The 117,824-nt window shown below is 41.2% G+C and overlaps 2 protein-coding genes and 2 long non-coding RNA genes across 9 annotated transcripts; 2 read left to right on the forward strand and 2 right to left on the reverse strand.

Moving 5' to 3' along the window:
• Positions 1 to 1,437: 1,437 nt before the first annotated feature.
• Positions 1,438 to 9,553, reverse strand: LOC138376524 (uncharacterized). The gene is made up of 3 exons (XR_011231671.1): positions 9,484 to 9,553; positions 1,766 to 1,933; positions 1,438 to 1,503 (listed from the first exon to the last, which is right to left on the reverse strand). It is a non-coding gene; the product is annotated as an uncharacterized lncRNA (long non-coding RNA).
• On the forward strand, positions 1,853 to 38,091 carry LGI1 (leucine rich glioma inactivated 1). 3 transcript variants are annotated; one of them, XM_069460915.1, is made up of 8 exons: positions 1,853 to 2,279; positions 2,685 to 2,756; positions 21,284 to 21,355; positions 21,457 to 21,528; positions 30,760 to 30,831; positions 33,390 to 33,559; positions 33,842 to 34,006; positions 37,682 to 38,091. In XM_069460915.1, exons 1-8 carry the CDS (start codon positions 2,065 to 2,067, stop codon positions 37,717 to 37,719), a joined length of 876 nt encoding a protein of 291 aa, XP_069317016.1. In that variant the 5' UTR covers positions 1,853 to 2,064; the 3' UTR covers positions 37,720 to 38,091. The 3 variants fall into 3 exon arrangements, with proteins under 3 accessions (XP_069317016.1, XP_069317015.1, XP_069317013.1); XM_069460912.1 differs by having other exon boundaries at positions 1,929 to 2,279; positions 36,901 to 38,091; XM_069460914.1 differs by lacking the exons at positions 21,284 to 21,355; positions 21,457 to 21,528 and having other exon boundaries at positions 36,901 to 38,091.
• On the reverse strand, positions 21,308 to 70,339 carry LOC138376523 (uncharacterized). 2 transcript variants are annotated; one of them, XR_011231669.1, is made up of 6 exons: positions 70,143 to 70,339; positions 67,415 to 67,486; positions 65,059 to 65,173; positions 53,445 to 53,605; positions 36,022 to 36,212; positions 21,308 to 23,854 (listed from the first exon to the last, which is right to left on the reverse strand). It is a non-coding gene; the product is annotated as an uncharacterized lncRNA (long non-coding RNA). The 2 variants fall into 2 exon arrangements; XR_011231670.1 differs by lacking the exon at positions 21,308 to 23,854 and having other exon boundaries at positions 35,171 to 36,212; positions 53,473 to 53,605.
• Positions 70,340 to 97,565: 27,226 nt separating this feature from the next.
• On the forward strand, positions 97,566 to 105,689 carry SLC35G1 (solute carrier family 35 member G1). Of its 3 annotated transcripts, none has more exons than XM_069460391.1 (3): positions 97,566 to 97,824; positions 102,262 to 102,442; positions 104,804 to 105,689. In XM_069460391.1, the coding sequence occupies exons 1-3, from the start codon at positions 97,647 to 97,649 to the stop codon at positions 105,540 to 105,542; spliced, it is 1,098 nt and encodes a 365-aa protein (XP_069316492.1). In that variant the 5' UTR covers positions 97,566 to 97,646; the 3' UTR covers positions 105,543 to 105,689. The 3 variants fall into 3 exon arrangements, with proteins under 3 accessions (XP_069316492.1, XP_069316493.1, XP_069316494.1); XM_069460392.1 differs by having other exon boundaries at positions 102,265 to 102,442; XM_069460393.1 differs by having other exon boundaries at positions 97,566 to 97,773.
• Positions 105,690 to 117,824: the final 12,135 nt, after the last annotated feature.

A 117,824-nucleotide genomic window follows, 5' to 3' on the forward strand; every position in this document is an offset into this window, starting at 1 on the left:
TTTTTTTCTTTTCTGTAAAAAAACAACATACAGTATTTACAAACCCTTAAAAACTGGCTTAGTGATAGTAACATGCTGGTCCTTTTGAAACACAAACCAGATAATATCATTCCTCTGCCTGACTCTGCAGAGGTGTCTGTTGCTGTCCTTTGCATATGCTGTTCCCTCCACCTGGAATGCTCTCACCAACCCCCTCTTTCACTCCTTACCTCAGAACTCAGCTCAATCACTGCTTCTTCACGGAATTGTCCCCTGACTTCCCTGACTAGGTCAGACCCCTTTGTTGTAACTCGGAGGTGCAATTTGAGGCTTATATGGAGGAGCATGTGATTAGCATGAATGGACCGTCCATCACTGCACTGTTGCTCGCGTAGGCGTACTGTTGCCCACAGCGTGCACAATGCTGTACAGGCACCAGGTCCACAGCAGTTTCTTTACCTTCATGGAGCTCGCAGTCTTCTGGGCTAAACAGACAGTAGTTGAATCCAAGAATGCTCATGACCACCACTTCGGGCCCCTCCGCAACCACAGAGCTTACAGAGACTCGAACGAGTGATTGGCGTTAGCATGGGGCCAGCTACGAGAGAGAAAAGTAGAGTGGCAATGCAGCAAGCTCCAACGCAGGATGAGGTTATATGTCACAGTCATGTATTTGCTCAAACCACCCTTTCAGTACTTGTGGTCTAAGTACTGAAGCTCTAAGAAGCTGGAGGAGAAAGGACTCCTCCATGGATTGACACCCCAGGCTGGCCGTGCCCTTTTAGAGGACGGCCGCCTTCAGCATGGTGAGGGGACCAGGGGTCTGTTTTCCTCCTCTTCCCCCATCCTAAGAGTCTTCCCTGTCTTGGACTAGACCACCCCACCTCAAGGCCAGTGCCTCTTCATTTTTGCTTCTTTAAGTGAATTTCCTTTTCCAAAGGGCCATCCTGTATCCAATCAAGTACGCCAGTAACAGCCCAATCATTTTCATTTAATTTTCATTATAATCACAGAATGTCTATACCATCATCCCCATTTTACAGACAGGGGAGTAGATTCAGCCATTCCCCTGTCCGTAAAATCGGCTAGTTCACCGCAGAGGTGGGATCTCAAAGCCAGGTCTCCAGTTCTTACTCCCGCAGTTTTCCCCACCGTGTCATAGCCTCGGGGGCTGAGCCAGGCCTTTTCCAAAGCCCCAGGAAGCCAGAGTTGGCTGCCTCCTGCTGGCAGGGAGTTCCTTCCAAGCTTCTGGTGCTACTGCCAAGGAGGGAGGGTGGGAGCAGTGAGGAGGGCGGGAGGGGCCACGCTTCTGTTTCCCTCCCTTACCATGGGAAGGAGGGTACAGATTAAACGGGAGGGTGGGGGTACGAAAATCAATAATTCATGACAGTTAATAAGTGTCAGAAAAGTGTTTACTCACATTCATCCCCTGAAAGTCACATTCTCCATGTGTTCATATTTGTCTTTCAAGGATGGCATCAGCCAGGTGGACTCGGCAAGAAACAGCAAGGTATTAGCCGAATGCTGCGGAGAGAGTTTCATTTAACTTCATTTTTCCAGCCAGGGCTGGCTCCACAGCTAGTTTTTCTTACTAGGTTGTTTGCTACATGAAAAGCAAATTCCCAGAGGTTTCTGAGATTTGCCGACATCCTATGCAAGATGACTGCTCCCACCCGCCCGCCCACCCACCCACTAATAAGACATAATGCCGTCCTATTTTTGGTAACAATTAAAGGGCCTCCCGGTGAAAGCAGAAAGCTGTTTATTTTCTGTTACATCACTTCACTTTGCCTTCGAAGGCTGGTCTGTGCTCAGTGTTTTCGTGGTGATGCAAGTCGGCTCTGTCCTCCAGCAGTTGGATCCCTCCCATCGCACGGCACCTCACAGGTCTCTTCCCCCGAGCCGTGCATTGCTGGAGCGAGGAGCAGCTCGCGCACGAATCAGCTGCAGGTCCCTGTTTTGAAAAGCAGAGATACAGAGGCAGAGGAAAAGGGTGGACTCCTATGTGACCTGTGCTCAGAGCAAGACAATCACCATCTGAATTCCAGAAGCCCTGTTCATGGTTGGGGATATTTTTTCGCCTGCATGGAATCAGAACGAAGCAAAAGGATGGGAAATGCCTGCATTCCCCTGAAAAGAATTGCTTATTTCCTATGTCTCTTATCTGCGCTTTTGCTGACTGAGGGGAAGAAACCAGCGAAGCCAAAATGCCCTGCCGTGTGTACTTGTACCAAAGATAATGCTTTATGTGAGAATGCCAGATCCATTCCACGCACCGTTCCTCCTGATGTTATCTCATTGTAAGGCCCGTAAGCATTTTGATATCTAATTTACGATTTAAAAATTCCAGCCGGTGTATTTGGGGCTTTGTATGTATTCGTAGAAGGGCATGGAGAGAGAGAGATTCCTCTTGCATGCTTGGCCATATGACAGTGCTAACATTTTGCTGCATTTAGAAATTTGGTTTTTATTAGCTGCTACTGAACATGCTTAGATAGCCCCCACCCCTGAACATTATTATGAGAAACCTGTAGCAGATTCATCTCTCTTACTTCATCTGGGAAGGAACGGGTATGGTACTTCATAAAATAGTGTCAAAATAGTGACTGTTATGCTAAACCAGATTAACATAAGGTTTGTTCTCTGTGTGTGTGTCTCTTTGTGTGTGTCTGTTTGTTTGTTTTTTGTTTTTTGTTTTCTTTCAGATCCTTTGTGAGATCTGGTTTTACTGAAATCTCAGAAGGGAGTTTTTTATTCACACCATCGCTGCAGCTCTTGTGAGAAATATTTATATCATGACTATTTTTAATATGGCATATATTTGGATAAGCCCGCTAGTAAAATGATCTCAATATTAATTTGGTCAAATGTGGTTGTATTTCTGAGAAGAAAGATTATCAGTAAAGTGAGAGGCAGATGGGTTTGTTTGCGACTCCACACCAACAGTGCAGGTTGATTCTTGCAATGGTAAATTTGCTAACCTTGAATGCTGTCTACTTTAATGGCTATTTAGGAAGTTGCTGGAATGTTGCAACAATGATCCCAATTCCATTCCACTATTTTACTTTCATTTTTAACTTGGGAACTTCGGTTATTTTGCCCTGGAGTTTTTGAAATAGTCAATACAGAACCTAGCATAACATATGCGCTCAAGATGTTGTCTCCCGGGGATCTGGGGCAGGCTGCTACACTGTATGATTTACCATGTGGGGGGAAACAAAAAAAAAAACTCTCGAAGTTCTTTCTAGGTAATTCCTTAAAATACGAATTCTCGAGAGACTGTTTTTTAATCTCATCTAATTTATAACTAGTCCCCTTACAAGGAGGAAAAGAAAATATTAATATAGGATAGTGCAAAGGATTACTCTTTGCTCTGTGTTTTGAGTTGGCCACGAGGGAACCACATATTCAGTCTATGCCTGAAAATATTCAAAAAAATAATATTTGACTAAGAAATTAGATCTCTTCACAGGCATAATGTAACATGTATAATTCGTTCTGATGTGTAATGTTTGGCAGTTGGAGTTCTGGTTCTTCGAGCAGTATCACGTGGGGGTCAAGAGGTCCCCCAGTACTCAGGTATCAGGCAAGAGACTTCGGTTGTAGCCGGACTGTTCCGGGGAGAATTAGCCAATTGTGGATCAGCTGAGTTTGGGCTCTCTTAACTGCATGATTCAGGACCCAAGCTTTTTGTTTGTTTGTTTGTTTTTTGTTTTCTTGCCTTACTTGGCCATTTTGGCTATTTGCGGTCATATATATGCAGACACACACACATATATATAGGCAGACAGTGTGGAAGTGCAATTAGAGAGACCGGAGTTTAAATCCCACCCCGCCACTCATAGAACTTAGACATGAAGCCTTGTGCAAATGACTCTCACTGAGCCTCAGTCTCCTTATCTGTAAAATGGATGTGAGAACACATACTTCGAAGGGTTGTTATCAGAAATAAATAAGATTTAAGTAGGTAAAACACTTGGCATGGGCTATGGCAAATGCTTACATGTTTTATAAATAGTAAGGTTTAAAAATTTTACATTAAGCTAAAAAGCTAAAAGTCACTCAATCTATTGTTTTCTCTATATGAAATCCCTAAACTGGTTTGACTATTTCATCGAATTCACCGACTTGATCAGGTGTTTTGACATTATGTAAGGATGTTGGCTGATGTCCTTCTATTGGCTAATGTCTTCAAGTAATTAACAGTTGGCTAGGTTATGCCTAAGGGGTTTATCTGTTTGATGGCTAGCAGTGTGAGTAGAGGAAGTGTTAGCACGTCAAACAAATCCAAGAAAGATAGATTCTTTAGCCCAGAAAAGGGCAAAGTCTCTAGTGCTGGGATTCTTCCAAAGGATAAGAATTTGCTGTATCTGAGAAAGTGAGAAATTGTGCTTATGCTACTCATTTGTTAAGTAAATAAATGGCTCATTTAAAAAGCATCCTTTTCATGTGCTAAGGACCCTCCCTCCCCCAGGATAGTGAAATAAATCAGTCCTTAAAATTCGAAAAGTCTCAGTTGACATAACTACTCATATTCTGACACTAGATGGACACTAGCGTGGCACAGAAAGCCTGGAGTGATCCACCTAGTCAGTTACCACATCTCCACTGTGTTTTCGTTGGGTGGACCCAGTCACGGCAAGCACAGATGCTGGACAATGTTATAGAAATAGTTACCGGCTGCTGCAGGGTAATGTGATTACACGTATTTAGAATCACAGAGGGAAGCCAAGGGACTGGTTTTTAAATAGCCCAACCGAGTATGTGTGCCATGCCCGTGTCCCATGCTCCGAGTGCCTATGGAACATTCCAGCCTTTATTTCTAAAAGCAGTTCAGGTTTCAGAAATAACAAAAGGGCGAGTAATTCTTGCCCTGTATGTCCTTAGTTAACTCAAATTTGCTAACCTCAACATGGTAGCTTTGCGCCAGTGCTGATCTTATGCAAAATTGTCTGGGGTCAAAGTTTGTCTCTAATCTCCAGGACTCTGTTCCTAAAGACTCTACTTTCCATCCTTCCTGCCCAATGTTTCCTGCTTCCTCCTGTCTTCAGGAAAAGGTCTAATAAGCTCACGTGCACTGAGGAGGAAATAAATGCTGAGGCTCTGAATATGAATTGTGCCGCAATCGTCACAATTGTGAGAATGCATGGGTCACAGGCAGGAAGGGCTCTTCTGTGGGATAGGTCCGTCCAGTGCCCGGAAAGCCCCATGGAGGCTGCCAACCCTGCACTGGAACATCAAGACGAAGGGGCCTGGGTTGGGACATCAGATCAGGTCTAGATCACACCAGCCACTGCTTGGGGTTTGCAATGAATTCTAGCCACGTTCATGACCGTGAATTAGCAAACTGACCCATCTTATTCTGTGAAGAGATAAACTTCAGAATCAGTTCTGCTCGATTTATGTAGGAAGGCAGTTGGTTTCTTGCTCTGTTGTTGGAAAAGGAAAAGAAATGTCCCATGCCCATCATCCACCCTAACAATCTGATAATCTTGTTATGGCCCCAAATGCTTTTTCAGACCTTCTGTAGAAGCTATGATGAGAAGTACTTTTTAAAATGTCAGTCTGGGGTACTGAGGAAAATAGACGCAGTCCCTCAAGTTACATGCAGGGTTTGGGAAAAGATCCTGGTAGGCCGTGGCTGGCAGTTTGTGTTGGAGAACAAGAAAAACAAAAACCCACACTCTGTGAGAAAGACTAAAATGATCCAATAAAAATCCATCAGATTAGTTGTACAAGACATTTTTTTAAAATCTCATGTATGGTTTTAAACAACAAAAACCTTCTCCAAGCAAATGTAATTTCATTCATATTTTCCATAGGGCCAGTTCTGAAACATAACCAATGAGAACGATTATGCATTCTAGTTTGCTTTTAGTGAAAAAGAGTGGTACTTTTAGTGAATGCAATTTAGAGAAATGCGTTTTCACACATTACAGCCCTGTTCCTTCTCAACTACAGACCAAAATCCCCAATGATACAGGCTCATGGCAGAAGTAAAAAATTCAAATTTAAGAGGATAGAGTGTGGCCACATTTCCACTCATTCATAACGTATTTTAATGAACTAAACTCCTGCAATTCCTAAGAGAGCTCTATTTGTAGAGAGTGATTTCCAGGGTTCATTTTAGTATCATGCTCAAATAAACAAAACAAAAGAAAAAAAAAAAAACCCTATATATAAGAATTCAACGTGACCAGGAAAAACTTCTTATCCCGGTGGGATTTGGTCTTGTTTGAAATACAGAATTGATCTTTCTGGGATGGGGAAGGAATAGCATTATTTTTTAAATTAATTCACAATCAATGCATAAGTATGTAGTCCATAAGAAATTAAAAACTAAAAACAAATGGAAAAGCAAGTAATATGAACAACAGAAATAATAAGTCCATCCTTACTAAGGCTTTATCATTTAGTCCTTCAAGATAGTACATGACCAGGAAAAAATAGCCATGGCCTATCAAAGCAATTGCTATTTTTTTTAATTCCTCCTTGTATTACAAGTGTAAGATAAATTTGACCATCTTCCATGACCACTTAAGCCAGACTATCAGCTAAGAGAGCTTTTAGGGGAATTATTAGTGGTTACAGATGAGCATGTTTTGGTTCATGCCCAGCTAATACACCCAAGATAGACCAAAATTCAAGATTTCAGCCATCCAAGCTGTTTTGTTTACAATTTGCCCAATGACCCATTGATCTGATTTTTAACTTTTTAGATAATTAATTCTTATAACTGCACAAGCTAGCGCTGTACAACAAATGTTTCCTCTGAAAGCCTATTTCATCCCCTCAGTCATTCAGGCAAGAAACTTAGGAGTTACCTGCCCCTTCTCGCTCACTGTCCTCTCCCAACAGGACAAGTTGCCTCTCAGACACATGGAAACTGCCTCCTCCTCTTCCCGGTAGCGCCATTCCCCTAATTGAGGCTGGGCCTCATTCACTGTTTCACAGGCTGCTGCAGGAGCTTCTGCACCTCTTTCTGCTCCCAGTTCCCATCGGACCTCTCTCCGTTAGCATTACCTTCCTGAGACGCAGCCCTCGTCACATCCCCCTTGTGCTCTCAGGGCTTCCTAGAAGCAGAGAAAGTCTGAACACCTGAGTTGGTGTTAACAGCATTCGGCCCTCTCCTATTTGTGGAGGGTCATCGCTCACAACGCACACAGACACTACACACACACACACCCCAAACAAGCTCTGTCCACACCAGACTGAAGTATCTAATCCCGTGACCTCTGTCTGATCAGATCTATAGCCTGTGCTGATGGCCCCAGCACTGTCTGCCACTTATTAGAGATGTCTGTGCCTGCATCTGCCTTGTGCCTCTCACGGAGAACCATCAATAACCGGTCCTAGGGACAAGCCTAGGCGTCATAAACCCAGACGTTGCTTCCTATAGATCTGTTGAATCCAATTCATATTTCTATAGATTTCATACTGAGGACTCCTGTTTTTACTGTCAGTAGATGTTCCTGGTCATGTTCACAATGTTTCTTATGGTCGGTCCACCCTGTCTGATTTCAGCTGGGCTAATGGTCTGAGGGTCTGGAAAGTGAGCTGAACCAAAAAATGTGAAGAGATATGAAGCTAGGACTTCAAACTTCCTCAACAGAGATTTCCAGCTACCAGGATTTCAAAGGCAAAGTGCCTAAGCCATTCCTCAGACCCACTGTTGAATCTCTTTTGTCCCACCCTGACTTTGAATTTAGCCTCCTAACTTCTTAGTTTGACTGCAGAGGCTGACTAGTCTCTCTCCTGTAAAGCAGCAAACACCAACCTTTTTGGCATTAGGGACCGGTTTCATGGAAGACAATTTTTCCACAGACTGGAGGAGAGGGGTGGGGGAGATGGTTTGGGGATGATTCAAGTGCATTATATTTATTGTGCACTTTATTTCTATTATTATTACATTGTAGTATGTAATGAAATAATTATACAACTCACTATAACACAGAATCAGTGAGAGCCCTGAGCTTGTTTCTCTGCAACTAATGCTGCCGCTGATCTGACAGGATGTGGAGCTCAGGTGGTGATGCAAGGGATGGGGAGCGACCGTAAATACAGGGGAAGCTTTGCTCGCTCACCCTCGCTCACCTCCTACTGTACGGCCTAGTTCCTAACAGGCCATGGACCGGCACTGGTCCACAGCCTGGGGGTTGGGGACCACAGCCATAAAAGGCAAAATTCCCCTTTCACCAGTGTAAACAGGACATCCAAAGGGAAATATTAGTTAAGCATTATTAAGATGGAAAAAATTCATTACAACAAAGATAATTTCCTTTTTGACTTATTTAAATACCTACTTAGCTAAAACGGGTGTTTATTTATTGTATGGTTGCAAGCAGTAACAAAATGAAAACAAAAGCCTCCCATTTTAGCAAACACATTTTGGGGTTCCACTGAGCAGTAGGTACAAGATCAGGCTTTGTGACAGACACCAAGATGAGTGACAGCATAAGACAGCCCCAAGCTGGGAGTGATTTCTGAAAAGGTAAATTATATTTTGTCTGTATTTGAATGTATTGTAAGGTAGTCTTGATAAGCTTCCTCATTTTGTTCAGAGTGATATTCAGTTGATTGCTGAGAATGGTGATACTTGCCGATTGTTGATCCTAAGGCTAATATGGGCTACAAAATGTTTTCAGGAGCTTGACAACATCAGCTGTGATATCAGAATGGTGGACCCTGGGGAGGTGGCAATGTGGCCAAGAACACAGACTTTGTGGTCAGATAGCTATGGGTTCAAATCCCCACTCTGCTGCTTACTGGTTGTGTGATTTGGGGCAAGCTCAATCAAGCCTTGATACCTATAACAGGAAATAACCATAGTACCTATTGCACAGGATTACAGTAAGGATTAAGTAAAACAATGCAGGCAAAAATGCTTGGCACAGTTCCTGTAACTCAATAAGCATTAGCTTTTATTATAGTATTTGAAAATCACTTTAATTTGAACGGCTGTAACATCAGATTAGTGTCTGACTGTGTAATCTGGATTTGCCAATAATCCCAGTTTTAAAATTTTGTGGTTCTACACACAGGTCTCCATCAGAACCTGCTAAGAAATCTTTCCTTTAAATACTTCTTACAGAAAACATGAACTATTTATTTAAAAAAAAAAAAGGTAACCCTCTCACTTCTTCATGAGTAAAATAACCGGCACCATGTTTTATAAAACATGTCAGATTTTGTTTAATATCATTAACTCTGGCAGTCTTCAGATGAGTGGTTCTATGGTAGGAAAGAAAGAGGCCTGAACCAGAAGTCAGGAGACATGGGTTTGAAATTCAGTTTGGCCACTAATGGGCTGTGTAATCTTGGGTGGGTCACAAATATCATGGGGCCTCAGCTTTTACTGCATAAAATACCAGAGGTAGGTTAAATTATGGTTCTCAATTCAAATGCTAATAGGGCTTCAAGTGGTAGGTAAACGGAGGAAGCAGCTGGGTACAAGACAATAGGGAGTGTTGGTGACTGGGGTAAACCAGAGAAGACGCGTCTTACCTAAAAATGATGTCCCCCGCTCCAACTGATTATTATTGACGGGAATGTGGTATACAGACATGGGGCCATATCTCCTTAACTTCCAAGGAAGGTAGAAATCTGGAAGCAGAGTTTTAAGTAGGATAAAGATCAAACAAAACATAAGTTGGCATTTTAAGACCCTCACATTCAGTTACATATAAGGTCTATTTCTGTCTTCAAACTCTATTGTGTTATATTATATTCTATAAACAGTGCTACTTTAATATAATAGAGGAAATGGCCTTGTTAAAGAAATGGACAAAAATTATTGAATCTAGTCTAGCAAATCAGTACATTGATTGTTAATTGAAAGAACCTCATAATATGGAATTGGTTGTTATTAGGTTATTATTAAAATAATGTAGTTCCCAATCTCCCAAACAGATCCAAAGGGACCTAACCAGGCCCTTCCCATGGTGGTTGAGGATAAAAGAGTATCCCTCCTATGAAGCAGGGATTAGAAAGGAATTGTTAGACCCATTTACATAGCAAGATGGCAACTGTTTGCCAGTATAAAATATGATTAAAAAGCAATGACTCTTTTAAGAAATATGGACTAGAATGTATGCATACAAATAACTCCTGACTTACAGAGAATTTTTCATGGAGTGCCACCGATTCTTCCCAACTGTGCTTCCATGTCTAAAGATTTTTGGACCCTTCTTTGAGAATTGTCTTCACTACCAGTTTACAAACCATTCAATAAAACCAGGCAAAGTTTTGTTAGGGTCACTGGTCATTTTTGTATTGCCTGGTGCTAAGCACTTTTATATCTTATTTTTTATTTCATTGTCACAATAACTTTTTGAGGTCGGTGTGGTTATCTCCATTTTACAGATAAATCACTGAGTCCCCAAGAAGTCAGATAACCCCCTCAATGTCACACCCTTATGAAGTAGCAGAGGTGGGGTTTAAACCCATGTCCTCACTTTTAACCACTTCTGTTTACTTCCTCCTGATCAAGAATCACTGGGCTTGACTTTGCATAGTTTTGTTCCCAAAATCAAATCCCCTCTCAAAGGGTCGACCTTTGCCATTAACGAGGGTATTCAGGAGACTGTGCCCTGATTCCTGGGGACAATCACTGAAAGGAGTTTCAAAAGTCCTTTGAAAGAGTTGCTGGCAAGAGCATCTAGTTTCCCTGGGTTTCAGCTCTCATTTGTATGTGTAAGCTCTGGTCTCCTTGCTTAAAGGAGACAGAGAGAGAGAAAGAAAAGAAAAAGACCTTATTTACTTCAAAGTTACACCTTAGACAAGTCTTTTCTAAACTTACGTCCTGTGGAACAGTTGTCCTGGAAGAAAAGACTTTGGCGCTCAAATAAATTTGAGAAACGGCATGTTCTACCCTTGCTTGGCTATTCACGAAGCACCTTGGCATAGAAAAATCTCTGGAATTACTGAAAGTTGTTTCATTTTTCTTGACATCCCGTACAATAGTGCTTTTATGGAACATACAGTACTTTGGAAATGTATGCATTGATATTCATTTTATTTATTATATTAGCTTAATTATTTATGCCTCACCTTGTTCTAGAGAGGCTGGATAGCAAAGGATGAGTGGGCGGAAGGAATCCCATCCTCAGGGATACATTAACCATCTGTCTCCATGTAAGGAGCAACGTGAGACCATTTGTTAGTGTGGATTCATTGATGCCACCTCTGGGAGTCAGGCCTGCCCACCAAGCTGTCCACCTGGTCAAGCAGCTTAGCACACACCTTTTCTTTAGGGACCTTCCAGTAGATGCTCCAGCTTTTGGAGGAAGTAGATGGTTGCTTGCAGCTCATTCAAAAGAAAAAGGCCCCTGAGCTTAAATGTATAGTCTGACTATTTTTACTTGGGGTGGGTTCCCTCCCAGCTATGTCCTAAATGGCTAAACCAGCATTTCCCTGGGTTATGTTCATTTTGTGGAAAGCTCAATGGTAAAAGGGTCCCATTATCAATAAGTTTGGGAAACTGTTTGTTTAACTCCCTTTTGAAGAGTTTCAATTTACTTAAGGATAAAAAAGACTTGAAGACTGGGCATGGTGGCTCACACCTGTAATCCTAGCACTCTGGGAGGCTGAAGTGGGAGCACCACTTGAGGTCAGGAGTTCAAGACCAGCCTGAGCAGGAGCGAGACCCCATCTCTCCAAAAAATAGAAAAATTAGCTGGGCGTGGTGGCACCTGCCTGTAGTCCCAGCTACTTGAGAGGCTGAGGCAGAAGGATTGCTTGAGCCCAGGAGTTTAAGGTTGAAGTGATCTATGATGATGCCACTGCACTCTAGCCGTGGTTCCAGAGCGAGACCCTGTCTCAAAAAAGAAAACTCCCCCCCCCAAAAAAAACCCCAACAAACATTGAATAGTTAAGAATCTTGATTAACTTCTTTAATCCACTTTTCCTAAACTTATCTGCCATTTTTTGTGCATGTGAACCTTTCAATCCCTTGAAGGTCTTATATTCCAGGGAATATACTCTGGGAAATACAGTTGACCCTTGGACAACGTGGGGGCTAGGGGCGCCAACCCCTTGTGCAGTTGAAAATCTACCTAAAACTTTTGACTCCCCCCAAAACTTAACTGCTAATAGCCCACTATTGACTGGAAGCCTTACTGATAACAAACAGTCGATTATCACATATTTTGTTTGTTATATGTAATATATACTGTATTCTTACAATTAAGTAAGCTAGAGAAAAGAACGTTATTAAGAAAATCATAAAGGAGAGAAAATATATTTACTGGTCATTAAGTGGAAGTGGATCCTCATAAAAGTCTGTATCCTTGTTCTCTTCACATTGAGTAGCCTGAGGAGGAGGGAGAGGAGGTGTTGGTCTTGCTGTCTCCAGGGTGGCAGAGGTGGAAGAAACTTCATGTATAAGTGGACCCACATGGTTCAAACACATGTTGTTCAAGGGTCAACTGTACTGGGAAAGGCTGTTATAGGTTTGCAGCAGATACTGGGAGGAGCTGGTGGGGACAGAAAGAGGAAGCTGGCTTCCACATGGCATTAACCAGTCAGTGGCGTGGGTCGGGGGAGGGGACTGGAAGGAAGGAGGAGACGATGCCTGAGCCTGGAATCCCAGCTCTGGCACTTACTTACAAGCTTCAAATCACTTTACCACTTTCACCTCGGTTTTCTGTATGCTTTAAGTGGAGAATATAAAATCTTCCTATTAGTGTTAATTTGAGAATTAAAATGAGATATCAAGCTGCTAAAGATGAGGTCTGGCACTGAAGAGGCTTTAGATAAAATTTAAGTCACCTGTCTTTGGTGTTCCAGGACCAGGGAGATAGAGGGTGAAATCATAAAAGCATTGGCGGGGGAGGGAGGGAACGGGCTGCTGACTAGTTATGACGACACCTAGAAAGGAAGAGTTTGTTCTGGGGTGAGAGGTAATGGACTATAAAACCAAGGAGTGAGTGGATGCACAAATCTTTGCTAGTGTGCATGCCAAGGGCATCCCTGCAAGTCTAAAACCCACATTCTAATCCTGGCCCTGCCACTGACAAAAGATGTGACCTTGGTCAAATCACTTAACCTGTGCCAGCCTCAGTTTCCTCATCTGTAAAAAGAGGAATCAGATGACATATCTCTCTGGAGTCACCTCCACCCCTTTGATTTATGTGGAGCCAAATTAAAGTTATTTCCAATCAATCCAGATTGAAGAGGCGGTAGTCTACTTAAGGATCAGCTAAATTACATTGAAAATGTTTTTCCAGTTTGAGAGCCAAAAAGAACTGTCAATGTACTTGTGTGATGCTTCCCACTTTAATGCTTTCCTATCTTAAGAGCATATTTTAAAATATTCAAATGTAAATTATTCACGTGGTACGTGCACTTAGAATGTGTGCATTTAACTAATGTGAATCATCAGCCTATTATTAATTATCATTCAACCAGCCCTATTCTTTTGGATAAAGGAGAACATTAGAATAGTAACAACCAGAGGATCTGAATCATTTAAGCAAAGCCAGCTCTAAAGTTGGCAAGCCCTTCCAGCCATGCCCCCAGGTCTTCCAACAGCTGTGACCTGTGCATCTTGCACTCTCTCGTTTACATATACATGTACATATACACAGACCTGTATGTACGTGGGAGTGTGCACATTCCTGTTTGTATACACTGTCAACGGCTGCTTAATACCCTAGACAATGCCCATCAAAGTCTTCTTAGGCAGGTGACAACCTCACTGGACTTGAGTTTCCTTAGCAGTAAAACTAGAGTCCTTTTCTAGGTTTATGGACTCTTCCAGCTCTGACGTTTTATGTCTGTGCTCTTTGCTTAGATATTCTTTGGTGGAAGCATTGAAGACATGTTCTTATGCATTATCTCATGTAATTCTTAGAATCATCCGAGAAGTCTTTTTGTTATAATCAATCCTGTTTTAACAGATGATGAAACAGATTCATCTACTTAATGTGTTAATGTCCAATAATGGGCAGCAGCTACAAGCTTAGAAGCCCGATTCTCCATTCTGTATCCGATCAATGCAGTCTCCAAGTGGCAACCAGGTGCTGGCTGCTCCCTCTTCTCTTCTTCATCCAGAGTAGTCTTCACAGAGGGGAGAATTGTGTGGGACAGTCCCCTAGATCATCTCCCCTCCACAGCCAGGAGAACCTGCCTGCTCTAGGCTAGTAGATGGGAGGCAAGACACTCATAGGCCAATGACAATGTGGATGGCAGTCACGGTGTTACAGGTGACTGGAAAGAGTTTGAAGAAGTGTCATTAGAGCCAGGGTGCCTGGTGCGGGACCAGATGAGCAGTCTGGTTTTAGACAATGGGCGATTTTCTCAGCAAGGGCTGTCTTCCTCCCTACCATTCAGCCATCTGCAGACCAGCCTCCCTGCCCCCACGCCCCATACCTACTCTTCCATGGACAAAGCCTGCAGTGCTCCAAGCATAGACTCATACATCTTTTTTTTTTTTTTTTGAGACAGAGTCTCACTCTGTTGCCCAGGCTAGAGTGAGTGCCATGGCGTCAGCCTAGCTCACAGCAACCTCAAACTCCTGAGCTCAAGCGATCCTCCTGTCTCAGCCTCCCGAGTAGCTGGGACTACAGGCATGCACCACCATGCCCGGCTAATTTTTTCTATATATATTTTTAGCTGTCCATATAATTTCTTTCTATTTTTAGTAGAGATGGGGTCTCGCTCTTGCTCAGGCTGGTCTCGAACTCCTGAGCTCAAACGATCCGCCCACCTCGGCCTCCCAGAGTGCTAGGATTACAGGCGTGAGCCACCGCGCCCGGCCTCATACATCTTTAGAGCTGAAAGGGGCCTCAAAGTTACCTGGTCTAGCCCCCTCATGTTACAACACAGAGGAGAGAAGTGTGGTGTGCTCAAGGGCACACAGAACTTATGGCCACGTGGGAATTAGGACCTAGGCCATCCTGATTCCTGCTTCAGTGTGCTCCTTCCCCACCCCCATAAGAGGCGAGTAGCCAGAACAGAAACCTGCTTCCATGGCCCGTCAGACTCACACCGACACACTGGCCTGCCCAGAGCTTTCACTCTTACAGACCCACCTCTGACCTCTCCGCTGCACTTGGGGCAGCCCTAGCCTTGGGCCCCTGTAGCTAGATCTTCATTCTCAGACCCTCCACTCCTTCGCTCACTTCTCTGTGGCTGACCCTAGGCTCCCTCCCAACACTGAGCCCCATGCTAATACTGTGGCCCATTTTTCTGCTCCTTTTTAAGTGAATCCTGCTGGTTCTAGCTTTCAGTCTGACGAGGAAACCCCTAACAATCTTATGGCCTTGGTGCTAGAGTGTTGCTGCTTATGAAGAGATGGGACTCGCACTCACAGGCAGCGGGATGAAAGAGCTGGAGCTTGGGTCTATCTTACAGGTCACATCCTCTGATCCCCATGCAATAATTAGTAATAAAATTGTGAGAGTTTTTTTTTTTTTTTTAAAAAAACCTATCATCAAGGAATCTTAAGATTAATCTAAATTCCTGTTGAAATCAAGTATGCAATTTTAAAACATGATTACAGATCAAAACTTACTGGATGTTTACACTAGGTAAAGTTATTTTGTCTGAACACTTTCATTTTTAATCAGAAAGAATAAAAATATATGATGGAAAATGAAACTCAATAAATGTAAGGAAATCAGGAGAAAATAAATAATAATGATAAAAAGATCAAATAAAAAATTAGGAAGTGGTGGGAATAATAAATAAATCCCAGATTTGATCCTTGGGAAAAGGCAATAAAATAGCAGACATTTGAAGGATGCAACACTCACAAGAAGGGAAGACATTAATCATTCAAAAAAAAGCTCTGAGTAAAATTTGGTAAATATTTATGAAAGAATCAAGGCAGTGTCTCCCCTCGTATCACACATAAAAGTCCTAAATGGATTTAAGAGTTATATGTAAAAAAAAAATTAAAAAGGGAGGGATATAAGTAATATTTCATTGATATCAAGAAAGGAAAGAATTTTTCAAGAATAACAGCAAAGATAGAATACATAATAGAAGTTAATATATTTTGTGAAATAAAATTGTAAACTTCTATATGTTAAAAATCACGAATATAAAAGCAAATCATAATCAGCAGGAAAAAACTCTTAGGATCAAATAAGATAGGAAAAGAATAAGTAATATCCTTAATAAAAAAAAAAAGGTACTTAGAAAGCAACAAAAATGGTCAAAATATGATTTCATAGAAAAAGGAACAAAAATGATAAAGTAAATGTTGGTGAAGATATGGTCAGATAGGCATTTCCATACTCAGAGTTGGACATGTAATTTGGTAAGTTAGCAATAAAGAACCAGAGATCTTAAAACTGTCTATAATCAGCCAGGTGTAGTGGCTCGTGCCTATAATCCCAGAACTTTGGGAGGCCAAGACAGGAGGATTGCTTGAGACCAGGAGTTTGAGACCAGCCTGGGCAACACACTAAGGCCCGTCTCTACAAAAAATTAATAAATTAGCTGGGCAGGCACCTGTAGTCCCAGCTACCCCGGAGGCTGAGGTGGGGGTATTGCTTGAGCCCAGGAGTTCAAGGTTGCAGTGGGCTATGATCTCAGCCACTGCACTCCAGCCTGGGTGACAGAGTGAGACAATGTCTCTTAAAAAATAATAATAAATAAAACTATCTATAATCCAAAAATGCTACTTTAAAAAATCTATCCTAAGGAAATAGAGATAGAAAAATATTTATATATGAATATGGTTAGACTAGTGTTTATAATAGTAACACTTGGAATCAACAATAAAACATTAACTCATAATATATCTATAATACAGAACTAACTTCTCGTTAAAACTACATTTTTGAAAACTTAATTGTCATGAGAAATTGTTCACAATAAAATAAGCCAATGAAAAGAACACAAAACAATATAAAAATTATCTCAATTTTATAAACATCCATGTGTATATATCACATATGCATTATGTATATGAGTATCAGTGTCTTTTGGTAGTATGAGTATGGTGCCCTTTATTTTCTCCAAGCTTTTCTGTGTTTTCTAGAATTTCTACAGTGAGCATATATTACTCGTAAACAGAATACACCAAACTGCATTCAAAAGTTTAAAACTTTTTACTTGGAAAAAAACCCAGATTGATCTGACCTTGATGTGACTTTGAGAATACTTATATTGATTCATTCATTTCTTTAAGAAAGGGATTATTATTTAATTACATTTCTTAAATCCGTGTGAGCTGAGTGGTATTATTATGGCTATTAACCAAAATGTGGATATTTTGTCATTATGTGACCTAGGACCTAGCTGAAAGGCCACCTGATGTGTGAAAAGGGTAGTAGACCAGGGATCTTGGGCCTTGTGATCTTGAGCAAAGCCTTCCGTAGCCCTCTGGGCCTCAGTTTCCTCCTCTGTCAAATGGATAATTAACATCTACTCTACCACTTCCATAGAGTTGTTCCAGAGACCAAATAAGATGATCCAGGCAGGAGTTTATGAAATGTAGGCTACTATGAAGGCGGTGATCATTATTTAAAGAATGAGCTAGTGGCTGCCTGGAATTGACAGTTGCTATATATGGTCTTTCTAAATCTCTCTCCTGGTAAGGAAATATACACTCCCTTGGCTGAAGAAGAAAAAAATCCTCCCCACTCCTCCCGCAGCCCCTTTTCTTACTGAATTCATAAGTGCACAGCCCTGGGGGGAGGGGCACAGACAGGTCAGGCACATCCCTGTGTCCACCTCCACCAGAATTCTAGGGGAAAATGCCTGGATTCTTCCCTCCCTAAGAAAAGAGGAGAGACCTCTAGTGTTCCCACGGGACCAGGGCCAAGGGCAAATTCTACACCACCTCTGCACAAACCCACGGGGCAGCTGCTTAGGAACTTGGGAAGTCCAGATCTCTGATGTGGCTCAAGGTTGTTTAGACGGGACATTGGTCCCCACAAACCCCTCCATGATGCTGCTGTTGTCAGGATAGTTGTCACTTCCCACTCATATTATTGCAGACCCTCGCTACATGTAGTTATGGGGACGGGAAAACCCATAGCTGCTCCATGTCCCGCAGCCACTGCTCCAGTCAGCCTAGCTGCAAGGAGCAGAGGCTCCTCGGTCACCACAGGGAAAGGGGTGGGTGTTTTGACTTACCCAGAAAGCTTAACATGTGCAGCTCTGGCTGCATAGAAGACTTACCCGGGGAACTTTAAAATTTCCCAGGTGATACTTCAGGTGTAGAATTTAGCCATAATCTCTGAGGGTGGGAACCAGGTATCAGCTCCCTAGGTGACTCTGAGTGCAACCAAGATTGAGAGGCGCTGGCCCAAACTCTAACACAGATCTAGGCGTCTCCCCTGAGCCAGGCTCAAACCACTTCCCTTGGTTGAATCTCCTCCACATTCCGCATCCTCCTGAGTGTTCCTTGCACACACATTTGCCTGCCATGGATCCAACTCACCCCAAGGCCTCCTTTTCCCTTCAACTCCTCTGCTGGTGGGTTCCATCTCCCAGTTTGCCATTTCCAAATCCCCAAGAAGGGGCTCACCTTAGCTCAACTCACCTTTTTGAACCAACCTACTTGAGCCGTGGGCTGCTGCCTGACCTAGAGATTGGCTGCTCTGGGGGGGGAACCAAGTCTTTCTTGCCCTAATAATTAGTGGAAAGGGACAAAGGTTGTGTAGTAGAAAACGTGCCTGTTTTCTACCCAGGTCTGTTGTGTGTCAAGATGGTATGGGGTGGGCACAGTTTCCCTTAACAAGGACTGCAAGATACATTAATGTATCTGGTTCAATAACAAATCATAATATTGAAATCAAACATATTTAGAGGAATTCATAAAAAATTAAAGGTCAGAGATTCACTCTCCTTATAGAACATAATATAAGAATCTTTTTAAGTATACATAAGGTAAGAAAATGGATAGCCCACTCAACTACATTTAGAAAGTATGTATAATTTTACACATCCTTTTCCATAGAAACTACAATTGAATTTAGCATTGAGAGATTATGGTATTCATTATGATCTTAGCCAGAGGAGTTTTTTTTAGCTTTTGTAAGAAACTTTTAAATTGAAGTATAATACACATAAATGAAAGTGCACACATTGTAAGTGTAAATCTCAATGAATTTTTACGAAGTGAACACCTTTGTAACCAGCTGCCAGGTCAAGAAGCCAAACATTGTCATTACCCCAAAGACACCCTTGTGCTCTCTTCCAATTCCTACTTGCTCCCAAGAGCAACCACTATCTTGACTTCTACCAGCATAGATTAGTTTTTGTACTTTATGTAAGTGCAATAATATAGGGTGTATTTTACTGTATTCTGGCCTCTTCCCCTTGAATATTCATCCATCTTTTTGCATGCAGTTGTAGTTCTAGCCAGAGGTTTTAGTCCCTGCAATCTAGTTCAACCAACATTATTCATCCAGGAACTGTGCTCAGGGCTGGAGACACAAAAACAAATAACGATAAGTCCCTGCTGTAAGGAACATGCAATCCAATAATCTAGCAATGCTCAGAATTTAATGTAAAGTGAATTCTTCTTTGTTCAACAAATATTTATTCAGTGTCCACTATGGAGCAGGCACTATCACAGGTACTAGGAATAAACAATGAACAAGCAGACAAAAAATCTAGCAGAAATCTTCTCTTTCCGTGACAAGCATGGGCAAGTTCTGCCCACTAATATCCATTTCCCACTGTCTTGCATCTCATTTAACATAAAAGGAACTTTCTTTTCGCGACTTGAAGTGTGTCATTGTGAAGTCACTGGTCCAACCATGGGACAGTTTGCAGACCAGTGAGTGTGAGAGGTATTTCTCTGCACCTATTTCTGCCTGATTCCATTCTCTCCGCCCCTGATGCTGCCTACATAGAATGAAATGAAAATCTGGAGACTTTGGATGTTAGCTTACCTTGGAGTCAAGTTGAACAATCTTCTTGTTTTCCAGAAACACGAAATGATAAGAGGCAATTGCTAAAGTTGTGATGGAAATCATACACCTTTGCATTTGTTTCAATAATGGTGGAGCTCTAACACGTATCACTATTCATTAGTGTTGGATTTTCAGAACCTAGTGAATTATTTGAGTATAAAACCATGACGTTAGAGGCAGGAGGGATTAGAAAGGGAATTCAACACCACTCCAGGGTTGATAGTTTAGGAAGAGATGCAAGAGATCGTCTTAGATCAGTTTGGTTTATTCCCACATTTTTATGGTCATTTTCAAGCATGTATAAAAGTAGAGAAAATAGTAAACTCACTCCCATGTATCCATCTTTAAAAATTATCAACTCATGCCAATTCATCTCTAAGCCCTTGCTGTCCCCCTCCCTTGATTATTTGAAGCAATCCCAGATGTCAAATAAATTACTCATAAATGTTTAGAAAATGAGATCTCCTAGTTTTAATCCCCTTGGTGAACAGGTTCAGAGGTGAAGTCGCTAAGCTTGTTAGTGGCCATTATAAAAATAATGACCATTATGTAAATAATAAAAATAATTTAGGAATTTTTTAATCCCTAAACTTTAAATGTAAAAGTCACAAGACTTACTAACAGAATAACTATTATAGTATTACAATATTATCTAATATATTATTGTACTATTTGGCCTGAAAGCACCTCTTTTAAGCCTCTCATTCAGTTCTCCAAGGAGTTCAGTAGGGTGTGGGGCAGCTGATTGATGTTCTTCTTCATCAGTAATTTTGAAACCGAACCCCTGTGGATTTTGAAATTGCAAATAAATTTGTCCAAGTGAAAGTGGTTTTTTTTTTCTAACTCTTTAGCAATAAAATAGGTCTAAGTCTCTTTCCAAGCTTCGTTGTTTCCCATCTTCAGTGTGTCCCATTTTCAAAGAAGATTAGTTGATGTTCATCGAGCCAGTGTCAGTGGCCTGCCTGCTATGAGATATCAAAGCACAAACAAGCACAGGGCTAAATTTTTCTAGGTTTCCCAGGCTTAAAACCCCAAAGTATTATTGTTTGGGCCAGCCAGAATACTTTGCAGTTTCCTCTAGTAAGTGGAAAGGATTGTTAGTGTCTTTGTCATGAAAATGTGCAGTGTTGACTTGGCTGCTCTGTCCATTATACCTGCTCTGATTGTATCTCAAAGCTGCCCCGGGCATGTGGCAGCTGTCATTGTGAGGAGTCACAAGGCACCCCTTCAATGAGCATCTGATGAGGAGATGATTAGGAGTAAAAAAAAAAAAGCTGCAAAGATTATCTGAATAAATAACACTGCATAAGACAGACATCCAGACATTTTTCTGTATATAACTACCACTGGTTTTCTTAGGGATTAAAGCAGTAAAGATTGACAGTCTGTCAGTTTAACCATTTTTATGGTGTACTTTTTCTGGGCAGGTTATTCACATCAAACTCCTTTGATGTAATCAGTGATGATGCTTTTATTGGTCTTCCACATCTAGAGTATTTGTAAGTAAAACAAAACCCTTATTTGTTAACACAATGATTCAGGACAAGTGCTCTCAAGTTCCTACAACTGTCTGACAAAAAAATCTTATAACCTATTGCAGATTCATAGAAAACAACAACATCAAGTCCATTTCAAGACATACTTTCCGGGGACTCAAGTCATTAATTCATCTGTAAGTATAAATGCCTCTATTACGTTTTAAGCTCGCTAATGGACAGTGAAGTTTGATCACCTGTGGTTACAGCACCCACTTTATGAGTATTCATGAAAATTTAAGAAACCCATGTGATTTCTCTCTGTGCACTCTTACCATCTCTCCCTGTCATCTGTCAGCGTGTGTTCAGGAAATTGATTACTATTAATATTTTTAGCCTAAACCAAACCATAATTAGAAAAGCAATCTAATGCTGGGAAGCCGTGTGACTGAAATAACTTTATTATTATCTACCTCATTACTCACTTCATGGGTAACTATGGCTTGATATATTTTAATTTGATATTAGGTATTTTTTCTTTTTCTGTGTAAGTTCTGACCTTATATACATTTACACATAATATAGCCATAGGCAATGTCTACATAGTACCTGAACAACTTGTTTATACGTGAAATATTTAATTATTCAATGGGTGATTAGAGCTATGCTGTTAACAGGGGAGGGGGGGCAATTCTGCCTCCCAGGGAACATTTGGTGATATCTAGAGGCATGTTTGGTTGTCACAACAGGGGGCAATGTATTTGGCATGTAGCGGGTAGAGATGGGGGGAATGTATCAGGAATCTAGTGAGTAGAGGGCAGGGATGCTCCAGACATCCTGAAATGCAGAGGACAAGCACCTCACAGCAAAGAATTAGCCAGCCCCAAATGGCATAATGGGGAGTATGAGAAACTCCAAACATCATGAACCAACTTGTAATATTTATTAAGTGCTCAAGTGCATACTGGGATAAAAATTCCTGAGTTCTATGTGTCGTAGTCATTCTGTTACCTTTAACCTGTTCCCTCACAATCCCTCATTGCCAGCTCTGTTCTAGGCCTGGGATGCAGCCTGGAGCAAAGCAGACAAAAATGCCTGCCCTCAGAGCCCGCTTTCTAGTGTGTCCACGGGGTCTGTCTGCTACCTCCACCAGGCCCCCTTCTCTCCTGCTGTTTGGTTTGCAGCAAGGGGAGGCTGATGGCCAGATTTATTTTATAAAAATCATACCTTTCAATGCGTCTGCATATAGTCGTTATAATAAAAACCGTTTTTGTAATGCTACTCCTCATGCCAACGACAGAATATGACATAAACATGGCGGTATACAGAATTAATGTTATGCAATTTTAACACAGAGCCCAATATAATAAAAGAAACAAGTATACATAAGGAGAAATGGAAGTTTGTGACTTCAACTTGAGACCCACTAGATTCACATTAATCCCATTCAACACTCCCTCTGTCCAATGCTCAGCATCACAAAGGCTGCAGGAAGGATGTAGGACCCAGGTGTCCTCTCTAGGAGCCTGAGAAATAAGCTTCTCCATGCCCAGTTCCCTCAGGTGTGTCTACTGGCCAGCCTAAAGACTGGGGTTCACTCAGAATCCCTGCACAGAGCAGGAGAAAATGTCTCCATTTCTCAGCTGGATGGAAGGAAGAAAGGAAGGAAGGAAGGAAGGAAGGAAGGAAGGAAGGAAGGAAGGAAGGAGGAAAGGATGGGCAAATGGAAGAAAGGAGAGGGAAAAGGAGGAAGGGTACAGGAGAAAGGAGGGAAGGGAAGAGAAGGGAGGGAAGCAGAAGATGAAAAGGGGAAAGAAAAAAATTTGTATACAACATTCTAGTGGACAGCACCTATTTTTGTTTGACTAGAGCCTATTATTGTCCATCAAATGAAATGGGAATTTAAATTTGGGTCATAATGAGGCCCTTTCTTTAGCAGTCTAGAGACTGTCAGAAAGGGAGACTGGTACAGCATGTGCTGAATATCTAGAGATTTTCAGGCTCAAGGGAACACAAGGGCAGCCTTCAAAGGGAGAGGTGTTAATCCTACAGACAGTGAAAGGTAAGTCCCACCTTTCTGAGCCAGTGCTGGGGGTGGGAAGGAGGTGTGATGAGGGAACAGAGGGTTAAGGCTGACTGAATGAATATGACCCTTAGGTCTCCTGCATCTAACACTTAATAGGTTGACTCATATGGCAGTGCCAATATTAGACTGTTTTTGATCTACCAAAATGGCAGTGCCATATGGTTTGTCCTAAATTGTTTCTAGGATGTGACACATACTTTACAAGGAGTAGGGCCCACAAAGATGAATAAGATCTAGCCCCACCTTAGAGTGCTAGATCTTGCTCAGTCTAGCAAGAGAAATTGGACAAACAAATACATTCTCTCTGAGTGCCTTCGTCCCCAAGTTATGTTCTCCTTTCTAATTATGCTCTTCTTCAAGGTATAATTCCTTCCTTCCATCCTTCTGTTTCTTCTTCCTTCCATCCTTCTGTTTCTTCTTCCTACCTTTCTTCGTTCCTTTCATGGAGAGATGGAGTAAGGAGGATTTGAGACACGGATGTTCCTCTGCCTGCTCCGTAGGTCAAGTTCATTTTCCGTTATTTACTGCTTATAAATAAATCTGGCATTCGGTCGAGCCATTAGTTTCCTTTTTAAGATTTTAGATTTCAAAGTGCACTTTTCTTTACCTCAGTCCAATTCTTCCCAATTAAAGGTGAACATTTAAGCAGTGAGAAATTATCACCTCGCCCTCTAAACTGCATGTGCTGCAGGAAGAGCTTGCAAAGCTTTTTCACATTCTTGACCTCACTGCAGCCTCCTGATGACCTTATGAAAACAGGGTGGTAGCACTACTTCACTCATGAATTGGACATGGAGGTGCACCCTGAGTTTAAGCTGCTCCCCAGTTAGTATGCGGTAAAGCCAGAAGTTTCCCAAGGTCTTTGATAAGACATCTAGTTTAGTTTCCACCATGTCAGAGCAGGACCAGAAAGCATTTACTGAGTTGTTTGGATCCTTCCTTGATACATGATTCGAAGAGTAAATATGACTAGAGAAGAAAGTGCAGATCCTGAAGATAGGTTCCCTACCCTTACTCTTAGTCTCAAAACACAGAGCATTGGGATCAGACATATACTCTAGATCCAACTGGGTCCCACTCTGGCCTAACATTAAAACTGCTCCAAGGGGCCCACCTGAGCATTTAATAAATTCAGATCATTCCTAAAGAAACAATGAACTTGTATCATCTTCTTATACATGTATTTCAGTACGTTTCTCTTCCAAAGAGATATTTTCAGACAACTTAAAATTTATTATACATACCCATGTATCAGGCAAGATCCCTCTCCCCTGAAAATTCACCCTTAGAGAAGGGGAGAGAGTTCCTTAGAGTTAAGTCCTTACAAATCCTGTCAAATCCTAGAATCCTCTCTCAATTACTTCATTTTGAATCACTGTCCTAATGTTACATATGTTTAACTTTAATGTTTGAATAGTTTGTGTATTTCAGCAGGGTTTAAATTTTTCTGATAAGCATGTATAATTTTTGTAATCAGGAAAATGAAGACTAAAAAATTAGTTTATGGCCAATGATAACAAAATCTCCGAACATTATATATTGACATCTAGTAATACCTGTGAACTTTTAAGTAATGATTCCCTTGGGTGCCATGTAAGGGGAGCCAGAATTGTTTGTATGCACGTATAAAAATATTTGGGGGAAACTGTCATCGACCTATACATGCTATAGACTATCTACTGGCTGCTCAACCCTGTGGGGGGGTACAAGGACTATGTCACAGTCCCCAAACTCAGGATACCTGTGTGCCCCCAGTCAGGCAGGGTGTCTTTGTTTTATTTTAGCCTTCGCATTGACATCTATGTTAAGAGGTAGCCCAATGTAGCGGCTGAGAGGATGATCTCTGCCACCACACTGCCTGAGTTCAAAGCCTGGTTTTGTCCCTTAACAGCTGTGGGACCTTGGGCAGGTCATTTAGCTTCACTATGCCTCAACTTGCTCATGTGTAAAATGGGGCTTATAATGATAACCTCTTAAAATGGGGGTGAAGGGTAACAGTACCTAAGGTTGTTTTGAGATTCCATGAGTTAATGTATGCAAAGTGCTTAGAACAGAGCGTTGTATGCGGTTAGGAATACATTAAACTCACTGCCTCACCTCTGTGAGTCCCGGGTCAGGACTGCAAACGCTGCAGTGCATATCCTCTTTAAACATTTCCTGTGAAATTAAAATAACTGCACTTGTAGCACCGCAGGTTCAGTGAGACATAAACCCAAGCTGAGAATCTGCGTTGCAGGGGGGCTGGGAGCACCCCAGATGGCTGTGGGCGATGCTTTCCTAGCAGCAGAGCCCTGTGGCACTGAAACAAACGTGCTGTTTGAGCCAGTCTGGTCTGCCTTAGAGAGAAGACTTTCCAGTGGGTTCCACAGTCATCATCAGGCTTTCTCAGGTAAACCATGAGAATACCCAAGTGCAGGGAATGGCCATCATTGCTGTTGAGAAGGAAGGACTATCTGCCTTTGAGAATGCTTGCCCCTACTCAGCTAGTTTCAAGGCAACTAGAGTCCAATTGGGCAGTATCTTGGGTGTTTTAAAGAACATTCCTTAGGCAGACTCTGAACCAGGACCTAGAGAGTGGTGCTTAGTTGAAGGCACACTTTAAGGAGGCTCCCCCTACTTGGGGATTTTTACCGCAGTGAGGCTGTGGGGGGGGGAGGGTGCTTTGTGGGAGCAAAGTACAGTGGTGTCATCAGAGCTCACTGCAACCTCAAACTCCTGAACTTAAGTGAGCCTTCTGTCTCAGCTTCCAAAGTAGTTGGGACTACAGGAGCGTGCCACCATGCCCAGCTATTTTTTTCTACTTTTTGTAGAGACAGGATCTCGCTATGTTGCTCAGGCTGGTCTTGAACTCCTCGGCTCAAGTGATCCTCCCACTTTGGCCTCCAAAAGTGCCAGGATTATAGGCATGAGCCACCACACCCGGCCAGTTTTATGGTCTTGACACACATAAGGCTTAAAAATTCACCTGTAGCTACAGAGTTTTTCCTAGAATCCTTTGCAAAGGAATGTATATAAAAATATTAGTGGCTATATGTGTTAATTCTCACAATAAATGAAATCCATATTCTTTACTCAGTTTTGCAAATGTCAAAACATAAACCTAGAAAGGTTAACTTAAATTGGCTAAGGGCACACTCCTGAGAGTGACAAAGTTCACATTTAATCCTGGGTCTACTTGAGATGAAGTTGGCACCTAAACCACTACCATTTTTACAAAAGATACAGCACATATTTCAACCAGAGCTTCTATCGATGAAAAAGGAATAATAATATTAAGTCACATTACCATGTGAAGCTGGGAGTGGAGTGGAGGGAAAGAGGAAACTGAGAAAATTTAATCCAAATATTTTGCTTTCTGGTGGCAAAACTCAATGCACAGGTAGAACCTGAAGAATCAGATAATCCTGACCCAACCTTAACCCATAAAGTGCTTTCTCAATATCTCTAGCTGTTTAAACACCCCAATAGGCACCAAACCTCATTCTAGTCACCCTTTTGTATAATGACCAAATGCTGAGCAGGTTTCAGGGAGCATCACGGGACTTGTCCCTTTTGCTTCCTGGTGACCCTGGCCCCAGTGCCCTCAACAGCTCTCCCCTGCAGACAATCCCCTTAAGCCCTTGGATGCCCATAATGATTTTTAGAGGCTCCAGGCCCTCCTTGCAGCTGGCTTCCTGCTGGTTCCAAGAACCCACAGCAATGGCTCCAAACCTGGGCTGACCATAGTCCCCAACCTTCTTAGGGGGTGAGGGCCTGAAACCATGTAGGAATTTTGTAGGAAACAAGGCAGCTCCATCCCATAGGAGGTCTCATGAAAGACACTGCATGATCTGACCATTCAGGCACCTAAGTGCCACTTATTCCTGCTCTCGCCCTGTAGCTTTGATTTAGAATGACTAAATCCTCACTGGAGAGAACTAGAGATATACACAAATACCAAGCAATGGGATCCTTTTAAAAAGTCAACTTCCTTCTTTGTTTCTCCTGGTTATAAAATAATAATACATGCATAATGATAAAAGCTCTCACAATCCAGATATTTATACAGCAAAAGTGGATGTTTCTGTTAACCCTATGCCTAGATGTAACCTCAATCAACAGTTTTTATATCTCTTTATAGAGCTTTTTTTTATGCATTGCAAACATCGATCCTCCTTCCTCTAGCAGGATTACCCTCTACACTTAGACATCATGCTAAATCATAGAGACCTCATTTTAAAAATCTCCTACGAAATATTCCATGTTAAATGTGAACCATCATTAATTTACACAGTCCCTTCTCAATGAACATGCAGGTTGTTTCTAATTCTTTGTTCCTATAGACAATGCTAAATCAAATATATTTCTTCACTTGTGCACTGGGCTGCTAATATTTCCAATTTCTCTTCACTTGGGAATTGGTAAACACTCTTAAGTGGCCACAGCTAAGACGTGATTCCTTCCATGCAGGGCTATTTCATATTTCTCGTCTTACCTTTGCAGGGTCTGCTGATCCCCTTCCATGCATCTGAGGCATCCTTCACCCTGTACCGGGCAGCCCGCACTCGAAGGTTGCTTTATATGTCAGGGCCCTGTTACATTTTTTGCAGAATAACTGCCAGGCTCTGTCAGCATTGCTTTGCTAAGTCCTTCTCTGCCCAAGTCCCTCTGCCTGCTTTCTTTTTATCCAAATGTACCCCGATGTCACTGGGGCCTCCCAGAGATGTAGGGAAGCTATCTGAACTCCAGTTCCTGGGCCTTGGGCATCTGGAAGCCTCGCTCTCATTTCTGAGTCTTACTTCTTTTTGATTCTGCTTATCTTATGAGTCCAGGAAGCCTTCTCATGCCTCCCAGCCCCAAACCTAGGCATGAAGCGCCATCCTACCTCCTTTAGAAGCAGTGCATTGCGAGGCAGTACTGAGGTTTTGGTAGTGGAGCAGCAAAGGGGTGACGGTGGGTGCAGTAAACCCATCCGCCATTTCCTCTCGGCTCCTATCATGCTGCTCTGACTCCCGCACCCTCTGGGTCCCACAGCGAGAGCCTCCCTGTCACATGAAGTCCTCAAGAGGCCAAATGCCTCATTCCACAGCCCATCAGGCTGACCTGCCTCTCTCAGCCCCATCCCCCAATTCTGGCGAATTAAAAGTCCTCCATCTCATCATGCAAAAACACCACCAGCTATTCCAGAAGCCCCGCAGCTCCGAGTCTCTGTCTCTGACTCTTTTGCCATCTGCTTCTGCAGTTGGCCTGCACCCTGGGTACATGAGGCCTAGAGCTCTACTCCTGTGGGCAGGAAGTAGAACTTACCGATTTGCCCATTGTTTAAAAGAATCCCCATTGGACAGTAACACAAGTATGTTGCCTCTTCCTGTGTAACCCTACTGGCAGCAGTGATTCAGGATTTGACTGTTTAATCATTTCATGCCCACTGTGTCCCAGCCTCCTCCAGATCTGTGCCCTACAGCCAGGGCATTTTGTGCCAGTTTCTGAGGGAGGGACATCCGCTTAGGTAACATTAAGGTGAGAACTTTAAGACACGTTGTGCCAGCAAATAAATTGAGACACACAACTTGGGAGTGACTCTGGACTGGTTCAAGCTCTTCTTTCAAACCCCAGTTAGTAAGATGAATTGTGGAGGCATTCTCTTGAATAGTCCTCTTTAGTGGCATTTTAGTGATGCTACAGGTATGAACAGCCATAGCCATTCATTCGTATGGTCAGTTTTCTAAATGTTATTTCTTGGACAACGTACACACACAGAAACCCTTCTCCTTCCTCCCAGCCCCACCCCAGCTACTCCACTGAGAGTGGTCCCAATGCCAGGCACTATCCTGGTTTTCTCATTTTCCTTTTCCAATAATCCTGGGAGATAAGGTATTATTAGCTCCACTTAAAAATGAAATAACTGAGTTTCAGAAAAGATACATAACCAAAGTTTCACAGCCAGTAAATGCTGGAGTCAGGATTCAAACCTAGCTCAGAATGACTCCAAAGCCATGCCCTTCGTCACAAAATGGACTGTCATCGAGAATGGACCTTTCTGATTCAGTTCCCATTCTTACATTCCAAGGTTTCTGAGGTTCATTGCAAACAGTTTTTCAATTTAGTAGTAATTTCTAAAACTCAGAAAAACAACATAACTAACTTAAAAATAGGTTCTAAAATTCTTGAATGTTTGCACTTGAGAAATCTCATATTTAATTAGTTGAGATAGAAGACATAGAAGACTTGACGGTGTGTTTTAAAAGGAAGTTGAGACAATTTTCAAGGGCTTTGGAAGCCAACAATATGGGCTCTTTTGTTTTAGTTTTTGGAAAAAAGAAAGGATGTGCTAGCGAAGGGGTAGGGCCATTGGTACCGTGAGTGAGTCGGAGGTTTAGCTGCCCTGGAGCAAGTAAGGAGGAGGAGCCTTGTCAGGCTCCTTGCCCACTGTTCAAGAGGAACTCACTGAGACAGCAGGGATCACAGCAGAGAAAGAGTTCAATATTGCCGACATCATGTGAGGAGACCAGAAGAAGTTCTCAAATCTGTCTCCCTGAGAATTTGGGAGAAAGGGTTTTTAAAGATAGTTTGGTGGGCAAAGGGCTAGGCAATTGGGTCTGCTAATTGGTTGGGTTTGGGGCGGAACCATGGTGGTGTAGACATTGTCTTCTTTGCTAAATCAGTTCTTCGGTGGAGGTCATAAGACCAGTTGAGTCAGTTCCTTGGTATAGGCCACTGATCTGAGTGGGTCAGCCTTTCCACCAGAATGTAGGAACTAGATGTCTCAAAAACTAGCCTTAGGTTTCACAAGGCTGATGTTGTCCACGGAAGCAATGAAGAAAGCTTAGAATCTTCATGACCATCAGCTACATGACTGAGTAGTAACAATTACAGGAAAGCAAGCTAGGGAACAGTGGCTGGTTATATATATATTTCCCCTATCACAGCTCCCACCTTGTGGCCCTTTATTAATTTTATAAAGGGCAGAGCAAGAGAGGAGGGGACACCATCACCAGTTTAGCCACCATGCAGGAGACATCCCCTAGACAGAATGTCTGAGAGTGTGAATCTCACTTTCTATTCTAAATAGAAAGATCAATGCTCAGGCATCATTTTGTTGCTGGTTTGTTGTTGTTGTTGTTGTTATTGTTTTTTAACCAACGTAAAGTATTACACAAATACTGAGGGAGTGCTGAAGCAAGCAGATCAGGAACTGAAAATACAATAGCAGGAATCTGAGGAGTATCTCAGAAGAAAAAAAGAAAGCACAGCAAGTAATTTAGTAGACTGGAAATGACAAGAGGGACACATGACCAGCTTTATCATTAAATGCATTGATTTAATTTGTCACTACAGTTGGTATCACTTTTTTTTTTTCCAGGAGCCTCGCAAACAACAATCTCCAGACACTCCCAAAAGATATTTTCAAAGGCCTGGATTCTTTAACAAATGTGTAAGAGGACCTAAGAAATCACTGAACAATTAATTAATTTGCAGTCATTAACAAGGAAGCCTGGTATTGATGAGTAGAATTTTTAATTGGCTTTTAAATTAAATTAGCATTTTTAAATTTTAATTTTAAATTGGCCTAAAGTTTAAATTTACATGGACTAACGTTTGAATCTTTTATGGTCTTTACCACTGGAAATTCTGAATCTATAGTACCCAGGCATTCCTTTGACAAAAATGTGTGTCTATATGGCAGGGAGTGATGATAAGGGACTTTGAGGGGGTGGGAAAAGGAGACCCAGATAGAAATTTCAAGATCCCTTTTTTCTCATGAGGTCCAGGAAGTAGGGCTACAAAGGAATAACATAAAGGAGTCTGGGAAACTGACAGAGAAAAGATGAAAGGTTACACCCTTGGGTTGGTCAGTCAACAGAGAAATGGAGCAGGAAGTGGGGGAAGGGGGAAAGTTTGCCTTCTCTCTCATTAAACTGAACAACAACTCTAGGCTTAATCCCTAGGAATTTGGCTTAAGCCCTAGGAAGGGAATGAACTTAATTATTTTTGACCCTTTTTCAAACAAAAGAGCTTTCAAACTTTGACTTTTAAGCCTCAGAATGAAAGATCTTTGTAAGGAATTTGTATATTTTGCTGTAAGCAAAGCAAGTAATATATGCCTAACCCTTTCAAAAGCAATTTAGCTTCATTAAGTGCCTTCCAGAACATTAGAAAGGTATTTAAAGGTCATAAGATAGAATACAGGAACAAATGAAAGGATATATGAAAACAAAAGTTTTTTTTTATTATTATTATTCAGGTATTTTGCTATAGGATATATATTCAAAACAACTTTTCCCCAATAACAAAAAATCTGAGTCAAGTATCTTCCCCTAAGCTCAGTATTTAACTTCAAATCAGTTAGCTAATGAAAAACTTTCTTTGTTCCTGGCAGTATTCCCCCAGCCCCTCCTCCATGTCTATTACCCCAGTTCCTGAATGGTGGTTTATTTCCAAGAGAGTGCCCAAATCAGGACACTTTCAAGACAGTCCTGGATGGACCGCAGTTATCTGCTCTGGTTTACAGTAGCCCCAAAAATTGCCACTCATCATTCTAGGTCAGAGTCTCTTGGGAGATGAGGTCAGTTCTGGGAATGTCTGGGAAATTAGATGATGCTCCATGGCATCTTGAGATGCAGCTTACTGGGGGCACTTTACCCTGTGTCATTTTGTACCCTACACTAGTAAACAAAACAAAATTCCGAAATTGGCCCAGTCTCTCTAGGGAATCCCATGAAGTGTTTGGCCTTTTGGGCCTGCTCTGATGTGCCCAAATCAAGAATTATCTTAGAAGTACATGGATTCATGCCAACTTGCCTTTTAGTGGATTTCTTGGCTTTCTTGAAAGTAACTCCTAAAAAACATTTTTAAATGTTTGGGCATTTAAAAGTTATTTATGTACTATGTGAAGAGAAGGCAGCACCTATCTTAGGAATTCTGTGTGACCAGGAAAGGAGATGGAATTCCTGAACAGAAGCAATGCAAATAAACAGAGAACTTGGTGAGTTGGGGTCATATGTGGGAATTTAAACTATCTGCGCTGTATAATTTATTACAGGCATGAGCTATCGTATGTCTGTGTTAACTCTACTGTGTCAAAATCATTTTCCTTTAAAACCGAATTTGTAGACCATGGAAAAGGATCAGGATTAATTATGTTGTGAGGAAGAAGAAAAGCAAATAGCTCACTCAATTTAATTAAATACATTACAATAATCACTACCTTCTATCCTTTAAATCCGTGCTGTCCAATATGGTAGCCACCAGACACTCGAGGTCCCTGAGCACTGGAAATGTGGTCCTAGTGCCACAGAGAAACTGAATTTTAAATTTTACTTAATTTTTTAAAAATTAAATTTAAATTTAAAAGCTGATTCTTAGTTCAATTATTGGAAAGCTTTTAAGTATGTTTGGAACAACTTGGGTGTATGAATCTATTTTTTTTTCAACTCTAAATTTTATGAAATCTAAATTCAGGTCCTATATTTCTGATAAAAATTTCACATCCAAATTGAGATATATTGTAAGTATAAAATACACACTGGATTTCAAAGACTTAGTGTAAAAAAGAATGTAAAATATCTCAATAACATTTATGTTGCTGACAGGTCAAAATGATAGTATTTTGTGGGTATTGGGTTGAATGAAATATATTGTTAAAATTAATTATACCTCTTTATTTTTACTTTTCAAGATGTGGCTATAGAAAATTTTAAATTACATATGTGGCTCACATACTATTTCTATTGACAGCGCAGCTTTAGACTGAGCCACCTTGGAATCCGAGAGGGAGTGTTATGAGGTTACATTGACTGGGGTGGTCTTCAAGGGTGCACTTTAGTAACTCCCTGAGCCCAAAATGAATGGTCAGTCAGGTTCAAGGCAGATTATGGGATACAATGTAAAGCCAGGTAAGGTCATTCTGCACACATTAATTGCTGATGTAGAAGTCATGCCTGTGTACACAGGGCCCTCGTACAGCAAAAGCAGCTGAAGTTTGTCTTTCAGGGACCTGAGGGGGAATTCATTTAATTGTGACTGTAAACTGAAATGGCTGGTGGAATGGCTCAGCCACACCAATGCAACTGTGGAAGACATCTACTGCGAAGGACCCCCAGAATACAAGAAGCGCAAAATCAATAGTCTCTCTTCCAAGGACTTTGATTGTATCATTACAGGTAATATATTCAAAATCATTCCACCCCATAAAGTTAAAGTAAGGGCTACATTTTTGTGTGTATGTGTGGGAATGGATTTTTTTTTATATCTTAAAAAACAGCTGTGCAATTTAATTTTTTAAAAATTATGAACCATTAAAACTTCATGTGTTTAAAAGAAATAGTAAAATGGCAATTTTACTATTTCTGTAAAACAAATGTATTTCTTATGGGTATTTGAGATCTAGCCAAGGAAAGAGGTATTAGCTCACAGTTACTTATCATCATTTCCTATTTTTGCAGAATTTGCAAAGTCTCAAGACCTGCCTTATCAATCTCTGTCCATAGACACTTTCTCTTATCTGAACGATGAGTATGTAGTCATCGCTCAGCCTTTTACTGGAAAATGCATTTTCCTTGAATGGGACCATGTAGAAAAGACTTTCCGGAATTATGACAACATTACAGGTATGAAAAGCCTGATAGTATTTTGAGTGGGAAGTTAAACTGCTTCAGCCAAGGCAACAGGGAAAAATGAGTGGTATGGGGGAATGCATTGAGCAGGCTTGTAGTCATTTAAATTCCAACTCTGCCATTTACTAAGTAAGCTGGGATTGTTCTCTAAGCCTTAATTTCCTCACCTGTAAAATGGGAATAATACCTAATTCACAGGATTATCAGTAAGATAATGTGATCGTGTATTCAAGAAACTTAGCATAGGACCTAGAATAATAAATACACAATAAAAATTGGATTATTTTTCTTCAAAGAAAACATATTTGACTAGGAATCATGAGTTCTAATCCAGCTTCTGCTACATGCTAGCAGAGCAACCCACTCACCCTCACTGGGCCCCTCTTTTTCTTAGCTATAAAATAAGGAGATTATTTTAGATCAACAAGTTTCAAACTTTGTTACACAAACATTTCTTCTACAAAATATTAATGTATGGCTTGTAACAAAAAGGGTTTTGTGGCCCAATAAATCTGTGAACTATATCTCCCTCTTGGAGATTCAAAATATACATAGTAGAGGCTCTGAGAAGTCCTGCAGTGAGTCAACTGTTTCCAGTATTTTTCACACTTAATGTGGCCATGGGATTCAACTCTTTCCATGAAAACTTATACTCAGGTGATCTCTTAAGTTTCTTTCCCACATCAACAATTTTTAAAATAATGTCATAAATTGGAACATGGAACTCCCTCTGAAATTTTTACATCAGCATTACCTTCTAACACTTTAAATCTGCTCCTAAGAGCACTCAAACCTTCCCATAAGAGGTCACCCTTTAGACAAGGTTTGGACTGTCATAATTAGATTTTGCTGGTGGCCATCAGCCCCATTGCTCAAAGGATCAAGACAGGTCTGGGGCTTGCTTGAGACTAAGGTTGCTTAGATGAAGGGATTCCCCCCAAACTGAGACCCTTTTAGAATCCTCCTTTCCCTTTCTCCCTAAGCCCCCCTAAGTTTTACAGTGGACTACAGCAGGGTTGGGTGCTGTCTGAGCCAGATTCTCCTTACCTGTGTGCAATCAATTTCTTTAAATGACTCTTTAGAGAGAACTTAAAAGGGAAATGAATCATACATTTGTAGACTTTTAAACAGCACCTTGGAGCTCATCTTGTCGAAGATGATGTCTTAGTCCCTTCCTGCTGCTATAACAAAAATACCTTAGACTGGGTAATTTACAAACAATAAAAATGTATTTCTCAGAGTACTGGAGGCTGGGAAGTCCATGAACAAGAATCAGTCCACTTGGTATCTGGTGAGAGCTTACTCTCTGCTTCAAAGATGGTGCCTTTTCTGTGTCCTCACATGGCAGAAGGGCAAAAAAGAGCCAAACAGACTCCCTCAAGCCCTTTTGTAAGGGCATTAATCTCTTTCATGAGTGTGGGGTCCTCATGGCCTAATCACCTCCTAAAGACCCCACCTCTTAATACTATTGCATTGGGGATTAAGTTTCAACATGAATTTTAAAGGGACACAAACATTCAAACCATAGCAGATGACAAAGATAAGTCACGTATGTACTATCCCTTCTCTCATCCTAGACAGACACCACTAATCTATCATGGCACTCTTTCTTGCAGAGTGCAGACATGGCCACAGAATCCTTCTCAACACAGTTCTCCAGGTAGTCACAATCAGTCAATCAACATTGGTACATGTAGTGAAATCTAGGAGCCATCCCTTATCTAGTAGAAATCCTCATTGTACAGAAGAGAAAACTGAACCCCAGAGAAGTTAAGTAATTTTTTCCAAGGTCACACAATCAGTTTAGTCCTGAAAAGAGTCCCAAATAAAAAAATTTTATCTATGGATGGAACCAGTTAGCAGAAAGAGTTAGTATGGAATTTTCTGCCTCACAGCCCCTGCAGTTAGAAGAGGCCTGGGTCCTGAATTTGCCTGGCCTGTCCTTGGATTTCCCAGAGCCAAGCCCCCTCTAGGAGATCAGAATCTATTTATAAATGTCAAACTCTTACCAAAAGGTTATCAAGCTAGGCAACTGACAGATTCTGTATCATTTTCTGAGAGCATCACTCACGGCTGTACCACTCTTTCAGTTTTCTCCAGGATTCCTCTTCCTTCTTTTCTGTCCTTTCACCAGTGACCTAAAGCTCCAGAAGAGTGACAGGTGGTTCTTCTTCCTTCATCAGGGGACAGTCAGGTTATTCTAGAGGAAAAAGCAGTTCACAGTTAGAGCAAAACAATTACAGGTAGAGTGGTGGGCTGCCCAGATCACAGCTCTGGCCTTCATTGGATGGTTCTAGAACGTTGTAGGAAGTTGGAAGCCCTGGAATAGCTAATCTCTCCCCAGCTTGGGTTAAAACCTAGAGATGCTGGTAAGCCTGGGTTTGAATCCCAACTCTGCCTTCTGATAGCAGAACTTGGCCTCTCTAAGCTTTGGTTTATTTATCTGGACAAGGGAGAAAAATAATATCTCTCTCTTAAGATAGTTGGGAAAATTTAATGAGGTGAATTGACAAAGCACAGAGTAGGTGCTCAATAAATGATATTTTTTGTTAGAACTACTATGACTAACTCATGATGTGTCAGGGCAAGCTATGCTTTCTTTCTGGAAGAAGTGAGAAGAGAAAACTCAGCCACGTGTCCTGAACATCTGGAGTGGGCTGGATGTGACATGATGACTCAATTGTTGGTAACAAGGCTCCAACATGTGCAAAGATAGAATTTCAGGACACTCCTGCCATTGGGCCTTGGAGATCGGCCTTGCCTAATCAGCCAAGGAAATCTCTTGTTTCAAGCTGACTTGTGTGGAAGTTGTGTGGCCCCAGCCTGCATGTTTACATGCTCCGAAAGAGGATGGCCACACAACTAATCTCTCATTTGTCTCTTCCCAGGCACATCCACGGTAGTGTGCAAGCCTATAGTCATTGAGACTCAGCTCTACGTTATTGTGGCCCAGCTGTTTGGTGGCTCTCACATCTATAAGCGGGACAGTTTTGCAAACAAATTCATAAAAATCCAGGATATTGAAATTCTCAAAATCCGAAAACCCAATGACATTGAAACATTCAAGATCGAAAACAACTGGTACTTTGTCGTTGCTGACAGTTCAAAAGCCGGGTTCACCACCATTTACAAATGGAACGGCAATGGATTTTATTCCCATCAATCCTTACATGCGTGGTACAGGGACACCGATGTGGAATATCTAGAAATCGTCAGAACGCCGCAGACACTCAGAACGCCTCATTTAATCCTGTCCAGTAGTTCCCAGCGTCCTGTAATTTATCAGTGGAACAAAGCGACACAATTATTCACTAACCAAACTGACATTCCTAACATGGAGGATGTGTATGCCGTAAAGCACTTCTCAGTGAAAGGTGACGTGTACATTTGCTTGACAAGGTTCATTGGTGATTCCAAGGTCATGAAATGGGGAGGCTCCTCGTTCCAGGATATTCAGAGGATGCCCTCCCGAGGATCCATGGTGTTCCAGCCTCTTCAGATAAATAGTTACCAATATGCAATTCTTGGGAGTGATTACTCCTTTACGCAAGTGTATAACTGGGATGCAGAGAAAGCCAAATTTGTGAAATTTCAGGAATTAAACGTTCAGGCACCAAGATCATTCACGCATGTGTCCATTAATAAGCGTAATTTCCTTTTTGCTTCCAGTTTTAAGGGAAACACACAGATTTACAAACATGTCATAGTTGACTTAAGCGCATGAGACACCAAATTCTGTGGCTGCCATCAGAAACTTTCTACAGTCCATGACCCGGATGAACTCAATGCATGATGACTCTTCTTATCACACTTGCAAATGAATGCCTTTCAAACATTGAGACTGCTAGAACCAAGCACTACCAGTATCTCATCCTTAACTGTCCAGTCCAGTGGTGTGGGAAGTGACCTTTTATAAGACGAAATTCAATTGTGTAACTGTTCTTTGCAGTGAAGATGTGTAAATAAGCGTTCAATGGTATCTGTTACTCCAAAAAGAAATATTAATATGTACTTTTCCATTTATTTATTCATGTGTTCAGAAACAACTGCCAAATAAAATGTTTACATTTTCTTTCATATCCCAAAGGTAATTATTTACAGGAGGTGTTTTATTCTTGATGGCATATAGAGGAAATAGTTTTATACAATAGGGTTATATGTGGGTCAAGTATTTATGGTATGAATCATGAGAGAAGCTAAAACACTGATATTGATTACCCATAATTTATGAACAGTGTGGTTGTGTCAGCTGATTTTGAACATTCAAAGGTGTTTCCAGAGGTCATGGCTTTTAGGGACATTTTTAGGTGAAATGGTGACAAATTAAAAGAAGGGTAATTTGCCTATTACAAGAAAACTAATTTGAAATAAAGAACAGTAAGACTCATCCTTTCCTGTCTGATAGCCTCCACTAAAACCATTACTCCAATAACCTATAGGAGAAACTAAAATCAAGATTTGGATTTTAAAAATCCTATTCAGGGACTTTCTAAATGTCTGACTCTAGATTCATCTGACAGCTGATAGAGATTGTAACCTTATAGCACTTGCCCCAGATGGGCCTGTTATGAAGGCCTCTTAACAATGACCAAGGATGCTTCGCTTCTGGATACCAATTGTGATGTTATTTACCTGCTGCAGAGAGTCCAAAAGGCCTATATTTGATTTTCTAAATCCTCGCTCCTGGATCACATGGGTTGTTAGCCCCCAGCACAATGCCTGTGATATAGTAGGCTCTTGAAAAATGCTTTTGAAGAAGCACATGTCCTCCTGTCATAATATAATAATAAACTTTCTGAGGCCTTTTGACCTAATCAGTCAGTATTTATTGAGTACCTACTAAGAATGGTGTATTATTGCGGGGGGAGTAGGGGCGGAGAGTGGGAGATTTGAGGAACAGTAGCATGGTCTTTGCCCTCCCTTCCAGGACCCTAGAAGACCAACTGGGGGTTTAGAACACAAAAACCTACAGAGCGAGCCGTGAGTGCCAAGTACCATCTAAACATTCCAGATTGTAAGTATCATGGGAATATCAAAGATGACTTCCTGAAAGATGTGGTCCTTGTTTGAACTTAAAGGGAAGATGCTATTTTAAAAGGGGATCATGGCAGAGAAAATATTTCTGGCACAACCTGGTTCTGTGTGCCGCCTTCACGGAAGGGATCAGAGCTTGCTCCTGCTGATGGCTCCCCACACTCTTTTGCCATACGACTGGGCTGGGGGCGGGCAGACAGCAGCCCCTCTGCCCGGGGCCTTTCTGGCAGACTTGAGGCATCAAAGGTACACGCAATACTTACATAGTCTCTGGGAAGCAACACCCTGGGGAGTTATGCACAAAAACCAGATTCCTTTACCCAGACAGGAAAGATTAACTCTGACATCAAAGATAGGGGAGAAAACAATTCTTACTCCCAATCCTGCACATAGGAAGAACTGGCCTTGGAATGTCTTTTACTTTTTTCAGTTCCCTTTTCCTATAAGCGGCATCATGGGCTGTTGGAGAACACCTGCTTTGTGCAGACTAGGTTTAAGTCCAGCTCTGCTATGTACTTGCTGGCTTTGTCCAGAGGCAAGTCACTTAACCCGTCTGAGCCTCAGTTACTGCATCTGTAAAGAGGGACAATAATACCTACTTCCAAGAATAATGGAAGGATTAAATGAGATAGTACCTGATTGTATTTTCCAAATATGGCCACAACACCATCTTCCATCCCGCATGTTCTGTAAGAACCTTGCCCTGACTCCAGCAAGAGGTGGGGCCTAATTAATCTATTCTTAGATATAGATGGGTTTGTGACTTGCTTGTAATAGAATGTGGTGGAAATAATACAGGTGACTTCTCAGGCTAGATCATAAAAACTATGAAAGTTCTCTTCTGCCTTGTAAATGTGGGTACTTGCTTTTGGAGCCCTGAGCAGCTACATAGAAAGTCCGACCAGCTTGGGGCCATCATTCTGTGATGAAGCCTGGGTCCCACGGAGAAACTATTTGTAGGTGCTTTGGTAACAGCCCCAGCTGAGGTCCCTGCCAACAGCCATCCTTAACCACTGGTCTGTGAGTGAAGATGCCTCCAGGTGACTCCAGCCCCAGCTGTCAAGTGACTACCAAACATCAGGTCCTCCCAACTGAGGCCCCAGACATTGTGGAGCAGAAGAAAGCCAGCCCCATGGGGTCCTGTCCAAATTCCTGACATAGATTCTACAAGCATAATAAAATGGCTTAAATTATTTTAAATGTCTAAGTTTTGGGGTGATTTGTTACACAACACCAGTGAAGTACTTAACACAGAACTGGCGCAAATGAGCACTCACCAAAGTGATAGCTGTCGCCAACAGGCTCCATGCTCAGAATATTGCACACTTTGGGGTCATGCTGTACCTTATAGTCTTAATGTAATTCACTGTCCTTTCATTTTTAGAGAATAGCTCCTTTTTTTTTTTTAAATACTTTATGAGTGTTCTTACTCTGTGCCAGGCACTGTGCTGAGCTCAGGAGAGCAGAGATTAAAGACCTGGATTCCACCTTGCTTGTTTTCAGAGAAGCATTGACTGAAGTTAGCAAACCTACTCTGTAATTTACCTTACAGCCCAAGACCCAGAGGGGTGAAGAGAGCGGCGGAGTCAGGACCACCTTCCAGGCTTCCTGATGCTCAACCCAGTCCTCTCTCCATCACATGGTGCCACTCTCAAAAACTCACTCTCCGATTTGAACCTGGGCTGTCGATGGGGAGAGAGATGAGGAATGAGGAGGCAGAGTGAGAAAATAAATTCAAGAAAGACTGGGCCAGGCGCGGTGGCTCACGCCTGTAATCCTAGCACTCTGGGAGGCCGAAGCGGGCGGATTGTTTGAGCTCAGGAGTTCAAGACCAGCCTGAGCAAGAGCAAGACCCCGTCTCTACTAAAAATAGAAAGAAATCATTTGGACAGCTAAAAATATATACAGAAAAAAAATTAGCCAGGCATGGTGGCACATGCCTGTAGTCTCAGCTACTTGGGAGGCTGAGGCAGAAGGATCACTTAAGCCCAGGAGTTTGAGGTTGCTGTGAGCTAGGCTGACGCTATGGCACTCTAGCCCAGGCAACAGAGCGAGACTCTGTCTCAAAAAAAAAAAAGAAAGAAAGAAAGAAAGAAAGAAAGACAGACCGAGGAGGAGGACATGTGGCAGGGCCCACTTTGCAGGAATTGACTAACCTTTTCTGAGAGTTGCCCCCTCTCTCTATACCCCTCTTCTACTCTAAACTGTTTAACTCTGTCCCCTGTCCAGCCACAGATCACACCTGGCTTGAACCCCCACTGCTCACCTGGAATGAACTCCAGGTGTTCATCCCAGAAGTGGGACTGGGCTCCACCTGAGCCAAGCCAGTGCTCCCTCCTGGATATTTGGAATTAGGACAGCAGAGGCTGGGCCAAACTAGCCACAGGCACCATGATCTTAAATACCGTTCCCTGGAAGCAGAGGGCTTTATTGAGGGAGAGAAACACCTGTAAGGGAGTGAGAAAAGACTATGTAGGGCAGGGGAAGATGCTACACAAAGATGGGAAAAGTCTAGCCTGATCCCCATCCCATGGGGGAACTCTAGAGTGTGACTTGTACCACAGAACATGTCCCACCTTGAGGCAAGGAGGGTGGACTTTTGTGTCCCCTCATCTTACAATCATTGGCCAAAGAGTGCGGGGCATAACCTGTCAGGCATCTCCAGGAGAGAAGGTTCCGGTTGGCTAAGGACAGTCCTCCAGAGACAGGTACCCATGGGAGCTGTTATTAACCGACATCCACAGCAGCTGCAAGACGAGGGCACCAGCCTAGTAAAGGGTGTCTGGGTGGGATACCAATGGCATGCGGCACAGTGATGGTGGCAGAGGAGCTGAGGACACCATTTGGGGGCAGCCATGATGGGCCATGCCCCACAAGATCAGAGGAAACTGGTCAGAAAAGTGAGAAGAAAGTGACAAACACGTTCAGAAAGAAGTTAGAAATTATACAGTCTGAGGGAGAAAGGAAGGGAAAGAACAGGGAGAGAAGAAAGGAGAGAAAGGGGGTAGGAAGAAAGGAGAGCAAAGAGGAAGGAGAGGAGGGAGGCAGGGGGAAGAAGAGGTGAGTGGGGAGGGGTGGTGGTCCAGGTCAGGCTACCTGGGAACCGGACTCTGAGAAGTTAATGCACAAACATTTACTAAGGAGCACTCCTGAGGTCAACACCTTTGCGGAGGGAGAAGCCAGTTATGTTGAAATTCTAACCAAAGCCTCAGGTAACCCTGCAGGAAGCTCAGAGGCAGGTGGTCCCCTCTCAGCTGTCCCAAGTTGGAGCAAGGGGACCACGCCTTTATTGGATGCAGCTCCCTGCCCTTGAATCCCTTGATGTACTTCTATAAACATCTAATAACCACACACACAAACACACACACACACACACACACACACACACACATTTTGTTTTAGGTTAGGTTGGATAGATTTCCGTGCTTGCCACAAAATTATCTAACAATTAACTCAGAATGTTTAGGCACAATTTACTATAATGTAGATATGATGGGAAATACTAGATATTTCAATTTTTTTTTCTCTCTGGAGTTCAGATTTATAATTTCTATTGATCTATCTTCAAGTTCACTGACTCTTTCCTCTGTCATCTCCAATCTCAAATTTCTTCAAAAAGTAATATCTCAACCAGACCAGTGCTTCTCAACTTTAAAAAAAAAAAATTCCAATGTACTAAAATTGTTTGGACCATGGAAATTTTTAAAAATCTCCAATGTATTTTTGGGCCAATGTATTTCCAATTGTGTTGTGAACCAATACTTTTAGAAATTAAAATAAAAAGAAATTACTAGAAAAATGATCATATGCTTGGTTGTCATGGCAATGTCTCAAGGTCTGTATTTATCTCACCCCAAACCATTCCTGAACTGGCTTTGGTCCTAGGACCATATCTCTAGTTACATGGAACAAATTACAGCTCAGCTCAACTCAGCTCTTACACGTCAATCACAATGTGGGGTGTAAAGGCATTTTAACATAATTGCTACCAAGAATGTCAGGGCCTCCAGGGACACCACATTTTAGGAAGTCCTAAATTGGCCCTGGCAAGTCTTGAAAATGGAGTTTAAGATCGGGCCCACCTTCCTCCACTGCAGCATCTCCCCTTTGCCCACACTCCAGTGACCCCTACAATTGGCCAATCCCTGTATATCTAAGCACTTCCATGCTTCTGTGCCCGGGCTGCACTGACCACCTACAATGCCCTTTCCCCACTTTTCTACATTTTGAAATCTTCGCCTCTCTCCTCCAACCAGTTAGATGTGATTTCTCCTTTCTCTGGCTTTCTCAGCCCATTGCTTTTCCCATGGGAGAGGCTCATAATTCATTCTGCCTTGTGTTATGGTTAGTTGCTGATATATCCATTTCTCCCACCGGATTACACAACCCTGAGGGTCAGGACTGTGTCTTAGGCACATGTGATTCTTCCATCCACCCCACCCTTAAGCTCCTAGAATAGTCCTCCTTTGGAGGGGCTTCAGAAAATCGGTGGAAGTCAAATAGCTTAGGCCCAGCAGCTTCAGCATTCCTGTTTGCCTAGCTTTCAGGGAGTTCCCAGCCCCACAAAGAATCCTGGCCAGCCAGGGATTACCCCAAAAGAATAGGCTTGCACTGGCTGCTGGCTCTCCAGGGGCAACCCCAGGTGGACTGGAAAGTAAGAAAGCCACAATTTATTTCCTGAGTAAATCCTTATTAAAACACATACACTGCAGATCTACCTAAAACCTGGCCCACAAAACTAAAGGATGAGAACTGATTTAATTAACTCAAGGAGAGCAAAAAGGGTAGGAAGCTGGATGCTAACACTTTTATGAAGTCTACACCCTTTGAAGTTTTTATCCCCAGAGAGGGAACCACATGGTCAGTACCACTCAGAGATGTCCCAGAGGGAGCATCCTCCCTAGCTGAAGCTTTTAGCAATAATCCCCAGCAAAACGATGTTCCAGAAATCAGTCCTCTTAATAGTGCCATATCCCAGGACAACTGTCATTTGTCCTTCATTCCCTTGGCCCTGTTTACCCACACATGTTTAACAATTCTAAATAAAATATCTTTAATATAGGAACCTGAAGTGTCCCCAGTAGTGCAGGGCTTTGGTAGGGCCAAGGACACAACAGGCCCAATTTTATTGAAGGTGATTAATGAACACCTACTATATACAAAGCACTATGGTAGATGATAGCAGGAAAACAAAAATGAGCAAAAAGTTGTCCTTACCCTTAAATGATTTACAAAATGGTGGAGCTTATTCCTAGAAGCTAGCATGCAAAAAATTGACTTAAAAGAGATAAAAATAAGTTCTATAGAGGTCTAAAAGAGAAGTGAATCATGGCCCATGTTTTCTGGGATTTTTGCCTGTTGGTGAATCTTGTTGGTGCCCACAATATTTCTGTCTCTGGGGCAGTGGGCATAGTGGTAACAGCACATGCTTAAGGCAGAGCTGGGTTTGTGCTTGGTGTGGCCTCTTCGAGCTCTATGCCCTTGGGCAAGGTAATCAATCTCATCTGTAAAATGTAAATAATGAAAGTAATAGAATAGGTTTGTAGGTTAAATACTGTATAAGCCTCAAATGTATCCCAGGAGATGGTTTACTCTTAATACCTCCGTTGTACTGATGAGGTTAGTAACTTGCCCGTGAACACACAGCTAGCAAGTCTGAGCTAGGAGCCTGCATCTGACCATTCCATTCTGCTAAGTTGGTACAAATTGCAAAAGTGGTGCATTGTTGTATAGGACCTGTCATCGTCACTCGGGCTAGGCAGAAGACTCCTATACATCATCACATCCTTTTCTGTGAGAGCTGAGGATGTCTGTGGACTCCTAGAAGAGGTGGAACAAAAACCCAGGTGAGGCTGTGGAGCCCACCAAGAGAGGGACAGACAGAGGGTCAGAGCCAGGTGAGCAGACCACCCCAGCAGCACTCTCATGCTCCAACATGGAAGATACCATTAATCAGGTCTGTGATAAGCATGCATTTGCATTCTTATCAGGGAACATTGAGGGACTTTGACCTCCAGAAAATTACCTATGTTTTAATAAAACTTGCTTTTCTTGAAATGTGGTTGATATTTGTATCAGTGAAGGGAACATTATGTGAAAAATAGGTCTTCAAATTTCTGTCTGGTTTTCATGTCAATAAGAGTCAGATATCCTTGAATGATAAAATGAATCAATTCTACCACATTATCTCTGTCAGCAAAGTTATATTAAGAAGTGGTGTATGCTTTTGCTTTTTTTAACGTATATTGCTTATTTTTTGCCTATGACAGAATCAAGCTCAGAGGAGGTTTGCTGTATTCTAGCCATGTGATCTTGGCCAAGCTTCCTCAACTAGCTTAAGTTATTCTCAGCCAGAAGTGCTCCAGTGAGGAAAAGCAGACTCTCATTTTCTGTTTCCAAACCCTGTCCATTCTCAATGGGTGTATTAGAATTATCAGGATTTTTCCAAATACACATGACCATTTCTTCATCCCAGACTCTGATCCCTGAGAAGTCACGGTGGTCAGGATTCTTTTGGTTGAAAGTTCCCAAAACCTAAGTAAACTAGTTGAAACATAAAAGTACACCTAGCTTCAGAAATACCTGGACCAGATGCTTAGATGATATTTTCATAAATCTGTCATTCTCCGACTCTTGACTCTATTTTTCTCTGTGTTGACTTTTCCCTAGGTCAGTCTCTCCTTTCACAGGAAAGCTATTATACCAGCAGTTCCAACATTAGTCCTGCTGGGTTAGCCGTGCCCAGCAGAAAGACTGGGAACAACTCTTTCCCAGCAGTTCTAGAGAAAGTTCAGGGCTGATGCTCATTGGCCCAGTGTCCATCCTGATGCAACTGTTATGGCTGAGGATAGAATTCTTATTGGCCAAGCTCGAGTCATGTGCCCACCTCTGGAACCCATGGGTGAGAACCCCATGGACTGAGAGCGAGATAAGAGTGATTCCCCGAAGTAAAACTGGAGTGCTATTAAAAAGAAGGAAAGGATGCCAGACAAAACAACAAACGCTATCAGTAGGAGGTGTGGCCTTTATTGACAACCTCTACTTAGAAAGCCAGAGTTGCTAAGGGAGGGCCACACCCTCAGATGCGTCTACAATCCCTTCACTAAAAGGTTTCAAAGATCCTTTCCAGCTCTTATTTGTAAAACTTGACAAAATGTATCTCCTATCTTTTGTCTATTATTCATGATGGTTCACTGTTACATTTTCTATATGCAGTTTAAATTGTGTTCCCTCAAATATTCTGTTTTAAAATATTTAAACTGATATCCTTTATTTCAAAATGATGTTTTCCCAAGAGCAGTCAAGCTGCCAATTCTGATTTAGTGGCCACCCATCTCTGGGAGGAGAGAGACCAAGTGTTTCTAGATCACTTTCCATTCTGTACTTGGAAGTGCTTCCATTTCAAATCAATCTCTACCTGGCAAGGACAGCTAATGCTGCCCTCTCTCCATACTTTAATCACCTTGAGGTTGGCTTTATGGATTAAAATCTTAGAGCATCCTTAGTGGCCCAGGACTTTCCTGACTTAGCTTTCCTCTGGGTACCTAGTTAGCAGCTAAAATTACCATAGGCAATTTCAGTAGAAAAGAATGGAACATAAAACACTGACTTCTGTTAATAATGGTTCCCAGTCTGGGTGCCCCCAGAATCATCTAGAAAGTTAACTAAGTACACAAATTCCTGAGGTCCCACCTCAGACCCACTACACCTGAATTTTTAAAGAATGAGATCTAGGAATTTTTATTTTGAAACCTCCCTTGGGTGATTCTGATGTTGCTAGCCCACCACCGGCCCACTAACTGGAACTTCGGAGCCTCTGGTATAAATAGTCATTGGACTGACCAGTGGCATGTCAAGAACACCAAGCCTATGGTTAGAAAAAGTTATCCAAAAGCTCTAGAACATAGAAGTTTTAAGTATTATCCTACATTTAAGTTTCTTTGGGACTCAATTTTCTATAAGATCTTGGAACTAAACCAAGTCATCTGAAAATTCTATAACTCTCTGTCCATTCTATAATGGTGGGGGTGGGGGTGAGAGACCAGCTTGAAAGTGTGGAGATCTTAACCCAATATCACCTTTTTTTACAGTAGATGTGTTCTTTACTTTCGTAATTCTAGGACAGCTCTAAGATAACAATTAAGATTCAGACATTTTTTCAGAATAATCTGTTGAGATGCGCAGAGTGAACAAGCTGAGGAAGATCACAATTTCCTGTTGCCTTGGGTTTGCTGGGCTGAGTATCTGCAAGCAGCATTTGGTATGTTGGTGTTTAAGGGATATGACATTTCACTGTACCAAATGGGAATGGAATATTTTTAGCACAGAGGTTTAGTAAAGAAGGACTAGTACTCCGAATGGAGTATGAACAAGCAGAGATACTATTTTTGAAGACCAAATATAAAGATCTCGTTCCCTCCACTATCACAAAATAATCATATGTGCACTTATTTTCACCACAAGCTTGAAGAACTTACTCTTTTCTCATCTCCTAAAAGACAGTATTCCATCTACTGCACTAACTCCACTGCCTTACATCCATTCTTCCTGTCTTTAGATGACCTAAGCACCTATGTTTAATAGGCTAAAAATGTTGTTAATGATTGAAAGCAATAATAATATTTATCATTTATTGAGCATTTACTATGTGCAGGACATGTGCTATTTTACGTGCATTTAGCCATTTAATTCTCACAACAATGCTATTATTATCCTTATTTTCTAGAGAAAGAACTAAAGTTTAGAGAGGTTTGGAAATCTACCCAAAGTCATATAGCTCGTAGAGTTAGTAGATAGAAGAACCAGGATTTAAACCCACATGTGTCTGAAACTAGAGCCTTAATGATCGTCTATACTTACATTGATTGTATCAGTCAATGTAGGCTGGGTTATTTAGTGATCCTTTAATAGCCCTCAAATCTTAGTGGCTTAAAGTAATGAAGACTTACTTCTTATTTATGCTACTGAGAACTCTGTTCCAAGTCATCATAATCATCATACATTAATGTATGCGTTAATAGACTAGCCAGTATACAGAATACTGTCAAGTAACTATAGCAGAGGGAAAAGTGACATGCCAAAGTGTGCACTGGCTCTTAAAGCACCTGCCTGGAAGTTGACACACATCATTTCTGTTCATACTCTGCTGGCTAAAGCAAGTCATATGGCCATGCCTAAAGCCAATGGGGCAGAGAAATGTAATCCCACTATGTGTCTGGAAGGTGGTAGAAAAAAGAAACAAACATTTGCCAATAGCCCTAATGAAAACCACACTGATACAATGTAATATGCAGGTTACAGGTGGGGCTGTGTTTTCTTCATGACTGTATCCCCAACAAAGTGGCTGGTATATAGTAGGAGCTTAACTCAGGTGTGGCGTACATGTATGAATATATGAATAAATGAAAGAAAATACATTTAAAATGACAAGGAAACATGGCAATTCACTTTGACATATAACCAGAAGAGGCCTTTGCCAAGTTCTGCTTTCACCTGCAAACCCAAGAGTAATCTCAGCATAACAGTAAAGTTTGACAGACGTTTAGGAATTTTGTTCATGAGGGGCTCAGGAGGAATGGAATATTCAGGTTGGATGGTGGAGCTCAAAGTTGTATTTGCATGGTACTTTATATAAGATTAAGAAGTTATCAATTATTCACCTCAAAAAAGGGGCTTAGGGTAAGGGTAGAAGAAGAGTGGTAACTGATAACAGAGTGAAGAAAACTGCCACCTAAGGACTGGCAGAGAACACATCAAAAGCAAAAAACTAAAACCACCAGCTGGGCATGGTGGTGCACCTGTGGTCCCAGCTACTTGGGAGGCTGAGGCAAGAGGATCGCTGGTAAGCCCAGGCATTGGAGGTTGCAGTGAGCTATGATGACGCCACTGTACTCCAGCCTGGGTGACAGAGTGAGACGCTGTCTCAAAAAACAAACAAACAAACAAACAAACAAAAAAGTAAACTACAACTGTAAAACTCCTAGAAGAAAACACAGGGGAAAACTTCACGATGTTGGTCTGGGCCATGATTTCATGGATGTAACACCAAAGGCCCAGCAACAAAACAAAAATAGGCAAGTAGGACTACATCAAACTAAAAGGCTTCTGCACAACAACGGAAACAATCAACAGAGTGAAAAGGCAGCCTACACAATAGGAGAAATATCTGCAAGCCATATATCAAATAAGGGGTTAATATCCAAAATATATAAGAAACTCCTACAATTTAATATCAATAAAAATAATAACCTGGTTTTAAAATGAGCTAAAGATTTGAATAGACATTTCTCAAGAAAAGATACACAAATGGCCAACAGATATATAAAATGATGCTCAACATCACTAATCATCAGGGAAATTCAAATCAAAACCACAATGAGCTATAATCTCACACCTACTGGAATGGCTATTATCAAAAGAACAAAAGACAATAAGTGTTGGTGAGAATGTGGAGAAATTGGAACCCTTGTACAGTATTGGTAAAAATGCAAAATGGTATAGCCACTAAGGAAAACAGTATGGAGGCTCAAAAATTAAAAACAAAACTACCATATGATCTAGCAATCCTCACTTCTGGGATTATCCAAGAAAATTAAAATTAGGATTTCAAAGAGATACTAGCACTCTAATGTTCATTGCAGCACTATTCACAGTAGCCAATATGTGGAAACAACTGAAATGTCCACTGACAGAAGAATGTATAAAAGAAATGTGGTATATACACACAGTGGAGCATCATTCAGCCTTTAAAAAGAAGGAAATCCTGCTATAGGTGACAACATGCATGAACCTTGAGGCCACTATTCTAAGTGAAATAAGCCAGTCCCAGAAAAATAAATACTCATAATTCCACTCATATGAGGAATCTAAAATAGCCAAACTCACATAATCAGAGAGTAGAATTGCAGTTTCCGAGGGCTGGGAGAAGAGGGAAATAGGGAGTTGCTAATCAACAAGCATAAAGTCTCAATTATATAAGATGAGTAAGTTGTAGAAATCTGCTATGCCATTTTGCTCCTATAATTAACAATACTGTATTGTACACTTAAAAATGTGTTAAAAAGGTTGATCTCACATTAAGTATTCTTACCACGATAAAATCAAAATTTAAAAAGAATTAAATCATAACTTAGACGGAACTGTAGAAAGGCTCTGGATTTTGATTCACCAGGTTCCACAGAAGAATGCAGGTGTTGGTCAAAAGACCTTACATGGAGCCATTAGGTCCCTAGGTCCCCTCAGTTACTTGACACAACTAAGCACAACCCCCTCCACCACTATCTTAGTCAAGAAATCAGTGCTTTGTTCCCTGGAGAAACTGACCAGACAAGATTCCAGGCCTGAGCACACAAGGCATAGCAGAGACCAGCATACAGCTCAGGTCTTAAACAAATGGGTTACGTAAAAGCCTGCATACCAAACTGGGGATCCCCAGTCCTCTTCCCTGACTCTGCTGCTGGGTGGAAAAAAGACAGTTTTAGGCTCCCAAGGTGTCATAAATTTTACCTTCCACAAACCTTTCTTTAGAAGTTACTGCAGGATATACTTCACTAAAATGAGGGAGTAAATGAAGAAACAGGAAGACATAAGATTGAGAAAATGTGATTCAACATAGATGAAAAGCAGAGGAATTGTGAGGATGACGACAGAGGGCAGTTCCAAGATGACTGCTGAGCAGCTGGCAAAGACAGCAAGAGGGCCAGGAGCACAGGCCAATAGAGGGCTCCTGGAAGGAGGTCCCAGGAAAAAAAAATTGGAGCTGCCAGATTATTTGATATGTTTTTGTACCGAAAGGCTCCTGGAGGATTTGAGAATTAGTAATAGGTACGCAGAAAACTAAGCAAGTGGAAATACAATTATTAACTCCAGAAAAATAAAGTACTTGTAAAGTAGAAAAAGTAAGCAATTATCAGCAGGGAACATTATTTATATATTTATAATAATATAAACATAGAATATTCATTTAACCAAAACATTTTAATTAAAAGCTAACACTTATGGAAACACTTGGTATGTGTCAACGCAACTGCTTTCCATGACTTGACTCACTCAATCATCTCATCAATCTGTGTGCTATTATTGTCAACAACCTACTTTACAGATAAGGAAAGTAAAACACGAAAAACTTGAACATATAAAGCCAGAAATTTTGGCCTATGCAGACTACTCCATTCAGAATACAGAAGTATAGCACGTATCATTAGAAGCAGCTGAAACAGCTGAAAGTGGCTGCCCCAGGGGAAAGGGATGGGACAGGGGCAGGGCAGGGGATCACTATTTTTATTGGAATTCCTTTATTTGATTTTCAGAAATCATTTTCATATAATACTTGGATAACTTTTTTAAAGGGAAGTTTTCCCCACCATGGAGATGAAAAGGAACTACACTCCCTCTGGACCCCACCCCAGCCATCTTTTGGAGATATCACTGTTGGTTTGATGAGGGTTTCACTATTTCACCCTCCTAAACTGAGGCCAATATGAGGCCTCAGTGATGTCAGCCAGATGTTTATGTTTATTATATTTACACTTATAGGGGGGCAAAGGGCAGACCACTTATACTAATAATACACTCACTTGTGGAAAGCTCTTCTGCAGCAAAGAAGAAAGGCTACGTGGTAAAAGGATCCCTCCAGAAGTATTCATACATCCCAGGCACTATGCTACCAACCTGCATTAGTGTGCTTGGAAGGGCTGGAGAGGCCAGTCCAAGACCTTCAGGAGATATTTAGGATAAAATAAAATTTGGCATGTGTTACTGATCCCCAATAACCTAGCATGTTGGGGTATCTAAACCCAGTCTCCTTTATCTCCAGCTACTTGATTTCACCCCCATCAATATCTTTCCAAATCTTCTCCCTTTTCCTTCCAGTTTAAAGGGTCAACCTGATGCTGATGTTTGAAATTTCTATAATTCTCAGCCACAACTTTAAGGATGCTACAGCTGGTGAATCAAAATAATTATTATTATTACACTATAGCAAATGGCTCTGTGTTTAGAGGCTCCCAAACAGGAACTACCACAATTTGCAGGGGCAAGGTCAAGAGATATAACCATGTGACAACAAATTGAATGAGAGTCAGGGCAGAATTGATGAGCTCAGACATTTTCTGACCATATCTCGTGGCTCTTCCCAGAAACAACCTATTATCCATTATGATGGATGCCAGAATCATTCACGCGGACATGTCAGATAAACTCTACCTGGAAGCTGCAACGTGGCTTCATGCCACACTTCTTAGTGATAGGAGGTTTTGGTACCTGTTAGGGAATGCTGAGGAAGGAGAGTTGGAGGGCAAGAACCTCAGCCTTTTGGGGGAGGAGGGACGGGGGACATGACCCAATAGTTAACAAGCAGAACAAGCCCACCATGACCAGCCTGCCCATGCAAGTGGCCACTGTGCCCACATGGCAGCCCTAAGGACATCCACGCTCCAGGAGACTGGGACACAAAGGGTGGTCCTCAGAAAAGGCATGGTGAATGTGCCCATGGAAGTTTGTGGAAAGAAAGTGGTCGGCTAGACCATTCTGGAGATTCCAAGAACATGGTCCAAGATTTTGAGGAGATACCAAGGGGCTACCAAGGTTCTGATCGTTTTGCTGAATAAGATTTGCCAACGTCCTGCCTCAGCAAGATGAGAAGGAAGGCAGTAGGGGCCAGAGGAAGAGTATGAAACAGAAGAAAATATTTAAATAGTATCTTGCTTTGGTATTCTTAATGGACTTTGCTCAGTAGGAAGACAGCACCCATAGTCAGTCCTTCTTGAAGCTTCTGTTCTTCCCTGAAATCAACCCCACTGGCCTATCTCTGGAGAGATTGGATTAGTGCCCCAAAGCCTGTTCATCCCAAGAGGAACAGTCAGAACGGCAGTCATGAAATTCAGCTGTGCATCATGCAGAGCTGAAGACTGAAACAAACTCCTAATGACTCAGCCAAGATATCAACAATTAATTCAATTCAGCGTGAACAACCACCCATCCTTCCCTGTACGCAACGACAGATTTATCAGGGCATTGCCTATGGTACCAATGTCCACCACCTCCACCACAAAGGGGGGATAATAGAAACACTTTGCTCTCATCTTCCCCATAGACTTCTGCTCTCTACCCTCTTAGCAGGGCGGTCAATGTTCCAACTCAGGTGACGGTGAGGCAGCAAGAGTTGTATGAACAATGACAGAGCTGGCTTCATGCCAGAACAAACAGCCTCCCTTTCCTCTTTGGTTAAGGGCAGGGAGGCTGAGTGTAGTTAATGTTACTGCCCTTGAACACAGCAAGACTCACCCAGCCTTCTGAGTAGCATCTTATCAAGTACTAAGTACTACTCAAAGTTGTCACTGCTTGAGATGACTGTCCCAGTGGGTCTGGGCAGATGCTCAGATGCTTAAAGGAAACTTACGTTTTGTGACCAAAAATGTAACTCTAACCATGCAAAATTGTTGCTGTCAATGTGTTCTTAGCTCTTCCAGTGGCCATGCAAGTTTAAGAAGGTTCTGGCTTTTTCTACTCAATTTCTTCCTCTCCGGCAGCCCTCCCAGCAAAGTCTTGTCTTGGGGACTCCTGTGAAGCAGAATAACACAAAGTCGTGCACAGGTTGGACTGGAGGAGGGTGTCAGAAGGCACCTTTGGGAGAGAGAAACCCAGAAAGAGCTGTGTATGGGCAGTGGATGGGCAAGGACATGGGGATTTGAAGATGTGTTTCTGTGGGTTACAGCTCTTTTATGATGTTTTTAAAAATGTTGCTGGACTGCTCATTTGATGCAAGTCTTCTTTGAGAACGGACCCTATGAATCATAGTTTCAATAGAATTACAGAAGAGACTAACATAATTCTGCCTCTTCCTTTAAATGGATATTTGCATAATTTGAATAGGTTATCCTGTACCTCACAAGAAGCATGGAAAACTACCTAACTCACAGAGTCTCAAGTTACCAGAAACCAAACAAACCAAAATCCAAATACTCACTGAAACACTGCTATTTCTGGTCTTTGCTTCCGTGTCATTGTACCAAAAGATTTCTGGTATCATCTTTGCTACTTGCAAACTGTAGGGGACTTTTTCTCTACAACTCTCTGGGAAAGTTTCTTATTCCGGAGGCCTTTGTCTTTAAGCATCTCATTACAGGGCTATCTAGGAGGCTGTCCTCTAAAACTGCAGTCCCCAGCCCCGGGGCAGCAGACCAGTACCAGTCTGTGGTCTGTTAGGGACCAGGACGCAGAGCTTCGCACCCCTCACCCCATCTATGGAAAAATTATCTTCCATGAAATTTAGCAATGGAGGTGGCGAGGGTGCACAACAGGAGGTGATTGGTGGGCGTGAGCAAGCGAAGCTTCACCTGGATTTACAGCCGCTCCCCATCATCACTCACCTGAGCTCCCCCCATCCCCCACCGTCCATGGATGGAAAAATTGTCTTCCATGACACTGGTCTCTGGTGCCAAAAAGGTTGGGGACCGCTGCTCTAAAACATCTTCCTGTGGCCCGGACTGATTTGGTTAACATTTTCTATGTTGATGTCTCCCCTATGTGACAGAACCGGTGTTCTTTATTCAGTCCATTTTTCTGTGCTAAAGGGACTCTTTGAACTTCCAGAGTTGGAGATATTTAAAGAAGAAAACCATTGCTCAGTGTTATTTTAGCCATAAGGCCAAGAGGTGTCTAGATAACTGTTACAAGTGGATTTATGTTTACACCAGAGTTAGAAGGATGGGGTCAGGAGTTAGCTTTTCCTCATAAAGAAGGAAAAAAAGGAAGAGAAAATATTAGTTGGAGAAAGTCTCCTGGTAACAGATAGAAAGAATTTTGATATCTGGGCTGCTAGGATGATCATCCTCCCATACCCTGCCTCTCTCCCTGGTCCTTTTTCTCCATTGAAGGAGGATACCGGCAGAGATAACAGAGTTGGGATTCACGGGGGAAATTGCTGCAGAAGCAGGCTATGGAAGAGGCCGCCACGGAAACAAGTCCCACGTAACCATAGTGACGGGCTGAGGAAGGAGGGGATGGGTGGAGAGAGAGGCAGAGAGCCAGTGTGGATAGAGGACAGGGGGGCTGCTGGGAAGGGGACCCCCAGGTCAAGCGGGCGAATGACAGGAGCTGCAAGTAGTTAGTTAAAGCCAAATTCAGGGTTTTTTTTTTTTAAAAAAGGAAGACAAATTAATTTCTAACTGCAATTAATTAGGAAGATAGGGTACATGTTCTATTCTCAATTCCGTTTGCATTTTAACAGGGGTTTAAATGTTTCTTAAGAGTTTAGCTATTTTAATAAGGCAAGATTAGGAGTGGGCAGTAGAAAGTTGTGGTTCGAACCGGGACTGGATATCCATCCGGAGGGCTGGAGAGGAAGGTGGACTCAGAGCTCCCGAGAGCTCTTCTTAGGTGGACACAGCGCCCGGCTGCCTCCTGGTGGCAGCTGTCTCCAATTAGCAGGGAGTAATTAGGAGGAGATTCCACTCGCTGATGCCATAAGTGTACACGGACAGCCAGATTTCGCAAATAAAAATAGAGTGCTTTGTTAAATTTGAATGTCAGATAAACATGCATAATATTTTAATATGTGTTTGCTCCGTGGCAATCGTAATAAGGTGGCACGTGCCGATTAAATTTCTTCACCTTGCTCTCTCATCCGCCGTATACTTAAAAAAGAAAAGAGGGAGGGAAGGCTTGAACCCCAAATGGTCACTTTCTCTAATTATCCATCCACACTCCATTCCTTCTTGCACCTCTCTCTCTCTCTTTACCATCACAGGGACACTCGGTGTAACCATTCCCTACAATAAATATGTCTCCAAAAAATCAAATCAGAACCAAGCCACGCACAATCAAACCAAACCTCTCTAATTCCTCCAACCGCCGGGGGTCTTCTCCTGGGTGCTAATCGTGCATTCTGATGCCCTCCTGCAGCCTGAACCCACGAGCTTCCACCTCGCCCTCTCTATGCATAATATCTTACCTACCTGCCAGCTGACCTCACCTATGAACTCTGAACTCCCTGCTTGCTTTTCTTCAGGTTCCTGTCTATAATTGATGCACAATTCTTAAAGTGTCTCCTAATAAAGTGCTCTGAAACAGGTGTCAATAAATCCAGTTACAGTACTATTTCAAAGAGGTATTTTACAAAATAGATCGACACCTGTGGTTCAGCACGTGGTGTATGGTAGTGGTGCACCGGATGGCTTTTCCTCACACAGCCCACCTCAACTCCAGCTGAGGCTGGGTGCTCCCAGCCTCCAGTCCTTGTCCCCAGCCCTAACTGAACACCACTATAAAAAAGTCCAGAAATAAGACATTGGCTCACTGATCATCTTCAAACTTCTGTCAGTTCGTGTCGTTCTATTTAAAGCCCTCCACTGCTCTCCCACTGCATTTAGAATAAGATACAGAATGTTCACAATGGCCTCCAATATCTGTAGGCTATTCCTCTACCCACACAGCCCACCCTGTTCCTTGCTTACTGCTATCCAGCCACGTGGACCCCCTTTCTATTCCTGGAAGATGCCAGCCCTTTCTCTGCCTCAGGATCTTGCACTTGTTCTCCCTTCGGCCTGGAATGCTTCCCCTTGCCCAGCTCTGTGGATGAATAGATCATTCTGGTCCTTCAGGACTCAGTTCTGGGGTGCTAAGAACATTCTATACCTTGAGATATGTGTACTTTACTGTATGGACGTCACACCTCAGTAAAAGGTAAAATACAAAGTAATTCACTACTATATCACCTTTTTAAATTTCCTTCCTGACAATGATCATAATCTATAATTATCATATTGACTTATTGACTTATTTAAGGTCTCTCTTCCACCTAGAGCAGGAGTTGGCAAACTATGGCCACTGGCCGAATCCCACCACTGTCTGTTTTTGCAAAAAAAGTTTCGATGGAGCTCAGCCTCACCCACTCACTTACTGTTGTCTGTGGCTGCTTCTGCTGCACTACAATGGCAGAGTTGAGTAGTTGTGACAGATTGTATAGCCCCACAAAACCTAAGATGCTCACTGACACTTTCCAAAAAAAAAAGCTTGAAAACCTTGCCTTGAACTTTAAGTTTCATGAAGGTAAATCTTCTTCATTTATTTTTTCGGGATCCAAAACAGTGCCTGGCACAAACTCAGCGACCACTCAGTAAATGTTGGCTCCTGTCTGCCCCCCACCAACGGCCTCCCCCAGTGCAGCCTCTCCTAGCTTGCCCTTTCCGTCATCTGATCCTGGCTCACGGCCACTTGCCTGCAGACTGTAGGTTCTTGCCATCTGCCAGGCCCTTCTAGCCCTGCCTCCTTGCTCTGTGTCACCAAACTGGTGCTACTTGTACCCTGACGCTGAAAATCCATCTACTCACAATGAATAATCCTGTAACACAAAAGCTCCCTCTGGTGTTTTAGATTCAATCCTTTTGTGGCATGCCAATCCATTCTCTATAATCATTGAAAGCACACCTAGCTTAAAATTTCATTCTTCTGTCACTCAGCTTGTTGTCAACGTATTAACGTAGGTCTCTTCCTATTGTAAAAATAATTCATACACATAACATAACATTTTGAAAGTAAAGAAAAACCAAGAGACAACCACTTTTTAGCACTTCAATGTGCTTTCTGTCCATTCTTTCTATGCTTCTTTTTAAAAGTACACCTATGCAAAACAACAAAAAATGGCTAAGAACAATTCTCTCCCTTGTGTTATAATAAGCATTTCTTATATTACACATTCTTTGTAAATTATTATTTTTAGTAGCTGCTTAATATTACATGGAGTGGATATATTCATTAAATATTTCCCTATTTTAGAGAAATATTTATAATATATCCAGATCTTTATAATAAATATAATACTGCCATGAACATCTTTGTGCATGAAGCTCTTTTTTTTTTTTCCCTACTTTTTGGATTACTCCCCCAAATAAGATTTCCAGAAGCAGAATTACTGGATTGAGGGACTTTTCTTTGAATTCAGATAAATATTTTCATTTTCACTTCTTAAAAGACCTGAAAACCTCTGGATAAAGGTCTCAGAACAAATGTATTCATAATGTTCTTTCCTGTACTCCAAATCTACAGGAATGAAAGAAAAGATATTAAATATATATTTTTAGGCCGCTCTCAAAATACAAGAGAAAAATTTCAGTGGCTCAAAACCAGAGAGTGAAACCTAAACAATAAGCAAAGTGTAAAACCAGAGGGACAAATTGTAAGGCTGGAACCAGGCAAACAAGACAGGAGTTAAATACCTTCAGGGGAAGGACTAAATGCACCTCCTGGTGATGGGAACCTGGGCAGGAACTCCTATGCAAGAACAGTAGACTATAGAGCTCCATCCATATGTCTAGAATTGTGACAGAAAGCCACAACTTACTCAGCCTCCAAAGCAGAGTCCTATTCCTGGTGTTGGGGAGAAAAAACTTTTCCTTAACCCTCTTAGATTCAGTGACTGGGGGCTTGTGAATTTAAACTGACAAAAGAGGGATTAGCAAGAAAATAGAGTTTATTTCACATGCAATGTGCACACACGCAGGAGTATGAGCACTGATGCTCACTCGAAGGGGTTGTTAGAATTTGGGGCTTATATACCAAACATAGCAAGGGAAAGGAAAAGGGGGAAAGGCTCCTATGAGAAGAACAAATAGGTTTCTTCAGGAAAGACAAATGGATTTTTAGGAGAACAACTGGGAGTTAAGAAAGTTCGTTATAGTGGCTCACGCCTGTAATCCTAGCACTCTGGGAGGCCAAGGCAGGTGGATTGTTTGAGCTCAGGAGTTCGAAACCAGCCTGAGCAAGAGCGAGACCCCGTCTCTACTAAAAAAATAGAAAGAAATTAGCTGGACAATTAAAAATATACAGAAAAAATTAGCTGGGCATTGTGGTGCATGCCTGCAGTCCCAGCTACTTGGGAGGCTGAGGCAGAGGGATCACTTGAGCCCAAGAGTTTGAGGTTGCTGTGAGCTAGGCTGATGCCATGGCACTCTAGCCAGGGTGACAGAGCAGGACTTTGCCTCAGGAAAAAAATAGAAAGTTTGTTATAATGCTTGTTTATGCGGGAGCTAGTGGTCTTTCTCTTTTCTTGATGGTAGTGACTCTCCCTGGGACAGGGGATTTATGGCAGCCTCACGTCCCAGAAGTTGCTACTTTTAGTCAGACAAGGGAAGCTCCGAGGTTTTTTTTTTTTTTCCTGTGTCTATTGAATCTCACATGTCTTTAGCTTAAAATAATCTTTATACCAACTCCTGGGTTCCAAGTGGGTCCCCACACTGGTCTGTACCATGTGGATTGTGGAGAGCTGTCACCCCGGAAATGAGGAAGTCTGAGTTGAGCTGCAAACATATGGCCTAGGTTGAGCCGAGTCAACTCATGAGATCAAGGCTAAGACAGCCAAGAAACTGCCTAACGGGCTGGGAAGTGTGGGAGAAAATTCCCATGCAATATGAGATTTCCAGAAAAGTTCAAAAACATATTTAGCACGATGAAAGGTACTCACAAACAAGAGATGTATATCCTGAAATGACAGAAGAGTTTGAAAAGGATTTTAAAGTGAAACTATTTAAAATCTTCAAGAAAGCCACTTGGTATTCACCTGTATAGTTCCAGCTACTTGGTTGGCTGAGCTGGGAAGGTCACTTGAGCCCAGGAGTTCGAGTCCAGCTTGGAAAACATGGTCGGACTCCATCTCTTAAAAAAAAAAAAATCTTCAAGGAAACAAAATAAGACAACATCAAAATAAAAAAAAAATCAGAGTAGGACATCATGAAATTGGAATAGGTAAATAATAAAAAGGACATCAAAAATTATCCTCCCCACAACTTAAAAAAAAAAAAAAAGCCATCCTTCAAAGGAACTGTACTTCACTACACTGACAGAAGAGGGTGATCTTGAACTAGGAATGGTAAATTATTATAAATTCATAAAATGCCATGAAATGACACAAAGCATCCTAAATCCATGCAAAGCCACTCTACGGGGGAAAAATGAGAATCAAAGTATTTTAGCTGGTAAAATTCTTCCCAAAAAACAACCACAAAACAACTTCAAAACACAAAATTTCAAATGGAATTGACATCTTCAAACAAACATTTGGAAATATTAAAACCACCTTGAATCAGAAGTTCAAAAACCAAGAACAGAAATGAACAAAGTAAATACATAAATTTATTGATTTATTGAACTCAGGAAAGAAAAAGACAAAATCATCTTAAGAATAAAGGCTGTATTACAAGTACCCAATGGAGAATAGACTGAAATGAAATTTTAAGAGGATTGAGAAGAGGCATGAAAATAAACAAGAAAATTTAAATGAACTAAAAAAAGAAGTAAAAAGGTTCAGAGAGAAAATAGTTAAAATGGAAAATAAACAAAGAATATTAAAGATATAGATCACTAGAATCCCAGAAGACATAAAAAACAATGGACCAAAACTTACATTTAAACCTATAGTCCAAAATGGAGAAATATACCATGTTCATGTACTGGAAAATTCAATATTATTAAGATGTCAGTTCTTCCAAAATTGATCTATAGATTTGATTCATTTTCAGGCAAAATCCAAAAAAACTTTAGAAATTGATAAGGTATTTCTAAAATTTATATGGAAATATAAAGAACCTAGAAGAGCCAAAACAACTTTGAAGGAAAGAACAAAGTTGGAGGATGTGCATTACTTGATTTCAAGGTTTACTATAAGATGTACAGTAATCAAGAAAGAGTGGTATTTGCATAAGGATTGGCGTATAGATTGATAAAACAGAGGAGAAAGTCCTAAAATAGACCCACACATCTATGATCAATAAATTTTTTATAAAGGTATCAAGGCAATTTAATGGTGAAAATAGTCTTTTCATCAAATGGTGCTGGAACAACAAAATATCCATATGAAAAGACTGAAACTTAACTCTTACTTTATATCATACACAAAAATTTATTTAAAATGAATTATAAACCTAAAAATAACATCTAAAGATCTAAAACTTATAGAAGAAAATATAGCAGAAAATACTTCTGAATCTGGCATAGGCAAAGATTTCTTAGATTGGGCACAAAAAGCACAAGTTAGAAAGTTGATGATTGAACTTTATCAAAATTATATAGTTCTCTTTCAATACATTATTAATAAGGAAATAGTAAAGTCTCATAATGGGAAAAAATATTCACAATACATACATAGGGCCAAAGACTTGTATCCAGAATATTTAAAGAACTGTTATAATTCAGTAATGATAAGACTACTCAATTTTTAAAATTGGCAATGTGTTTGAACACTTCACAGAAGATGATAATAAATGTCCGATATGCACATGAAGAGATGCTCAACATTATTAGCCTTCAGGAAGATGTAAAGTAAAACCACAGTGAGATACCACTATGCATTCACTAGAATGGCTAAAATTATAAAAACTGATGATACCAAGTGTTGGCAAGGATATGAAGCAACTGGAGCTCTCATGTATTACTGTCAAGAATGTAAAATGATACAACCACTTTGGAAAATAGTTTGTTTCTCATAAAGTTGAACATACAGTTATACAATCCAGCAATTACATCCTGTTTTACCCAAGAAAAATGAAAACGTGTCCATACAAGGACTTGTATGCAAATGCTTATAGTGGTCTTATTCATAATAGTAAAACTCTAGAAATAACCAAATGTCCATCAGAAGTGAATGGATGCCGGGCGAGGTGGCTCACACCTGTAATCCTAGCACTCTGGGAGGCTGAGGCGGGAAGATTGTTTGAGCTCAGGAGTTCGAGATCAGCCTGAGCAAGAGCGAGACCCTGTCTCTACTAAAAATAGAAAGAAATTATATGGACAACTAAAAATATGTATAAAAAATTATCCGGGCATGATGGCACATGCCTGTAGTCCCAGCTATTCGGGAGGCTGAGGCAGGAGGATTGCTGGAGCCCAGGAGTTTGAGGTTGCTGTGAGCTAGGCTGACGCCACGGCACTCTAGCCCAGGCAACAGAGTGAGACTCTGTCTCAAAAAATAAATAAATAAATAAATAAGTTTGACATTTTTGTTCTTCCTCTTCTCCATAAAGGGCCTCTACCATTACAGTGTCCGAGGATTGACAGAAACACCCACTGAACTTATGGAGCAGTTTTTAAAGTTTGATCATGAGCACACGGACTTCACAGACTTGCCTGCTCTAAGTTCTGAGCATTGATCAGACTCACTTCATACTCACTCCTTTAAAGACCAAGATAACTTTGGCCAATGTATTCAAAATATATCTTGACTCTTCCTTGCTTTTTATCCATTTCTAGTTCCATCTGCTTTAGTTTGGGTCCTCTAGAAGCAGATGTTTAAAAAGAATTAGACACACAAGGGAATTATTTAGGGAGGGGGAAGAAGGCTGCAAGAGTTTCAGACTGAGATGCAGTCTGTAGACTGCACCTGACACCTGTAGAAGGAAGCTGGGGAGGAAGGAGGACTGGGGAGACAGAGGCTCAGATGGCAGCGCAGCCAGGCTGATGCCGAGTCCTCAAGCCAGAGCCACACCCAGCTTGATGGAATGGGGTGGTACCTCCGCCTTGCTCAACCGCAGGAGACAGCAGCCCTGCGTGGTCCTGGCACCCTTCATGGCCACCCCACCCTCACTCTACTTTTTGTTTTTCTGCTCTTTGCTCTCCCAAGTATCATTTTTCTCTAAACCTGTTTTTGTCCTCTCTAAAATCAGAAATATGATAACCGAATCTTAAGCATTCTTCCAACATTTGACGAAGATGAGGAACTCTAACCCTGCGACCCAAGCGGCTCCCCCTGAACCTTTCCATCAGGCAAATATCATTCTCACTGTCACCAGGGCCCACTCCCTTCCTCTAGCCCCACAACCCCTCGCATGGTGTCGTGCCTGCATCTCTGGGGAATTCTGCCCCATTCCTACACTATAATCACATGCTCGAATGCGGAAAATCCCGCATTACACTGTCAGGCAAATCTATGTGTGTGCGTGTTTATTCTCTCAGTGTTTAGCTTTTAAATATTTTAAGTATCTGAGGTTTTCTTTTGTTTTTTGTCTGGAAGACCTGGTGATTCTGTGATAAACAGTTTCAGAAGATCCTTCTGGCCTAGATGAGCTGTTAACCTTTGAAGTTGCTATGGAAACCAGTGTTTTTAATAAATTATTGATGTAGAGGGAAGAGAGGCTGTGATGCTTCAAAGAAAAGCAAATGAGGCATTGGAAGCTGTGAAAAACCTAAACATATTAGTAACAAAAATAGCCTTTCCATCGTCCCTCAAACTGCACTAATAGGAAGCTCTCAGAAATTCTGCTATGTGGGAAATAGGGGCTCTTATTTCTGTGGCCAAGGTCAATTAGTACTTGTTGGCTGAACAAATGGATGGAAAATGGGAGAGAGGGTTAGGCAAACTGTCCTGGTCATGCTCTGCTGTAGGAATCAAAGGTGTTCATTAACTCACGTTTAGCCAGTGACCACAGCTGTCCACCAGCTCTGTCCCTTAAACCTTGAGAGGTTTCCCTGTCAATCACTCATTCACTTCTTAGAATTCTATTTTCTGGGCTGGTGGGAGTTTGAAAGTTGGCATCTACAAAAATATCATACCATGAACCAGCTCAAAAAAGCCAGTGGTAATGCACAATTGTAGGCCAGAGGCTTTGTGCTAAATCAACATAACCACTATATCCAGGCATTGCAATGTCTCAGGTATAAAATAAGATCACATTAATTTTTAATGGCTGGAACCCACACTGACTTCATAGCTAGATCTCAGACTGTTGCTGTAAACACAAAGATCCACCACCTGCAAGGAAGTGGGACCCCCTTCAAGGAAGGGCTTGCCGGGGTGCTGGGGGTGCTGTCCACAGAGAGCCTTCAAGGACAGCCCCTTCAGGGCCTGCTGCAGCTGCAGGAAGCGCCCTGCCCGAGGTCACACACTTCCCGAGGCACCTGATACCCACAGATGGACGGAAGCCGGGGTATAAAGTCCCAGTCGTTTCAGCCCAGTGTGGAGCAACTCCGAAGCTTTTTGGTTCACAGCTGCGTGTAGGATTTGTTGAGGGTGTTGGGCCTACATCTCAGTTTGCCTTCTTTCTCAGCCGATCTAGCTTTTTTCTGCTCCCTCCCACAGGTGTTGATCTCAAGGGTGCTTCCCAATAAGCATCCTGCACGTTGAACTCCATCTCAGTCTGCTTGCCAGGGGACCCAACCTGCAACAGCTCCTCCCACCCCAGGCCACCTGGCAGTGCCAAATAAAATACAAAACGCCCAGTTAAATTCAAATTTCAGAGAAACAACACACAATTTTTTAGTATAAGTATGTCCCAAATATTTTTATGGCCTAATCCTATGCCTAGTATGGTACTGGTAAATGTTTGTTTGTTGAATTTGTTGAATGGACTAGAATTTTAGGATCCCATCTTAAAATAGAGCCCCATGTTACAAGGAAGAAGGCAGCAGGGGACGATGGTCCTTTACTCTTCATTATACAAGTGTTTCTCAAAAGGTTCACAGATAAGCAATATCCCAGTTCCCTGAGGGTACTTGTTACAAACACAGATTCCAGATTCAGGGAAGGAGAACCTCTAGGGCTGGTCCCCAGAGATCTGCATGTGTGGTAAGCCCCTTGGCAATTCTTCTGTTCCTTCCACACTGTGACCTTCCACACTGACCTTGAACTAGAAAGACCAGTTTCATTCAAACTGGGAAGGCCTCTCTCTGAAGTCCCTAAAGAACTGTAGAGAGCAGGGCCAGTCCTGTCTCTACTCACTTGTCAACTCCTTTTCCCTTTCTCTTGAATCTCCTTTGGATGGGAGTAAGGCAGGACCAGGCTGGTCATTGTAATTTCTGGGATAAAAGCTTTATAAGAATGCAGTTCTAATAAAGCAGAGTCTCCGAGGGTAACCTGCTAAGCATGACAGGGGATGTGAGAAGCCAGAGTCACCGGGAAAGGTTTTAGGGAGATGGCTTTGAATGATAGGCAACGTTTGCACTGACAGACTGGAAAGGTCTGAGCATTCTAGAATAATAGCATCTACAGGCTTAGAGGCAGGAGAAGCAAATCATGGGAGGACACTTACTGTTAGGAGGCTCCTGAAACTCAGTGACAGTGTGGCTTCCAGATCCAGGTGGCAGATTCAGGAGCATTCCTCCTTAGCGTCAACACAGTTTCCAGTCTCTGCTGCCAGGTGCCCCCTGGAAATAAGCAGAGGAATCTTTCAAAAGGGGTTAATCAGATCTCATGTGTATCAAGACAGTGCACTAAACGACCAGCTGTCAGTTGACAGACTGGTCCTCCAATTGGCTGGACACCAGAGTCCCCAAAGTCACCATGCCGTTTTGGACATTTGGTGACGTCTTCCTTACCCAACACTCGGGCCCTTTTCCCTCAGGCTGAAGGTGCTGGAATGAATGGGTGATGGTTTTCCCCAGACCATGCATGAAAATTTCCTCCTCCCCTTTACTGCTATTTAAGGACTTGTAAGTAAGAAGGCACCTAGACTTGGGGGTTGTGAAGAGTGACTTGGGGCTTACAAAGAACATCACCTCCATGGAGGGGTGAAGGTAGGGTTGTCACTCTTGGCACACACCTGGCTGGAGCGGCAGGTGTGGATGGAGAACAGTGAAACATAAGGTTGATAACTGATAGCCATTTGTCCGGCACAGAATCCTGAGAGCGACGGTTCTTCTTCTCAGCCCATCTTTCTAGACTAATTTTCTCCTTCTCATTCAGATCTCAGCTCACATGTAACCTCCTCAGAGACGACATTCCTAAGAACCCAATTTGAAATCACTCCCTCCCCACCCTGTCACTCTCTGTCATATCGCACCATTTTATTTGTTTTATTTTATTGAGAGTACTAGTTACATATTTAAAATTATGCTGCTCCTTTATTTACCTGTTTGTTATCTTTCTCCCCACTGGAAAGTAAATGGTGCACGTTGGTTTTGCTCACGGCTGTAATCCCTCACCCAGCATTGTGCCTGGTATTTAGTAAGCACTCAATACAATAGTTGTTGAATGAATGAGTGACCTGAAATTTGGTCATTAAATGCCATTAACATTTGTTAATCCGCACCAGAAACATAAACATAAATACTCTGATGATAGAAACATCAATGCTACAGGGACCCCCAGCTCGCACCATTCCTCAGCATCCACGTGGACTATTTTGTGAATCCCCAACTACATTTGAAAAGCCACTGTTCTGTATAAGTTGGGTGCAGAAAAAGACCAAAGTTGAGCACTGGCAGAGTTTTCATCAAATTGTAGTACAGGGTTTTCTGATTTGCCATTGAAAGAACAACACAGCGAGCCAGTCTAAAACTAACATAAAATCCAACAGGTGAAAGGTACTAATTCTTCATAAACTTTGCATTTTAAAACCTTTATCTCAGAAGTGAACTTACTAGCTTTCTAATGAATAAAAGCTTATTTTTAAAAACCTAAATAAAACTTGCCACACTCTGCTTGTCTGATGGAGTATTTTGTTAAAATTTAGGTGTAGAAGAAACCACATGCAATTAATCACTAGGGACTCAGAGTTCAGACAAGGATAAAAAAAAAAAAAAACATGGAAAATAGGATTTTAAAAGCTCCCACAAGTCAATGAAATAAAGTCTGCACACGACTTCCCAGTAAATAAGATCATAATGTTCAAATTTTTAGTTCTCTGTTTCCCTGGGTTTAATTCTTCTGTTTTAAATGTCACAAAGGTTCGTTTCTTCAGACCTGCGAAGGGCAGAATTTTTCTAAAAACAGGTAGATGGGACTTGTAAGTCCTCTACCCTTTTGAAGTCTATGTGCCTATAATTATGCCCTGATTTTAAAAAGGAGGTAGCTAAATTATAATATCTGTGCCTTTTAAAGAAATGTTCAAGCATTTTATTAAGGTTGTCAAATTTATAAGATAATTAGATTGAGGTAAGCTCTTTGGGTCTCCGTTATTGATGTTGAAACTTTTGCCTTTATTCAGTCATTTTTTCATTCATTTCCCTTTATTATTCCTGTTATTTGAGTTGTAGGTCCCACGTCCATCACTGGTTAATGTTCTTTGATTTCAGAACATCTGCATTCCTAGCAGAACCTAGCACAATCCATTCATTCGGCAAATATTTTTTAAGAGCCTGCTATGATCTAGATACTGCAGAAACAGCAGGAAACGAAGACCTCTGCCTCCTTGGAGCTTGCATTTTGGTGGTGAAGACAGACAATAAATAAGATGGATAAGTTAAACATACGATCTGCTAGAGCAGCGGTCCCCAAACTTTTTGGCACCAGGGACCATTTTCATGGCAGACAATTTTTCCACGGACCAGGGGGCGGGGGTGGGGGTGGGGATGTTTCAGGATGATTCAAGCACATTGTATTTATTGTGCACTTTATTTCTATTCTTATTACATTGTAATATATAATGAAATAATTGTACAACTCACCATAGGTTGAGGACCCCTGTTGAGGTATGCTAAGAAGAAAGCTAAGCAAGGAAGGCTTCATCGGAAATGTGTCTGTAGAGAGAGGGAAATTTTAGATAGCATGCCTGGAAAAGGACTCAAGGAGAGAAGACGTCACTTGAATCAAGATGGAAAGACAGTGAGGGCATGCCAGGCAGATAGAAAGCACTCGTTACATATGCATTGAATAACTGAACCATGGCCAATTGGTTTCTCAGCTCTCATTGTGTTTGGCATGTCTTCTCCCTTTGAGGGTTGATGTGTTTATATTGCAGATGCCCTGGCCCTTCTCATAACTTGCGAATGTTGTTCTTATTCACAGCCTCTAAACAGTGGTCCCAAATGCAGCTAATGTCCACGTCCGCATCCTCAAGAATAAATGACTGCACTGCCAGAATATGGCTGGCTATGTGGGGCTTCATGCAGTAGCTTCCACTGGCAGAAGGGAAGCGACACCACCCGCGGCTTTTGGGATATGGCATAGCACCGTGGCCGCCAGGCGTAAGTAAAGAAAACGGAATGGGAAGAATCAACGAATTCCAAAGAGAAAGTGAAAGAGAGGTCTTGCTATTGGGAGTTAAGGTTTTACACACAAAAATAACTCACAACAAATGACAATGTGAAAACTCTGCACTGTAAACTAGTTTCCTATCTCTGGCATGTGCCAGCCTTATCTTTCCTGTGGACTTTTCTCCAGCCTTATCTACCCAAACAGCATGTTTTTCCTGGGACAAACCTCTGCCACAATGTACTTCGTGTTCTTTTAGCTCTCCATGTCTTTGTACATGCTGGGTACTCCTGACCTTTAGCCTTCTGTTTATTCTTCCAGGACTAGATCCAAATTGTCACCTTCTCTGTCAAAACTCATTGAACTGTAACACTTAAAATTGGTGCATATCACTGCAGGTAAATAATACTTCAAAAAATAAAAGATAGGGCCAGGCACCCACCATGGCTCATGCCTGTAATCCTAGCACTCTGGGAGGCCAAGTTGGGAGGATCGCTTGAGCCCAGGAATTCGAGACCAGCCTGGGCAACATAACAGGACCCAACTCTACAAAAAATAGAAAAACTTAGCCAGGCGTGGTGGTGCATACCTACAGTCCCGGCTACTCAGGAGGCTGAGGCAGGAGGATCGCTTGAGCCCAGGATTTTGAGGCTGCAGTGAGCTATGACTGGGCCACTTCACTCTAGCCTGGGTGACAGAGACAGAACTTGTCTCTAAATTTTTTTTTTAATTTTAAAAAAGTTAAAAACAAAAACACCTCACTTCCTCTGAGAATCCTTTCTGGCGCAAGCCCCCCACTCCTAGCCCACCGCAGCAGGGCTGGCCATCAAGCTCGGCAGTCCAGAATCTGGGGGTGTCCCTGCTGGTGAGCCAAAGGGGCCAAAGCCAGGAATGTTATTGCACGTGGTGACAAGCCAGGTGGATTACTACTTCCTTTTTTGCCCATTCCACATTTCTCTTTCTTTTTCCTTTCAACAGGAGACGAACACTTTCAGTCCCCTGGGCTTTTGTTCACTAATACTATCAAATTATTAACAAGTAAATATAACTTTTAATATTTCCCCAATCTTGTCCCCTTCTGGAAACAATAATTCTGGAAACTTTGCATATTATTCTGACATGTCCCTCCATCCATCCATTTGTGCTGGTTAATAGCACAGGCTCTGAACCCCAGCTGCCTATGTTGAAATCATGGCTTCTGCACTTACGGAGCAACCTTGGACAAGTTACTTAACCTTTCTGAAGCTCCATTTACTCACTGTGAAAGTGATATACTAAATAATCTCTATTCTTAAGAGTCGCAGGGAGAATTAAATGGGTTAAAGCATACAAAATGCATAGATGATGTCCAGCACATAGTGAGCACTTGATAAATGTCAGCCATTGATATTCATTCATCAACCATTCACTGAGTGTCTACTATATGCCAGAGTTGAGTTTGGCACCATGGGAAAAAAACAATAAGAGATAGACTCTAACTTCACCAGCTGAGTCTATGAGGGAAGGCTGACAGACAGACAGACAGACACGTACAATAGAATGGATCGGTGTATGATGAAGCAAGCCCCAGGTGCCCAGAGAAAGAGGCCCCAGCTCTCAATGGGAGGTCAGTCAGGGAGGCCTTCCCAGAGGTGGAGAGAGTTGAACTAAGTCTTATAATTCTGGCCCCTTCTGTTTGTTCCCTCAGCTTCACCATCACACTGATGTCTTTGTCCCCAACTTTTCTGACTGCTGCCCTGGAGTGACATCTGGGCCTTGGTATTCTTATTCCTGTTTCGTGTCCTGGCTCCCCTGTGACTCTGAAAGGACCATGGCTCTTCCCCCAAGAGTAGGCAAATAAGAAAAATAATTTTAGTAATATGATGATAACAAACGTTCTAGTCCCCACTTCAGTCAGAGCACAAGCAAAGGCCCTTCTAAAGGCCTCCGAGATGCTACACCATGTGGCCCTGTCACTCCTCTGACCTCTTCTATCATATTCCCCCTTCCTTTCTTTGCTCCAGACAGACCTTTCTGCTGTTCCTTGAACACACCAAGCACCTTTATACCTCAGGGCCTTTGCACTGGCTTCTCCCTCTGCCCAAACACACCCTTTCTCCAGTATCTGCAAGGCTCATTTTCTCACCTTCAAATCTTTGCTCATGTATACACTTCTCAACTGACCATGCTATTTAAAATGCAACCCCCACCCTCAGCACTTACCTTGCTCTGTATTTTTTATTTTTTGTAGAGATGGAGTCTCACTATGTTGCCCAGGCTGGTCTCAAACTCCTGGTCTCAAGCAATCCTCTTGCCTCAGACTCCCAAAGTGCTGGGACTTTGCTCTATTTTTTTCTAAAGCACATACCTTATTCCATCATTCTCTGCAATTTACACATTTATTGTGCTTATTATCTCCCTCTGCTACTAGATTGTAAGCTTCTGAAGGGGAGGGATATTTATCTGTGTTAGTCACTGAATAACCTATATCAATATCTAGCTCATTGTGAATGATTAACAAATATTTATTAAATGCAAGGATATTGGCATTAGCAACCCTAGGGAAAGTTTATCTGAGACTACACATGTTAGAAAGCCCAGAACTACTCCTCTTCCTGTTAATTATTAAGCTGCACAAGTGTAAAACCTCGTTTTCATTTTACCCTTCAGTCAACAAAGCAATAAAGGTCCTTGAACTTGCTTAATGATTCCATGAGAATGATGGCTAATTAGTGTGAAGCAGTAGAGCTGCTCCGCCAGTTAGCCAACTGGGATTGCCCCAGGAGCTCAGAAGTAGAACAGGCCTCTCTGGCTCCCTGTATATCTGCCCACCTGTCTGTCCAAGCCCCGGGGGTTATCTAAGGTCCAAGGAGAGCTGAGTCAGCTTCTGCCCAGAGGCTTTTGCCAGTTCCTGGGTGCTCTTGCCTGCAGGGGCCTGGGACTCCACTCTTTCAGCCTAGGCCCCTTGTCCTCCATGTATGTGATGGATTCCTCACATACTGACCCTAGAGCTATTTAATTGGAACCCAACTCCTGTGATTCCACAGGATAACTCAGTTTGGACCTTGCTCTCTGGAGTCTTCCCTTTGCCTGGGTTTTCCTAGCTGAATGGTATCCAATCTCTATTTTTACAGAGATGTGGCCTGATGTTCTGGCCACAAATCCAGGACAGATTGCACCAGTCAGACCGGATCTGAATCCAGCTGGGCCACTTACTGGCTGACTGACCTTGGATAAATTACTCAACCTTTTGACCATATTGAATTTTACTTGAGTCATGGGAAAAGAGTGAAGATTAGGAAATCCCTTCACCATTTTATACTCCACAATTCTAGGGAGGAAAAAAAAAGACAATATACTCCAAAATTCCTCTACCTTTTTGTGTTCAGGAAATAGTTAATCTTGCAAAGGACCACCATGCCCTGGCATATCTCATGATAAGAGTTGTTTCCCTCCTTCCTTGGTGGCTTCCATAAGACTCATTCCCTTGCCCACCTGCTTCTATAAAAGCCCAGGGCCCTTTCACTTTCTTTGAGATGGTCCTCATTAATAAACATTGTCGCTAGTGCAATGGCCTAAATAAAACCACCTCCTTAATTGTCCAGTGCATTTTGTTTTTCATACTTTTAAGCCTCAACTTTCCCATGTATAAAAGGGGATAAGCACAACTACTTCAGAGGGCCATTTGTGAGGATTAAATGAAGTATGAAAAGCAGAGTAAGCTCTCAATAAATATTTTGATGGAATTATTATTTCTGTTGTTGATTTCCTCTATTTCAGTTCTACCAGAACTTGGTCCTTATGGTCTCTTGTGCTAGTTAATGTCTGATGGATGTCCATAGTAATTTAAAACTTTGTATCACTGTACATTTTTGGTTCCTGAAAACACTGTTCTAGAAGGTTTTGTGGGGTTTGGTCCCATCTACCTCTACTCAGCCACTCATGACCGCCAAACACACCCTAATGTTACCAAAAGTTCAGCACTTGTCCCTGAGACCACATCAGAAGAATGAGGACAAGTGATTTGAGGAGAAGGAAAGAGAAGTTTATTAATTTGCCAACAAATGAGGAGGTTGGCAGACTCCCATCTTAAGGTACCAATGTCCTGCCTCTGAGCAGAAATACAGAGCTTTTTATGGGGAGGTTTTCAGCTTCAGGCTATTGCTTTTCAACTATAGTTAATGGTTCTGATTCATCCCATCTTTGGCTAAGACAATCTGGACAATTCCTCTGAGCCATCTCCTGTGACACAAAGAACAAAGGGCACTCCTTTTCCCTCCTGACCACTGGCCTGAGGCTTGGATGCAGTTTTAGTTCTCAAAAAGGGTGACAGGGTTTTGGAGAGACAGAAAACATTTTTAGCCTTTGTCGGGACATTCTCTCTGTTACACTAAGAGCACGTCCCACATGCTGTCTGAAAGCAGAGCTTCAGTCTCCCTCTCCACACACACTTGTTCTGCAAGGTGTCATGCCTTTCCCTTCACATTTGGTTCATGGTGGCCTTTCCTGCTTTGAGCATTGCTTCACCCCTATTCTCAGGTTAGAGTAGGGGCTACTTCAGTTTGGGAGAGTGCTAGAGCTAGTCCTGCCCTCACTGTGTGTATCAGCCAGGGTTTTCCTGAGAGACAGAACCAATTGGATATATACAGAGAAAGATGAGAGGAGCTTCATTAGGGCATTGGCTCATGTGGGTGTGGAGGCTGAGAAGTCCCACAACAGCCTGTCTGCAAGCTGGAGACCCTGGTGTGCCAGTAGCATGGCTCAGTTCAAGTCCCAAAGTTTTAGAACCAGGGAAGTCAGTGGTGTAATTCTGAGTCCAAGGATGGAGGCCAGAGAGCTAGGAGGGCCACTAGTATGAGTTCTGGAGTCCAAAAGCCAGAGAGTCTGGAGTTCTGATGTCCAAGGATAGGAGAAAAAGAGTATATCTCAGCTTTAGGAGAGATCAGAAATCATCTTTTTGTTCCATCTAGGCCCCAGGTGATTGGATGGTGATTGCCTACATCACAGGTAGACACTTCTGTCATTGGATCAAACACCCAATAGTATAACTTATTTGCCTGCTTTTCCTATTAGAACAGGGTTCTTAATCTGATCATCCCTGCAGGCATAATCAGGAGTCCAGAAAACATTAAGAATCATTCATCCCTAGTCCAAGAAGTTCGTGGCTTATCCTTTATTGTAACTTCTGTGCCAAGGCATAACTTGGTAATTATTCAATAATTCAACATTATTCAACAGTAAATTGGTCACTGGAAAACAGCATCTCAAGTGACATTGGCCAGACATTCTTTGAGGAAAATAAATGAATATTTTCATATTCTATAACTTTGATAAAACATGTCTTACTTGCTTTGTATACTCTGTATATGGAATTGTTTTTCTTTTTATCTCTAGTTTTAGTTACCATATAGTATTCAAAATTTTAATTCTTAGTGACCTTAATTTATAAGGTCTAAGAAGTGAAAATCTAAGAAGTAAGCAATTTTTAACTGTCAGTCACATACTAACAATTTATAAATATACATTTTATAATTTTTAGAAACATAGGCTTTCTTATTTACTTATTTATTTTTGTAGAGATGGGGTCTTGCTATGTTGCTCGGGCTGGTCTCTAACTCCTGACCTCAAACAATCCTCCCACCTCAGCCTCCCAAAGTGCTGGGATTACATGCATGAGCCACCTCACCTGGTCTTTAGAGATGTTAGGCTTTCTAATTACATAATTTTTCAGTGTGGAACAGGACATATTTACTAACAGATCTAAATATCTTTTGTTTCTCTGAAATAAGAAGTCAAATGTATATAAACTTAAACTTATATTTAGTAAGTAATACCTTAGCGTTATATCTCATTTGGAAATGGTCTAGACATTCGATGAATATCCATTTAATTTAGCTTAGTAAATTCTAAGGGTATAGTTACCAAAAAGACTTGAAAAACCTTTTTAAGTAAATATATTATAAAACATAATTGTTATTAAAATTTAATCTATAAATTTTTATCTCATTTACATCTATTTTATTTAATTTTAACAATTATGTTTGGAAAATTTTATGAAACCTTAGACAAATCTAGCCATCATCTCAAGTTGAATTTTCTATTAATTATTTTTATACTACTGTATGTTAGACAAGTATCATAAAAGCAAGAATCTTAAAGTTAAATACATATACATTTTATTGATAACTCAGAAGACAGTTAATTTTATTAAGCCAACAACATTAAACTACTCTTATTTACCAAAAGATTTATTGAAGTTTGAAGTTACGTGAACTTGAAAAATATTTAGGCTTATTTATTTAATTTCTGAGCACTCAAAATTAATTTGATACCATGTAGACTATATACAAACATATATATGGACATATAAATAACATGTAGACACAACATATAACATACACATGTACACATGAATGTATCTAAAAGCCAAAGAGATTAAAGAGTTCAATGTAAAAGTGAGTAGAGCTTGAGGCCTCAAAGCAACCTGTCCACCCACAACACTTGGGATTTCATCAGAAAAAATGGAAGTTTCCCCCCCAAAAAGGAGTTTATGGTGCCTTGTCTGTTTTCCTCAAGGCATCCTATGGCTGTTAGAAGTCTCTGTTAGGTCCCCTCATGTGGCATTGAGTGTGGCAAAAGGAAGGGGGGACAGACAGAAGTGAATGGAAAAACAGGTCTTGGACGCAAAGTCAGGCCAACAAGGGAAGAAGCAGGCAGGGCGTGTGCATATAGTTAGCAAGGGTTTAAAAAGAGAGGAACTTAGTCAACTGAGAAGTTTTCATAGAGAGCAGAGGCATTAAAAATTTTTTATATATATTAATGTATATGCACATACATATATAGTTTAAATATCAGCTTTTATTTCAGTTGACTTTTGACTATAGAGTTCTTTTAAAAACCTTTTTACCAGGTTTTAGCTGGGCAAATATCAAACATTCCTGTTTCTTGGCTTTTCCTTTCTGAAATTTAACTGTGTTTCAAATCTGATCTCAGCTGGAATGCTGTGTTGCTAATTCCCTGGATGTTAACATTTCAAAGACGTGGTAAGATTTATTATGCACTGTCAAGGGACTGAGAGGGATTTCTAGAAAAAAAAAAAAAATACTTTTAGATGCAAAGGTCCAAATTTCCAAAGGTATACTTACTTAAATTGTGACTTCAAACCAGTAAGCCTTTTTAATGGCTACTAACCAGATATAAGAAATACGTCCCCAGAGAGGGTACAAAAATGCAGTTTCTTCCAAAGTGTCCTAACAAAGTAAAGACCTTCATTATTAGCAAAGCAATGAATGTTGAGATTATTAAGACAAATCCCTGAGAGCCAGCACATTTGGACAAACATATTTCAGACCCCCAGCTGGACTACCAGCTGGTTACCTGGCATAATTCTGACAATCTATGCCCTCTGGGGTGGCAAGGACCAGAGGATAAATTTGCTGGCTACAAAGTCAAGTTTCTCAAGAAATAAAACAAGATGAAAGGAGAATCTTTTTATGATTTTGCTCTTATAACAAATCATACAAAGAGATAGAAACAAGGAAAAAAAGGCCATGCATCCTTGGAAAATTAAAGATCAATGACAAACTAGGTACCTAAACACATGCATAAGAGTCACAAATTCAAAGAACTAATTGGGTTGGTTGTTGGTTTTGTTTTTTGTTTTTTTAATAAATGTTTTTCTCTTGCCCATCTGGACCTGGAAAGGAACACACAAAGAAAAACTTTATCTTCCTCTCTCAACCAGGTACCACGAATAGAAGTGTGGGAGACTCTGACTAGGGGAAGAAATCTTTCCTTTTTCTGCTGGCTTCTGCCAGTTCCCCCAGGATTTCATTTGTAGGTCCCGGAATGAGCAGAATGTCTTTGTTAGTAGGGGAGAAAACATCATTTCTTTTCTTTCCCTTTTTAGGTTCTTCGTTGAGACACTCATGAAAACAAAAAGATTAATAAAAGAAAAACAAGCAGAGGTGTATTGATGTGTGCTATACCTGGCAAGTGGGAGAGACCTCAGTTCACAATGAAATAAGATGGAAATTAAAAATTTTTTTGAATTGAATGACAATGGTGACACAAGCTATCCAAATCCCTTAGATACAAAAAAAGCAATGCTAATAGAGAAGTTTATAGCACTGAATGCCCATATCAAAGAAAAAGTTCCATTGAGTACATACCATCATTCTTTGAAACAAGGAACAAAGAGTGGGGTAAGGCCTAGTTAAGACAAGATGGCCAAGGAAAAGCACCATCAACAGAAGCAAGGTTTGTTACGCATATTTAAGTTGGTATCTTCTCCATTGATTAAAAGTGTCTAGTGATTTAGTCTTCCCTCTCTTCCCAGTGCAAAGAGGCAGACACTTTTACAAATGGAGATTCCCTTTATAGATGTAAATTTCTCTTACAAAACGGTAACTTCAGAACTTCTGTGTCTGCAGTTTCTCAAAATAACCAGCTCAAAATAATCTTATGCCAAAAAAGAATATTTTGGTCTCCAGCAGTCATATTTTGAGGCAGCATGCCCTGAGCTCCATCACAAGTTATCAGAACACTTAATTTAAGAAAAAAGAGCTTGTAAAATAACCTTTGTTCCTTCCCTAGCCCTGTGAAGGGGTTCAAAACATGTCACCTCAAAATATGCCACTCTGGCATATTGATTATTTTGAGCTAAAAAATACTGTGAACCAGTCAATGCAGGAAAAGCTCTTTACAGTTTATAAAGAAAATTTTCATTAGCAAAGGTATCTGTACCAGAAAAACAGCTACTCTGAGACAACTTTTATCACCTGAGAGACTTTTATCTGCATAACAAGGCAACCTCTATTCACCATATATTTCCTCCCCTCCCCTTCCCATAATTTGTCAATACCACTCCCCAGGAACCCCAAGCCCCCATTCCTTTTTGTAACTCAGGATAATGTATAAGTCTCAGTTATCCGGCTACTTCTTTGAGTCTCATATTTTTGTGGGACTCCCATGCATATGTATATAATTAAAATTGTTTTTCCCCCATGGAGTTGTCTAACTTCATCTCATCCACAGAGACTCAGATAACTCATAAATAAAATGGGCAAACCACCTTTAATATCCTCCTAGCCAGAAGTTAGGAGAATGGACCAGATTATCTCTTCCATTTCCAACAATGATGGAAAATTAAAGTAGAGCTCAAGAGGTTCATCTCTTGCTGTGAAGAATTTCTGCTTTGAATGATTTGTGAAGAGTTTTGAGAGTGGGGGTGTTTTGACAGTGACTTAAAGGATCCTCCTTCCCAGAGGAGTTTATTAATTCAAGGACCACAGAAGAGAGGAGAATCGGAGTGGGGTGGAAGGGGGAGCTTGCTTGCCTGAGGGCTGGGCCCAGAACCCAAGGTTCCCAAAGGGACCAGGGTACTTGTTAGTCCATGAATGGTTTAAGACCAGTTTATTTCTTGCTTCAGTGTTTCCTGCTTCTCAAATCAAGAGCCCTAATGCATCTCAATAGTCTCAGCGTGGCCATTTGCCTTTATTCCAAAGAGCAGTCATTTGCCACCTGCAGGTTTGTATTAACATAAACTATGCAGACAGCTTTCTGTTCTAGCAAAAAGCCTCTCTGTGGCTTAAGGCAATCAGACATTAGAAAGGCAGAATTAATTGACTGCAAAAAATAAACTGACATCCTGCTGCAACAATACTGTTGAAAGGAAATAATCCTGAATAGGTTTGTAACTGGTTCATTTGTACAATTTTTGTTGTTTTAAAGGATTCAGTGAGCTTTTAAAGTTCAGGGGCTGCAGCATAATAAAAATTGCCATGAGTAAGGTGTTAAACATTGACACAAAAACCACATCATCCTTGTCCTGTGTTTATTACAGATATTGCAGCTGCTACTGAGGATTCCTTAAGGCACAGTGAACTATTAAACTCCAAGTCCTATTTTCACATATCTATTTTCCTTTTGCTAATTATCACTTAACAGAAACTTTTTATAATTGACTTTCACCAACCAGTTGGCAGTGGGGCAGATTTCAAAGAAAACTGTCATTTAAACAGATCATTGGATTCCACTCTACCCAGTGGCATGCCTTAGCAAAGGCCCGGCGGTACTGGGAGAAACAGCAATGGGGAACCTGGGATTAACAAAACCAGATAACCAGAGCAGTGGTCTTGGAACGCAGAAGTCATAGGTTCAAGTCCCTGCTGGGTAGAATAGGGTGATCAGTTAATGTATTGTACAAACCAGGCAGGAGCTCCAGTTGTACAATCAGTTAGCTCACAGTATTTATATGACAGTTAATTTATTGTTCAACCCAGTGTACTTTTGAGAGTAAAAGGGGTGCTAACTGAATGGGGTGCCAGGAAAAAAAAACTGGACAGTGCTAAGCAAATCAGGCTCTTTAGCAGTTTTATGACTTTGCAAAGTCACTTGACATTTTTTAGCCTATTTCTTAGCTTCACAATGAAGATAACAATGTTCTGCCTTATTAATCATGGAGATACATATAAATGTACTTTATAATTGCAAAAACATGATAAAAATGTGAGGTACTATCATATTTGATAAAGCAAAGCCAAGTTTTCTACTTACTACTGAGATACTGAATATGCAAATGGATGATGGCCAAACTACATATAAAAATAGAACTTTGATTCTCAAACTTCCCAGGAAACCAACCCTTATCTGCAACAAACAGCCCAGAAAGTTAGCCTGCTGTAAATCAGAAATGCAGAAAGCCAGATTGCTACCTCTAGTGACAAGCCAGGAAGCTAAACAACAACTTCCTTAACAATCAGTCCAAAATGGCCAGGACTTGATTAATAACAGACAGCCTCACTAATCCGTCCCTCATCCTCCCCCAATCCTGCTTCCAATTTAGGACCAACTAGAGAAAGCCAAATGTGCTTGCCTAACTAATCCTATAGGATGCCCCACTTCCAGGTAGCCCCCCTCCAGCTTTCCCACACTGACAGCCTCCAATCAGGCTGTACCCAAAGCCTTCCCTTTTTTCCACTATAAAGCTTCCCACTCTGCCTGCCTTTGAGTCTCTACCAAAACACAGTGACAGTGGCTGACTCTCTTGCTATAGCAGCTCTGAATAAATAGCCTTAGCTTTTCTCATTTGGTTGGTCTTCATTTATTTCTGTATCCGATATTTATATACAGGACCTTGGGTTACAGGATATTGAATGAGACTTTTCATTTTATCTTGGAATTGTCAATACAGCCCTAATGCTGAGTTCTTAGTGTTACTGTCCCCAAGGCTGCATCAGAAGAATAAGGACAAGTGGTTTGAGGAAGAGGAAAAAGTGGCAAATAAGGAGGATGGGAGACTCTAGTCTTAAAGTACCATCATCCTCACTATAAGCAAAAATGCAGAGCTTTTAAAGAGAGTTTTCAGCTTGGGGCTATTGCTATTTAACTATAGCTGATGGTCCTGATGATCCAATCTCCAGAGAAGACAATCTGAAGACAATCTCATGACCTCTGCCCCGACAACTCTGACAATTCCTTTGAGCCATCTCTTATGGTACAAAAAAACAAAGAACACTCCCCTGCCCCTTTGATTAGTGGCCTGGAGCAGGGATGTAGGTTTGAATTCCCAAAAAGAGTTGGGGGTGGTTTAAAGAGACAGCTTGTAAAACATTTTAGCCTTTTTCAGGCGGTTCCCTCTGTTATATTAGGTGCTAAGTACATCCATAGGACCAACTAAAAGTTAATCCAACAGGTCTGCTACCATTATGTCAGAATTCCCTATAGCCTAAATAAAGAGTAGACATATTCCCAGAGTAGTAGAATTGCCCTAGAGGATGGGTGCTGACGCTTCTTAAACAAGTACACAGTAGTTCCCCCTTATCCAGTTTCACTTTCTGCAGTTTAAGTTACCCAAGGTCAACTGCAATCCAAAAATATTAAATGTTTATTCCAGAAATAAAAAATTTGTAAGTTTTATATTGCATCTTCTTCTGAGTAGTGTGATGAAATCTCATACCTCTGCACCCTGACCCACCTGGGATGTGAATCATCCCTTCATCTAGGGTAACTATACCGTATACCCTACCTGCACATTAGTCACTTAGTGACAGAGCGAGCATCACTGTACTGCAATGTGTTCAAATAACCTTTATTTTACTTAATAATGGCCCCAGAGCACAAGGGCAAGAGTGACGCTGGCAATTCAGATGTGCCAAAGAAAAGCCATAAAGTGCTTCCTTTAAGAGAAAAGGCAAAAGTTCTTGACTTAATAAGGAAAGAAAAAAAGTTGTATGCTGAGGTTCCTAAGATCTATGGTAACAACAAATCTATCTGTGAAATCGTGAAGGAAAAAGAAATTCATGCTAGTTTTGTTGTTGCATTTTAAATCCCAAAAGTTATGACCATAGTACATGATAAGTGCTTAGTTAAGATGGAACAGCATTAGATTTATGGGTGGAAGGCACGAACAGAAATGTGTTCCAAGTGACAACAGTTGGGTTTGGTACTATCCATGGTTTCAGGCATCCACTGGGATTCTTGGAACGTACCCCACATGGATAAGAGGGTACTACTGTCTTTGCATTTGGATTCCATAAAGAGTATCAGAGCTTGAGCCTTCTCACTGGTACCCTGAATAGGCAGTTGCCTTCTGGGTAAGAAGACCCCAGCACAGAAGGGGCTGAAGATGGTGGTCAGAAAAGGTTACGCTGGAAGAAGTCATCTTGCCTCGGGTGCAGGACTGTTCAGAATAAAGATTACATTTCCCATCCCTCCTTGCACCTAGGTCTGCAAGTTCTAGCCAATGAGATATGCGGCATCCGTGCAGTTCACGAATCCTACAGGGCCTCCTTCCCTGTGGTGGTGTTTGTTTTCCCTCATTAGTCCTGCCTCACCCTTCTTAAATCCGAGAAGATGCAGCAGAAGCAGAGTGGGAAGGAGCGAGAGAGTAGACTGTATGCCCCTTGGTCGTACCCAAGTTGGGGAAGAGGGAGAGAGTATTGAATTTGATGTGAAATTGAAGCTTCTCTTTGGACTGAACTAGGCTAGATTTTTAATACCTGAGTGTGACTAGGAAACTTTGGGATCTGCCCAAGATGTCATAAAGAAACTGAAAACATGTGCTCAATGGATATTAGTTCAATGACATTGAGCTGTTTAGTACACCCAGATTTTTACATGCTTTATTTTCTTAAAATGAGGGTACACTTGTATGTCATGCAGAATATCTATGGGTTAGGGAGAAACACATCAGAAAAAAAGACAAACAGCTACCCAAAAAGGCACCAGTAGCCAAAAGTGCATAATTCTAAACTTTAGTATCCTATAGCATACAGGATCCTATCCCATTCTAGTGGAATATGCTACTCTTGGATTCCTCCTGATGTTTTCTTTATTACTGAATACACAGAATAATGAAATCAATAGATAACTGATGCATCAATCAATGAATAACATTATATGAAAATTACTTTCTTAATTTTTTCATCAAATTTTTCCCTTCATTTTCTAATGTTTAAAACATAATTTCTATCCATATATACAATGAAATGGAATATTGGAAATGGAATTACAACTTTGTAAGCATTAATAAAGAGGGAAATTGATTTGTTTTACATAATTTGAATCTTTGAGTTTAAAGGTGAAAGACGGCTTAAGCAATGGCTCATTTTGTGATAGAGGCTGACACCTACTGGCCAGATTTGATATTAAATGCTTGATATATTTGGGCCAAAGAAGAAGTGAAATATTCCTGGTTCTTGGAAGGTGAAGTCTCGAGGTTTGGAAGGGCGAAGGGGGAAAGGGGAATCCTGGCTCCAGGAGGGTGGGAGCACTGGGAAATGAAGACTCAAGGATGAGAAAAGAACTAAGGAAAAGAGTCGTGGCGTAGGTTCTGGAATGCCATCAGATAGTTGACCCCAGAACTCCTGCCTTGCCCATCTCAAGCCCGTTTTTTCCTGCAGTTTGTCATCTGGGCTTCTAAGAGATTTTTCTCTGGGTGAACAGTTCTGTTATCCAAATAGCAAAGCAAAGGGATTTCTGCCTGGGTCTGGTTACTCCCCACATGGATAGCCAATTACTGAGACAACAATTATTGCCAAGGAAGAAAGGAAATTTTAGTAGGAAAGATGTTGTATTGGAATAAAGGGAGAAGCAGCCTCAAATCCATTTCTATGACTTAAGTAAGAGTCTGGGCTTTTTAAAGAGGAGAAATTAACAAGCGGCTACATGCATGGTGGCAGGTTGTGTCGAAATTAACAAGGTTCTAGTGCATGGGGCAGGCTTCTTAGGGACGGGGAGGGGAAGAACAGAAATCCTAGGTAGGATTGGGGTTCCGAATGCAGAGGAGACCTAAACTGCAGGACTGAGCTCAGGAAATTTCACCCCAAAATACGACTCCTTGGTATAAAGAATGTTTTGAATTAAAGGCCATTCAAGATCAAAGAGCATTGGAAGGGGCTTTTGCTCTATCCACATAAACCAGCCTGACCTGATCAAAAGATCAAAGGGGGCCATTGACTTCCCTTCCTCTCCTTATTAACTCAATATATTGCAGGAAAGAAGATCAAGAATGCAAGCAGACCTGGCCCAAATTACTTTAAAAACAATACCTGTCTCTCAGGTTAATTTAATTTACAAAGAGAATCATTTACAAGCCTACGGATCTCCTCATGCAGTTGTCCTCCCTAGCACCATTTGTCACCCCTAAACAGAATTACCTGTACTTTGCACTGCCCCTCCAAAAAGACAGGTATAAAAATATCTTAACTTCTTTGGGATACTGGGTTATCACTCTGTGATTTTTCCCCATGAGCATGGTAAATAAACCTTTCTCTTACTAATCTGCCTTAATTGTGAGTTGATCTTTCAGCGAACTTTCTGGGAACCGGCAAGTTTCCTCTCACCCCTACGTGCCCTTCTCCAGTACAGCCCAAGAGGAGCAAACAGCAGATTAACTGGAGAAAAGGCATACAAATTTCTTTAACAGGGAGAATCACAGAGATCATAGGATTGATCTTTAGCTGTCATTAGAAAATTACGGGATTTGATATTTTCCTGTTATTTCATCAAGGCTGCCCCTACACCCACCACCCCCACTCCAAGAGGGTCCAGAAGCTTACATACCATCCTGGCAAAACAGGTTATGGGATGGGGAAGAAGAGGAATTCTGTTGAGGGGCAATAAAAGATTACCGGGGGGAATGAATGGAATGGAGATTAACTTATAAATATTTCTCTTTGATAGTGAAAAGATATGTTCAAGTGTGGCTACATTCTTGGTCTTATGGAGGGGGGAACAACTGTCCTTGTTGGTGGATCTGGATCTTAGGCAGATAAAGGAACTTCAACTTCCTTGGGAGAGAGGGTGAGGGGGAAGGTCAGAGACCTTAAGGCTTCTATAGTTTAGTATGTCAAAGCCCCATATTTTGGGGTATCGGTTTCTGAGTCCCAACAGCACCTAACTAAGCTCCAAAAGCTATGTGGTAATTAGGAATTAGTCTAATGTATAAGGAAAGCAAGAGAATTCCATACAAAGGGAGGAGCATGTATTATCTTATTTTCAGAGAATTATGTAGTTCACTTTGAATAAGTCCCATCCTAAAGGGGTTTGGTTTGCTTCTATGTTTTCAATGCCATTAAAGGGACAATTCTCAGTCTATTGAAACCCAGTGGTCTCTAGTTAGCTAAGATGAACTCCATACTACGTGCAGTTACTATTTCCCTAATCCAATGTTGCATGACACTGGACCATCTTGATTGAACTTCACTTGTTAGATACCAGAGTCTCTGCCTATTGCTCAGTGACCCTGTTCACAGTGAATTGCTCACCTGGCAACCATGTTTGTAATAGATAAAACTTGGCAATTATGAATTAGACGGAGGGAGACATCTGGCTCAATCTGAACCAATCAGAGTCTCCCCCGGAAATTAAGTTTGGTGACTAAGCAACAGCTAGTTGTTCTCAGGGTGCACCTGGAACCGAGGGAATATAACCCCAGGACCTGAAACGCTTGTCTCCTCCACAGAATAGAGAAGTAAAGAGAGATAGCCTGAAGAGAGTGAAGAAAGAAGCAGATGGTTAGGGAGTCCTGGCGTCAAGGAACCATCTGGACCCAGAGAGAGAGAGGGAGAGAGAGAGAGAGAGGAGTCTGAGAGGGTGGCTTAGATCCAGTCACATTCCTCAGACCCAGTTGCATTCCTGCCCTTGGGTTCCCGGACACACCTTGTATGTTCTTTGCCCTCATTTCCTTTCTGAAGCTATTTTTTTAATGGACACATAATTGCACTTATTCATGGGGTACATAGTGATGTCATATAATGTTGACTAGATTAGGGTAATTACCATATTCCCCATCTCAAACATTTATCATTTCTTTGTGGAAAATTTGAAACTATGTAATATATTATTGCTCAAGTGAATTCCATTACTTGTAATGAAAGAGTTTAAAGATAAGATAATGAGTATTTGCGTACCTTTGTTTTCTGGGGGCGGGGGGCAGCCAGTTGTGGCTACAAGCCCAAGTGGCAATGAAGCAAGATCTCCAGGGAAGATTGTTCCCTGCTGGAAACGCATGCCTGTGACTCAGCACTTTTCCTCTCAGAGTCCCTGCAAAGTTCTGGTAAATCTCAGCAAATTGCTGCCCTCTCTTTGTTCCCAGTGAATTAGGTTGGCCACTGCTGCAGCCTCGCACGACTTTGCTCAGGGCTCGCACGGGTGAGTAAAGTCACTGAACACATGAGGATTTAGCTGTGAAGAACAAGTCTAGACCCACTCAGAGCTTCCAGCTACTGGGGGACACAGGTAATTAAACACACAATACCCTTTAAGTGCTGTTTAGCCATGGGAAAGACAGCGTATCAGAGAAGTACGCGTCAGGGGTACCTAACTCAGGCAGGGGAGGTCAGAGAGGGGTGGCAAAGTACGTGATTTGTCAAGAGGGAACACAGTCTGGAAACAATCACATAGTACTTGCTGTGTGCCAGACATTGTTCTAAGCATTTTACATATATGAGCTCATTTAATCCTCACAAGTCTACTGGTAAATACCACTGTTAGCCCCATTTTTAGATGATTCAAGTATGCACAGAGAGATTAACAAGTATGTCTAACAACACAAACATAGGTGAAGCTAAGATTCAAATCCAGGCTGTTTGAATAATGAATGTTCATTATTGATTCAACAGCTACAAACTGAACAAAGTGCAACAATGGTTGTCCCTCCCACCCCACCCAGGTAGGTCATTTTTATTTCTAAACTGTAAATATCCTTAGACTTTGAAATGTGCATCTAGTGGGACCCAACTGTATATGCAGAGTCAATGTCAAAAGTTTTAAAAAGAGCACTTCGAGGAGGTGGTTCTGCTATGTTATCACACTCCAGATAATAATGAATAGCAACCACATTATTATCAGCAATGACCTCTACACATCAGGGAGCAGGAAAAATAAACAGGACCATTTCAAGGTTGTACCAGCTGCCAGCTGAAATTACCCCATTAAAGAGAACTCCAGAGGAACAGTTGCTGGGTGACAAGAGATGCTCATGAAATGCTCCCTTTCAGGAAAATCCTTCCATGCACATTTTTATTTCCTTATTTTCAGGACTGACATTGTAGCTTCATCAGAAAATGAATATTCGGCTAATTTATTTAACAAAATGCACTGCAGCTAATTTATTTAACAAAATGTATTGTGAAGCTATTGAGAGATGAATCAATTCCAGTATGAAAGTTTAATTACCGGAGTTTGGGTGGTATCTGGCTACACTATATTTTATACTAAAACAAAGAAATCTTTTTTTTTTCAAAACAGCCTGCTTTTATGTGTTTTCCAAAGATGTACTTATAATTAATTAACAAAGTAAGGTATCCTGCTTTTGAAGATTTTTATTTGTTTTTGTTCTTTTTTCCTCCTGACCTTTATTTCCCCCTCTTTAAGCTCACATCTGTGCCACTCTCAGCCATTCTCTGTTCATTTTCCTTCGGGAAGCTTTATAATATTTAAGTAAGAGATAATGGCCTGATTTGTGCATATGAACTTGCAGAGAGATGACAGGTCTATGCTGATGTGATCTTTCATCTCACTTGGTATTAACTGTGTGATAGTCATTAGGGCTGTTCCCAAATGCTCTTCGTTCTGGCACATGGTAGGACTGTGCCTCCCACCTGCCTTGAAGCTAGGTGTGATCATGTGACTTGTGTTGGCCAATAAAATACGAGCAGGAGTGATATCAGGGTATTAACAGCACACATAGGCCATATGATGATAATATTTTTTTCCACATTTCTAAATGGAAAATAACAAGTGTTGATGAGAATGTGGAGAAATTGGAAACTTTGTGTATTGGGAGAGAAAAATGCAAAATGGTGTAGCCACTGTGGAAAACAATTTGGCTGTTCCTCAATAAACCAAACATAGAATTATCACATGGCCCAGCAATTCCACTCCTAGATACCTGAAATAATTGAAAATGAATATTTGAATAAAAACATATACATGAATATTCACAGTTGAGTTGATATTGTGAGTTGCTACTCAGCTCACAATAGCCAAAGATGGAAACAACTCAAAGTTGATCAACTGGTGAGAGGATATACAAAATGTGCTATATACATACAATGAGATATTACTCAGCCATAAATAGGAATAAAGTACTGATATGTGCTAGAACATAGATGAAACTTCAAAACAATGTGTTAAGCGAAAGAAGCCAGACACAAGGCCACATATTGTACGATTCCATTAATATGAGATGTCCAGAATAAGCAAATCCATACAGGCAGAAAGAACATTAGTGGTTGCCAAGCTGGAGGAGGAGGGAATGGAGAGGAACTGCTTAATGTGTGGGGATTTTCATTTGGAAAATGAAAAATTTTCCAAATGGAAAATGTGTGTGATTAAAAATTTCTGGAACTAGATAGTGGTAATAGTTACACAACATTGTGAATATACTTAATGCCACTGAATTGTACATTTTGGTTAAATTGGTAAATTTTATGTATATTATATCACAATTCTTTAAAAAGTGAATGTGTGTGTATAAACACACATGTATAAACATGCATGATTCTCCAGGGTAACCATGGAAGCATGAGTTGATATGGAGCATCCATCGTGCTGATTATAGCATGACTCAGAATTAACCTTTTATCATTAAATCACTTGTCCCAACAGCATAACCTATCCCATCTTGGCTGATACAAACTATAATTTTGCACTTGGTTTATGTACCCTTTCTTGAGCCTCCTTTGTGCCAGGCACTGGGGAACAAAGATGAAAAGCTGCAAACAGCTTACAAAGTAGCAAGAGAAATAAACATGTTAACCAAAAGATGCTCTTCATCACCTTGTTGCCATAATAGAGGTAGATTATGAGTTACAGTGGAAGCACAAAATAGAGGTAGATTATGAGTTATAGTAAAAGCACAAAGGCTGGCAAGTTCCATCGTGGGAATTCAGAGAAGCCTACTCAAGAAGGCAAAGCTGGAATTAAATTTTAAAAGATGTGTACTAGTTTGCCAGGTAGAGAAAGGGAGTTCATTCCAGATTGATGGCAGCTCTTGCCCTCTGTGCAATGACATAGGCATGAAACACCTTGGCATGGGACAGGAAATAGCAATCACCAGATAATAAGGTGTGAGGTGATGAGGGCTGGAGATGGACTAGAGAAGTCGGCAAGGGTCTGGAGTTTGGACTACATCTGTAGCCAATCCTTTCTAACCTTCCCATCCATGCCACACATGGAAAATACATATGGTGCCCTGGGCTGCAACACACCTGCTCAGCCTTGGCCACCCTTGGCACATCTTAATCTGCTGCAGCACAATGAGGCCACACCTTTTGGGAAGCACTGCTATGGGAAATGGAGAGTCAGTGAAGATATTTAAACTAGGGAACAATATGATCAGATTCACATTCTAAATATGGTTTGGAAAATAGAGCAGTATGAAAAATAAGGTTGGAGTCATAAAGATCTGTGAGGGGCAGTGCCAATAATCCACAGAGAGATGGCAGGAGCCTAAATCAGAAGAGTAGGTATGAAATTTAAGAGTGTGGAGAGATTGAAGAGACCGTTGTAAGGTAGAATTAACAAGACTTATGACGGATTGGATGTGGAGGGTGAAGGAGGAGATAGAGCCTAGAACGGCTCCCAGCCTGAGTGAATGGCAGTGGCTCCATGGGAAAGGAACCCGAGGGATGGGAGGACTGTGCGGACAGGGACACCAGTCAGTTCAGTTAGGAGCCTGTGGAATTGACGTGCCAGTGGAGGTATCTGACAGGTGGTTAAGTATCAGGGAAGTAAAATAGGAGCTCAGAGAGAGGACTGAAGTACAGTGAAAGATGTGCAGGTCATGGGTGGGGAGACAAGTGGTAGTTAAGGCCCAGAGAATGGATGAGCTGGTTGAGAGAGGACACAAGTAAGAATCGGAAAGGGCTAAGGGCACTTAAGGGGAATACAGAGGAAGGGAAACCTGTGGGAAATGACATTGGCATTTCTTTGATGCATAATGGGATCTTCTCAATTGACTGAACACTGAGAACCTTGAAAAGAATGACTCTCTTTAATCTTTCTAAATCCATCTAAATGATCTGTAAAGGCACCTCTGGGAATTCCAGAAGATTAGTCCCCTAATACAGGCTGATTTCTTTTGGGAAACTGAACATTTAAAAAAATTACATGATTTAAAGTAATTTTAACAAAGTCATCGTTATGGCTGTCTCTAACATATTTCGACAGCATATTATCTACTTATATGTCCACGCCTGGTACCTGGCACATAGTACACAGTTGATAAATATTTGTGAATTAATATGAAGTTGAGTTTTAGAGTTCAATACATACAAAGTACGATATAACACTTTTGGGAACTCAGGTCCAACAGTCTCTCCAAAGTTTTGCAATGGAACTATGTTAAGTGGGCAAGAAACACTATAGTTCTAAATGTGGCAGTGCCCCTTATAATAGTCAACATGATGATGCATGATATATTCATACAATATGATGTTATATAGCTAAGAGAATGAATCAACTAAAACTACACACAGTCACATGGATGAATGTCACAAATACATCAGTGAAAGAAGCCAAACAGAAAAGAATGCATACTGTAAACCTCCAATCATATAAAGTTTAAAAACAGGCGAAACAAATGTCTGGTTTTAGAAGTCTGGATAGCACTCGGCTTTGGAGGGGGTGTAGTAATGGGAAGGAGGTGCAAGAAGGACATTTTGAGTACTGGTTACGTTCTATTGCTTGATCTGGGTGCTGTCTACATGGGTATGTTAACTTTGTAAACATTTATTGAGCTATACACTTATGATTGTTATACTTCTATAAAAAATTTACTTTACAAAAATAATTATGGTACATGATACTACAAGATAAGTTGTGACATTAAAGAATAATCTCTACCTGTAAAGTAGGAGTATAACATTAAACAAGTATTACTAGTTAGAACTACACTAATTGACCAATAAGAAAGCAGATTGAAAGGAAGAAGTCAGTGGGTTTCAGAAGGTGTGGCAATTGTAGGCTGAAGGCTCAAGGGGTTGCTGGTAACTGCGCACATCTGCATGGGATCAAAACCCCAAAGTGGCCTTACTGTTTGATAAGAACAACTTGATTTCTGCAGGCCAGAACAAAGCTCAATACTCCTTAAAGAAAGACAACAAAATCTAGACTCTATCCAGCATCTAATTAAAAAAAAACCAAAACCATTAGACATGCAAAGAAGTAGAAAAATGTGACCTAGAACAAGAAGAAAAATTAATCAGAATAGAGACCCAGAAATGACAGAGAGGATAGAATTAGCAGACAAGGACTTTAAAACCACTATTATAAATATATATGTCCCATGATTTAAAGGAAAAGATGAACACAATGAAGAAAGAAATGAAAAATATAAAAAAGACCCAAATGGAAGTTCTAGAGTTGAAGATCATAATACCTGAAATGAACACAGGAAATAGAAACTATCCAAACTGAAGCATGGAGAGAAAAGAGGATTAAAAAATAAATAGTCTCAGTGATCTGTGGAGCAAAATCAATCAGTCTAACTTTTGTGTGATTGTAAAATAGAAAGGGAGGCTAGGAGGATGGAAATGGGGAGCAGAGAAAACACTTGAAGAAATAATGACTGCTAATTTTCTACATTTGATGAAAAATATCAACCCAGGGATCAATCCAAGGTGCTCAATGATCCTAAGGCAGGATACACACAGAGAAAACTACAAATTATACCAATACATATTGATGAAAACCAATGACAAAAAGTTGCCAGAGAAAACAGGGGAATGGAGATAACAACATCACTGACTTCTCTCATCAGAGACAAGTCAAGCCAGAAGAAAATGGAACAAGATTTTTGGTTTTGAAAAGAAAAGAACTGTTACCCTATAATTGTATATCCAACAAATATATTTCTCAAACATAAAATGGAAGCAAAGGCATTTTTCAGACAAACAAAAGCCGAGAGAATTAGTTGTCAGCAGATCTGCTCTACAAGAAAATTTTTAAAAATTATTTTTATTTTTATTTTTTAGACACAGAGTGTTGCTCTGTCCCTGAGGCTGAAGCGTGGTGGTCTTAGCTCCCTGTAACCTCCAACTCCTGAGCTCAAGTGATCCTCCCACCTCAGCCTCCTGAATAGCTAGGACTATAGGTGCATGCTACCACTCCTAGCTTTTTTTTTTTTTTTTTTTTTTTTTTTTGAGACAGGGTCTCACTCTGTCATCCAGACTGAAGAGCAGTGGCCCAATCATAGCACACTGCAGCCTCAAACTCCTGAGCTCAAGCAATCCTCTTGCTTCAGCCTCCTGAGTAGCCAGGACTATAGGCACATGCCACCACACCCAGTTAATTTTTTTAATATTTGTAGAGACAGGCTTTTGCTATGTTGCCCAGGCTGGTCTCAAACTGCTGGCCTCAAGTGATCCTCCCACCCTGGCTTCCCAGAGTGCTGGAGTTACAGGCATGACCCACCATGTCCTACCCAAGAAATGTTTTAGAAGTTCCTCAGGCTGAAGGAAAGTGATCCTACATAGAAACTTAGATCTGCAGAAAGGAATGAAGAGTGCCAAGGAGTGGTAAATGTTTGAGTATATGTAAAAGATTTTTCTCTTTATTTTTTAATCTCTTTAAAAGATAATTATCTCAAACAAAAGAATGATAATGTATATATCTAAATAACCTTACAACCTTCCATTTCCTCCTCTCCATCCCTTAAGCTATTGTTATAATTGTCACATATTTTATCTACATGTATTATAAATGTGAATACACACATACAATATGGAGGATGAAGGAAATATTGACCCCAGCAAAACTAGACTAGTCTTTAGGCATTTGTTGTCTTAGGGCAATAATGGTTAAGAACTTGGGCTTGGGTGTCAGAGTTCAGGTTAATTCTAGCTCTGTCAGGACTCTAAGCAAGTTATATAACTGTCAAAATCTCAATCTCCACATCTGCAAAGAGGGTAGTGCCTATTTATCAGAGTAATTACGAACATTAAATTATTATATATAAAGTGTTCACGTGTTGCCTGCCTGGCAATAATAAAGACTTGACAAAGGCAAGAATTATTTCCTAATGTCAAACATGTCCCCACCTTGCTCATATAAGCTTGGCCAGACACCAGTTGATCAAAAAGATATGACAGGCACAAGGATAAGTAGGAGGTGGTAAAGAACAATAAAATTCTTAATCTTCCAAAACAGGATGAGAGATACCATCTAAAGTTGATAAATGAATAACTTAAAGACCTAAGAAGGCTTCAGAGTATAATGGCAACCAACCATTAGAAGAATTAAAAACAGAAATTGTTTAGTGACCACCTCTGGAGAGTGAGAATGGGGAAAGAGAGAAAATATTTTGGTTTTCACAGTGTACTCTTTTGTACTATTGAAAAATGTATCATGTATTAAGTACTGCTTGTGTAAAACTTCAAAACTTAGTTTCCTAACTTAAGAAGTACACACAGAGAAATTAGAAAGGTTAAGCAAATACACATGGCTTTGTATAAAATCAGAACTATGTGGGTGCTTTCTATCCTTCCTACCCCTGAAGATAAAACTGCTGCTGCTTCATCAAACCAGAGGTGGCCTCTCTGATTGGGTTGTAGTAGCCAAGAATTTCATGTGTGTGAGTACATGTGTGTGTGTGCACACATCTATTTGTAAGGTAAACAAAACTTTGGAGGAACATTCAGTAATGGGAAAAGAGAATTGGAGCAGACAGCAAGAAAGACTAGAGAGAAAATAGAGTGTCTGGGGCGGGCAGAGCATTCAGGAAGGGACTAACAGGTCTGAGTTATTGTAGGTGTTTATTCACTTTGCAAATTGCCTATGAATGAATTCCCACCCTCTGTGGGACCCAGCTAAGACCCACAATTTGGACATTAGAAATGAGTTAGGAAGAGATCAGAGCTATGGACACTAGAGTGTGACTGCTTTTATAGCAGATGAAGACAGAGGTTGGCTTCTGCTAGTATCATTATCAAAATTGCTTTTCTATTTTATAGCATTTTACTTTAAGAAAATTCAGATGCCAGAGAGACACAGTAAGCCTAGTGCAAACCACACAGCATCACTGTAGTGTAGCAAGTTGTCATGGAATGCTGCTGTTGCAATGGTCTCAGGGTTCAAGCCAAATATCAGGTGAAAGAAACTGCTCTAAACGGGTCCTTTCAGAAACCAACAATCCTCACAATTAAGCTCTATGGATGAGCAGTAGAGGAGAGTTGTCCAGACCACTCATCTAGGCGTCTGATGATCCTGAGTTCCAATCCTATCTCTGCCCCTCCCTGTCATTGTGACTTTGGGCAAGTTGTTTAACATCTCTGAACCTCAATTTTTTTATTTATAAAATGGGGATGATAAAATGCACATTTTTTTAAATAAAACAAAAGAGTACTTACTGTCTGGTGTTCTACATGTATTACTTCATCCTCACAACAGCTGGATACTATTGTTATTCCCTTTTATAGGTGTGAAAAGAGGCTGTCACTTGTCTGAAGTCACAAAGCTGGTAAGTGGTACAGCCAAGACTTGACTCCAGGCAGTCTGATTCCAGAGCCTTGCTTTTTTTTTAACTATTATGTTAAAAGTTCACCTGAGAATTAAATGAACCAATGAACTTAATAGTGCTTGGCATATTTTGAGCATTTCATAAATGGCAATTATTAAAAGGAGAGCTGAGTGGAATGCAAATCCAAGTCATGACAAACCTGGGGTTAAAGTGGATTATGTAGTATCACCTAGGGCTGAGTCTCAGGCTCAGGCATGCTCACTCTCAGAGAATCTATAAACAGAAATGAAATTCTCAAAGGAGGATAAAGGTTCCCTGGAGTGTCAGAAATCCTTTATACAGAAGCTACCTTTGGAACAGATCAACAGAGTAGAAAAGCACGGAAGAACTGGAGAAAGTCCCAGCCACATGGTCAGAGCTCCCTTGGAGGGAGCTGCCAAGGCCTATGGGGTGCTCCTCCACTTGTCAGTGGCTGCCTGGGGTACAGCCCTGGGACTCCAGAGCTGAGGAAATGGAGGTCAAGAGCAAGGAGAATCACCCAGAGCTGCACTTCCCAGACCCAGCATCCTGACTCCCAGGGCAGTCTGTCAAACTGGGAGAGAGCAGAGAGCCTAGAGCTAAACAAGACCCATAGCCCTGAAGCATCGCTTTTGCAGGATGCTAGTTAAATGCTGGCATCATTTTTTCATTTCTCCATCGCTCCCCACCAATCCTTGGGAAGTCCAGAGCCTTGTCTCTTTTGTTCCCATTCCACCTCTACTAAGAATTGTAAATGGTCCAGTGTATGCACTCAAATAACAGAAGCTGAATGAGTTATATGGAACATGGTATGAAGATAAAGATACATGTATTAGGGAATAGAATGGAAAATTGGCACACATTTTTAAAATGGAACACAGGACTTCAAAGAAACTTCCAAAATCTGAGAGAGGCTTTAAACTCTGTCTCCAGAGACTGAAGTTTAGAGTTCCAAGTGCACCCTTTTTAGCTATTGGGGATACTTGGGTGGGTAAGTTTCAAGAGCCTGGAACGCATTACACTATGCAGCCTTTCCCTCCTGTCACTTCCTTCTTTACACTCATTTTCATCCCTCCCTGATTATGAGCCTGAACCGAAGGGAAGGCATGGCCCCACTGGGGAAGGTATCTTGCTTGCCTCAGTTTGCATACAGGCCCAGGTTTGCTTCAGCTTGGGATCTATGGTGCTGGTTTATTAGCTGTCTGCTGCATACTCTCATAAGTGTTTTTTCCGGCATTTTTGTTAAGCGTTTAAAAAAATTTTCTATAAAATATACATAACAAAATTTACCATTTTATGTATACAGTTCAATGGCATTAAGAGCATTCATGTTACTGTACAACCATCACCACCATCACCACCTTCCACTCATGGAACTCTTTCACCATCCCACAGGGAAGCGCCACACTCATTAAACACTAACTGCCAGTTCCTGCATCACCCAGCCCCTGGCAACCACCATCTACTTTCTGTCCCTGTGAATTTGACTGTGCTCGGCCCCTCTAATAAGTGAAATCATATGATATTTGTCCTTTTATGTTTGGTTTATTTCACTTTGCATAATGTCTTCAACGTTCATACATGTGAACAGAATTTTATTCCATTTTAAGGCTGAATAATATTCCATTGTATGGTATATACCACATTTTATCTGTTGTCCACTGGTGACATTTGGGTTGTTTCTACCTTTTGTCTATTGTGAATATGCTACTATAAACACAAGTGTGCAAACATCTATTCAAGTCTCTGTTTTCAATTCTTCTGGGCATATACCCAGAACGGGAATCACTGGATCACATTATGGTAATTCTGTGTTTACTTTTTTGAGGCGTCATCCCTGGTATTTTTTTTTCTATTTTCAGAGTCAGTTCTTATGTATTGGAACAGTTTATTTTGCCTCTCCAGTATTCTATCCTACATTTATCCTAAACCATCTCTCTTTTGCTTGTTTCTTCTTTCATTTACTACCAAGGTTATTTAGAAATACGATCTTATATCTCACAGCACTGATTTTCCCCAAAACACAAATATTAGACTTCACTATTTGGAACAAACTAATATCTCCCAAGTCATAAGGTGCATTAGTTAAAAGTGTTAAGAATCTATAATTTTTATGGGGAACAAAAGCCATTTTTCAAATCAGTACCAAGATAGCAGTTTGGCATGAATCAGGTTACATACTATAATAGAAAAAACATAGCTCCTGATTTACAAATGTCTCACTTAGGAACATCCCTGACATGCAAACAGTAGTGAAAATCAGGAGTCTAATTCCTCCTCCAATACCTGGAAGTCTCCGTCTGCTGCCAAAGTGATGGTGAGGATCTCGGATTTTCAGCTGTCAATGGGGACACGTAGAATCCACCTCTTTTCCACTTTCATCCTCCTTCTTCCTTCTTGACTAGAATTATGGGAGTGCCACCCCCATTGTGCTTGTGTGGCATCATAGTGAGAGCTCCTGTTCTCACTGGAAGATTAAATCCCTTCAGAGGCAGAAGAGTTTCAGTTAGAACTGCATGATTTTGCATACAGAAGCAATGCTCTTTCATGTCTACTCAACAAGTCCTGTCCATTCCATTTCCTAGCTACCTCCAAGACAATCCTCCCTCCTTACCTCCTCTACCTGGGGTCAGAATCTCATCTGGACCACTGCAATGGCCTCTGAGCTGGTCTCCCCCATCGTCAGAATTTCTGCCTTATCCTTCACACCATGGGGAAAATCTACCTCTCACCAGCTCAATGTCATTGTTACCAAAGCTCTGAAATAACAATGCTCAAGGAAGATCTTAAGCATTCCACACCTCTGTTGGGTGGAACTGCAGCAGAGCCATGTCTTCTGACTTCTAGTCTCGGCCATACTTTTTCATTGTTTGCCTTTTATGTCTACATGGCTCTTATTGGTTTAGTTAAGATGAGAGAATGAATATGACTGATACCGTTCCTATATCGACATCAGCAGTTGTGGGGAAGATGTTAAAGGGAATAAACAGCAAAATCAAAATCATCCCACCACCCTCCATCACCCTGGTCAGCACTGGTGTGGTACCCAGTTTCTTCTCTTACTCTTCTCTCTTCCGGAGGATGGTGTTGAAAGTGGAGTTGTCAGAGTATTTCTGTCTCAAACCATCATGTTTCTTTCTTCCTGACCACATTTCCCAGCCACCATCTTCACCACCTGAACAGGAGGACTCCTCAAACCCTCCCCATATCTAAATCTTAGAATGTAATTGAGAAACTGCACTTGACTTTCTAGATGTTTGGAGAAATTTCCTGGTTCTTTCTTAATAATCATGATATATCACCCTCTCCATCCCTCCCTGAAATTTCCCCACGTAAAACAACAACAACAACAAAACTGTTACGTATATTTCTGTAAGCAGCCTAAAATTGTTTTTCAGACAAGAAAAAGGTATATATTAATCAAGTTAGAATTCGGATGGTCATTTGTCCCAGTTTGCCTAGGACAGTCCCAATTTATTTCTATTGTCCTGTATAATTTTTAAAAGAGCTCCCTCTTTTAGTCTTAAAAAAAAAAAAAAAAGAGTTCTGACTTGGAGGATAAACTATATGCTCACCCTCATTAAAAATACACTTTGATTTTCCAGTAAAGTGTTTTCCAGGTGATGTTGTGCTTTTGCCCTCATCATTTTATTTGCATAATTACTCTGCAAAGTAGGAAGGGAAACATCTTATCTACATTAAAGAAAGGAAGTAACCAAGGCTTGAGGGTACAGTGGTGACTAAGGTCACACACTCAAGGCCAGAACCTAGAGTTCCTGACTGCAAGTCCAATACTGTTTCAGGTTTGTGCAAATATCTGAGTTGAGGCAAACTTCACCCTCTTGTTTGTCATCTGCTTGCAATTGGACTTAGAACAGTTTAGACACGTTCATCCTTGCCCAGAGACTGTTCTTCCACGTTTAAAGCAAGCAGAGAGCTGAGAGAAGAATTACCTAAACATAAAGAGTCTGTTAGTAAATCCTGGGGCCAAGTAGCATATATCTCTGATTTCACCAGGTCTAATTACATCAGATTATTTGAATCTTAGGTCTGGCCAAATCAGGATGTCTCAGTTAACAAAAAAAGAAAACCAAAGGTCAATAATGCGTGCCAACTATTACAAAGAACATACAAATGAGTTCTGTCCGTCTTATAGATATATTTTCCCTATGATGACATGGTAATCCTTTTTTAAAAAACTTCCAAAACTAGCAAAAGTATACCCTCCTTGGTTAAGTCGCAATGAAACACCAGAGGAAAAAAAGAAAACCCTGTTCATTTAAAGACAGACCGAGTGTGTAAGACCTCCAGGGTGTTCCAGAGGTGCTGAATGCAGCGCCACACCAGAAATAAATCGACGGCCTGCCCCAAGAGAAGGCCACGGGACCCTCGGCGCCCGGGCTGGGAACCCGGCGTCCCACCCTGTCTGTGCCTTGGGAAGAGTGGCTCCAAGCCGCTGGCCCGTCTAGCCTGACCGCAGCAGAGGGGTGGACGCCTTCAGGCCGTCTGTGGGCACCACGGCCTGACGAGGGAGGCGGCCGGTCCTCCGCGGGTAGGAGGCTCCGCTCGTGCTAGGTAGGAGGACCGCGAGCCGGAGCGCGGCCCGTGGGGGGGAGGCGCGGGGAGAGGAGGGCCGCGCGCACGCGCAGGGGCGCCGGCGCCCGCCGGAAGAGCTGGGCAGCTGAGCGGCTGCTGCTGGTGCCAGACGCCGCGCCGGCCGCGGGGAGAGCGCGGGTCGCGAGATGCGGCCCGAGGACAGCGCCGGGGCTGCCGAGCCGGGGGAGCCCGTGTTACTGCTGACCGACGATGCACCCCCGGGCGCGAGTGAGGCGCCGGCGGCCGCCGAGACAGCGGGGGCGCCCGGCCGCGGCAGGTGCTGGCTCTGCCCGTCCTCACCGTGCGGCTCGCGCGCGGAGCGGGGTGAGTGCGCGGGTCTCGCTGCAGGGGCCGGGCGGGCGCCGGCGGGCTGGGGTCCCCGCAGCCGGGGCGCAGTGCCCACCGCGCCCCTATCCTCCACCCTGCGCTGCGCTCGGGAAAACCCTCGAGCAGTCACCGGGGGAGCTGCAAAGCAAAAGTCCCCGGCGCCCCCGCCGGCGCCAGGACGGGAGAAAGTTTCTGATCGTGTTTGCAATCCTTTGGGGATTCTAAGGCCACTTCTGTTATTAGTGCTGTGGGCAGGACTGTGGAGTCAGATTGCAGTTTGGTGTGCCCTCCCCGAGGTCGTAGGTGGGGGGTCAGCGAGAGAGGGCTGTCCCGCAGTCGGGCAGAGGTTGAGAGGAAGATCAGGAAAACTGGTCTCGGTAGTTAACAGTGCTCTCCGAAGAGGAAGTTGAAAAGCATCGAGTCTAGAAAAATGTTTGTCCCAGAGTCTTAGAATCTTGGAAAGGCAGCGATAAGAGGAACCACTGGTTCTTAGCCTTTTGGGGCTACGAGGACTTTTTAGCAACAGTTGCATACGAAGCCATACCTTGTTAAGGGGTTCACGGTCCAGTCCCCAAAGCCGGGGAACCCGTATGAAGAACCCTTGATCTTGTTCAGCCCCCTCAAGTGAGGAAAGTGAGGCCAAGGAAGGTGAGGGCTTTGTGGGTTTTGTTTGTTTTATTTCCTCCAAGGTCTGGCTTGTGTGGGTGAGCTGGGGCGCAGGTCCACGCAGTACCACGGTTAGGATTCCAGCTTCAGAGACCCGGCTCAGAGCCCTTTCCACTGCCCACGAGTGCTACTTCAAGCACGTTCCTCCTTGCAATCGACCACCCACCTGGAGCAGCCTCCTGAAAGTAGAGCGAAATAGGCAGCTCTCCTTTTAAGACAAAGTTACAGTCTATACCCTCATCCTCTGAGCTGCCTCCCCTAAGTGTGACCCTGGAATTCTGTGCCTGTCACCTCGCCCCACATTTCCCTCCTCCCTGCATGCACTTTCCCCAATTTAGAAAGACAAACCCTGGGAAGATGATTCTTGCTCTATTTTTGTCCTAAATGTAAACAGAACTTATCAGATTTCTTATCATTTATGCAGGGGCTAGTGCCCTGGAGCAGGGGTTACCCCAAGCTAGACTGACCAGACATGCAGCCTTCAAAGAGGTCAGTTTCTCACCTGTCAACCCGTGGCTGAATGTCATTCTGGTGTAATACTGAGTCAGTCCATGCAGACTCTTAAAAGTTTCCCTTTTTTGTGAACCAAAGAGGAATACTGTGTACTCAGTGCATGGCAAAATGACAAACCTATGTGAGTGAGTGCACCTAAGAATCCTGCGGGGTGTTTTAACTTGAAAGAAAATTGCTAACAATAAGACTTAGTTATTGTAAGTTGATTAGATAATATTTTGGCCCAGGTGTGGTGATTCATGCCTGTAATCAATCCTAGCACTCTGGGAGGCTGAGGTGGGAGGATTGCTTGAGCTCAGGAGTTCGAGACCAGCCTGAGCTCTACTAAAAACAGAAAAATTAGCCAGGCGTTGTGATGTGTGCCTGTAGTCCCAGCTACTCAGAAGGCTGAGGCAGAAGGATCACTTAAACCCAGGAGTTTGAGGTTGCAGTGAGCTATAATGACACCACTGCACTCTACCCAGGGCTACAGAGCGAGACTCTGTCTCAAAAAAAAAGAAAAGTAATAATAATAATATTTTGAAAAGAAGATTGCCATAAAAACACTGAACTATTATACTGTTGTTATCGAACTTTGTGACAGTATCATTTTAGCCTCTGTTCTAACTGGTTATTAAAACAAAGCTCATTTTCAAGTTCAGGTTGTTACCCATTTTTCTTACATTCTTGGATGACCTTAACTGACAGCGTACAGCTATCCTAAGACATGTATTTATTTTATTCAGGGACTGTGGATCTTGGACTAAAGCTGAGACTTCTCTTAGGCCTGTCTCTCACACACTCCTGAGAAGAGTTAGTGTTCTAGTATAGCCATGGTTTTCAGACCAGAGGAGCTTTTTTAGAGTTACAGAGATTCTTTTTCAGTGGGTCTCAGGTGGGGCTTGGGAATTGAATTTTTAAAAATTACTCAGGTGATTCTCATTCCCGACCACACTGTGAATTAACAGCTTAAAGCAGAGGATAGAGAAGCTGAGTAATTTTTCAGTTTTTTGTCTAAGTCAGGAAACTACACTTACTTAATTTGAGTTATTTAGAGTGGCCAAGTTACTAGATATTCTTGCAGTGAGATGTAAACATGGAACATAAGCAAATGCCTCTTTGGATTATGCTCATCTCTTGCTCATCTCCACTGACAGAGAGAATTGAAATTATTATCCAGTAAGAGACTGAAGTTTGCCTAAGTAGAACCAGTCCTCACCCTCATTAAGAAATAATCAGATTCAGCTAGGTCTTCTAACTGCTGCCCTCTCCCATTCTGCAAGCATGAGCCTTAAGCATTTATAGGCAAGAAAATACTTGTGTGTTTTAAGGGAAAAGCTCATCAGGGCCAAGGGTGTAAAACTGTGTTTTAAAAGAGTTAAAATCCATCCCGGGAAGTAGGTTAAAAAAAAAAGGTTAAAATATCATACTAAGTTAAAATATTCCTGGAGAAAAATTAAGTTTAGGTTGGAAAGGATACTTAAACATAGACCAGGGAGATGTTTTCTGTCCTTGATCTTGTTCTGTTCTGTCTGAGGGTGGAGGTTTTATATATACATGGGTTGTTTTTTTTTTTTTTTCCCCTAGGAAAAACTGTTTTATTTGGACCTGAATCCTGAAATTTCAGAGGCCAAACTCTAAGGCTAACCACAGTCTAGGCATGTATTTTGTGGTGCTTAACATGAAAGTCTTCAAAAGCTTCCTTCTCATAGGCTGAGTGGGTATATGTAGTTCTTTCCGGCAGGATCTGAGCACATAGGTACAGAACAGAATGTGGAGGATTCTGGCACTTACGACAGAATGAAGACTGCTAGCTCCAAAGCAGTCTCATCAGCTGTGCACCTAGGAAGAGGCGGAGACCTCTGATGAGAATGGCATCTTTGACAACAAAGGCCAGGCTGTAGAATGCCCCAGGTTGTGCATAGTCATACTTTTGCAGTGATTTGCAGTCACTTGTAGGCAAAGGTGTCTAACTGACATGAAGATGCTGAAATGTATTATCTGGTATTTACATTTATCAGAGAAGGGCATTTAAAAAAAACATTATTATGCAATACTGTTTTATAGCTGAGTAACACACTAGGACTCCCCAGATTGGAATGATAATTCTAGTTTTCCTATAAATTGCTCCTGTCCACATACCCTTAAGTTCTGCTGTGCTCTTAACTGATGAGGACCAGTTGCGTTTCCTTCTTTTCCTCTCCTTTTTTGTGTGTTAGTTTCCAAAAAGAAAATATATATTTCTCAGTGTGTGGCCTGTCTTTTAGGGAGTTCTCAGCCTACCCTGGCCAGTTTTGCTCTCTGCTGAATGACGGGAGTAAGATTGAAAGCAGGTTCTAGTCCTATCTAGGAAACTAAGACATAAGAAGTGACTGAACCAAGGTTTAAACTCATGCAGATTGTCATTAATGGATTGAATACTTGATCCCCTGGAGAAAGCAGTTTCCTGCTTCAGATCAAGCCAAGAAGTAGGGATTAGATGGCTGCCCTGTGCAAAGCACTTTAGAGCCAGAGAGGTAGCTGACTTGGCCCCTGCTCTCAAGGAGTTTGTGCCCTAAATGAGAAGATAAATCATGAACCATGAAAAGTTAAAATACAGATTTGATTAACAGTTCAAAATAACAAAATGGAAAGCCTTCCCAGATTATGCTGGTGCCAGTAGTGTTAGGCTTTTGAGTCTTTCCATGAAGTTCTCATATTCTTTCATTCATCGAGTATTTGTTACATTTCATATGTAACAAATGCCAGGCATGGACAAGAACAACTGAGCTCCCAGCCCTGGGGGCATGTGGAGGAAGTCAGATAATCAACAAATAACTAGACAGTTTTAACAACCTGTTTTCCAGAAAAGAACACTTTCTTCACTTTCGCCAGTGAGATAGTATAAGATATTATCATTTGGAAGTATTTTTCACTTGCCATCTCTTAAGTGTTTCTTAAAGATTTCTCTCTTTCTCAAAGATTTGCTGTCTTGGCAAGCTTTCTACTTCTTGACTTGTACTAAGTGAGGGATGATTCTTCAGTGAACCAAAGGAAATCCATTTTATAGGGCAAAACAGCATTTAAAAAATGCAGGTGTAAATTGTCGCCCTTGATGATGATGGTTCTTCGTAATTCATGGGGAAAATGGTACCAGTCCAGAGCAGGGATACGCTTAGGAGGTAATAGTTGTAGTCTGTTGGCCTTTGACACTGTTCCGTTTTTCTCAATTTCTAAGTGAAAATGATAAAACGTACACTTGGAAGCAAGGACTAACCAGAATTTAATCTTTTTCAGAAGCCAAGAAGAAAGCACCCTGTCCTGGACTTGGCTTGCTTTACACATTATTGTCTGCCTTCCTTTTCTCATTGACCTCTTTATTTGTTAAAAAAGTGCAAGACGTCCATGCTGTAGAGATTAGTGCATTTCGATGTGTGTTCCAAATGCTAATTGTTATCCCTTGCTTAATTTACAGAAAGTAAGTATTTCTTAACTGAAAAGTAGAAGATATTAATAAATGTGTGTAAATCTTTTGACCTGCCTAAATCGTTTACTCTACAGTATCTACTTTATCTCATAGATTTACCAGTTCCTATACCCCTTGGCTCTGGTCAGTGAAAAGTCACAAAGGTTCACTGACAGAAGATTCTACCGTAAACACAAACCACATGCCCAAAAAAGGGGGAGAAAGAGATTTAGTTATTCACAACCCCTTGTTATGAACACAGAGCTTTCTTTGTATAATTTCCCCCATCTTGTACCACCCTCCCTTCTTTCCTTTGGCATAACTAGTATTTGGAAGAAAAAAAGTAAATGAAAAGTAGTAGTGTCTCTTAGCATCAGAGGTTTCTTTAAGTAGAACAGGCTGTTCTCTTACCAGAGCAAACTGAAGGTTATGGTAATAATATTTAGGTCTTCCCTAGAACATGATAGGGTAACCTTGATCAAGGCCTTTTTAACTACTTTCATATTCAGTTTCCTCATCTGCAAACGGAAAGGCATGATACTTTCTGTCCTCTACCCTGCATGATGGTTGCAAGGGTCATATGACATTTATCATAGGGGAGAGTGCTTTGTGTAGAATGTAACAATGTATGAAAACGATCTCTACTCCCTTCTGACCGTTAGCTCCTCACCCAGTTCCTCTTCTCCTTCCCTATGCAGCCCTCCGCCTTCCCCAGGTTAAAATTATGCCTCCCCCTACCATTATAACCTACACACACACCAATATACTTAGAACCTTGGCAGGGAGACCAGTTGGGTCCCTGTGGCATCCTGGTTCTTTTTCTCTTTGGGCAAGGAAGCTTAAATCCCAAATTAAAAGCTTTAGTCACTTGCCACCAAAGTCTCCTTGTATCTCATAACATGGGATTCTCTTAGAATAGTTGCATTCGATATCCTGAGGATTTGGTGGAAAAAGTGAAAATCTGCTAAGAGTAATGTCAGAAATTCCTATGTAAGTGTGGACAAACCACAATATTTTAGGAAATGATGGTAAGATTTTAGAAGTTTCTAAGGGTGGCAACAAAACACTGATGCTAACATAATCTGTAATCATCTCCCCTATTTTGGAAAAGTATTGTCAGAGGAAGGACACTAGAAAAATTTTCTTAAAATCCTTGGTCCTAATCTGTTTTGACCCATTTTATGTTTCACTATCATAGAAGACTCTTAGCTTTTCAAAGTAAGGGCCAAATGTGACCACACTTTCATTTCTAACTCCAGGGGTGTCCATGTCAGGCCTAGATGATACCCTAATGAAGTCCGGCCCTGGCACAGATCAGCGGGTTGCACCTAGCCAGGAACTTATACAGAGTAGGTGTTTAGTTAAATATTTAATTGAAAAATTGTGAGTAGCAGTAATTATACTTTTCTAAACAATACATGTTCTTTTTCAGTGTGTTTTAACTTCTTCTTCATGAGAATAATGAAAAGTAGTCTCACATTCAATGGCTAAAACAAAATTTAGCATTGTTTCAACTTTTATAGAAAAACTCATGAGATTGAGAATGTGCATTAGCCAGGACCAAGTTTCCTTATACAGGACAGCTAAATCTTGAAATTGTATTTATTGTAAAAATGAAACATGTTCATCATAGAAAATTTGGACAAAATAAATATAAAGAAGAAAAATTACCTGTGAGTTTACCTATTAAGGTATAACCATTAACATTTAGTTTATTTTCCTTTTTGCCTTTTTTGTAAGCATAAATATACATATAGATGGGGAAAATAATATCTATATTGTATTAAAGTTATGCTGTTTATATAGTTCTCTTGTAATAGTTTTGCTTTTACTGTGAACACTTTAATGTCATTAGCTATACTTGGAAAATTTTTTAAAAGGTATATAATATTCAGGCCGGGCGTGGTGGCTCACGCCTGTAATCCTAGCACTCTGGGAGGCCGAGGCGGGTGGATTGCTCAAGGTCAGGAGTTCGAGACCAGCCTGAGCGAGACCCCGTCTCTACTAAAAATAGAAAGACATTATATGGACACCTAAAAATCTATATAGAAAAAATTAGCCGGGCATAGTGGCGCATGCCTGTAGTCCCAGCTACTCGGGAGGCTGAGGCAGTAGGATCGCTTGAGCCCAGGAGTTTGAGGTTGCTGTGAGCTAGGCTGACGCCACGGCACTCACTCTAGCCTGGGCAACAAAGTGAGACTCTGTCTCAACAAAAAAAAAAAAAAAAAGGTATATAATATTCAGTTGTAGATACTATAATTTTCTATTCTTTTTTAGCATTTAGTACTTTTAAAATAATGTTTAATTAAAAGTTGTAATTTAAAAACAAATATCAATTTCATTTAATATGCATTTCTTCATTTGAATTTACAGAACTGGGTTTATTGGCCCAAAAGGTCAACGAATTTTCCTCATTCTCAGAGGAGTCCTTGGTTCTACCGCCATGATCCTTATATACTATGCTTTCCAGACAATGCCCCTCGCTGATGCCACAGTTATCACGTTTAGTAGTCCAGTATTTACATCCATATTTGCGTGGATATTTCTCAAGGAAAAATATAGCCCGTGGGATGCTTTTTTCACCCTGTGCTCAATCACTGGAGTGATCCTTATCGTGAGACCACCATTTCTGTTTGGTTCCAGCTCTTCAGGGATGGAAGAAGGCTATTCCGTCCATCTCAAGGGAACATTCGCAGCGATTGGACATGCCGTGTTTGCTGGAATGACTCTAGTTATCCTAAGAAAAATGGGAAAATCTGTGGACTACTTTTTGAGCATTTGGTATTATGTAATAATTGGCCTCGTTGGAAGCACCATCGCCCTCTTTATATTAGGAGAATGGAGTCTGCCTTACTGTGGGTTGGACAGGCTATATCTCATATTAATTGGTGGACTTGGTTTGTCGGCTCAGGTATTTCTCACAAAAGGACTTCAAATAGAAAAAGCAGGGCCAGTAGCAGTAATGAGGACAATGGATGTAGTCTTTGCTTTTATCTTCCAGATTATTATCTTTAATGATGTACCATCGTGGTGGACGGTGGGTGGTGCTATCTGCCTAGTAGCCAGTAGTATTGGAGCAGCCATTCATAGATGGTACGACAGTTCCAAATGAAGCATCATTGCTGCAATACATATTTTTTCAAGTATACCCTCACCCAATTCAGACACACTACACATGCATACACACCTGGGAAATCTGCATTTACTTTGATTATATTTAATAAATTTCATAAATAAAGTGCCATTTTTGAATATGGTATGTCTTTAATTAGCTAAGAATAGCTAGTCTATTTGGTCTAGCAATTTTTGAGGGTAGCTTTTGTTTTGGTTTTGGTTTGTTTCTTGTTGGGGTGGCATTGGTGAGAGGAGGAGAGCACAATGTGTGAAGAAAAACCAAAAATTTTTATGACTAGTAATTTTTTAAGTGTCTTTTTGGTACCAATGGGATATGAGTGGGGAGGAAATTTTAGATATTCTTTTAACATTGTAAAGCCTAAGAATCTTATTGATAATGCTGCTATAATTAGTATTATGTTGATAATTCATTTGCAACATAATTCCATTTAGGAGGCCAAAGCTGAAACTTGGGATAGGTGCCTACTTAATGCTGTTAATAATACAAAAGAATTGGCCTTATTTTCAAGGATTTTATAAATGATTATCATACTTTTAACTCATTCGTGCCTTTTCATTTTAATGCTGGAATTTTTATTATATAACCTCTAAAAAAAAGTTTTTAAATCACCAAATTTGGCTAGTAATTTTCTGTTTCAGAGGTATTAGCTATTGTAGTTATCATTCTATAATTTTAATTGTCCTCTGTTTTTTTCGAAACCGCACTAATGTTATTTTTTCTTAACATTCCAAGATTTCAGATCTTTGAATCACAAGGAGAAATCTTGGCATGACCAGTGTGCACATTTCCATCCCGAAGTGTTTTCTCTTCACTAGAAATGTGATTTTCTATAAATTCTCTTTGAATTTATAGTGTGATGCCAAATAAAATTTTCTCAGGATCTTATTAGGTTGAACCATATGAAATTGCCAAGATTTTACCATTTTAATTTACAAAAACCATAGTTTCATGTGGTGCACCCTAATAGATACCTCCCTTACCCTCTAAATCAGATACTTAGAGGACTTTGGACTGTGTTTTAAAAATAGTTTTTAAAGTACAAGACTGCTATTAAAGTTTTTATTATGAAATTATATGTAATAGTGCTTGGTGTTATACATGAAATGTAAAGACCTATGAATCCATGTTTGATTGACTTTCATAGTTTCTTATAGGAAAAAAGTCACTATTCTGGTATATCAGCATGATGTTAAATGTTGGTGCTGCACCATGATACTCATCATGAATTCAAACAACACATTTTATATCTGGAACTTCATCAGGCCAACACTCTGCAGATAGAATTTAATATCTAGGAAAGCTTGGGAGGTTAGTCAGGACTTAGGGACTGTTATGCAAATGGTTCTTTGTCACAAAGACCCGTTACTGGTGAGGCTGTAATGGCCTCCAACTCTCTTGCTGTGTCAGACATAGTATCTATTATTATCTTAAGCCTGCAGAGTTGAAAGGTTCTAGGCTATTTCCCATCTCCTCGTCACAATTTTTCCAAAGCAAAGAGGAACTTGGTGTTTGCGATTTCTGCCTTGGTGAGAAAGAATCTTTTCCAGTAGTTCCAAGGGGGAAGTTTTGGCTTGCTGATTTTATAAAATGCTTTCCACCTGACAAATCCTAAATGAAGTCTATTTAGGTGAGTCATCTCTGTCATGATTTAACCTAATTTACGATAATAGAATTTATGCTTGGTAAAGCATCATTCTGCATGTATCTTAGATAATTATAGACTCAGAGCATTTTCAAACTCAAAAGCATTTTAGAAATTGTGTTGTAGGAGCCATACTCCCTAGGTAGGGTTGATAGGAGGAGACCTGCCTGAGTTGGATTTCCATGGCCATCTTCCCTCCCCTAGTTCCATGATAAAGTATGGCAAGTAAACCACTACATGAGCTACCTAAGGTGAATTAACTCTCAGGGAGCCCTCTCCCAGTTCTTTACCTTGCACAATGAGAGAACATTTGGGGCCTTGAAAGTTAAATGCCTTTGGGCCTATACACTAAACATACATTTTATTTCAATAGCGTGGCTTAAATACTTGAATGTCACGATATATGACTGAGGTCGGAGAAAATGTTTCTTCTCTCAACTCTTACAGGGTATGATTCTTAAACACTTGTAATGTCCAAGGTGCATACAAAGATATGTTTTGTAACAATTATGGGTGTGTATATTTTGCAAAGATTGTAGTTTCTATATCTTGAAAAGTAAAATATTTTCATAAATTCTTTTTATTTTATAAGTACTAATAAAGTAATATGAAAAAGTTATAGGCTGGTTTTTATGATTATAACAAATGTCTTATGTAATTTATTTCCCTTTCAACCGTGTGTTTCAAAATTTATTTTCTGTAGGAGACTGACCTCTAGCCATTCAGCTGCGATGTAATCTCAAGGTTTAAACTGTTTGTCTGTCCCTACTATACTGTCACATCAAATCAAACCTCCCAAAATAAAGGCACTAATTTTCTGTTTCAGTGAGGCCTTCATTCTTCTAGCCCCTCAGAGCTTGGAGTGGCTTTGAACTCTGTACTTTTTGTTCCCATAGCTCATCTGTTACTAAATCCTGGAGTGTCTGTCTTACTGTCTGTGGAGTCATTCTTTCCTCGCCTTTTCCACCGCCGCCTTCTGAGTCTTAAGACTTACCACCTCACACCTGTATTACCACAACAGTATCTTGCTGGAGTTACCTGCTTCTAGACTCACTCTTTTACTCTGATTTTTTGTCTCAGTGTCAGATTAATCTTCCCAAAGTTCTGCTCTCATTGCTACTCTGGTTTTCATAAAACCACAGTGATGCCTGTTACACACCACATCTCATCGAGATTATCCATCTGGCTGTATTCCTACTTCTCCCGCCTGATTCCCACATCCCAAAACAAATTTGATACTCGGATCGGTCTTCTCGCTAACTCCCACATTTGCCAATAGAGCCCTTCCTCTGTTTCCCTTGCCATCCTCTCATTTGCCCCCTAAGGCCTGTTGGCCGCCAATGGCTCAGCTTTAGCTTTTGTTGTTTCCAGTCTCCAGCTTCTCCCACCCACACAATCCATGTTGGAAGAGTGCATAGACCATTGGATTAGGAGCCCGAAGATCTAGTGTGGCTTTATCACTTTCCAGCTGGGCAAGTCACTTAATGTACCAGAGCCTATTTTTCTCCTTTGTTAAATAGAATCATATTACTTGCCTAATCCATCTTACAGATGAGTGCCATGGAAGGACTTGTAGACCATAAAGAAGGATAAAAGCATTACCTATTGAACCATGGTCAATACTGTAGAATTGAGTATTCACTCTCCTCAAAATGATGCCTACCCCAGGGTCCTTACTCCTGAGCAGCCTCACCAGGAACTGTAGGAACACATCTTTCAGAATGTAAACTTCATTTGGCCCCCTCCTGCTAGCACAGAATTCTCTTGTTGGACAGCTTTCATTTCTTGGCTGATCTTAAGCAGGGCTGCCAAAGGTCACCAGTCCCTTTCTCTTATGCACAGCTGTTGCCAGTTTCCAGTTCTGGCTCTAGCTCTGGTCTTAAGTGGGTGTCACACTTGGCTCTGACTTGGGGAATAGACCTGATTCTCTGTGTGTTTCCCATGCACTATTCTCTATGCTTGGCATGATTCTTCTAGTCTCTTATCTGTTCCCCCCATAAGCATAATTAGTCTTCTTGAGAGTATTCTAGTGGGAGGAGAGCCAGATGTCCTTGATGACATCTTGGCCTCTGATCTAGGTTTTTATGAATCTAGGTCAGTAGTGATCATTAGAATTTGGTTATTAGGGTATAGGCTGGACATATGAAGCCTGGATACTACTGCAAGCACACTTTTCTGTGGTCCCTTGGTGCCTTACGTCAAATCTAATACAGCTATCTTATTGACCTAATATGCTGCAAGATGCCTCATCAAGGATGCTCTGATCCACAGAGACAGATCCAAGTTTTAGCCTATTTGAACACTAAGTTTGGAGCTGGACTTGGAGAATCAATTCACAGCCCATGAACCTTGGCACTGCCCATCGTCTCCCGGAAATTGGGAGGTGGGGCTTTATAGCAGGAGGGTAAGGAGCAGACGTATCTGGTATCAAGGTAGGACAGGAAATGCACCACAGAAGCCCAGTATACAGGCAAAGGTTCCACTGGGTTCAGGAATTAGTCACCACTAGGGCAAAGAGCTGGAGTTTTTCTACTAAACTTTCGTGACTCTAGAAATCATCTGTGATTAATATCAGCAAGCCTAACCATCAAGGAAAAAAGTAATCCAGATTTGTGATAGTTGCCAGGGTGTGGTCAGGAAAACAAAACTATATTTGATTCTCCACTCTCACTGCTTCAACTTGACTAGCCTAAAAAATAAATAAATAAATAAATAAATAAACAAACACATTTGAGCAGAAGTAGATTGGGCTGGAGAAAATGTGTTCAGGTGAATAGCAAAGCATCAAGGTACCATGCCATGGTCCAGAACACCAAAAGGCCAAGGCCAAAGGGGTGTACTGCTGGCCAGGAGGCCTGTACCTGAGGATATAAATACCTGATCATTCTTACAGGTGTTCCAAGTATACTTGACCATGATTTGAAAATTAAGCTTTATGTGCCAAAAACATACCAGAGAGACAGAAACTAATAACGTAACTGTATTTGGGTTAGCAGGTGTGTTAGCATGTTAATATTAGAACTGAATTCAAAGCAATAGCCTCACTCAGAATGGACTAACCTTTTCTCTCTTGTGCTACTCCCCTTTGGAACCTAGCCACATTGCTTTGAGGAAGCCTGGGCCACATGGAGAGGCCCACATGGAGAGGAACTGAGGTCCCCAGCCCTTGGCCCCATCTGCACTCCCAGCTGACAGCCAGGACCAGCTTCCTAGCCACATGAGTACTCACGCTGGGAACGGATCCTCCAAGCCTCAGGTGAGCTGCCCCAGCTGATGATGAAGGGGGCAGAAGCAAGCCCTCCCTCCCACATCCTGAGCTCTGCTCAAATTGCAGATTTGTGAGAAAAACAAAACAATGTTGTTTTTACGCCACTAAAAAATAAAAAATATCAAAGCTATAACAGTCTTGAATATGTATGTAGCAAATTACACATAATCACAGTTACATAAAGCAAAACACTTCAAAACTTACAAAAATCAACAAAAAGTAGTACATTTTCATGGGCTTCTCTCTTCCTGTGACAGGTAAAGTTGGCAAAAATTAAATGTATAGGGGATAAAAATTAAAAATATAATAAGGTTTATCTAAACCAACTGTTCTCAAAGTGTGGTTTAGAGACCTCTAAAAGTCCTAAGACCATTTCAGGTATTCCCAATGTCAAAACTATTTTAATAATAATACAAAAAATGTCATTAGACTATTTCATGCTCATTCTCTCATGAGTTGACAATGGTGTTTTCCAAAGCCTAAAAGACATGGGATATTGCCACAGCTTGAATGCCTAAGCAGATAGGAGAATCCAGCTGCGATCCATTAAGCCAGGTTTGCAATAATATATATCATTTCCATTCTTCTCACTAAGTTTTTTGGAAAATAGTTATTTTCATAAAAATGTCATTTATGTTAACATATAATGGAATTATTTTTTAAATAAAGTTTTTGAAAATTCAGCTGTGCTTTTAACTATGTCAAATATCTATATAACTCACATAAAAAAAAGCTCTTTGGAGTCTTCAATAATGTTTAAGAAGCCAAGCATGGTGGCTCACGCCTGTAAATCCCAGCACTTTGGGAGGCCAAAGCAGGAGGATCTCTTGAGGCCAGGAGTTTGAGACCAGCCTGGGCAATATACCAAGACCCCATCTCTACAAAAAATAAGAAAAAAATTAGCTGGGCAATAGATATATTAAAAACGTATACTTTAATAGATATATTTATTGAATTTGAAACCTTAAAAAATAAAGATTAAACCTATTGACTGACTTCTTCATGATTTTCTGACAGTCTGAAACACAGCTAAATAACAGTTTATAAATTAGAAACATCTTTAATGTGGTGCTTCAGTTTAGAATTGTGAAGTTAAGCAACTCTAAATCTATATAAGAGTCCCAAATTATCTGCCCCAAAGAGCAGAGGAGCAACAAACACTCTAATTGGCCCATGGCCACAAGGACTTAGAAAGTTGTCTCCGTTACTTCCTGTTTATATGCTTTCATTCCTTTGTACACACATTTTAGAAAAGTCAGAAAACTTTGATCTTTTGCAGCCTGTATGCATGGGTACAACTTCTATGAAGGGCACTTTGGCAACACCTATAAAATTTACAAATGCACACACTTTTTCACCCAGAAATTCCTTTTCAGGAATTTATATTATGGATGTAGTTGTTTATGTACAAAATGACATGTTCAAGATTATTCATTGCAGCCTTATTTATAATAGCAAAAAAACATAACTGGCTAAGTAAGTCATGGTACATACACAAAATAAAATATAAAGCAATTAAAAAATAAGGAAGAGCAAGGAAGCTTTCCATGCATGCATATGGAATAATCTCCAAGACTGTTAAGTGAAAATACATGGTGTAAAGTATATGCTTATTTGTATAAAAAGGGGTAAACAGAATATTGCAGGAGAATGCATGAGAAACTGTTAACACTGCCTTTGGCAGCTGAAGGGCGAGGTGAGAGGCTTTTCCCGAATCTCCTTTTATATCTTTTGATGTTTGAGCCATGTGGATATGTAACCTAGTCAAAAAATAAAATAAAAAATAAAATTGGAACAAAAACTGAAAGATTACTTGATAAGGGAGAAAGAAAAGGAGTGAAGGGGAGAGAGAAAGATACAAGGACTGAGATATGTACGTACGTGCACAGAGAGAGGTTTCTTGCGTTAATCTGGGCCATCACCCTGGCTCACCTTACTGACTTCTGTTGTCTCCTCTTTTGTCTCATCCAGTCTACAGATCATACACAAATTTCCACATGTTCCATGATTGAAGAAAATACAAAAGACAGAACTGAATTTGAGCTGCTTAATAGGACTATATCCTCCAAAATTCCAGAAAGCATTGCCTGGCCCTGATTCAAATGTCTGCCTTTCCACAGAACCAAAAGAATTTTTACTTGGAAAGGACACTAACATTTATTGAATAAGTCCTATCCAGGCCAGGAGCCCTTTTATTTTTTTACATTAAAAAAAAAACATATCAATAGATTTAGGGGTTACAGTGGTTTTTCTTTATTACGAGAAGGTGGATTGCCTTGGACTTCACCCCAAAGGTTGTAGATCAGGAGAGAGCCTAAACGAAGCTCAGAAGAATGGCACCAATCCCAGCAGTAAGGTGTGTAGCCAAACCAGCCATTCCTTGTGAAGACAAGAGGCATCTTACACATTAATTAGAAAAGCAGAAATAGGTGCTAATAAATTTCCCCAGCCAAATAATTCTTTGAAAAGCAACAGTGATGTGATGAACAAGGTGAAGCTATGTTAACCAGAAAGAGGTAAGTGAGTTTGAAAATTAACAAAGCGCAGAGTTGGCAATATAAAAATAATCCTAAACTTGGCAGATAAACATGTGCTTTCAATAAAGTGAGTGGAGGTGGGTGCCACAGGTCCCACCTGTAAGGTTGCCCTTGGGAGGTGGAGGAACTGGAGTCTGGAGCCAGGCCAGGGCTAACCAGATAGACGATGGGGAAAAAGCAAAGTTAGCTCAGCGCAAGACCCAGGGTCACAGTGGAGGAGATGGGATGTGTGACCACCCACAGGGTTGGAGCATCCCTCTCTGGAGAGCTTTGCCTGGAATACCAGGGGAGACACAGCTGCTTGTAAGTATTCAGCTAGCCCTAACCCAAAAACCTAGAGTCCATATAAACATGTAAACAGTCCTCAATGAAATGAGAACACCATGCTAAATTTATTTAGTGTTCACATTATTCCTTTTCTGTATTTAGTGTTTACCCTTATTTATCAATAATGGTAAAAGTGGATAGCCATTATTTGGGTGGCTTTGTGTGTGTGTTTTTTTTCAATGTCTTCACTCAGTAAATATAAAAGTTAACAACTGTATATTGGTCCTCCAGTTGGTTATTTTTAAAACGTTTTAGTGGTCCATAAAATTAAAAAAAAAACTGCTTAAGATCCCATTTGTTTCTCCTGGTATAATTTCAACTACTTGCTCAACGCTAGCTCTAGCCCCTTAGCATATAAATATACTCAGATTTCTTCTGATTAAACTAAATCAAACAAAACCTTCCTTAAACTCCCTTCCCTTCCTCTCTAGGGACACCCGAGAACTTGTTTCTTCTTCTTTATTAACCGTGCTTTCTTCACTCCACTGTTGTTTTTCTCCCAATGTTTCACACTGGCAATTTAATATTAAACAACTGTGCAATAGTTTTTCCACCCAAGTAAAGATGAATTAAAATATGTTATTCAGTTTTAATGTTTTCCCTTCTGGTTGAATCACTATTAAAACAGTCTTGCTTTCTTCCTATTTAAGCCCCTTGGGAGGGCACAGTATTTCAACCTCGTTATGTGTTAAATGGGGCTTTGTCGGCTACCTTGGGAACAAAGCCAAGTTTATATGCTTCTGTGTAAGAGAAAAGCTCTGTTCCAAACTGGCTTACAAATAAACTTTGCCTTTTTTTTTTAACTTTTTATTTGACATAATTTCAGAATTATAGAAACACTGTAAGAATTATGTAAAGAATTCCCATTACCTTTCACCCAGATTCCCCAAGAGTCAATATTTGAGAATAGATTGAAAACATGATGCCATTTACTCCTGTATCAATCAGGCTGCCCCAGAGAAACAAACGTGTGTGTGTGTGTGTGTGTGTGTGTATGAGAAAGAAGTGAGAAGGAGGAGGAGGAGGAAGGCAGGCTTACGTACTGTATTTTATGGAATTGGCTTATGGAATCGTGAGGACTGGCAGATCGGGAATTCATAGGGCAAGCTGGAAATTCAGGTAGAAGTTAATGTTGCAGTCTTGAGTCTGAATTCCACAGGACAGCAGGCTGGAAATTCAAGCAGGGTTTCTATGTTGCAGTTTGGAGGAGAATTCCTTCTTCAGGAAACCTCAGTCTTTGTTCTTAAAGCCTTCAGCTGATTGTATGAGGCCCACCAACATTATGGAGGTAATCTGCTTTACTCAAAGTCTACTGAGTTAAATGTTAATCACATCTTAATAAAACCTATCCATCAACATTTGGTGTTTGACCTAACTGAGTGCCACAGCCTAGCCGAGTTGACACATAAAATTAACCATCACACTCCTAAAATTCTGCAGTGTATATATCCTTTAAAAGGACATTCCCTCAACAACCACAGTAAAATTTGCAAAATCAGGAAATTAACATCAATATAATGCTATTCTCTATTATACTGACCTTAATCATATTTTATGAATTTTCCCAATAATGTCATGGATAGTCCCCCAAATCTAGACAAAGTCAACAAGAAAAATGTTTAAAAATCAGAACCTGCTACTGAGAAAGAAATTTCAATTGTAATAGAAAGTAATTCTCTCTCTCTCTCTCTCTATATATATATTTGAGACAGAGTCTCTGTTGCCAAGGCTAGAGTGCCGTGGCATCAGCTTAGCTCACAGCAACCTCAAACTCCTGGGCTCAAGCGATCCTCCTGCCTCAGCCTCCCAAGTCGCTGGGACTACAGGCATGTGCCACCATGCCCGGCTAATTTTTCTATATATATATATATTAGCTGTCCATATAATTTCTATTTTTAGTAGAGACAGGGTCTCGCTCTTGCTCAGGCTGGTCTCGAACTCCTGAGCTCAAACAATCCGCCCACCTCGGCCTCCCAGAGTGCTAGGATTACAGGTGTGAGCCACCTCGCCCCGCCTTGAAAGTCTTTATTTCTACTGACCCTGCTTCTATTTACAAATAGGTTCAGTCCTCTTCCATCTTCAAACCAAACAAAATCAAACAAACCTTCTCTAACTCCAAAATTTCCCTTTTGTTGTCATCCTGGCTTTTCCCATCAAACCTAGGTTTCTAGAGACCCACACCTGTCTCGTTTTCCTCCCCTCCCATTCACCCCTCAAGTGTACTAGACGCTACTGGCTGCTTAACCAAGTCCGTCTTCCTCCCTTTTTCTTGCTTGTATCGCCCCCATGTGGTTGAAGTACTCAAGCTGTGTGCTGGGGGAGGGTGATCCCAGCCCCACCTGAGGGGACGGGCTAAAGTTAGGTGAATTTCAATTAGTCTGTAAATCATCGATGGTAATGGCTTAGAAAGGGGCAAAGAAACCAATTCTGGCCAATGAGGCATGAAAGAAAGTATGCAGGCAACTCCTGTGGGAAAGAATTCTTCCTTCTCACAATGAGGCTTCAGATAAGAATGTTTCCTGCTGGGGTAAGGAGGTGATGCTAGATGTTTCCTGCTGGGGTAAGGAGGTGATGCTAGAGCTGCCCCAGCCTCCCGCAACCATGAGGACATCTAACCAAAGACATCTGACTGATAAAACTCAGTTGCACCAGCAGACATGATTAACTAGAAAATTATACAGTCATTTCTCCTCCAGAATCCAAGGTAATTAAAAATTTATTATTAAAAAACTTCATTTTTCAATTCTAAAAAATCTTCACTAATATTATAAAAGCATTATTTCTTACTTATTCCCTCCTGCTTTTCTTTTCTTCTTTGCAAATGCACAGTATTTCAGTGATGTTGTGTAAAATGACTCACTGATGGATACCTTGAGAATTTAACCACCGAACACCGTGTTATAAGTAAAATAAAATTCTAAGTGAGCATACAAATTAACTTTGAAATAATAATTCACTTGTGAGCTGAAATGCCCTGGAATTCATCAGTTAATGGCAATGCTTATTTAGTCATGACTCCCAACCATTCAATTTAGTATGAGTTACTCTAATACAATATCTTTGTAAGCTTCTGTGCACTTTCTTAAATATAGTCCTTTTAAGAGGCTGCCCAGCAGCTTGGTCTATGATTTTTCAGCAAAGATAGCAGTAGTATTTCAAACGGAAAAGCTTTTAAGATTCGGAAATAATTAACAGGAAAGTGATTTTAATGAAGTGGTTTAGTAGTTCTCATTATCAAAGAATGTTGGTCTGGACGTTTGCCTGGACTACACTTAGGGAAAAAAGAATCGTCAAAAAATAACTTTGAGGCTAGGTGCTTACGACCTCCTTGGTGTAAAACTCAATTTTGCCAGTAGATGTCGCTATAATCAGACATTATTTTAGAGAATCAAAAAGAAAAAAGGTGACCTCACTGGATGGAGTTTAAAGGATCTGAGGGGAAGAAAAGCAAACAAGTTCTTTTATATCTAAACACATGCTTTTCTTTTTAAGAAAACACAAGAGGCACCTAATAAATGTTTACTGAGTGAATTTATGAGCAATCAATGTGTATTAATGATTCTGCCTTGAAATCTTTGTGATCGAGTTACATTCTGAGAAGAGTCAGAGCCAGAAGCTTTAGAGTCAGCAGAATAAAAATGGTCTCTAAGAGGTGAGCAGACAAGTGTAGAAGAAAACAACTCTGTCTAGAGTCCACTTGTAAGAAGGAGCATGAGGATTCCAGCGCCTCAACTCTACAGACGTTAAACACACCCTACCCGTGCCAGGCACTGAGCTAGGTTCTACTGGAAAGTGAGAAGGAATCGTGCACAGAGCCCGTGAGGAAGAGAAGCAGAGGCCAAGTGTTCTGGCCTCCATCATGAAACGAGGGAGGGGCAGGAATTCCTGGCACCAGGATAGACACAAGTTTTAAAATCAGGGTGAAGGGTCTGAGAAACAATTTCCACCACCTCTCCTTCAACACCCACTTTCCTTCTTTTTTTTTAAACTGAGGCTTGATGCAGTGAACTTCTTCAGCATGTGAAAAAAAAATTGGAAAAAAAAAAAAAAACCCTGAGGTTTGCCTGAATATGACGTAAAGAGATTAGGAAAACAGTTTGCAAACTTGGCAAATTAGAACATGTTTCTTTCTCTATTGCATCTGAAAAGGCCTACTAGAGAAGTCCCGAAATATAACCCAAAGGCAAGCACGCTTTCTTAAAGATGCATCATAAGCCGTTTTCTTTCCTTGAGTGAAAACATGGAAACTTCCTTGAGAGGTCTGATACGTTGATTATACATGACAATTTGTATTATAGCTATTTTGAGTACTTACTAAGTGGCGCCTTCTGTGCCAAGTCCTTTCGCTGATTTAATCCTCCCAAGAACTCTATGAGGCAGGAATTTTTATTATCCTCCTTTTCAGAGATGAAGCATCTGAGGAATGGGGTCCGGTGGGAAGTTAATAGCTTGTCCAAGAGCTAATGAGTGGTGGGACCAGGTAC

The sequence above is a fragment of the Eulemur rufifrons genome, chromosome 28 (genome assembly GCF_041146395.1).
Source record: "Eulemur rufifrons isolate Redbay chromosome 28, OSU_ERuf_1, whole genome shotgun sequence".
NCBI lineage: Eukaryota > Metazoa > Chordata > Mammalia > Primates > Lemuridae > Eulemur > Eulemur rufifrons.

Excerpts from the sequence above, each read along its gene's own strand:
- LGI1 (XM_069460912.1), top strand. The coding sequence starts at position 2,065 with ATGGAATCAGAACGAAGCAAAAGGATGGGAAATGCCTGCATTCCCCTG. Across the intron at positions 2,280-2,684 it reads CCTCCTGATGTTATCTCATT|ATCCTTTGTGAGATCTGGTT; the intron begins GTAAGGCCCGTA and ends GTTTTCTTTCAG. Across the intron at positions 21,356-21,456 it reads CTTCCACATCTAGAGTATTT|ATTCATAGAAAACAACAACA; the intron begins GTAAGTAAAACA and ends AACCTATTGCAG.
- SLC35G1 (XM_069460391.1), top strand. The coding sequence starts at position 97,647 with ATGCGGCCCGAGGACAGCGCCGGGGCTGCCGAGCCGGGGGAGCCCGTG. Across the intron at positions 97,825-102,261 it reads CGGCTCGCGCGCGGAGCGGG|AAGCCAAGAAGAAAGCACCC; the intron begins GTGAGTGCGCGG and ends AATCTTTTTCAG. Across the intron at positions 102,443-104,803 it reads CCTTGCTTAATTTACAGAAA|AACTGGGTTTATTGGCCCAA; the intron begins GTAAGTATTTCT and ends TTGAATTTACAG.